General features: G+C 41.7%; 1 protein-coding gene and 1 pseudogene across 1 annotated transcript; one reads left to right on the top strand and one right to left on the bottom strand.

The window, feature by feature from the left end:
• Positions 1 to 32,389: 32,389 nt before the first annotated feature.
• LOC135697213 (uncharacterized) lies at positions 32,390 to 120,718 on the bottom strand (the record flags this gene model as incomplete). Its single annotated transcript, XM_065216839.1, has 3 exons — positions 32,390 to 33,963; positions 34,059 to 34,623; positions 120,669 to 120,718. Coding segments are annotated over 3 exons (1,631 nt in total), but the record flags the coding sequence as incomplete, so codon positions are not given.
• On the top strand, positions 113,726 to 115,142 carry LOC135697224 (uncharacterized; annotated as a pseudogene).
• Positions 120,719 to 144,179: the final 23,461 nt, after the last annotated feature.

Raw genomic sequence — 144,179 nt, 5'->3', positions numbered from 1 at the left:
CAAGCTGACGCAGCGCAGGGCAGTCGATGCGATCCGTAAGAATGTCGAAGATGAAGATACGCTGCAATTTCAGGCGTCTGGCAGACAGCGTTTCCAAGTCAAGTAATAAGCAGCGTGAGGTATATATAACATAACGTTAACATAACTTAACTTTAACTTAACTTGAACATAACTTTAACTTTAACACAACTTTAATTTTAAATTAATGATAACTTAACATTATCATAACTTTAACTTAACTTTAACATAAATTTAATTTAAATTTAACGTTAACATAACTTATACCTAAATTTGAATAAACTTCTACTTAACATAATTTTAACTTACCGTTAACTTAAAATTAACTTAAATTTTACTTAACTTTAACTTAACGTTAACTTAACTTCAACATAACTTTAACTTAACTTTATCTTACACATAACTTTAACTTTACTTTATCTTAACTTAAACATAACTTTAACTTAACTTAAACATAACCTTAACTTAACTCTAACTTACCTTTAACGTAACTTTAACTAAATTCTAACTTTTACTTTAACATAAGTTTATCTTACCATCAACATAACTTTTACTTTAACATAATTTTAACTTAAATTTAGTTGTTACATACTTAATTTAACTTAACTTTAAATTTTACTTAACTATAATAAAACTTTAACTTAAACATAAACATCGGGATCCGGCATCGGAATGCGTTACATCAGTAAGGATGCTTAACTCAGCCGGATTCCTCCTGCGGATCAATTTTGGAAAATAGTTACATCAAAATTGATCCGTTGGAGGAATCCGGATGAGTTAATCACCCTTGTTGATGCTTTGCATCAGTCAATTAAATCCGCCGGATTCCTCCAGCGGATCAATTTTTGGAAAAAAAAAAATACATCAAAATTGATCCGCTGGAGGAATCCGGATGAGTTAAACATCCTTACAATAAGGATGCTTAACTCAGCCAGATTCCTCCAGCGGATCAATTTAAAAAAAAAATAATTACACTTAATAACAAATTGTTCAATACTTACCTCTATTCCCGAACACCTCCGGAATTATTGGAAGCAGCCGGCTGAAAAAAAAAACAATTACAAAATAATCAAAATTTTGGATCTGTTTGTTAGAATTTGTAATTATTTTTCAAAATTGATCCGCTGGAGGAATCCGGATGAGTTAAACATCCTTGTTAATGCTTTGCATCAGCAAGGATGCTTAACTCAGCCGGATTCCTCCAGCGGATCAATTTTGGAAAATAGTAACATCAAAATTGATCCGCTGGAGGAATCCGGATGAGTTAAACATCCTTGTTGATGCGTTGCATCAGCAAGGATGCTTATCTCAACCGGATCAATTTTTGAAAATAATTACATCAAAATTGACCCGCTTGAGAAATCCGGATGAGAAATTACAAATAATAACACTAAATATAACAAATATTTGAATACTTACTGTTAAAGTTGCTACTTTCCTTCGCGGCTCGGGTGAAGGAATTTGCGGTGCGCTCCGTGCACTCAGCCATCTTGTCTAGTTTGGCTGAGTGCACGGAGCCTGAGCGAACGACAAAAAAAAAAACACACCAATTTAGGCTCTGAACCATTTGGTGGATTATTTTAACTTTTGGTTAAAATTTGACAGATGGAAAGTTATCGATTAACCCTGCTATCCGAGCGTGGTTATTTCTGACAGACAAGAAGTTAAATTTTGACGACCGTGGCTCGAAAACCGGTCGATCGACAGCACGGGGATTTTCGAACATAAGAAATAACTTTCGAAATGTCACTTTTAACTACGAGTTAAATTTAACTCGGCAAATGGTTCACAGCCTTAAAAACGTCAGTCTTTAAGTCGCCCAATGTCAAATGACGTCACTTTGTCGCCGGCAATTCGTGTGTAAAGCCCTACAGTAAAAGTATGGACGTCTGTCAAAAGTTGTTCCAATCGAACCGTCAAAATGCACCGCTTTGCTCGATTGGAACAGCTTTTTTCAGTTTTGTGGTGTCAGTCGTCCATACTTTTACTGTAGGGCTTTATTCGTGTGGGGTGCTGTATTCGTATACGGTAAGAAAAAAGTACCCAACGGCCAGTTCACTTTTACCTACTTTTGACTAGTTTGTCTCCTTTTCTCCTTCTAATGTTGTCAAAAACGGAGGAGCAAAACCACCCAACAGGGGTAGTAAGTGTATTCGTATACACGGATGCGGTATACAGCACACTATAGCCGACGTTATGTTTAACGTACAGAACAAGAGTAAAATCGGTTTTCAATTGAAACGATAATAATCAATTAAAACACTAATTAACTCTTGCACTGTAACGTCACCAGGGCATTGTTTTACATACAAATAAACATTGCCCACAGGGCATGCCAAAACTTCTTTCAGTGATTTGAGGCTATGTCAGTCGTGCAAGAGTTAATGGTGGTATGCTCTACCTTGTAATCGCAATGTGCTATTTTATATGATTGCGTCGAGGATCGCGCATTGGGCACATTTATGAGATTATGAATGCGGAAACACTAATAAAAGTGCGGTTTTACGTTAAATTGTTGTTGTGTCTTCATCGCACATATTCCATGGTGAATGAAGAATAAGTGCGCAGAAGGCGTCAAGACGATACAACCAACAATCAATACGAAACTAACGATTTTAAATTGGCTCACTACTTGACTAGCCTATTGGTCCCAAGCAAATCGATTAACGTACCCCATTCTAGTCGAAATTCTAGTACTACACAATGTTTGTTTTGATTCGCTATGACAGTTTGATAGATAAAATGAGGGGTTATTGATTTTTCCTATGTTTCGAGGGGTGAATCGATTAGCTTGGGACCGAAGAGAGTACCAGAGCTGAGCCAAAAAGTTGAGCACGTTATTTCGGGACCTTCTAGTCTTAGAGTTACCTCTATGATACAACGTCTAAGTGCACTTTTATTAGCGTTTCCACTCTTCTAAAGAGTTCAATTTTATTTGCAATTGATAATGTCACAAAACTATGCATAGGAGGCATCACTGCACTGCAAGCCACTTTTTATTGTTGTGTCATTTGATGTATTCTGATGTTTTATGCGTGCAACAAATTACATCGTAATGAAGTTTGATTCTAATGTAACGTTAGGTTCTGTTGTCATTGGATGTATTCTGATGTTTTATGCGTGCAACAAATTACATCGTAATGAAGTTTGATTCTAATGTAACGTTAGGTTCTGTTGTCATTGGATGTATTCTGATGTTTTATGCGTGCAACAAATTACATCGTGATGAAGTTTGATTCTAATGTAACGTTAGGTTCTGTTGTCGTTTGATGTATTCTGATGTTTTATGCGTGCAACATATTACATCGTGATGAAGTTTGATTCTAATGTAACGTTAGGTTCTGTTGTCGTTGGATGTATTCTGATGTCAAATTTTACATCGTCAAGACGTTTGATTCTGATGTAACGTTTGAGGCTAATGTATTTTTATGTACTTGGACGTCACACTGAAGTCTGAATACATTAAGGGTACAGCAATATACGTTAAAATTTAATGTATTGAAGATGTCTGCTGATGTTTCCTACATTACAATTTCTATTCGGGAAGTTTGGCAGATAAAATGAGGGGTTATTGGTTTTTCCTATGTTTCGAGGGGTGATTCGACAAGCTTGGGACCGAAGATAGTACCAGAGGTGAGCCAAAAAGTTGAGCACGTTTCTACACGTCCTACTTGTCTTAGAGTTATCTCTATGGTTATACCACATAGGATAGATCACTGCGGTGATACCCGGGATTGCCACCATCGCCGGGGGGTTTCGACAAAGGAGCCCTGCTCATCCCCTCCCGCTAATTGCAAAAGACAGCTGCTAAGCAGCCGAAGACGCAAACAGCTCAGCACAGTCCATGCTTTGTCGCAGCAGAACCAACAATCAATACGAAACAAACGATTTTAATTTGGCTCACTACATGACTAGCCTATTGGTCCCAAGCAAACGATTAACGTACCCCATTTTAGTCGAAGTTCTAGTACTACACAATATTTGTTTTGATTCGCTATGAAATTTTGACAGATAAAATGAGGGGTTATTGGTTTTTCTTATGTTTCGAGGGGTGAATCGTTAAGCTTGGGACCGAAGAGAGTACCAGAGCTGAGCCAAAATGTTGAGAACGTTATTTCGGGACCTTCTAGTCTTAGAGTTACCTCTATGGCAGAACCGCCGCCAGGCCGTCATCGAAGGGCCCCACTGAACAGCAGTAGCAACATCGAGGAGACGTCGTAGACGACGTAGATAATAGACGTCCAACATTGATTCCTTCTTGTTGTTTTGTAGTTTTACCCAAATCCGAACGACTTTGGGGGAAAGTATCCTTGCAGTAAGCTACCCGCCGGGGTAAATCGGGCTAGCTATACACAATTACAACTACTTGAGCCATCTGTTCGATGCCATTGTAGGCTTCTTTAATGAATAGAAATACGAATAGATAGAATTAATGGAATTTCCAGGCTGCGGATGTCCAAATTGAAGAACGTGCCGATCGTAACTATCCTCTCGATCGTTGACTTCGAGCCAGGATCAGCTGCATAGTTTTCTGAATCGGAACCGGCTTCCCATACCACTTGTTCTCGTAGAGTTCATCAGCAAGCTTCGTGCTCTGTTAAGGCCTGTATAATGCGTACCATTGATACAACGCGTATCTGCAGGTATAAAACAGACCCCAATGTGGTCCTTAGCCTATTGTCCAATAACTCCTATCCCTACCTCCCCGCGGTGCCGGCTGGGGTACGAGTAATCATAGGGTAACCAACCCCGGTGGGACCTTGGTCGTATGCTGACAGGGAAGGGAGGGCATTTCTTTCCGGAGGGCGTAGTCTAACCGAGCGTCTAACGGCGCCGGTGGTGTAGTGATTACCTCTTACCTTAGCAGGCCTGGGTTCATTCCCAGTCGGCGCCACCGGGATGTTCTGAGGCATAACATCTCTGATCACGCCTTCCTTCGGATGGGAAGTAAAGCCGTTGGTCCCCGGTTCATGAGTTGATGGGCCGATATGTAGGGTCCAGGTGTGGGAGCTGCCTTCCTGGCACGTCGGTAGCATTGGTGCTCAGCACGGAAAACAAGATTGACGGAAAAAACAAACCAAAAGAAAAAAAACCGAGCGTCTGTTCTCCATGTCAGGGGCGGCTCAAAACGGCGTCTGTTCTCCATGTTAGGAGAGGCTTATCACCATCCTGGTTCACCGTAAAACTCAAAAAGTACATGAAGCAAACAATGTAAATACGAACCGGAAAAATCGGCATCAGTGCTGCAAAATCTCGACATTACACAATGATATTGACAATTCTACTTTGGTCACTCATTTGATATAACAGCCATCGTCAAGGCAAACCATGTCAATTGTCAATGCAAATGCTGCCAGTGACGAATATATCTAAATAGAGCTGGAATATATGGATAGAGCTGGAATATATGGATAGAGCTGGAATATGGGCGTTACAGCTTTTGTAAATAATGACTTCTCTTGATGATTTATCGAAAGTCTTGGCTCTCCCTGGCAAATCGACATCACCATCGAGTAGGGGAAGACTTCTCCTACCCGATGGATTTGTTGGTTTGTGTAGGCCTGCATTGAATTCCTAGAAATCAACGAGAGTCATTGTTTACTAAAGCTGTTACGCCCTTATTCCAGCTCTATCCATATATCAAGACCAACAATTGAAATGGCCTTAACTCCATTTTGTAAACAAACCTTGTAAGGCTATTTTCTCGCGAACCGAAGTCCGCAAAGGCAAACCAACATAATGATCAGGTAGGGGAAATTCTCCTCTACCCGATTGTGGTTTAGGTTTGCGAATGAAGGTTTCGGTTCGCGAGAAAATGGCCTTACAAGGTTTGTTTACAAAATGGAGTTAAGGCCATTTCATTTGTTGGTCTTGATATGAAGATTTTTTATTATTGCGCGTTTCACACCAAATTGGACTAATAAGCGCATTTTCACTTATTAAAAAGTGTGATAAAACTGCAAGTTTACGTCTAATCGTCTTGGTATCTTCCGTGCACTTATTCCTTTTGATGCAAGCAATAGCTTGACTTTTTTTACCTAGGGGATGAGTACTTAAGGGGGTTAGATTTTGATAAGTTCTTTAGTGGGAATGACACTGATGAAGACTGCACATTGTAGTCGAAATACGTATCTGTCATGGATACCAAAATTAATTAAGTGGAATTAAATGGAAGATAACCTTTTTTGCTGTTTTATTTAGCATTCCGCTAACAACCCAATTTCATTACTTCATGATATATCGTGTTTTGCCTGTGTTTGCCTTGAGTGGCTCGGTTGACCTTGAATATAACCTCCAAAATATACGATGCAGCTTCAGTTCCATTGTTCGTTGTCGATTTTCATTGCCTCCCGGGAGCCCGGTTCTCCGAGTTTCGGTGTGTAGTTCTATTGAGAGACCGGACGGTGAACTAGCCCGGGAACGTGTTGAGAATGTGTCCATCGCGAGTTTTGGTGGTGATTCGGTGGCTGACGTTGCCGTGAATCAGCAAGTTTCCGCTTGCAAAAGTGCTCGGCTGCTGGTCTCTCGCCGGTGTCGGAGATTGCGAGCAATATGAAAGATGTCTCGCTGGATACTGGACGGTTGGCAGTTGGTGGCCGCGAACTGTTCCTGGGGAAAGCACTACACGCAAACCTCCTCCATGACAATGCAAATGAGATGCAAAGCTTAAAGAAAATCCAAATTACGCAACCCATGGATTGGAGGATCAAATTGACATGGTGAGACCAGTCCAAATACATTTTAAAATTAAAAAAACATATAATTATGTGATAGCCCGGACCGATCACCACCACCCATAGCAACAAGTCAGCAATAATGATGTCACGCCATCGAGCAGAGTCCAACGCCACGCCAGAGCCCAGCGAATTGTCCTGTCAGCAGTTTTTATTAACAAATAGCCGAGCGACCCATCGATCGCCCTCTTTTTCGGTATAGAAGTTGTTAGGATTCAGATCGTTAATAGCTTTAAGTAATGTGGTTAAGTGAATAATTAGTGAAATAAATTATTTTTTTATGATATCCTGAGAGGAGAACATATTATTGGCGCTGTAGCAGTTCGGTGAAGTTAAAAAGAGACTCTCGTGTAAAAAAACAGTGGCATAGTAGTGCAATATAAAACTCTACTCAAGTGGTTCCCGCATACGCATCTGCAGCTGAAGGATTATATCCGCTGATTAGATTTGAGGACCCCCCGGCACAAGACGACTTTAACTGAGCCTAGGACACCCGTGAGTAAATCAAATTCCTTTTTCTATTCTAACAGTGTATAAGAAGTGATAATTTACTCAAAATCTGATTCGGCACTACAAGATAGACCGAACAGATTGTACAGAAACTCAGATTCGACACTACAAGATAGATCGATCTGTTGTGTTAGCCCCACCGAATCACACACAGTAAGTGGAAAGCAACACCATTCTGTGCATTCCCCACCTCAGAGAACGACGCGCTCCAAGTAGACGACGTTTCTCACCTCTCCCCCACGAAACATTAAAAAGCAGCGAGTGCGCATCAGGTTTCGTGAGCATAAGACAATAATTTGTCGCCACGTTAGCCAAGTACCGCTGACGATTTAATTCAACTAATGCCTAAAACTGACAGTGCAAAAGCACTCAAACAGGCACGAAAGCAGCTGAAAATTACATTCAAAACTGTTGGTATCTCTGATACAGAAGACAGCCACGACTCAGATAGTTCAGGTGACCTGTCACACGTTCCTCTGAAAGACGAAAGCCTTACCCCACAATTTTCAAATTTATCCATCACTGAGCCTACAAAAATGGAACAGCTTTTGGAACAACTACGCCAAATTAACGATAGTATTGCTAACTTGGGCCAACGCCAAGAAGCATGCGAACAAAGACTACAAGAACTAAGATTACCACAGGAAAACATCGACGGACAACATGTTCAACCTGAAAATGAAACACAACATTTCAAGGTAGAAGACTTTTTCAGGATACCAGATCCAATCAAGACACTCCCACAGTTTGACGGCAATAGAAAGCAACTACATGCGTGGCTATCTACAGCCGAGGACACCTTAAAAATCTTTGAAGGAAGAGTTAATGAACAGCTATATAAAATGTATATCACAGCTGTAATGAACAAAATACAGGGAAAGGCGAAAGATATTCTATGCTTAGCTGGAAATCCCCAAGATTTTGAATCAATAAAAACTTTATTAATAAACGCTTTGGGTGACCGTCAAGAGTTATCCACTTACAAGTGTCAGTTATGGCAACACAAAATGACGGATGGAATGAGCATCCACAAATATTACCAACGATCAAAAGAACTGATTCAGAACATAAAAACATTAGCCAAACAAAACCCCACATACAAAGAAAACTGGGCAGCGATCAACCTATTTATAGACGAAGATGGCCTTGCTGCGTTTATATCAGGGCTAAAAGGTACATACTTTGGGCATGACCAAGCGGCCCGTCCGAAAGATATAGAGGACGCCTACGCGTTTCTCTGCAAATTCAAGTCACAAGAAATTGTGGCTAATGTAACATCAGAAAAACCATACAAAGTTAATAGAGCTCCTTTGAAAAACGAAAACTACGCAAAAGGTAGTCAACAGAATTTCAATAAAACCCCCACATCCACTCCTCAAACACTTGAAGAAAAACCGAAGCCGTTCCAATCAAAAGTCACGCCTATGGATGTAGATCCGTCAATAAGAAGTAGATTAACACTAAACAGGAAGTTAATTAACAATACAGAAATAGAATCATCCGACCATGATGCATCAGATGAAGAAAAGGAGGAAGGAGACGTCATGGAAGGAAACGCAAATTTTTGCATAACAACGACAAAAAAACCCCAGATATAAAACATAAATTTGACTTTCTACCATACATTTTAATTCACGACAAGGACAGAAAAATACGACTTCTGATAGACACTGGCGCAAATAAGAACATTATTAGAGCCGGCATTATTCCAACTCGAGAAACAAACAACAAAACAACCGTCAACAATCTATTTGGAACACAAACCATAAATAAAAAAGGAAAATATAACCTCTTAGGCCCTAACATACCAGAACAAACTTATCACGAGCTTAAATTCCACGATTTTTTTGATGGGATTATAGGTTCAGAATTTATGTCCCAAACAAAAACATTTATTGATTTCAGTACAAGCAAAATCTACATCAACGGGGCAGAAATACCTTACAAAAAATACTTCCCATCCAAGAAATATTACATTCATACAGTGACTGTGGAAACCGACAAAGACGGAGACTGGTTCGTTCCCACATTTCACACACTTATCAAAAATAATTTGATCCAACCCGGACTCTACGCTTCAGTTAACAATAAAAGCACTATAAAAATCATCTCCACGAATAAAACGCCCCCTGAAATACCCAAGCTTAAACTAAAAGTTAATAACTTTGAGACACTTATTCCAATCCCGATCGAATCAGAAGACGCACCGGACAAAAAAATCATCAAATTAATCAGAACCGAACATCTATCGAATTTTGAGAAAGATCAGCTCATCAACACCATCATAAACAACCACAGAGTCCTACTTAGAAATAACGAAAAGCTAACGTCCACAACAATAGTAAAACACAAAATAATAACAAAAGACGAGAACCCAGTATACACCAAAACCTACAGATATCCACATAATTTTAGGAAAGACGTCGAAACACAAATTAAAGAAATGTTGGAATGCGGAATAATTACCCCTTCCACCAGCCCATACTCTTCACCAATCTGGGTCGTCCCCAAAAAAATTGACGCCTCAGGTAAACAAAAAGTTCGTGTTGTTATTGATTATAGGAAAATCAATGAAAAAACCATAAATGACAAATTTCCAATGCCGGAGATTGAAGATATTCTCGATAATTTAGGCAAATCACAATACTTTACAACACTCGACCTTAAATCAGGGTTTCATCAGATAGAAATGGATCCCATAGACCGAGCCAAAACTGCCTTCTCTACTAGCCAAGGACATTTTGAATTCACCAGAATGCCTTTTGGTTTGAAAAATGCGCCCGCTACTTTCCAAAGGGCAATGAATAACATTTTATCCAATTATATCGGCTCAATTTGCTACGTCTATCTTGATGATATAATTATCATCGGGCATAGCCTTGAAAACCACCTAGAAAACGTCTATAAGGTACTTCAAAGACTTGCACAGTTCAACCTAAAAATTCAGTTGGACAAATGTGAATTTTTACGGAAAGAGACTGAACCCCGATAAAATTCAGAAAATTCTAGACTGGAAAATACCAAGAAATGAAAAAGAAATTCGTCAATTTTTAGGCCTGTCTGGATACTACCGACGCTTTATTAGAGACTACTCTAAAATCACAAAACCAATTACTAAATACTTAAAAAAGGAGAAGACCGTTAACATACAGGACCCCGAATACATTGAATCATTCATGAAACTAAAAAACACTATAGCCTCAGACCAAATACTAGCATACCCAGACTTCAACCTCCCCTTTATTCTAACCACAGACGCTAGTGATCATGCTGTAGGAGCAGTATTATCGCAAATACAAGATAAAATTGAACGACCTATCGCATTCGCAAGCATGACACTTAATAAAGCAGAAACAAATTACTCGACCATGGAAAAAGAAGCGTTAGCCATAATATGGGCTATACGAAAGTACAAACCATACTTATTCGGAAACCAATTTAAACTATTTACTGACCACAAACCGCTCACATTTATTAAAACTTCCATGAAAAATAACAGAATATTACACTGGAGACTCGAACTTGAAAATTTTCAATACACAGTAGAATACAAACAGGGTAAAACGAACGTTGTGGCAGACGCCATAAGCCGCAAAATAGAAAACCCGACCGAAATTAATGCACTTACAGAAGGAGAAAGCTCCGAAGTATCACAAAATGATACATCTAACGACGAAGGAAACACACGACCCAATAACATGCGTGACGACATTTCTGAAGACTTAGAAACTGTACACTCAGCCGACACTTCAGATGATTGCTTCATTAAATCAACTGAACGCCCAATAAACTACTATAGAAACCAAATAATTTTCAAAATCTCAAGACTTAACATAGAAGCAACAGAATCACCTTTCACGAATTACAGAAGATCAACGATTAGCATGAAAGACTATGACGAGACATCTATGACAGCTCTTTTAAAAAAATACCACAATGGAAAACAAACGGCTATACTCGCACCAGAAAATTTAATAAACCTTATCCAACAATGCTATAAAAATCATTTCAGTAGTTCGGGATACTTCGTCATAACCCATTTTCAAGTAGAAGACGTCACCAGCGAAGAAAGACAGAACATGCTCATTACAAAGGAACACCGCGGAATTACAGAAGTGGAGAACCAGCTGAAACGAGCGTATTTCTTCCCAAGGATGCACAACAAAATTTCAACTGCAATAAACACATGCACGGTCTGCAACACTCATAAATACGAACGGAAACCGTACAACATAAAAATATCACCGAGACCAGTTACCAGCAAACCGATGGATAGAGTGCACATGGATATTTTTTCAATTAACTCCTATAGTTTTCTATCAATGGTTGATTCTTTTTCCAAATTTGCGCAAATGATCCCTATAGAAACAAAAAACTTAATAGACGTGAAAAATGCTCTCGCGAGATTTTTCAGTAATTACGGTATTCCATTGCAAATAATAACGGATCATGAAACTACCTTCAGGTCCATCCAACTGAAAAATTTTCTAAGTAATTTAGGAACTTCTCTGACTTATGCTTCATCATCAGAAAGTAATGGACAAGTCGAGAAAACACATTCAACCATAATAGAGATCTATAACACAAACAAACATAAATTTTCCGATTTAAATACCCCAACCTTAATCGCACTTTCTATTTCTTTATATAATTCCAGTATACACTCATCAACAAAATTCACTCCACTTCACTAGTTCTATTCAATCAAAGGAACCAGCTGAATGCTCAAGAAATCTCACGAGAAGCGGGAGAAATTTTTTCTAAAGTTAAAGTAAACATCGAAAAAGCGAATAAAAGTCAAACTAGAGATAACAATTCTAAAGAAGATCCACCCACCATTCCGGAGGGTCGGAACGTGTTTGTAAAACCCAATATCAGGAAAAAATTAGACCCAAGAGCAGTTGAGACAATAGCAAACCAAGTAAAGGATAGGACATTTGAGAATAGCAGAAAAATTAAAAGACATAAGAATAAGATAAAAAGACTAAAGAAGTCTTAATAATGTCTACAACTATATTTTTATTCTTTATACTACAAGTTTTAGGGCAACATTTAGAAATAGACGATCTACATCAAAAACCATTTGTATTTCTGAAATTAAAAGAATGCTACATTCAAACAGGAACTATTAAAATTGTACATCCAATAAATTTAACCCTGTTGGAAGATAATGTTATTTCATTTTTAGAGATCTCAAGAAAAATTGATAAAAATCTAGCAATATCAAACCTTATTAGTAGGAAAAGTAGTCAGTTAGCAGACAATTTACATAAATTAAAACCAGTCAAAAATAGTAGACATAAACGATGGGATATCATCGGTACAGGATGGAAATGGCTCGCAGGGAATCCGGACGCAGAGGATTTACGAATAATCAACAGCACCTTCAACGAACTTATAGACCAGTCCAACGAACAAATCAAGATCAACCAAGTTATCAATGATCGGATTTCAAAGATAACTCACATAATCAACCAACTCACCGTCAACAGCATACTTCAAAAAGAAACGGACGCTATCACCTTACTCCTTTCTTTGGATACGATGAATAACATTCTCGAAGAAATCGAAGACGCCATTCTGAGAGCACGAGTATCTTTATCAAACAGTAAGTTATTAACATTAAAAGAAATTTTCCACATCGAAACCATTATAAATGCACAAGGAATTACGACTAATTTCCCTGAGGAAGCATTGACTTATGCAAAACCTAAAATAGCTAGTAAAGTCAACATGCTGCTATACATCTTAGAAGTTCCAAAAACCAGCGGCAATTGTCAGATAATCGAAATTGTGCCATTGGTAGTCAATAATACAATAATAGCTAATATTCCAAAGTTTATCATCAAGTCCAGTAAGAAGCTCTACACTACAATTAATCCTGAAAATACAATTCAACAACTACACGAAACCCAATCGTTTTCCGATGACTGTATTTTTCCAATTATAATAGGATTACAAAGCCACTGCTCAGCAATACGAACAAATCAAACAGAGTTCATAACTTTACCCGGAAACAAGGTACTTATGAACAACGCAAAAAACCAGAACGTAAATTCAAATTGTGGACCACACAATAGGACATTAACAGGAAACTTCTTACTGCACTTTGAAAATTGTACCATCAGGATCGAAAACTATACGTTCACGTCAGAGGAAATATTCAGTAATACAATCCAGCTAACGGGAATATTTCCAGGATCATCAATCAGCATGGAAATCATCGATATGCAAAATCTATCAAGTCTAAATTGGAAAACATCAAACAACCGACATCGAATTGAGCACATACAACTGCAACAATTCGAACACAGGAAATGGTTCTTCGGAATTTTCGGTGGTTTATCAACCACCACAATAATCATCATAACAGTAGCAATTCTCTGTTTCCGCAGGAAAAAGATCGTATTCACAGTTAAATATCCTAAGATGAACAAAAAGTCAGGAACAACGAGTCGAGAGCAACCTTCTAAATCAGCCGAGGACGTCAGATCTTACCCCCCGGAGGAATTATGTGATAGCCCGGACCGATCACCACCACCCATAGCAACAAGTCAGCAATAATGATGTCACGCCATCGAGCAGAGTCCAACGCCACGCCAGAGCCTAGCGAATTGTCCTGTCAGCAGTTTTTATTAACAAATTTTTCGGTATAGAAGTTGTTAGGATTCAGATCGTTAATAGCTTTAAGTAATGTGGTTAAGTGAATAATTAGTGAAATAAATTATTTTTTTATGATATCCTGAGAGGAGAACCTATTATTATATATATAAACTAAATACGTGCCAGGTTTGAAAAGAATATATTCGAACCTGGAAGCGTGTATGTAAGACCAATATCCATTTGATAACGGTGATGCATACATGCGGGGCTTATTGTAAGTGAAAGTAACCTCGGAATGGGCGTGACTCTCTTGGGTGGTGGCCAATCGACAACAGAATGTGCAAGTTGAGGATCAAGGGCCGTTTCTTTCATGTTAGCATAATAGACGATGATGATAAAGACGCTATAGTATACGACAGCTGCCGGAGATCTAAACGCTCAGGTTGGCCAGGAGGAGGAATTTAGACCGGTTATCGGAAAGTTCAGCACTCCCCAGTTTACGAACGACAACGGCCTCAGATTCACAGCCTCCCATATCGGTACGCCTGGATATCACCACTACAGACAGAATCACAAATCGACCACGTTTTGATTGATGGAAGGCACTTCTCGGATGTCATCGACGGACCAGCTGCAAATCTCACCAAACTGTGGTGAGATACAGTTTCATGATTTTTACGCGGGTGTACATGCAACCGACACTTTCATAACGCCTGGCAGTAGTCGCTTCGCGGGGGTGTTTCGACTAGATGCTTACGTTAGATGGCGACTTGAATGTGGAACAATCGATAGAACCATTTCTGCACATTGGAGGTACATGAGCGAATCGACAATCATTCCTTATCTCAGTGATGATGGGGGAAAACAGCCCTCACCGCCCCTCATCAACCGCTGAGCTTGGTAAAATGACTGTTCGAATCGATTCGTACCTTGCCCGGTTTCTTCTTTAAGTCTGATATTGACGTTAAACATCTCCAACTTTGTAAATCGTTAACTTCACACATATTTAATTTTAGTTTATGTCCGGTATTACGAAAACCTTTATAAGGTATTTTTTCAACTCCTTATTTCTTCATTAACTTTTAACACAAAACTATTATTTGGAAGTTAAGTCGAATTGCGTATATCCGGAGTGATTCAAGGTTTGGGCGTAATTGCTTTTGTAAACAAACACGCCAATCGCTGATTTCCTACTTACCCTCAACTGGATCTTAAAAAAACCAAACTTAAATAGGAATCAAACAAAGACCGAATAAAACCATCAGCGCTTGAGTTTTTATTTCATGTTATTTTATTTGAAAAATATAACAATTCATACACTTGTTTTTGTTCTTCTTCTTCATCACTTTCACACGGCTGTGGGTGTGTGTGTCTCTTTTTCCTTTCTTCCTTCATTTTGTAAGTTTGCCATCGTGTTTTATTTCCTCACTTTCCTTCCACTTATTTGGTTTGTTGTTTTACTCTTACACTGTTCTCAGTATTAATCATCGTGACATTTGTTTTGTTTTGATCATTAAATGTAATTATTGTTTTATTCACTACATCTTTCTCCGCTTTTTGTACCCCGCCTGCTATCCCGCACCTAAATCGGGTAACTCGGTTTTGTTTACCTTTTTTTTCTCCTTTTGCTCATCAGAACTAAACACACCGCGCTGTGGTTAAACAAATGACGGGCTCAAGCTACTTTGCTGCTGGTGCCTGAATTAATGTGTATCATTTGCTTTCATTAATTATCCGTCAATTTGTCGCATCACCCTCTCTCTCTCTCTCTGCGAGAGTACTGCCAAGAACCACAGGACAGTACGTCGAAAGGGGGGAAAACGAATCAAAATCCTAGCGGTGCTTTCGCGTACTAATGGGCTGCTGTCGGTTTTATTTTTCGACGAGTGCCAGCGGAGGCGGGGAAAAATGATTCTTCTATACCGTTAATTACAAACTAAGCCCTTTTCATGGTGGTGCGCGGATGTCTGCTGGTTATAGTTGCGGTCCCGGCTGTGTGCCGGAGGAAGTACACGGCATGCATGAGGCCGATGACGACCGGATGGCCAACACGGCCGGGAACGGGAAATTCAGATTTCCTTCGGGTTTTACTTCTGGGCCCCGCAGGGGGAAACCGCGCAGGAGTAAAAGTGTAAAAAATGTCCTGCGCGGTTTCCGGGGCGGCCTGCTGCGATCCATCGAAATTTCGGTTCAGTGTATGTGTGTGTGTGTGTGTGTGTTTTGGGGTGTTTCTTTTAATAAGTGACATATCTATACAGCTTACTTTGATAATATGTTCATTACATTTTGAGAACGTCATTTTTTTTATCTTCTCTTTGTTTGTTTGTTTGTTTGTGTTTTCTATAATGTTTACACTACAGTAGAATGATTTCTCCTTAATTCAGCAATAAAATAGCTACGCTTTTGTTTTAGCTGTCTATTAACTAACATAGCTTAACCATTTTGTTTACATTTAAAAGTGCAGTATTTGCTTTCACTTTTTGTTTTTGCATTATGTGAATGTTTTACTCTGATAGAAGTGCATTTTATAATTCTTGTGATGTTTTGCTTCTTACACAGAAAATTGACTATAACTTTCTCTCTCGTAGTGTGCATCGATTTGTGTTTGTGTTTACATTAATCTCTCTGGTTGTTTTTGCTGTTGTTGTTGTTGTTGTTGTTGTTGTTATTGTTGTTGTTGTTGTTACTGGGTGCAAATGACACTGTTAAATAGGTGTGATCTAATATGTCTAAACGCGTGCATTTTACGTTAAACCACCATTTGGAATTCGAAAAACTTTTCATTTAAAACCAAAAATCCAGAACGAATCCGATCAAAACAAACAATTTTCTCTTCTCGCTAGAGTACATATTCGTCTAAAAATTATCACTAATGCTTTTATTATTTTCTTGTCACACTTGCCGCTTTTGTTGTTGTTGTTGTTGTTGTTGCTGTTGTGTACAATGTTTATTTTCTTTGTAGAGTGGTAGCTTCGATCCACGAGGCTTTTCCTGTGCCTGCCTCGTTCGCAAAGGTATTGTCAAAGTCTATTGCTTATAAGATTTTTATTCTTTTCATAGTTTCCTTTTGTCGTCGAGAAAAACAAATTAAACGAAAAAAAAAACAAGACCGCTGACAGCAATTTAGCGCACGCTGTCATCCGTAGATGGTAGAACAAACGATTCTTATCCACACACCTTGTTCATCTTTTTCTTTCTATATAAAAAGCTAGAAAAATTATGGTTCCTTTTGCTTATTGTCATGATTTCACTTTCTTCTTTGTTTTCCCTCTAATAGACACATAAAAACGACAAACGTCAAAACCGAATGATGTTCTGTTTTTCATCTCTGAAACTGTCACTCGCTTCACGCAACGACGAGCGAAAACGGAAACTGTTAAAAGTTTTGTCAGAATTCAAATGGCAGCCGTAGCTGCATGCTTGCTGCTCTGGGGTGGCACGCTAACTTGAAAGTCCTCATTTAGTGAGTAAAATTTCACCCATTTTAAAGAAAAGCAGCCCATCAATTAGTGTTTAGCCACTTTACTTCAAAATGGGTGAAATTTTGCCTCAGTTAGCGTGTGATCTTGTTTGTTTACATTCCGTCCGGCTGGAGGGAGCGTTCGTCAAGGTTACAAATTTGCGTGCACTCTGCCAACAGATGGCGGGACGACGTCCCCTCACTTTCGAAAAAAATGGCTGTTTACGCTTAACGGACTCCTTGTCTTCTGCGGTTTCGCTTTTGGTGGGCGTGTGTGCAAATTGTCTCTAACGCGTGCATCTGTCAAAGGATGTTTGTTTAGTATCTCAAAGATGGCGTTCTACGGTGTGTTTTGCTATTTTTTTCACTATGAAATTCAGTTGCCGGGGTTTTTGAAATAGGGTTTGGGTTATGTAAACATTTATCGAAAAGAACCACGGTGACGACCACAAGGGGGACGCCATTTTGAATTTGATTTAGCTTCTGTCATAGAGTGTTTCTGATATGTTAGTAAATACAAGTTTGTTTTTTTTTCTTCTTTTGTTTACATCTCAAGTTTAACGCGGTTTATGTGATTTTGCTTTAATCTATATACTAGGTAAATTTTAATTATTATTTATTTTAATAAATATATTGTCTTCGTGTTTTCTTTATCTTGTGGTTTCATTTTTGTTCGCTAGATGGCCTCATCATCGCGGTACGGCGCAGCAGCACCATCCGGCTCTGGAGATCGGATCTTTCTCCCGCTTCGCAATCTCCCACTGCAAGTTTGTTCGCCTATTTACCTCACGAACCAATCTCCGTTGAATCGATAAATCGAACAATCATCATCATCTTCTCCTTCTGCTCATCGCACTCGACTGGATGTCATCAATTTAATACCCCTTTGTGTAGCTGTCACTTGTGATTGCGCGCGCCTTCCTCCCCATCTCGGTGCTCGCCACTCGTCATCGGGTTCAAGAGTTATTTTTATTGCATTGGAGAGCATCATTCTCAAGAATAAAATGATTGCCTGTCTCCAGCTAGGGGCTCATGGGTAGCTCTAGGGACTCAACCGAGGGAGGGAACGTGTTTTATTCCGGTATCGGGAAGACCTTTTGCATGAATTTAAACCCCTTATCAGCAGATTAGATCGAGGCAACCATATTGAATGTGAAAATTTATGATGAAATATGATGTTGGGATGATTTTTATATTAGAATAGGGACGACCGTCAGGAAGAGTGCGATTGATTCCGGACTGATGAGGATCGGTGAAGTAAAGTGTGATTGGGTTGTCTACCCCTTGACAGCATCAGGACGCCCGATGAGATTTGTGTCGTTTACTCAATTTAATCTTAAGGGACGAACACTGGAGTGATTGATAATACTTCGGTTGGGATGGCCGATGATCAGATCGAAATGGTCACCACAAGATTCGATACACTTCGAATGGGACGACCACTTGTAGGCTTGACCATTAAGAAATTTTATTTTACGGGATCGGGACGACCCTAGCGGTGCTGAAACCTACTAACTTTAATTTGGGAAATATTTGATAACAGATGAGAAGACCGCTCTAGCGATTGTTAATTTGCGGACCTTGAAAACCACTGAAATTAAGTGATTGCGATTACCATTGTCAACCTTTAAAAGCATGAATCGATCATCTATGTCAGTAGAAATATATGGGACGTCTACTCCATGGACTGTGAAGGTTTGGATTGGGACGACCACTGGTAAAAGCGTAAGTGAATATCAAAAGACACTTAAAGAGCAGCTCCGAATGATCACCTCAAATGAAGATTTGGGATGACCACTTACTAGGTTGATGGGACGAAATGTCGACTAATTCCTTGCCAGTTGATCCGGAAAGTATTTGGTGTCAATTTTTGGGTGGATTCAGTTTTTACCGATCTGGGTGGATATTCTACCAAAATTTGGGTAGTCTTGAAAGAGCGTATAGCGATCTGACAGAAACGTCAAAATTTGGTTTTATTTGTAGGTGTTACAGCCGATTCCGAAGGAGATTCCAAACGAGATTTCAAACATTTTCGACAGAGTTTGCTGACGTCAGTGACGGAAAAGGTTCCAGATTATGTCGGTGGAGATTTCAGATGCTGCCAATGACGGTTCTAGACAATTCCGATGGAAATTGCTGACGTTCTTGACGGAGGAAGTTCCAGACAATTTCGACGGCGTTTGTGACGCAGGAGATTCCGGATAATTTCGATGGAGTTTGTGACGCAGATGGCGATTTTCCCACATCATTTTGACGAAGTTTACTGACGTTCACGATGGAGGAGGTCCCAGACGATTGTAGTGAAGATTTCAGATGCTGTTAACGAAAGTTCTACACGATTTCGAAAACATTTGCTTCGCGACAAAGGAGGTTCCAGCAATAAGTGACGGGTTGATTCAGTTTGTTTTCCATCCACATTGGCGATTTTTTCGGAATATAGGAGGCAGATGGGTTACAACATGGTGAGTTGACAACCTGGAAGGAGCGGGATACCGTGATCTGGTCCTCACAAGTTCCTACCACACGCCTCCCCGAGTCATATGATAACAACAGACTACCAGCTGAAACAGGGACACAGCTGGGTGGCACAGACTGGGCAATGTTGCCAGTCTGGCAATAGCAAAGTGAAGAGGTGCGACGCGAACACTGGTGCGGTAACCATAGTGCGATGATAGAGGAAATGTTTCACCAAACCCGAGCGTCTGTTCACGAGTGCGGCTCAAAACGGCGTCTGTTCTCCATGTTAGGAGCGGCTGATCACTGTCCTAGTGCCAGCACGTATTGAAAGTGACAATTTACGCGAGTGTATGAACTATGGGACACATTGTTTTTGCACTGGGTGTGCTGGATTTGACAGGAGCTTAGAAGAGGAGAACCGAGTGAGAAAGAGAGAAGAGAGTGAATGAAGAACGTAAACAGAAAAACAGTTTGTCGCGTATGTATCGCAATTGGACCCGGTAGAGAAAGTTGGTGTCAGATTGATTATTCCGTGTACTGAAAAATAGTGTGAATATACGGTCAAGTCGTCGACAACATTTGTTAAAACCATCTCTCTTACTTATAAAGGTAGTGCTGAAGTCCTGCGTAACATAAAGACTTCTCTTTCAGGTTTGGATTCATGTTAGATACATTAGTCGGAGATTTCCGAATTGAATCTATTTGGATATTTAACAACTCGGTTGGAGATTTCCAAAGTCGTTTATTATTTTAACAGCGTGGGACTCTAAGGCTGTGAACCATTTGCCGAGTTAAATTTAAGTCGTGGTTAAAAGTGACATTTCGAAAGTTATTTTCTATGTTCGAAAATCCCCGTGGTGTCGATCGACCGGTTTTCAACCAACGGTTTTCAAAATTTAACTTCTTGTCTGTCAGAAATAACAAAGCTCGGATAGCAGGGTTCATCGATAACTTTCCATCTGTCAAATTTTAACTAAAAGTTAAAATAATCCACCAAATGGTTCAGAGCCTAAATAGAGCTTTGCACGATGGTCTTTCGGTGAGACAAGGGGATGGGGCAGGCCTAACAAGCCACCCTGGAAAAAATTAAAGTTGTAAATACCGAAGAAAGAAATACGGATTGGACAAATCGGAACAGACCTACGTGACAAAATAAGGACTACGATTGGACACTCGGATCATGGAACCAATCGCTCGGCTTCCCGGGCTGGGATAGTTTAATCTATGAGAAGACGACCTGCGGACGCTTCGCAGATGACAAGGCTGGCGAGGTGTGGCCATGGATCGAGTAGAGTGGAGACGACTTCTTCGGACAGCAGAGCCTGATTGGTAAGGTAAGTACAATAAGCAAATTGTTCCATTGAATGGAACGGAGTGCGGGTGCCGAGAAGAGTTGTTCGTGGATTACCGACAGTGGTGTCAGTGCACATATGACGAACGATAAATCGTTTTTCGGTTCGTTGAGAGAATTTGTCGGAGGGTGGATTACCATAGAGGTAACTCTAAGACTAGAAGGTCCTGAAAAAAACGCTAAACTTTTTGGCTCAGCTCTGGTACTCTCTTCGGTCCCAAGCTAATCGATTCACCCCTCGAAACATAGGAAAATCCACGAACCCCTCATTTTATCTGTCAAACTTTCAAAGCGAATCAAAACAAACATTGTGTAGGACTAGAATTTCGGCTAGAATGGGGTACGTTGATCGTTGGTTTGGGACCAATAGGCTAGTCAAGTAGTGAGCCAATTTAAAATCGTTAGTTTAGTAGTGATTGTTGGGATTACTCTTGCTGACGGGAAGAAAAGTCAGATTCTTGGTGAAGGCAGAGGCGTTTTGAACGGAGTTAACGGCAACGAAGATCCGATCGGAATTAACATGAGTGAGGTGAAATACGTTCCGGGATTGTCGACCAGTTTGAAAACCTAGCGCAAAAGTAATTGGAAGTTCGGAGTGATTTGAGATTTGGGCGTAATTGCATTTGTAAACAAACTCGTCAATCACCGATTTCTCGTGAATAAAAGCTCAATCTTGAAAACTAATAACCCTATGAGATAGAGGAATGATTCCTCTATCATTTGGTATAGTTTGTTTATGAGATTGAGCTTTAATTCAAGAGAAATCGGCAATTGGCGTCTTTGTTTACAAAAGCAATTATGCCCAATTCTCAAATCACTCCGGAAGTGTGTTTTGACAATAGACTGTCGAATTGTAGACTCGTCGGGATCTTCAGCATCAGTGGCACCGGCGTCTAAGCTACTGCGATGGAAATTGCTGACGTTCCTGAAGTCTTGCTACTGGAATAAAGGTGAGTGATTGTGGCCTGAGCCTGATTTTCGAATGTTGTTTGGAAGGGAAGGCAGCCAGAGCACCTTTTCCAGCCGTCATCGAGAGGAAGTCAATCCATATTTTGGACGCCATCCTCACGGATCGATGAAAACGACCACATCGAGTGGCAACCGGTACATAATGAACCTCATCGACGATTATAGTCGTTTAACGGTGACGATCTTAACGAAGCACAAGTGGGAAGCGACGCAGAACATCATCGACGCCATCCGCGTGTGATTCACTCGGGTGGTGGGGGGAGTTCAACAACAAGGAACTGAGTAAGTCCTACAAAGGTGAGGGGATGCAGCCTCAGTTTACCACCCCATATTCTCCACAATCCAACCCAACGGTGTAGCGGAACGCAAGAATCGTTCACTCAACGAGATGGCAACCTGTTTGCCATCTAGGTCAGTGACGAAAACCCCTTACGAGCTATGGTGGGGAAGAAAACCGGATATCGGGCACCTGAAGATGTTCGGTAACGAACAGAGGTGGGATGTGGCTGTCAAGTACGAATAATCGTCACCTACCTCATATAACTGGTTCCGAACGTAAACAAGCCATAAGAAACCTACATGGTATGATTACGTTTGCAACATTGTGATGAAACCCAACTCCAACCGAACCGAATCGAAACGCTTCCAAATTCATACCAGGTGTTCCTCCAGTTAAATCCCAATGGTTCAATCCAACCCAGGTGAATAACCCGTACATCAATTTTGATCAACTCACTAAAGTCAACCTCCAAATAATCATCCGATTCTATCGAACCCCTTTTACTCTTATTACCATCCTAATCCAACGGTTAACCCGTGTGCAGGATGACCCTTAGAGAGAACCCGCCCCGAGCCGTTTTGCAAATCTAGTTCAGAATAGATCTGATTTTCACCCGGACGATCTTTTAAGACCAGATCCGCGGTCAAACAATATCCCGAAACCTTCCCCGAACCTGAATCCATATCAACCTGGGTATTTACCATACATCCGTTGAATCCGAACCACTACCCTCATATCAATCCAAGAAGCAATACCTCTGTTCCTACTCCTCATTTAAATTCCTATCGGGATGTGGATTTCATACCTGTTGCAAATCGAATGTAAACCATTCCGGTCGTCAAATGGCCAATGCGGTATGCGGGAGAAGACAAAGGGGCAGGTCTAAATATGTACTTTCCTATGAGAACTGAATGATTGAACGCAATCTGAGTTGATATCTGAACCGGAGTTGTTGAGGTCAGAGGACGAGGACGAGCTCTTATAGGCCAAGAGTTTGTAGTTCTGTTAGAACTACAGATGGCAGGACAAGAGATTGGTTCCATTAACACATACCTCTTCTAGAAATTCCAAAACAATGCGCAAACAAATGCTATACAAACTGACGGAAAGCCGTCGTTCTTGAACCACAATAACCGCAAAAGTGGACAAACGTCACAGGAGTTTCAGAAAGATTTAAAACAACGGAAGTTTATGACAAATCGACAGAATCAGGTGGCTAAACAACCGTTCAAAAGGATCAACAACGACTTAATCGGGGAGGAAAATCTTATCGATACAAAAAGCCGGAGAAGAAGAGTTCCAGCGATTTGGAGTCTCAGGATAGCTCTGCGGTAAAAGACATTAGTAAAGCAGTGGAAGCCCAACTACGGTCTCATGTGTCACTGTACGATAAGTTCGTTTGTTTCAACCGCCGTAGTCAGCAGCATCTGACACACCACTGCTCGCAACAGTACAAGATCCAAGCTCAAACGGAACGAAGCCGATGAGGTGGTTTAGTTCAAAGCTAGAGTTGTAGCTCAGGTTACACTCAACAGGCCGGGATCGATTTCGATCAGGTGTTCGCACCGGTTACTCGTCGAGCTACGTTGCGGACATTTCTGATAGTAGCCGTCAATCGAATGTTAGTTGTTCAACATTCCAGCTGTGTCTGGCGATGGATACAGGCTTCTCCGACAACATGGACCACATTTGTTGCGAACCGAATAGCCAAGATCCAATCCATTACTGATCCAGTTCAGTGGCAGCATGTTCCGGGCGTTGAAACCCCTGCTGATTTGATATCCAGGGGAATAATGCCGAATAGTATTTCTGAAAATAATTTCTGGTGGCACGGACCAGACTGGCTGCGACAATCATCTGACAATTGGCCAAAGGGTATGGATGCACCATCAAATGTGGATTCAGAAAAGGAGCGAAAGCGAACCGTTCTATCCTGTACGGTTTCTCCATTTGCTGAATTCAACGAAATGTACCTGTTCGGACTGGGAGGGAACTTTCCCTTTTGGTAGTGGACTGTATCGGCAGGGTGGTGGAGGAAGCAAGCGTCGATCGGAAATCAACTCGTAAGGGCTCTGAAAAGAGCTGGTGGGTTCGAAGCTGCTCCAAACCAGGGATGTGTGCAAAATAAACTTGATCGGGACGGCTACGCTAACAACTGTTTATTCTCTCCTCTTTCTCTCTACAAATTCTGCTTCTACTGCTGCTGATGTTTGCTGGTGCTTGGTCGGAAAAGAACTCTTGTTTTGCACGGTGATGCATGCCTCTTTTAAAGCGGCGAGCGTTGATGTGGTCGTCGCTGATTGGTGGATGTTGTAGCCTATTGATGGTCTCGTTCTTCGCTGCTTGTTGGTCGTGTTCGTATCAGTTGACATTTGGCGGAGACGGAACAGTACCTTTCCAAATTCTCATCGTATGCTGATTTAGTTCGTCACACGGCGTACTGGCTACGGTTCATACGACTATTACAAACGTCCCCAGATCAGCGAAGTTGTGGAGATTTTTTGTCGACTGCAGAACTCAAGAAGGCCGAACTAACCATAATCCGTCGAGTCCAAATGGAAGTGTTCATTGAAGAATGGAAGGCATTGTTGAAAAGCGAATCAGTACCACGAAAGTCTGCGCTGAAGTGGTTCAATCCATACATTTCAGCTGACCAGATCATCAGGATTGGAGGAAGGTTGAGGCACTCCGGCGAAGCTGAGGATACAAAACACCCTATCGTTTTACCTGCACGCCACGTACTCACCAGGATGATTGTGAAACAGTACCATGAGCGATTGTTACACGCAGGTCCACAATTGCTATTGAGCACGATTCGTCTCAAATTGTGACCTCTAGGAGGGAGAAATATTGCCAGATTAACCGTTCACCATTGTATGAAGTGCTTCCGGTCGAAACCGTCACCCGTACAGCAGTTCATGGGAGAGTTGCCAGCCCCACGTGTCACAATATCTCGACCGTTTTCTAAAACCGGAGTGGATTACTTCGGGCCGCTCTACGTGAGATCTGCTCCTCGTCGGCCTGCAGTCAAATCATACGTAGCCATCTTTGTTTGTCTAGCCACGAAGGCTGTTCATTTGGAACTGGTAACTGATTTATCGACAGATCGATTTCTCCAGGCCTTGCGACGGTTCATAGGACGCAGAGGTCGCTGTTCTGATATTTATTCGGATAACGGAACGAATTTCGTTGGAGCTCGGAATCAGATGCAGGATTTTCTGAAGCTCCTTAAAAATCGAAGTCATCACGACAGGGTCTCCAAGGAATGTGCAGAGGAAGGTATGCAGTGGCATTTTAATCCACCAAGTGCCCCGCATTTTGGCGGATTATGGGAGGCAGCTGTACGATCTGCCAAAAATCATCTGTTGAAGATCCTCGGTGAAAATCCAACCTCATCCGAAGACCTGAACACCTTGCTCGTTCAAGTGGAGGCCTGTCTTAATTCTCGTCCACTCACAGCTATTTCGGATGATCCTACGGATTTGGAGGCTTTAACACCTGCCCATTTTTTGGTTGGATCGTCGCGTCAAGGTTTCCCCGAACCAGATCTGTCAGATATTCCGATTAATAGGCTTAACCGTTGGCAATTGATGCAAAGAACCTTACAGGATTTCTGGAAGAGATGGCGCAGAGAGTATCTTTGCCAACTGCAGGGAAGAATGAAGAAATGGAAACCACCTGTCTCGATTGATGTTGGCAGATTAGTAGTCATCAAGGACGAAAACCAACCACCTATGCGATGGAAAATGGGTCGAATTCTAGAAACTCATCCCGGAACAGATAATGTTGTCAGGGTTGTGACAGTTAAAACCGCTACCGGCAACCTCAAACGGCCAGTGGAAAAAAATTACCTTTTACCACTACTCGATCACAACGATGATATCGATCCTACCAATGAGTAAGCTGCTCTTAAGTCAATTTGTACCCGTTCCTGTTCCCCTTTCCCGTCGAAGAGGATGTTTCTTTTCTTTGCAGAAATCTTCAATTTCTGGGTGGGTGAGCGTGTTTAGAGAACAGCCCAGCAACAGTGACTGCAACCCTATAGCCAACACCCAGATTGAATAGTAGGCTTCATTGTTTCGACGTTCGTGTATGGTAATGAGAATATCGCGTTGGGAGCACGAGATATTCTCTTCGAAGATCCGCTGCCGGCTTTAAGCCGCAGTGGTGAATATTTAGGTAGGAGCACTGAACGATAAGAGAGGATCTCTCTGTCGATAACAGCCGATGGAAAACATCGCCTGCTATCGACCGGGATCATACAATTACCAGTAGCTTAGGATATTCAGTGTTAGTTCGATAACCAATCGAGATAGAAGGACGGGATGATCCTTAGTGTAATTTGTGTAATGATTGTATAGATGTTAGTTTGTTCTGTAATAAAATATACTTTGTGAGTCCGTTGTTTTGAACCTACGTCGCGTGTGTGATTTTGTGAAGAAGAAAGAAGTTTTGTGTGTCTGGTTGCTATATTCTTCCCAACCTGCTTCAAATCCCTAAAACCAAGGACCTCGGGATAGCAATTACACCGTCAAATCCACCATCCATGATTCTGCGAGTGTCGGGAATAAAGAACCGTACAGCCTACATCCATCGAAGGTAATCAGCTCAGCGTTCCTGACAACGTGAACACGGCTTACCTCAACGGAGCCCTGGATGAAGAGATATTTGTGTGGCAACCACCAGGACAGGATGAAAGTCCTGAAGTGGAGTATTTATGGTCTACAACGATCTGCTGGACCATGCTTGAACAGGAAGCTGAACAAAGTACGGTCCAAGTTCGGGGTTCAAGACATCGTCCGCAGATCGGTGCCTCTACGTGAAGGAGAGCGGTGAAGGAATACTGTTCCTGATGGTTTACGTTGACGATATATCAGGTGTAACATTTGATAACGGCACAAAAGCATTTGTAAACAAGCTTTCTAAGGCCCTTTATACGCTAACTAAAGTACGCTCACGAAAACCAATACCACTTTCGGAAAGGTGAGAGTTGCCCCTATCTGATGATGTTGTTGGTTTGCGTGAGCGTACACTCTCCCCCCGAAGAACGCGAACTCGGTCTAGAGCTTTTTGACGATTAATCGGCGCACACTAATGCACCATTTAAATTGAAGGAGAGCGAGCAAGAGGGAAACAGATTAGTGGGAAAACAAACAATGCCTTCATTCCTGTGTGCTAGATAGAGACAGATGATTAATCGCCGGCGCCGGTGGTGTAGTGGTAAGCGTGACTGCTTTCTCACCCCAATGGGTCTGGGTTCAATCCCAGTCGAGGTCGGTGGGATTTTTCTGAGGCATAAAAATCTCTGGTCACGAAGTAAAACCGTTGGTCCCGGCCCATGTGTGTTGAATGGGTTCGATATCCTACGCAGGTGTGGAAGCTGCCTTCCTGCACATTCGATTGCCGTCAATGGATGGCAATCGATGTCCGTCGGTGATTGGCACTAGACTGCGGAACAGAGACCGACGTTAAATAAAAGAAAGAAGAAGAAGAAGATGATTAATCGTCAAAAAGGTCTCTACACGAATTCCATTTACGTTGGTCTCGAATGATTCCGTTTACGCGAGGAAATCGCGTAAATGGAGTACACGTAGTATATGGGATTTGACCTAATAGGGACCAACATGGAATATTTCGCGATACTGGACATATAGAAGGTTACTGCCTTGGGCAAAGTTGTTCAGCGGATCAAGACCTAATGGTTGGTGGACAGCATTATCACTTCTATCACAGACAAACAGACGTAACTCTTTGAAAAAGTTATCCTTGAAAACATAGTATCTCAAAACATAGAACCTCAGTACCGACATCTCTCGGGCTTCTCGCGGAAAACAAGCTTGCTCGCTAACTCGCAAACAATATTGCATTAAAGTTCTATAGAATGTATAGAAACGTCAAAGTGATCCGATGCCAGCGCTGCGGCGAGTAGTTCGCGGAGCTCATAATATTCAAATCAACCGTTAAATGCGTGCACGAAGATACACAATGAAGAGTTACGTCTGTATGTCTGTGCTTCTATCATTCCTTCGTAATTTTCACCCAGCAGTATTTTTAGTTTGCGTGTAGATAGTTGAAATTTAAATAACAATCATATTTGGTATGGTTATTAAAAATAATCAATTATAATTGTAATGATCCTATGAACAACTTTCCCGAAGACAGCAACTTCCTAGATGGCAAGGATTTCACGATATTACATAAAAAAGAAATCACAAATTTAACCCTACTTGCGCCGCGTAGTGAGAGAATGCCAAACTTCTATCCATCCCTGGTCCACTGAAGACAACAACTTCCTAGATGGAAAGGATTTCAAGATATGACACAAACACGGAAATCACAAATTCAAGTACACTAGCACCGCGTAGTGAGAAAATTTTGAACTTCTGTCCAATAACCGTTAGGACTCGATCCAATAAACAACTTTTTCCAAGACAGCAACTCCCTAGATGGCAAGGATTTCAAGATTTTACGTAAAATCACCAATTCGCACTAGCGCCACGTTGTGAGAAAATACCGAATTTCTGTCCACCAACTATTAAGTCATGATCCACTAAACAACTTTGCCCAAGAAAGCAACTTCCCAGATGGCAAGGATTTCAAGATATCGACAAAAACAACGAAATCACTATTATATGTACACTAGCGCCGCGTAGTGAAAAATAAATTCCAAACTTCTGTCCACCAACCGTGAGGTCTTGGTCCACTGAAAAACTTTGCCGAAGACAACACTTTCCTAGATGGAAATAATTTCAGGATATGACATAAACATGTCCTCCAACGATAAGGTTTTGATCCAATGAACAACTTCGCCCAAGAAAGCAACTTCCTAGATGACAAGGATTTCAAGATATCACAAAAACAAGGAAATCATTAATTCATGCAAACTAGCGCTGCGTAGTGAGAAAATTCCGAACTTCTATCCACCAACCTTTAGGTCTTGATCCACTGAACAACTTTGCGCAAGAAAGCAACTTCCTGGATGGCAAGGATTTCAAGATATCGGCAAAAACAATGAAATCACTAATTCATGCAAACTAGCACCGCGTAGTGAGAAAATTCCGAACTTCTATCCACCAACCTTTAGGTCTTGATCCACTGAACAACTTTGCCCAAGACAGTAACCTTCTATATGTCCAGTATCGCGAGATATTCCATGTTGGTCCCATTAGGTCAAATCCCATATGCTACGTGTACTCCATTTCCGCGAATTCGATTCACGCTGTACGTATTAAGGCCCAAGCGCAATGATAGCGGAAGCGGAACGGCAACGGCAGCTGTCAAACTTTCCGTTTCCGTTCCGCTTCCGTCCACATTGCGTTTGGGCCTTTACTCGCGCTCTTCGGGGGGAGAGTGTACTGCGGTTCGCGTGTTTACAAATGCTTTTGTGCCATTATCAAATGTTACGCCTGATATTGCTTTCGTTGACAGGTGAAGTGAAATTGAAGAGCATTTTCCAAGATCTGATCAAGGAGTTTGCGATTATTTGTCTGGATGAAATTCGGAAGTTCAACAACGCGAGAATTGAGTGTACCAGATCCGGTTGAAGCAGTACATTGACAAGCTAGTGATGAAACATGGCATGGATCAAGCCAAGACAGCAAAGCCACCGATGGACTCGGGGTATTTGAAGTCGCAGAAAACTAGTTACTCGATGATGCGACTAGGTACAGAAGTTTGATGGGTGGATTGCTGTATCTGTCAGTCATAGCTCGATCGGATACTGCAGCTGTGCGATTCTCGGAAGAAAGTTCTCCGCACCGAGCGAGGTGGATTGGACCGCTGCTGAGCGCGTATTGCACTACTTGAAAGCGACGAGGGATAGCTACCTACAACTGGGCGGAGATGCTAGCCAGCCGTTAGTCGGTATATTCGGACGCTGATTGGGCCGGAGATCCCGAGAGTTCATTCATGAATTATGCGAAAACAAGGAGATCAAGCTGGATTTTTGCCAGTTGGAGAGTAGCATCGCCCTTGGGGAATACGCCTTTTTAATAGAATCTAAGCGATCGATTCAACCTCTGGTGGTGAATATGAGAACGTCAAAACGAGTGTTGTGAGCAGAGAGGGCAGAAAGAGAGCCGTGAAACATTGGAAGTGCAACACTTTATCACTTTTCCTGATAAATTCGTTCATCTGAGATGCTCTAAATCTTGATATATAGCTTAAAAATTTAATTCTGTATCATTTTTTAAGGATTCTGCTAGTGTTCAGGAATATTTTTGTTGAAAAAAATGCAAAATTCCAATAGTGCCTTAGTGGTAATGATCTTCCGGATTTCTCGAGGGGGACGACTCTATCTACGATGCAGGAAATATTGTGTTTTGCTGTGGCTAGCTGCGCGTACGCTGAGTAGATAGAAAGAAGATTTATCACGATTTTGAAGATTTCCTGCAAAAAGATGATGTGTGATGCAAGTAGATGCGAGAAATGAAAGAAGATTTTCGAAGATTTATTCGCTAGTGTGAGAATTTTTGAGCATCTAGAATTGAGATTTAGATGTGTCGCCCCCCTCGGGATTTCTTGTGTGTGCATAATTTAGGTACAAATCAGCTCAGATGTGTGGAAAATCTTAAAATAAGACAATTACTGATGGAAATTGGCAAGATGTTCAATTAAAAATGCTTTAATTTACGTTGCGAAAATTCCTTCTTCTGACGTAAACAAGCGGTTTGGTTGACGTTTCCTCTCGAACTCGCGTGCTGCCCTTTACGTTGGTGGTGCATTAAAAAGGCCTATTCTCAACTGGTTCTTGCAAACGTTCCAAGTGATTCTCAATTTCAAATGCCCAGCTAGAGATTATGCCAAAATTATAAGAGCAATGACAGATGACCAGCTGGAAATGAATGATAGATGTTAAAAGATCGTTTCCGAGAGATTTTGCGGAAATTCATAGCTTTTACGGATGAAATTCGTTAAGCATTCCACTTGAATTATCAGGAAATTGTCTTCGAAAACGTCTTCAGAATTTCCAAAATATATTTCAGAAGCAATTCTAGGGGAAACTTGGAGAAGATGTTGTAGAACGAATATTATGAAATTCCATGAGATTTCGCTTGAATTTTTTTTGAAGATAACCCAGTAATGTATTTAGAAAATACCGAGAGGGCCGACACTATCGAAACTTCAGGGAATATTTTGTTTTGTTGTCGTTGAAGATTCTGTAGATTTCCCCGCGAAAAGATGGATTCAGATGCATGAAAATGAAACAAATATTTTTCGTTGGTTGATTCGCTAGCGTCAGATTTTCAGGCATGTTTGAATTGAGATTTATATGTGTCGTACCTTTAGAAAATTGCTGTACAATCCATAAGTAATACAAACAATCTGACACTCGCGTCGATGACAAATTACAAGAATTTTCAGAACTGTTCCCTTTTAGCGCAATTCAGTGCTAACATTTGAAAACGGCGCAAAAGCCATTTGTAAACAAATGGTTTGTGGGCCCTTTACTCGCTACCCGAAGAACGCCCACGCAAACCAACAGCATCGTCAGGAAGGGGAAAATTTCCCCTACCCGATGTTGCTGTTGTGTCGCGTGGGTGTACTTCAAGTAGTGAGTAAAGGGCCCACAAACCATTTGTTTACAAATGGCTTTTGTGCCGTTTTCAAATGTTAGCACTGAATTCTTCCTTTATTCCCTTCCACCCATGCAGCTACCACTGTCATACTTGTATCTCGCAAGCGAAGCAGAAACTTCCGATTACTCACTCACACACACACACACACAATCAGAACGACACAATACCCGATTACTGCCTGAAGAATGCTGTCGAGTCAAAGCTTCACCTGTAGTGACAGAAGAATAGCGAACAATTTATCCACACCGCATTCGCTTCTACACCCTCCCCTTCCCTACTTCCAAGTCTGCACAGTGCACAACTCTCGAATCGGAAATCATTATGTCTCTCATCAGTTTTAACGCTGCATTTATTTTTCGAACAGTTATACCAGTTCATTGAATGAGCTCGCCCACTCCCCCCACCCCACCCACTTTTCTCAACGTCTATGTCAAAGGGCGCTCGTCAAATCGAACAAAGCAAGTCTCGTCGATCGCAGCAGGGGCAGGGAGGAAAAGTGAATCCGATCTCGCTTTGGTGCCAGGAGGAAGAAAAGTGACACTTGTAGGTACCTATTGTTGTGGAGATTTTCTTTTGCAATCGGCAATTTTCGGAAGTGCCACATCGAGGTGGATGAGTGTAATCAAGCACTGTTCGATAGGCAGAGACGAGTGCGTGGCTTTTGTGACGGTGGTGGCAGTGGCGGCGAATCAACAAGCGGAGGACAGCTCCCGGGGGTGAGTGTTTTTTTTTCTTCTGCTGTGTCATTAGTTTAGTTTCATTATATCTCGCAAGAAAATTGCCGTAGCAATGGAAAGAAACACAAAACGAAAAGTGTATGTGTCTTTTCTAGAAAGCGAGGTTTCTAGAAAGGAGCAGCTGCCTTGAACGCGTATCCCGGCGCCGAGCCGGGACCGCAGAGAGTGTTGTGTGTTTTTGTTTTCATCGAGATTTCATAGAGTGGTGTTCATGTTTGTGTCAGAGTGTGTGTGTGTGTGTGTGCTTAGCTTAAGGCATCGGTTGGTGATTCAGTAGATTGTTGCTGCCGGAGTTGCTGTTGCTGCTGCTGCTGGAGATGCTGTTGTTGGGGCGACGCTTCGGAGGGGATCCCAGGCGGCGATCGGTTATCGCCACGAATGGAAGTCGCTGGCGCTTTAAGCGACCGTATCCGTTTCCCACGGGCTGTGGGGAAGCCACCCGGTGGTAAACGAACTGGCCAGCTCGGGAGGAAAGTTTGTAGGGATGATCGGCAGCCATTGTCGGATGCCCGTAGGCATGGCCATCATCCATGTGCTTCTTGTCGTAGATGATGTGGATTCCTTCGCCCGGAAGTGAATTCGAGTGTGCGGTTGAAGATTGTATCGTTTCCTGGATGTAGTTCCGCTGCAGTCCAAGATTATTCGGGCTGGGGCGCTGTTCTTCAAAGAGGTCTTCCAGGGGATTTTTCCTTCGGTTATACTTCCTTTCGTGATGACGTTGGCCGTACTCCGACATCGGAGCAATGGTTCCCTCCAACAAATCAATCAACTGCTGAGTCCGACGATTGTACTTCTTTATGAACGGTGGCACATGGTCCTGCTGTTGGTCCTTGTTCAGGGAGTTTATAACCTTATCGAAATAGGGCCACTGCTCGCGGCTGGTGGAGTGGCCATCGAGATGTGCCTTAATGTCTTCTTTTGTCTCCAGTTTGTTGGTGCTTTGATAGTATCGAACCTGGCCTTGGTTGGTTACCTTGGTCATCGGTGGCTCTTGTATTTGCTTCCAACGATCACGTTCCCGTTCGAGCATTTTTTGCCGAGAGTAGTGATGGTGATGATGCTGATACATCGGATGGTAGTATCCGCCTCGATGGTGATGGCTGTGCTTGAAGTTTTTGTGCTTCTTGTACAGTTTCAACCGATAGGATTTGGCTTTCTTCTGCATCTGTTCGAAAATGTCATCATTGCTTACATCTTCCCCTCCACCTCCGTCAACCCCGTCATCATTTCCGGTACCATCCGGTTTCAACGTCGACAGGCCACTATCTGTTAACCGAAAGCGGCATCCAGCCAAGGAAGAGAAGGAAAGAAAGCATAGAAGAAAACAAGTACAGGCAGCAAGTAAAAGAGACAAAACTTACCATCTATCAATTTGGTGCCTTTCTCGTCGATAATCCCGTTCGACAGCAGATAGCCACCGTCGATGGAGTTGAGGAAATCGATACTGCTTGCCATCAGTGGACTCCCACCAGCCGGCTGTTGGCTTCGGTTCACTGGCTCAAGACTGGAACCACTCGGCAGATATTTGCTCTTTTCCACCTCGTTATCCGCCTCCTCCTCCTCTGGCTGAGCTTCCTCCGGGGGTGGCAACTGCTCGTCCAGATCCAAACCCCAAGGATCTTCCGGCAGCTGTTGCTTTCCCTGCATCCGTCGATGCTGTTGCTGCTGCTGGTGCGACGAGTGCCGAGGATTAAGAAATTCATTAAACGGATTCAGTTCATTTGCATTCTCGGATCCACCGCCACGGCCTCCACCACCAGCAGCATTATCCACCGAGTTGATGAGATTGTTGGAAAAGTTATAAATATCCGCTTCGTCCGGTGCTAGTGCAATGAAATTTTCCAATTCACCGTCGTCGCCGCCGCCGCCTCCTCCGGTGGGACTTTCGCCGTCGCCATTTTCCCGTCGATGGCGATGTTTCGATTGCTGGAAATGGACGGGAAGCAGAAAAGCGTAAATTAGAATGGGATCACCACAAATGGCAGCCAGCACGGCAACTATTAACTATCTAATGGAAATTGAGTTTTAATTATTTTCCCCATCTTTTTAAATACTGGAACATGGTCATTGTTGCAGGTGCGATCCGCGTGAAATCAAAATTAAGCGTCGCTTCAGTTGATTGTTCATTACGCTTCGAGGGGTATCAATTTGCTCGATTTGGAGAAATGTTTAATTAATTGTTTTATGGTGTCCTTTCCCGCGTAAAATCATTCGGCAAATCCATTGAGATGGTAAGATAATGCAAATTTACATTTGCGTCTAGAGTGTTATTTGAAAAAGGTCGTTGTTAATTATTGAGAATAGTCAAGATTTTGAGGAAGTTTAGATATGTCGTTGAACCTTAATCAGTTCGAGTTTTCGAATATTTCTTTCTAGGTCCGAGAGCTGTGAGACGCAAACTAAAAAAACGTTTCAAGTGGCTACAATTCTCTGCGCGCACGAGTTTGAAGCTCTGCAAACCAACACCAGCAAAACATTTCCGGAACTCACGGATGTTCCGTTTATTTAGAGAAGTTCCAAAAACTTCAAGCAGATAACTTTGGGAAAGTTTCATGAACTTCGAAAATTTCTGGAACTTCTGTGACATTTTGAGAAGTTTTGAGAGCATCAGTGAGATCCAGAGAACTTTGGTAAAATTCCACGAACTTCAAGCAAGTACCATAAACATGAAGATAGGTCCGAAATTTTTTGCGAAGTCCAGAGAACTTCAGCGATGATCCGAGATCTTCAGGGAAGTTCATAGAACTCCAGGATAGTTTAGAGAAATTCCGGGCAGTTCTAAGAGCTTCAGGTCACTTTAAAGGTAGGTCACCTTTTGATTTGTTCTATTTTTTTAATTGACATTATATTATTATACGAATCACTAGTAAGAAACAAATTAGCCAAATGTTAAAAATCTATAATAAAAAAAATGAATCAGTCAGCTGGGCTAGGGAGGGGCCACCAGGGCACCTGATTGGAGATGGAGAGAGTGGAAATTTCAACTCCATGACTTTAACATTTCGTGAATGGAGGGCGGGCTCTTCTCCCCACTCATTGGGACATACTCCTGGGTGATGGCCTGTTTTTGGACCGGTTTCTATGATCCTGTTCTTGGAAGGAGATTCTCATTTATCCCGTGGATGCACGTGGGTGATGTTGCCCACGGATTCACCAAAACCGTTTTCGGCCCTTCATACAATGACCGGTTGAGTACAATTAGAGGTTATTAAACTTTATCAAGTCGAACAGCGAGGATAGTTCACAGGCTACCGACAGTTGCTACGTCTATCATATCATCATCATTACTTTCGGGAACATCTGTAACGTTGTTATGGGTTCAGGGGTTCAACTATTATTTTTCTATTAATGTTTACCCGTTCGTTCATACTACCCATACAAGTGAAGATAAGTTTCATGAAAGCTTTGGATGTCCATGAATTTTCAGAGCATGCTGTCAGTTTCTAGCAGTACGGAATCGTAAGTTTGAAGTCGCCATGTCAGCAGACGTAAAAAAGATGTATCGACAGGTACTGTTACACTCGAAGGCTACTCCACTGCAGAAAATTAAGTACCGTTTCAGTCCCACTGACCCTCTGCAATCCTATGAACTGCTCACCGTCACATATGGGTTAGGTCCATCGTCATTCCTGGCCACCCGAACCCTGCAGCAGATCGCTGACGACGAAGGGCACTCGTACCCATTAGCCGCCCCAGTAGTAAACAAATCCTTTTACGTGGATGACTTCCTAGGTGGTGCTAATTCCGTTGCTGAAGCAATACAATTGCGTGAAGAGCTCACGGAGATGCTAGGCAAAGGAGGATTTCCATTACGGAAGTGGACATCGAACAAACTCGAGGTTCTCCAAGGACTACCAGCCGACCAGATAGGGACTCAGTCAACCCTCAGGTTTGACCCAGGTGAAACAGTGAAGACACTCGGAATCATGTGGGAGCCTGCATCAGACCGGTTTCGGTTTAATTTCCGAGTTCATCAAGTCATCCAGGTGGCGACAAAACGTTCGATCCTATCCGGAATTTCCCAGCTTTTCGACCCGCTAGGATTGATTGCACCTACACTGGAGTCGCTTTTTACGCGGTTTTTTTTTACACGGTTTTTTTTACGCGGTTTTTTTTTTACGCGGATTTCGGAATTTACGCGGTTTTTTTTTACGCGGATTCCGGAATTTACGTGGTTTTTTTTACGCGGTTTTTTTTTACGCGGGACGTATCACCCGCGTAAAAAGCGACTCCAGTGTATTGTCGTCAAGGGGAAAATGTTGATTCAAAAGCTATGGTTGGCATCGTGTTCCTGGGATTAAGAGGTTCCTGATTCAATCAAGCAAAAATGGCAAGATTTGTACCAGCAGCTGCCCAACAATTTTCGTATCGACAGATACGCATTTCTACCAAACTCCACCGTCCAGCTACATTCGTTTGCAGACGCTTCCGAAGCTGCTTATGGGGCATGCATCTATGCCCGCAGTATGGATACCGAAGGTAACGTACGAATCCAGCTTCTGGCCGCAAAATCTCGTGTTGCTCCCTTGAAGAGGCTATCTATTCCCAGGCTCGAGCTATGTGCTGCAGTCATCGCATCGCAACTCCATACCCGAATCGTAGAAGCCTTGCAGATGGACATCGATGCATCCTTCTTTTGGTCCGATTCTACGGTGACACTGCAGTGGCTGACTTCCCCTCCAAGTTCGTGGAAAACTTTTGTCGCCAATCGGGTGTCAGAAGTGCAAACCCTAACGCGTGGATCCAGCTGGAATCACGTATCAGGATTCGAGAAGAACAAATTATGGAAGCACGGTCCGGACTGGTTGCAACGTCCGAAACTAGAATGGCCGATTCCGAGTCACATCGAAGTTTCTGAAGCAGAAGATGAGCGCAAGGGTGTAGTGGTCGCCGTTACAAGAGCTGCACCGAGATACAATCCGCTTTTCTTACGGTACTCCTATTTTTCTCGACTAACTCGAATCGTTTCTTACTGCCAAAAGTTCGTCCACAATCTACGCACCAACGCTAGAACTCAACCGGTCTCCACAGATCCTGTTTAACTCCAGTCGCTATCAGTCAAGCAGCTATCCCAATCTAGAACTTTGCTAGCTCAGTTGGCCCAAGCCGATTGTTTTCAAAACGAGCTGCGAGACCTCAAGCAAGGACGACATTTGGACAAACATTCCTCCATTAGGCTTTTGAGTCCATTCATTGACACATTGGGGGTTCCCAGAGTGGGTGGGGGGGGGGGCGGTTAAAACTATCAGAACAGCCATACCTAACCAAGCACCCAGCCCTGCTTCCCAGTTTCCATCCTCTTGCTAAGCTAAGAGCCAAATCCATCCACTACAAACTCATTCACGATGGCGGCCACTTGACGCTGTCGGTCATGCGCAGGCATGGAAAATCATTTGCATTCATTTCATACATTCATTTACATTCATTTGCCTCTAACTTTTTTCATCAACAGCATTTCGCAAAATGATGTATGAAGCTTTTGTAGGTTTTGTTATTAGCTACAACATTTGCTCATCACTAGAGCGGGCAAAACTTATTACTGTTTTTCAGTGAATGTAAAATACATTCACTGAAAAACAGTAGTGGCTTCTGTTCACCCTGGTGCGTCGTGCATAAGAGATACGAATTTGACTTGTTAACAAAAGTTGTAGCTAATAACAAAACCTACAAAAGTTCTTTACATCATTTTGCGAAATGCTGTTGAAGAAAAAGGTTAGAGGCAAATGAATGTAAATGAATGCACGAAATGAATGCCAATGATTTTCCATGCCTGGTCATGCGTGAGGAATACTGGTCAATTAATGGACGACGACTGGTGTGAAACATCATCCGAAACTGTTTCCAATGCGCCCGAGCCAATCCCGTTCCGGCATGCCAGCAAATAGGGCAGCTGCCAGCCCAGCGAATCACTGTCAGCAGACCATTTGACATCACAGGAGTTGACTATGCTGGACCAGTCTACCTGAAGGCAATCCACAAACGTGCAACACCTACGAATCTGTCTGTTCGTGTGCTTCGTGACCAAGGCGGTCCATCTGGAGCTGGTGAGCGACCTCTCTACGCCGGCATTCATCACTGTGCTTAGACGCTTCGTCGCTCGTCGGTGACGTCCCAGTCATCTGCATTCCGATAACGGGAAGAATTTCATCGGAGCCAAGAACGAGCTGCATCAATTGTTCAAGATGTTGTCCAACGAAACCGAGAACGATAAAATCGCTACATTCTGCGCCGAAGAAACGATTGTCTGGCACTTGAACCCACCGAAAGCGCCTCATTTTGGAGGGCTCTGGGAGGCCGATGCATGCAGTGTCAAGTCCCAACGTTGCCAAAGTTCATCTCTCTCGTCTCAACCACTACCAGAAACTGCAACAACTTTCTCAGCGGTTCTGGCATTACTGGAGAACTGAGTACCTGCAAGAGCTCCAGAAGGACACGCGGATATGCCACCCCAACACCGAAATCCAGCCAGGTAGGCTAGTGGTGCTTGTCAATGAGTTTCAGCATCCTGTTCGCTGGCCTCTCGCCCGCATTGAAGCTGTGCATCCTGGGAAGGACAATCACGGGTGTGTGGTCACTTTGCGGACGTCCAAGGGCATCTTCAAACGGCCAATAACGAAGGTCTGCCTTTTGAAAACGGACTCATCGGAAACAACAAACACAACGAACTCATTGGAGCCAATAATATCAACAAACACAACGGACCTACAACACCAACCAACAGACGATCACGAACTACATAACGTAGACGATCACGAGCAGCCAAACAGTATCCGGGTAAACAGCTAGAAGTGGATCAACAACTGCTTTGCTGCCGAATCAAGAAAAAAGTGAAATTTATTGTATTGTTTTCTATTGTTAATTTGAACTTTGTATTGATTTTGAAATTCATAGATTTCAAAGGTGGCGGCGATGTTGCAGTTCGATGTTTTCGTTTATATAGAATAGGTGACCGATACCGATAACGTGTGGAGATTATTCTCATTCTCGGTAGATCGGTTGATCGTATGCTGGGCATCGCCCGATATAGTTTGGATTGATTCGTTAGTCGTATCGCCAGCCACCGATGAGATCGGAGCTAATAATAAATAAGTGTACTGAATGCATGAAAAGTTTAGTTTCTCGATCCAATAAAAGTGAAAATTTAGGGAGCTTATAAGTGCATGTAATAAACCCGTGGTGAAGATATAGATCCAGGTGAGCCCAGATCTGCCCCAACATTCTGCAGCAGGTTTTAGGCACAACCCAAGCTACTCCGCGGCAATTTACTGCGCAACATCTAAACTCGAAGTAAGTTCGGGCGGTTGCGTGAATTTTGGTGATTTAAATCCATTTAAATAATTTTCCACAGTTTTGAATTTGTCGAGTGCAGGATCATATTTTGATCAAAATAGAACATTGAATATATATTGTAATGTTTGTGAAATTTGAAATTCAGGTAAGCCTAATTAATTCGTAGTAAATTGGTGAGCAAACTATGTGAGATTTCCGCGTTAACAGGCCCTCCTTGCCCAGTTATCGCGGGCGGCTTGTATCGGCTTGTATTGGCTATTGCTAGAATCGACAAATATTGTCGAAACTGGAGCGGACTGTTTCAAACAGAGCTAGGACATCCACCGTCTTATGCTGGCTGTTGGTCAGACGGCAATTACGCCCACTCGTTACTGCTACTGCGCATTTTCTCGTAGTACAACCGTTCAGCTACGACGCATTTCCACTGCTACTGCGCAATTGGAAGCCTTTGTTGGAACGACTCGTCTCGCCAAGTCATGCGGCGTGAGCAGCGTACCGCTACACACTTAATCTGGCTCGGTAAAATCTCCAACAGCCGATTACCTCGGCATTTACTTTTGCTGATATACCTGCAATTATTTTACTGAACCTCAGCAAACTAAATTGCAGAACTACTCGGCTGTTGCAATCTCGGCTAAAAAAAAAAAATTAAGTGTGTACTACAGCTCTTCACACGCCTATGCCCCTTACTTGCCCACGCGCGAGTCATCTTGGCGCGTAAGCTTTTGGTTACCAACTGATCCTGTTTGAGTTCGCGTACTAGAACGTTGCGGGATATCTGTCCGAAAACTGCTCACATTAGTTTGGTTTGATATTGAATGGCTATGCTAACACACATGAACTAGAAACGTGATGTCACAGTAGGAAACTGTTAGATTTGCCTTAATTCAATAAATTTCTATTTCACTTGAATTTTTAATTAATAAATCGCTAGCTCGATAAATCTAAGTTAGGAAAATCCTGTTAGTTGGATTAGCCAATAGCAGCAGTTGGCGCGCAATCCAGGTGCATCACGCCATGGATTGCGCCAATAGGAAGCCGGTAGGGTAGAACAGCCTAGTAAGCACTTTAAGTGCATAAATAGGTAGTGAGCAGGTGGTTCGCTCTCTTTCATCATCGAACAGTTAGTGTACTCGGTTTAGTTTCTAAGTGAATAAAGTGTGTTAAGTGAAGTTTTAGCTTTTTAAAAACCTAAAACGTAACGAACGATCCTTAACTGGTGTCAGAAGTGGGATCCGCGAGTGTGGTGTTTTCAAAAGTGATAGTAAAGCTGCTCCCGTATCAACGAACCGCAGCAGCAGCAGCAGCAGCAGCCTAGCGAGACCAGTTGAACACCGGACGACCGATTGCTATCCGCCACAAGCGTACCTTCTATGTTCTTCCTGTAAGTAACATTTCTTTTATCATACGCTTTATTCCAACAAGAAAATGCCAGAGACACGGCGAAATGAGATTGAGCAGCTCAAAGCCATGGTGCTAGAGCTTAAAAAACAACTCACTGCACGTAACGATGATCAAAATGACTACGACATCGATGAAATTCGCGCGGAGTTAGATGAGCTACGCTTGCAAATTAAAAAACCACAGGTTGGTGACGCATTTAAGCTTCCTGACCCTTTCAAATATTTGTCCGAATTTTCGGGCAATAAGAAAGAACTTTCAGCATGGCTGGAAGAGGTCGAAGACCTGTACAATGACTTTAAAGTCAAAACCGAAAACGGGGGGTTCTCCCTCAGCAGCCTCTATATAAGGGCTATCAAAAATAAGGTGAAAGGGGAAGCTCGGACGTTACTTTGTGCTAACGGCAACCCGAACACTATAGACGGTATCAAAAAGATTCTCGTCGAACACTATGGTGACGAAAAAGACTTCACCACGAATTTATCAACCCTATTCCGCACGCGGAAAGGTGATAAAACCCATCTTCGTTTTTACAATGAAATGAAAGAAACCAACACCAAACTGAAGGCCAATCTTCAGTCGAGACCCTTAACGGGCCATGAGATAATTGAAATTATCACCGTGACCAAATACTTAGATAATATTCAGGAGCCTTTAAGTTCCATCATCCGGAATTCAAAACCTAAAAACCTAGAAGAAGCATACCAAGCTGTGTTGCTTAATCAAAACGCAGAAATGCGGATCAAACCACAACCTTACTCGAACCAAAACCATTCAAATAAATTTAAATCATTCAAACCGCAAAATGCACAGGCGGCAAGTTCGCAACAATTGCAACCCAACACCCCGCAACCTAACACGGCGCACAAATATGCTCCATTCAAAAAACAGCAATTCTTACCGAGGCAGCGAGCTGAGGCTAACAATAATGAGTTGGAGGAAGTGGATGAACCCGATACTCCTGTTGAAGTGAACGATGACCTAGAATACTCAGACGAGGAACTAAATTTTCAGACTGCCAGAGGTGCGAAGAACCAAACATGAATTTCATTCCATATGTTCGCTTTTCGACGTCCAAAGGAATTTTAAACTTCCTTGTAGATACTGGAGCGAACAAATCCTACATAAACCCCGAACATGTCAAAAAATTTAAAACAGTTGATAACCCATCCGTAGTAACGAATAAAAACGGAAAATTCTTTATTGATAAGGTAATTCACGCAAACCTTTTTTCATTAGCCTTCCAGCAAAAATTACCGTACTACGTTTTCAAATTCACAAATTTTTCGACGGCTTAATTGGATACGAAAATCTCGCCAAAATGAACGCATTGGTTGATACCAAGCGTCATCATATGCGGATCGGCAACAAAACCTTTGAATTCTCGAAGTATCACCCTTCTTCAATAAACTTCCAAGAGCACCGAAGCAATATTGTGCCCATTTGCACGACGGAAAATGGGACATTTTTAATAAAAGAGGAGGTAAATCTTACTCCTCAAGTAGTTTTGCAGCCGGGGTTATATTCTGCAAAGGATAATGAAGCCCTTGTGCACATTACGAAGGGATCAGAAGCTGTCTCCCACAAACTGGACCCCTTTCGTAACGATAATTTTATTTTGAAAAATCAAACGCCAGCGCGGCTCGATCTTCCGCTCGATCAATTAAATAAAGAGGAAAAGTCACGATTGATTCGTACTATCCAACCATTTAGAGACGGTTTCTTTCGAGAGGGACAAAATCTTACCTTCACTCACGAGATAAAACACCAGATCAACACCTCTGATGAATCTCCTATCCATCAGAGAACTTACAAGTATCCATACCATTTGAGAAGTGTAGTGTCGGATCTATTACAGAAACTTTTGGAAACGGGAATAGTAAGAGAATCTTCTTCATGCTTGTCATACACAGTTTTGCTCACGAACTGCTCATTTGATAGTAACTTTGCACAGAGTTGACGAAATATAGTTCTATTTGAAGCAGTCGATAGAATAGAGTTTAAGCTTCTTATAGATACGTAAAAAAAAAGGTGATATTTTAATGTTAGTAATAAACTGTATTTGATTTTGCGTTGCAAAAATGATGTGAGAAATACTCGCTGCACATCTCGGACTTTAAGTGTGAAAATTCATTGGTGTTGATTCAAATGACAAGATTTGCCTACTATTCACATATCTACAGTAAACTATGATCCTAATCTATCAGTTACTTTAAAGAGCACTAAATTCCAACAACTGAGTGAAAATTTATTAACAAATGAGCAGTTGATGTGTACAACTGTGCATGCCAAGCATAATCTTCTTCCCCGTGGACATCACCCATATGGGTGGTTCCGAAGAAAATGGACAATTCTGGAAAACAAAAGTACAGAATTGTCATCGACCGAGGCAAACAAAACGTTGTGGCCGACGGACTCTCAAGAATCCCTCGAGCCGAATTGAATAATCAACTAGTCTTTGAAAACGAATACTATGAGAATCACCCAGCATATGACCCCGAAATTATTAACCAATTTAAATTGCAACTGATCCTTAGAGTTACTGATGACAAATCCAAATGCCCCCATATTAATGTTTCTATTTTTCCAGGTTACACGCGTCATGTATTCCATCAAACCGAATATACCCAGAAGGATCTTCTAAAAATCCTAAGAGAATGCCTTGTTCCGGGCAGAAGTAATGGAATATTTGCCCCTGTCCAAATTATCCTATCCTGCAAGAAACTTCTTAACGATCATTTCCTTTCTGGCATGAAAGTCCACTTTTGTAACTTAAAGCTCCCCGACATCATCTCTGAGCAAGAACAAATTGATTTTATTAAGAAAAGCCACAACTTCAATCACAGAGGTTGGAGACTCACATATGAAGAGGTACAGAAGTCAGTGTTCTTTCCCGGAATGATATCTAAAATAAAAAGCTTTGTGAAATCCTGTGAAGACTGCAGATTTTCAAAGTATGAGCGTAAACCTTTCAAAATCGAGATGACTCGACGACTATATGAGAGACCATTAGAAAACATCTTTATAGATGTATATGTTAAAGAAAAGGAAAAGTTTCTCACACTCGTCGACTCATTTTCCAAATTCGCTCAAATTTACAAAATCTGCAACGAAACCTCTGATGAATTGATTGAAACATTGATCAAATACTTCAAAACTTTCGGTTTACCAAAATTGATCACTTGCGATCAAGCAACTTCATTTCGAAGCCAAAATTTTAAAACATTTTTAGAAACGCAGGGTGTTGCCGTTCACTATGTTAGTAGTAGCAACAGTAATGGCATCATCGAAAGGTTTCATAACACCTCGCTGGAGATGTATATGGCAAATCGAAACAAAATTGACGAATTGACACTCTACCAGGGTCTTTCTCTGGTGACCGCCCTTTATAACGACACAAAACATTCGACTACGGGCCTTACCCCAAGACAAATTATATTTGGCACCTCTACGTCATTGGACATAAATGACATTAACATGACGAAACAACAAGTAATTATGACGGCCAAAGACCGACAGAATAACAAGACTCCCTCACTCAACTTTCCTTCCAGACTATGCTTACTTATAACAGGAGGAATGACAGACGTACACATACACGAACTAAACCACAACCCAGTAGCAGTAATACCGTTAGGACAAGCTAGGATTAGTAGTAGTTACGTCAGAATTTTACATAAAGTTGATATGCAAGAGATAGAAAAAGTTATAGACTATATAGGCATAGCAGTCACAGAAAAAGTAACCGATAACAAAATACTTGGACCCTTAATTAAAGCAAAACAAGAAAAATTGGGTAATACTTACAAGAAACTTAAACACTTGGACGTTAAAAGACAAAAAAGATGGAACAGCTTAGGAACAGCGTGGAAATACATTTTTGGAAGCCCAGATGCAGACGATTTAAAAATTATAAATACCACTACTAATCTGTTAATTGATCAAAATGATAATAAAACAGCAAAAAGGTTATCTTCCATTTAATTCCACTTAATTAATTTTGGTATCCATGACAGATACGTATTTCGACTACAATGTGCAGTCTTCATCAGTGTCATTCCCACTAAAGAACTATTCAAAATCTAACCCCCTTAAGTACTCATCCCCTAGGTATAAAAGTCAAGATCACAGGTATAAAAATGAAACTACAATGTGTTGAATCGGAACCTACCTAACTAATTAAAACCAAAGATTTAAGTAAACTAAAGGAGTAAAATCTATTCAACTCTCTAATAAGGAAAATCCCAAAGGCTTGGTAGCCATCATAATGAAGTAATGAAATTGGGTTGTTAGCGGAATGCTTCAATAAAACAGCAAAAAGGTTATCTTCCATTTAATTCCACTTAATTAATTTTGGTATCCATGACAGATACGTATACTGTGATCTTGACTTTTATACCTAGGGGATGAGTACTTAAGGGGGTTAGATTTTGAATAGTTCTTTAGTGGGAATGACACTGATGAAGACTGCACATTGTAGTCGAAATACGTATCTGTCATGGATACCAAAATTAATTAAGTGGAATTAAATGGAAGATAACCTTTTTGCTGTTTTATTGAAGCATTCCGCTAACAACCCAATTTCATTACTTCAAAATGATAAACAAATCCAAATAAACCAGGAATTCGAAGATAGGATAGCAAACTTAACAAAAAGCATATCAATATTAGTATTTGATCAAAATTTAATAGCAAAGGAAATAATAGATGGATTCGATTCAGTAAACTTGTTATTCAACATAGACGAATTGATTAATCAGTTAGAAATTATTGAAGAAGCAATCACCTTAGCTAGATTCAGCATCCCAAACAGCCGACTCATAACCAACGAAGAACTTCAAGCAGCACAACAATTCATAACAGACAATGGCCTCCAGATGGACCCTCTCGACAACGTTTTGGATATAGCCAGCGCATACGTCATGCACAACAGAAATTCCCTAGTTTACGCCTTGAAAATTCCGCGAATTAAAGATGTCAACTATGAACTAAATTACATCCAACCAATAGTTAATAATGGTTCACGAATATACCTTCATTCAAATTATGTTCTAACAGGACCAAAATCATGGTACGTCAAAACACAGTGTCCAAAGATACGAAATTTCTACATCTGCAATAACCCACAACTGGAAGCACTAGAAGAATGTGCCCAGCAACTGTTAAATGGAAATTCAGCAACGTGCCCTATGGAAAGGGTATACGGAAACGATATTATAAAGAAGGTTAATGAATTTAATATCGTTGTAAGCAATGCAATTTTGACAATGTCATCAAACTGTTTGGCTCATCGTAAGCAACTCTTTGGATCGTTCCTCATACAATTTGCAAACTGCTCTATAAAACTAAATGGAGAGGAGTTTTCCAACTGGGACACCAGCATACCAGCCAGGTCATTTATTCCAACTATTGGATTGAAGGTAAATTCATCAAAGACAATAGATCGTATTCCTTTAGAATACTTACAGATGTACTACGTCGATCACCGGGAGCATATAAAAAAGCTCAACCTGACAACATCAAGTTTACAAGGCAACTTGGGAACGTTGAAGTGGCTATCGATTGGATCATTCTCAATAACCACACCAATCATTTTCGGAGCTATATTCGTTTGGGCTATAAGGAAATTGGCATCAGCATGCGGCAGAAATAGAAGCAACCCACCAGAGGAGGCGAACGTACAGGCGGAACAGGAAAAGGAACGCAGCTCTACTCCACCCCCCAGGCGACCGAGGTTAATTCCACAGTAGAAGAGGACCCCCAAAGACCCAGGACATAGCAGCAGAGGATCGTGAAAGCCGAGGACGGCTTTCCAGTCGACGGGGAGTAGTTAGGAAAATCCTGTTAGTTGGATTAGCCAATAGCAGCAGTTGGCGCGCAATCCAGGTGCATCACGCCATGGATTGCGCCAATAGGAAGCCGGTAGGGTAGAACAGCCTAGTAAGCACTTTAAGTGCATAAATAGGTAGTGAGCAGGTGGTTCGCTCTCTTTCATCATCGAATAGTTAGTGTACTCGGTTTAGTTTCTAAGTGAATAAAGTGTGTTAAGTGAAGTTTTAGCTTTTTAAAAACCTAAAACGTAACGAACGATCCTTAACTCTAAGTTTAGTATATTCGGGTTTCCCTCCACTTAGTGTCAAAAAGCACAGTGAAGGATACATATATTCATACAAACAGGCCGCCATTACCGAGCATGGAAAGCTGAATTGCGTATTTCCCCTTGGTTGATTTTAAAGAATTATTTCATTTTCGCGGTTTGAATTGGTCATTTTCGCGGTCTGATTGGAGTATCCTAATCTGATTGATTGGCTTTAGACGTTTGGGTTAAAATAAGTAAGTTCGTTTGTGTCAACGTCTGAGTGATCTGCCCTGAGAAGGGAAGTTTCTTGCCGGGTAATTAAGAACGAGTTGTCGGTCCTTCTTTGGAAGGTGGCGCTTAAGCCGTCAGCTTAGCGTAACACGGAGAACGTTACACATCAACAAAGTACGTAGAAGTTCAAGTTCTTCAGCTAAGTTGAGGAAATTCTCCGTGAAATTCAGGAAACTTCAGTGAAATTTCTAGAAGTTCCGAGAACTTTGGTAAAATTGTAGGAACTTCAGGGAAGTCCAGAGGAGATCAGGAAATTTCAGAGCTTTCCCGATAAGTATTGAGAATTCCAGGAATGTTGTGGAAACTTGATGAAAGTCTATTGAACATCATGGATGTACCATGATTTTATTGTAATGTCCAGAGAACTTAAAGGAGAAATTCTGAGTGCTTCAGGTCAATTCCAAGAAACTTCAGGGACATTCCGAAAACTTCAACTGAGTCTCAAGAACATCAGCAAAGTTCCGTTTGAATAGGAAATCAAGCAAAGATGAAACTATGGGCAGTTGAGAGCAGTTTAAATTTAACAAAAATGTGAATCATTGCCCCTAGCAAACAATTCCCCTAATAAACGTGTACCATATACTGACGATATCTTAGATGGTGCGACCATACCACATAAAATTGGGATGATATCCCGAATTGGCGGTTAGGCGCATCTTATGGTTATTGTTTATGCGGGTCCTTAAAGTTTCATTCAAATCGAATTAATTTCGGTTTTCGCTATTTTGCCTGGAACTCCACTATATATAAGTTGTCTTGCTCCTTGAGAAATTCCAAAAGTTTCTGGTAAGCATAGAAAACTTCAGCAAAGTCCAGAGACATTTAGGATAGTTTAAAGATCTTGAGGGAAGAACTTGAGAGCAGTTCTGTGAACTTCTGGGAAGTACCGTGAATGTTTGAAAAACTACAGAAACTTCAAGGAAGTTTGGAGAGCTTAAAGAAAGTTGTCAGAGCTTTAAAAAAAATTCCGAACAGAGATCGTTAAGGGAATAATCTGAGATCTTCAGGGAAGCTCCAATTTTGCTTAAGTTTCTTGAAGTTCTATGAATTCAGGATGACCAGGAATTAATCTAACTGAACTTGAACTGACATTTGTCCAACAATCCAAGTTACTTGGCTCAGATAGTTTTTTTTTCACGATAACAGGTTGTTCAGAAATTATTTTCAAGATCTTCAGGATATCAAACATGTCAAGGAAGTCCTATTGATTTTTTTTTCAAGGCTCAACGATGATCTGAAGAACTTGAAATATGCAACAATTCAAGTTGCGTCCTTTAGATAGTTTTGTTATCATGACCAGGTTGCTCTGAAATCATTCTAAAGCTTTCAGGGTATCAGAGATCTTAAAAAAGTCCTCTGAATATTTTCTCAAGACATCAGGATGACCTGGAATTATTCTGAATACCTTGAGCTGTCCATAAATTCAAGTCTCGTTCCAAAGATATTTGTTTGCTATGATAGCAGGTTGCTCAAAAATATTTTGCAGACCTGAAAATCTTGAACTGTCCCACAATTCAAGTCACATCCCTAAGATATTGACCAGGTATTATTCTGAAGATCATGAACTGTCCAACAATAACATAGGATTGATGAACTTCTTGGGAGTTCCTCGAATTGAAGTATCGGAAGTTTTAAAAAGAATCTCGGAAGTTCCGTGAAGCCCAGGAGCTCTTTCTTTTGTGTATACATTTTTATTGCATAGGTAAACATTTATGAGATTCTTGGTAAAACTAGTTTAGAGTGTAATGTTTACATGTGCAAAATCTCGTCACAATCTGTCAAGTGGTTATCGAGATGGTTTCCAAGCAAGTGCTTCGACAAAAATTATAGGAGTGGTCGTGGAAAACCCAGGCCAGTTCCACAGGTGGACCGCAAAACAGTTTGGAATCGTCAATTTGACCGTTTCCCGTGTGGTAAAATCGTTCAAGGAGACCCAGTGGCGAGCTGACAGCGGAAGAAAAGCGAAGACGACCGACCCCGTGAACGCAAGGAAGGTGAGGGATTACTTCAAGCGCAATCCGAACCTTTCGATGGGGGACGTGGCAAAGAAGGTCAATTCTTCCGTCTGGTTCGTCCAGCAGACAATGAAGTGGGCCGGATTTCATGTCTTCAAGGTAAGGAAGGCGCCTAACCGAACCGATAAACAGAATACGGTGGCCAAATCCCGCGCTAGGAAGCTGTACCGCGAGTGGTTGGTGCAGCCGAAAAGCATCGTAATGGACGACGAGACGTACATTAAAGCGGACGTCTAGCAGATCTCCGGCCTGGAGTTTTTCGTCGGCAAGTCCCGCCTGGTCGTTCCAGAGAAGTTCCGGAAGAAGAATGTCGACAAATTTGCCAAGAAGTACTTAGTGTGGCAGGCGATATGTGGGTGCGGCAAATTCACCAAGCTGCTCATAACGACCGGTACCATCAACGGCCAAATATATAGAGAATAATGCCTCCAGAAGCGCCTGCTGTCCTTCCTCCGGTTCCACGAAGGTGACACTCTGTTTTGGCCGGATCCGGTGATGGAGTGGTACGAAGCCAACGATGTTGTTTTTATGCCGAAGGAGGCAAATCCGCCAACCTCGCCAGAACTTCGCCCAATAGAAAGAAAATCTGGGCGATTATGAAGGGCAAGCTCCAGAAAACAGGGAAGGTCTTCAAAAACGACAAGGATTTGAAGAAAGAGTTAAGTCCAAGGTGCGGGCATTTAGGCTAGAAGAGAAGATTGAATAAACCAACTTTGCAAAAACATAGCTTATATGTGTTTATTTATTCCCTGAGAGTTACAAAAATATCCGACTTACAATGAATTTTTGGTGATCATTTTTGTCTGTTGCATTTTTTTTCCAGTACAATCTTGAGTCAAGAAAATTATGATGAAGTATCTGCCATACTTCGGGAGAAAAATTGTTGCTGAGTAAAGTTTCTAGATGGGTGAGAAACCGATGATGGCTTCGGGCAATCCGGCGGTAAATTGAGGTATGCCGGTATGTGGTTTGCAGCCGGTGGTTTGTCAGTACTGTTCGTCAATGAACTGCAGGAAGTCCATCCAGCTTCTTGGCTTCGCCGATGACATCGACATCATGGCACGGAACTTTGAGACGATGGCGGAAACGTACATCAGACTGAAAGCTGGTGCTAGGCGGATTGGACTTGCCATCAACGCATCAAAGACAAAATACATGAAAGGAAGAGGTTCTAGGGAAGACAATGTTAGCCTCCCACCTCGAGTTCAGATTGACGGTGACGAAATCGAGGTGGTCGATGAGTTCGTGTATTTGGGCTCACTGGTGACCGCCGAAAATGATACCAGCAGAGAAATCCAAAGACGCATTATGGCAGGGAATCGTGCCTAGTTTGGGCTCCGGAGGACGCTCCGGTCGAATAAAATTCGCCACCGCACGAAGTTGACTGTCTACAAGACGCTGATTAGACCGGTGGTGATCCTCTACGGCCACGAGACCTGGACTATGCTCGTGGAGGACCAACGCGTCCTTGGTGTTTCGACCGGAAGGTGTTGCGTACCATCTACGGTGGAGTGCAGATGGATGACGGAACGTGGAGGAGACGAATGAACCACGAATTGCACCAGCTGCTGGGAGAACCATCCATCGTCCACATTGCAAAAATTGGGCGACTACGGTGGGCTGGGCACGTCGTAAGAATGCCGCCCGACGACCCAGTGAAAATTCGCAGACTACGAGGATGGCGAAGTGTGACCATGGATCGAGTAGAGTGGAGACGACTTCTTCGGACAGCAGAGGACAACAAGGCCTTAGCCTGATTGGTAAGGTAAGTAAGAGAAGAGTGCTTGAAGAAAGGTCATTAGTTCGAGATCCGAATATACGGAAAGTTGGTATCACCCTATACATGTAAGATCCGCTGTTTTGTCAGCAAGGCGCAGCAAAATTTCCTTTTCTGGTCTGGTCGTTGTTAGGGCAACCGCTTCCATCAACCTGATCCACACTATCCGCTATTCGCTATCGCACCTGCTAACTAAACTCTTACGCCTTGTCCGAAAATCAACACGATTTCCTACCTAGGGAACGGAAAAATTCAACTAGGTACCAGCGCCAGCGAGTTCGTTTATCTGAACTCGTTCCAAATGGCCTAGGGCAAACGCTATCCGCCCGTCTACCAGAAGCATCTGGAAGTGATTCTGATGGTTCTCAATAGCGAGACCCTCTGCACCTGCATCTAACTTTTTCAATATGCAACATTAAGGAAAAAGATGTCGTCTAATAACAAAGACAACAAATAGCTGATTGATTGACAGTTCTCCCGCGAACGAAGTCACACATAGACGTGCTCTACTGTACGAAAGAAATCTGGCTGCGTGCTCTCGAAATTTGATCCTTTCTTGGTGCTTACCAAATTGAGAATTAACATTTAATTTAGATTTTTTTAAATCTGGATTTAATCGGGTATTATCCTTGATAAGATACATTTTATAATTTAACTCACAGCGAAGACACCATGTAAAGAAAACTGGCTACTTTGTCAGAATCCAATCGACCGATGCGCTGCACTCGACCGAAGGTGGAAGCAACACAAAGAAAAATTAGCAAATTCGAAAGCCTAACTTCTGAGATTGGAATCTTTGCTATCGAATCGATTGGAGCATTTACCTTTGAACGGCAGATGACGCGATTGTGCCTGTCTCATTGCGGTCTTTTAAGAATGCGGGAGTGTTGCCAGTCTTCTTGATATGTTGTCTTCGCTTACAGGATAATATTTAGAGCGGTGATCGCAATACTTTATCGTTCGAACGACATGGGATCTTTTTGACAGCACCAGGGATTTGTTTTGACAACAATTTCGAGTGAGCTCAGTGAGCTCACTTTCCATTCCGAAACAAAACAACACACACGGTAAATGAAGAATATACACTGCAAATTATTTGCATATGTTTGTCACTCTAGAATCAAAAACAGTACACTGTTACAAATATTTGTTATTTGTTCTGATGCCTTTACGTCATTCAAATTTAAAATACTTTAAAAAACATCGTATTTTTGCAATATTCAGCGACCATACACGGTAACCGCAAAATACTCAATAATGACTGTTCAGTTCACCAACAGCCGAACTGAAGAAGAAGCAGTGTCTAGCAGTGAGCAGGAAATATATTACTAACGCCCACCCCTTTTGCAAAGTGAGCGAGACTGGGAGCATAATAGCAGGGGTACAACTGTGAGAGAACGCCCGCCCCTTTTGCAAATTGAGCGAGAATGTGAGCATAAAAGCAAGGGTACAACTGTGAAAGGACGCAACTTTTCGTTCAACCGTCGACTGTGTCGCACCAAGCAAGTGCAAGGAAGCCCATCCAGGGAGCAGAACAGAGAGCATCTGCGGTATCGCGATTAATTTCACCGTACGGTGCACATCAAAGTAGAGGAGAGCTACAACAGCATAAAAAGGAATGTGTCCACTGCGGTGCATTCAGTATAAATTTAGCAGTTGAAGAGAGAACATTAAAATTAAAAATATGTAGAGAAGGAAAATAAATCAGTGTGAAAAGTGAACTTCTCCCGAGCTTTGCATCCTATCTCCGAACGTCCAATCCAACACTCCACATCATAACACAAAAAAGAGTTTTAGAACTTTCAGCCTTTTTCAAGGCTCAGCGAGTTAATTGCAAAGGTTGTTGCTAGCCAAGCGGGCTAGTCCAATCCAACCACGTCGTGGCTTTTCGAGTAAAGCCAAGTCTAGGTGTTCGGGCCAGTTGCCCTCCTGGGAAGGAACGCGAGGGTTCCTGCTCCCACCCGGCTCGGTTCCCGAAGGGAACGCGAGTACCGTCAACCGACCAGTGCAGTACAGTCCACCGTAGCTCGAACATATTTGGTCCTTCGAGCCGGATCTTCAACGTTTCGAGTATCTGGATGCGGAATGGATGGTTCGGGATCGGAGTAAGCACGGAGAAGATAGAAAGAACTGAGTGAAAGTACAAAAACTGTGAAAAACCGCTGTTAAAACTGCGAACTGAACAATATTGAGTGAAATAAGTGACGAACCTAACATAATAGTGAAGTGTGAAAATGTCAACAAAAAGAACACCACAGAAGTTGTCAAAAAATGGCAGTGAAGAATCAGAAGCGGAATTGAGCATGCTGATCCATATGCGAGGCATGGCGCAAGGCAATGTGACGCGCATCAAAAACATCTTGAATGAAGCTGATGTGGACCGAACTGAGCTCACACCTGCTCAAGTAAAGGTCTACATAAAGAAGGTAGAAACTTCCTACACCGAGTATCACCAATATCACCAGCAAATAATGGCGAGTGTACCACTGAACAAGCGAGAAGAACAAGACGTGAAGTTCCTGAATTTCGAAACTTTGCACGAGCAGGTGTCGACCATTCTCGAAACTTGGCTCGGGAACCTTACCGCACCTCCACGAGTTCAAGAGCAACAAGCCATCCCATTGGCCGTGAATCAGCAACCCATTGTTATCCAGCAGTCCCTACCTCGTGCCATTCCCACGTTTGACGGGAGATACGAGAGCTGGGAAAGGTTCAAGATAATGTTCCGGGACGCTGTGGATCGCACCAACGAAGCACCAAGGATCAAGTTATATCACCTCGAGAAGGCTCTCGTTGGTGACGCTGCAGGACTAATAGACGTCAAGACAATCAGCGATGGAAATTACGACCATGCCTGGCAACTGCTGAATGAACGGTTCGAGGATAAGCGGCGTATGATCGATATACATATCGCCGGCTTACTAGGAGTGACAAAATTGTCGAAGGAGGATTTTTCTGAGCTGAGAGCGCTGGTCGAGACTATCAGTGGTCATGTGGAGAATCTTAAATTCCTTAACCAAGAATTCACTGGAATTTCGGAACCTATCGTCGTGCACTTGATCGCCCGAGTCCTGGATACTACAACGAAGAAACTGTGGGAGTCTACAATACGAAGAGGTGAGCTTCCCACTTACGAGAATACAATCCAGTTTTTGAAGGATCGTGTCTCAGTTTTGGAGAGATGTCACAGTTTTAGCGAGGAATCTAGATCACAGCGAACAACTGTAAAGCCACCTACAGGAAAACAGGCCACTCCAAGAGCCAACGCTGCAACCACGGATCAACGATGTAACATGTGCGGAGAAACCCATCCGATATTCAAGTGTTCGTCGTTCAACAGTCTTACTGTAAGTGACCGACTTTCCAAGATCAAGGAACAAGGTGCCTGCTTCAACTGCTTGAGGCGGGGACACAGTGTGAAGAACTGTCCATCGAAGAAGTCGTGCTCCAGATGCAACAAAAGACACCACACATTGCTTCATTTTGAGAGCCGTGCCAGTCCACCGAAGTCTTCAGATGAAGGTAGCGAAGTGAAGTTGAATCCTGCTATTTCAGTTCATGTTCCAAACGAGGCAGCAGAATCCAGCGCGAAACCTACAAGTCAGCCGTCGGTAACTGCAGCACACTCCAATAATCCGATCAATCCAGCGAGTCAGGTGGTGTTGCTCACTGCCCTTGTCGATGTTTCTGACCAACGGCAACGCCCTCGTGTGTGCAAAGCCCTGCTAGACTGTGGATCCCAGGTGAGTTTTATCTCCCAATCATTTGTTACCACTCTTGGTATTCATGTGGAAGAAGTAGGCATTCCGATAACAGGCATAGGTGGTGTAAGGTCAACAGTTAGACAAAAATGTACCGTAAACGTCCACTCTAGATGCAATGATTTCTCCTTCGCTTTGAATTGTTTGGTTTCGCCAAAAATCACGGGTCACGTTCCGTCGGTTAAGATAAATTTGGAAAATTGGGAACTTCCTCCAGGTCTAAAACTGGCCGACCCATCCTTCCATGAGCCTAGCCAAGTTGATTTGCTTATTGGAATGGACTGGTTTTACGATCTCATGAAACCAGGGTGTTTGAAAATCAATGACAATCTCCCTAGACTTCACGATTCCCAACTGGGATGGTTGGTGGGTGGAAAGCTGTTCCAGGATTCCTCTTCCAATCTTGCGATACATTCATGCACAGTTCGTGTGGATCCAGTGGAGGAGCTTATGCAGAAGTTTTGGGAGGTGGAAAGCGTGTCACCAGAGACTGTTCCATCATGCGAGGAGGAGCAATGTGAGGCACATTTTGCTGCAACCTATCGCCGAGATGATAGTGGTCGTTATATCGTACAACTTCCATTGAAGGACATCGCTTCGCAGCTATCAAATTCTCGTTCCATGGCCCTGCGAAGATTTTACATGCTCGAATCAAAGTTGCAACACCATCCAGATTTGAAAGCCCAGTATGATGCCTTCCTGGACGAATACGAGGAGCTCGGACACTGTCGGGAGGTGAAGGAATGCGACGACCCACCTGGATTGCAGACGTGGTACCTTCCCCACCACGCAGTTCTGCGCCCTTCGAACACGACGACAAAATGCCGAGTCGTTTTTGATGCGTCGGCAAAGGTCTCCGGGTTGTCTCTAAACGACGTCATGATGACAGGATCCACCGTACAGAGCGATTTGCTGTCAATAATTCTCCGTTTTCGAAAGTTCCGATACGTTTTGAGTGCAGATGTAGCAAAAATGTTTCGTCAGATCTTGATGGAACTCATCTTCACTGCATTTCAGCGTATTTTTTGGCGGAAGTCACCTCAGGACCCATTGCGTGTTCTTGAGCTAACGACAGTGACATATGGTACGACGGCGGCCCCCTTCTTGGCAACGCGGGCCCTTCTTCAATTAGCACGGGATGAACGAGACAAGTTCCCTCTCGCCTCAGTACTAGTAGAAAAGAACTTCTACATAGACGATGCACTTTTTGGTTCCGACGACTTTCAAGAGGCGTGTGAACTTCGAGACCAGTTGAAAGCTTTACTGCAGTCCGGTGGAATGCATCTCCATAAGTGGTCATCCAATGATGAAAAGCTTCTGTCCTCCATTCCTAGTGAAGACAAAGATCAATATGTTTCAATAGGCGATAGTGGAATCAACGAGGTCATCAAGACATTGGGATTGATGTGGAATCCATCAACTGACGAATTTTTGTTTCGATCACAGTCTCCAAATAGAATCTCCAGACCCACAAAGAGACAAGTTTTATCTGAAATCGCCAAGATTTTTGATCCCCTCGGTCTCATTTCTCCGGTGGTGGTAGTAGCTAAAATCCTAATGCAAAATGTGTGGATCAGCAAGCTGAAATGGGACGATCCGTTGGACGAGAGCCTCATGGAACAGTGGGAGAACTTTTTGACATCGTTGCCGACTTCTGAGCAAATTCGCATCCCACGTCAAGTGCTATCAAGCGGAGCGGTCTACTACGAGCTACATGGGTTTGCGGATGCCTCGCAAAAGGCCTACGGTGCTTGCGTGTATGTCAGGTCAATCTTGACAAATGGCAGAGCATCAATGAGATTGGTCAGTGCGAAGTCTAAAATTGCACCTATCACGCCATTGACTATTCCCAGAAAGGAGTTACTTGCAGCTCTTCTTCTAACGAGACTAGTTACTAAGGTTGAAGAAGCTTTAGAGATGAACTTCAAGTCAACAATCCTCTGGTCCGATAGTCAGGTTGTACTGGCATGGCTACGCAGACCACTTACCAGCCTACAGGTATTTGTTCAGCACAGAGTTGCCGAGATTACGTCCAACAGCCATTTTGTTTGGAAATACGTTCGCACTGACCAGAATCCAGCGGATACTGTGTCACGAGGACAATCTGCCAAGGAGTTAGCTGGAAACAATGTTTGGTGGAATGGACCACACTTTTTACGCACCGTCGACTACATGGAAGAGAAGATAGCTACGCTAAATGAGTGCGAAATTCCTGAGCTAAGAAATCAATTGTCCGCATTACCGGTGATGAACTACGACGAGTTTCCATTGTTGACGAAGTTTAATTCATTTAGAAAGTCTCAACGAATCGTGGCATACCTGTTACGCTTCATAAAAAACGCTAGAAAGAAGAAGGAAGATCGGCTGCTATCTCCGCACCTCACCATATCGGAGCTTCGAACGGCATCGAATTTGATCGTAGGAGCTGTTCAGCACCAGGAGTTTGCCAAAGAAATCGAGTGTATTAGGTCGGGAGAATCCAATCACCGTCTAAACAACTTGAGGCCGTTTCTAGACAATGATTTGCTGAGGGTAGGCGGTCGAATCAGCCAGTCCCAACTACCATTTGAAGTGAAACATCAGCTGATATTACCTGACAAAAGTCCCGTAGTTCGTGGTTTAATTGCTGATATCCACCGAGAAAGCCTACATGCCGGATGCAGCAGCGTTCAATATGCTATGAGACAACAGTTCTGGTTGATTAATGCGAGATCTACAATCAGAAAGGTGTTACGAGGCTGTGTCACTTGCTTTAGGGCAAAACCTACTACAATTGATCAACAGATGGGAGATTTACCGTTCTACCGCATTTCCCCGGCCAAAGCCTTCGAGAGAGTCGGACTTGATTTTGCGGGCCCGATTTATGTCAAGCAGTCAGTGCGGAAGGCTACTCCAGTGAAGGGCTACATATGCGTTTTTATATGTATGGTAACGAAGGCCATACATTTGGAAGCTGTGGAAGATTTGTCTGCTGATTCGTTTCTGGCTGCATTTCAGCGCTTTGTGTCCAGACGAGGATTTCCGGAAAAAGTGTTCAGCGATAATGGAACGAATTTCATCGGAGCCAGGTCTGCGCTGCGGGATCTGTATCGACTCTTCAAGGAGGAAACTACCCAAAATAAGATTTTTGAGTATTGTCAGGCAAAGCAGATCGACTGGAATACGATCCCACCAAATGCACCACATTTCGGTGGTCTTTGGGAGGCTGGAGTAAAGAGCGTGAAGGCAGTACTGAAGAAGGTATACCAAACTACATCACTAACGCTTTTCGAACTTTCCACCCTGTTATGCCAGATTGAAGCTATCTTGAATTCGAGACCTTTGTATTCCCTATCAAGTGACCCGGCGGAACCTGAAGTACTGACTCCTGGTCATTTTATTATCAACCGTCCGCTTTTGGCAGTTCCCGAACAATCAGTCTTGGATATACCGACAAACCGCTTATCTCACTGGCAGCACATTCAAAAGTTACGCGAGCACTTCTGGAAGCGCTGGTCGCGAGAGTATGTCACCGAAATGCAAGTGAGAGGAAAGTGGACGAAGCAAAAGGCGAACGTTCGACCTGGAATTATCGTTGTGCTAAAAGAAGATAATCTTCCCCCTCAATGTTGGAGACTGGGAAGAGTGGTGAATGTCTATCCTGGAGCGGACAATTTAGTAAGAGTGGTAGATGTCAAAACGAAGACAGGTACATTCAAACGACCTATACATAAACTTGCACCTTTACCTATAGCCGATAATGACCTCACTTCCACTTTTTGCCTGGGGGAGTATGTTCAGTTCACCAACAGCCGAACTGAAGAAGAAGCAGTGTCTAGCAGTGAGCAGGAAATATATTACTAACGCCCACCCCTTTTGCAAAGTGAGCGAGACTGGGAGCATAATAGCAGGGGTACAACTGTGAGAGAACGCCCGCCCCTTTTGCAAATTGAGCGAGAATGTGAGCATAAAAGCAAGGGTACAACTGTGAAAGGACGCAACTTTTCGTTCAACCGTCGACTGTGTCGCACCAAGCAAGTGCAAGGAAGCCCATCCAGGGAGCAGAACAGAGAGCATCTGCGGTATCGCGATTAATTTCACCGTACGGTGCACATCAAAGTAGAGGAGAGCTACAACAGCATAAAAAGGAATGTGTCCACTGCGGTGCATTCAGTATAAATTTAGCAGTTGAAGAGAGAACATTAAAATTAAAAATATGTAGAGAAGGAAAATAAATCAGTGTGAAAAGTGAACTTCTCCCGAGCTTTGCATCCTATCTCCGAACGTCCAATCCAACACTCCACATCATAACACAAAAAAGAGTTTTAGAACTTTCAGCCTTTTTCAAGGCTCAGCGAGTTAATTGCAAAGGTTGTTGCTAGCCAAGCGGGCTAGTCCAATCCAACCACGTCGTGGCTTTTCGAGTAAAGCCAAGTCTAGGTGTTCGGGCCAGTTGCCCTCCTGGGAAGGAACGCGAGGGTTCCTGCTCCCACCCGGCTCGGTTCCCGAAGGGAACGCGAGTACCGTCAACCGACCAGTGCAGTACAGTCCACCGTAGCTCGAACAATGACTACAAAGTAAGCATTTTCGAGGGAAACTGGGACTACCCATTAAATGAGTAACATTTTACCCATTTATGAGTAGTTACAACTACAAAAACAAGTAGTAAGTATTCATTTTTGAATAACAAATACTCATAAATGGGTAATATTTTTACTAATTTCATGGGTAGTCCCAGTCTCCCTTGAAAATGCTTACTTTGTAGTCATTATTGGGTATTTTGGCGTTACCGTGTAGAGCTTTTTGACGTTTAATCGGCGCACACTACTGTACCATTTAAAGCGCACGAGTGCGAGCAAGAGGGAAACAGATTAGTGGGAAAACAAACCGTCCATTCATCCATGTGTGCTAGATAGCGAAAGATGATTAAACGTCAAAAAGGTCTATAACGGCTATTGGAAACCTTATCGGGCGTTTCCGGTTTTCTGGTCTCGTGTAGGAAGCATAGACACGCAAAAACCGATTGAAATCTATTCACCCCCCGACGACATCGCACTACACATCCGCTGTTACAGAAGTTAACCTAATATCAGAATCCTCCTCCTCCTCCAATTTCTCGAATCGCTTTTCCCTCGAATCTGTAAACTCTAATCTCAGCAGAAAGGAAATTGATTCCCTCGAGCCAGTAGTATAAGCAACCGTTCCGATAATGCGTAGGGTTGTTGCATTAGTTATGGCTATACGTTCCTATGATACCATACCAAGTTTCCACCCTGCCCTCATATATAGCAAAGGGAGAAATTCCGAGGAACACAGAAAACTATTCCAGCCACTACATCCCGTGGACGGCAAGTTCCTGTAAAATTCAATAAACTGCGTTGTTTGCAAGTCCACCCACCTGTACGGAGATTTCTATTTTGAAATTCTTTTGAAAAGACCGGGAGAGGGTGAAAGAGAGTGGTACGAATCCAGTTATATCAAATAGCTATCCTCGTCGTAGGGCCAGAGTAGGCCTTGTTGGTTTAGTCCTCCTCCCGGTGTGCGATGAGTTCCGGTCCGATTCAAAGTCAGTGTGTTGACTTGGGAACGGGTTGCCGAGTAAAAATCCGAATGTATTTTGATGTTCATACATTTGCGAAATGTCAACCGCACAATCAGTGTATTGTGTTTTGTTGCTCACATGTTATCATTTAAATTGAACGCTCAAAATTTTGTTCAGTTTTACTCGGGATGCTGTTTTTTTAAAGTTCCCCAACTCTAAGAAACTGTGCGTCGTTTCCGCACAGGAAATCGTTCCCGTCACCATCTGCTACGGTTCTTTTTGCCAGAAGGATAAAACTTCTTGAAAACATTTCTGGTTCCCAGTCCCCATCGTCGTCAGTGGGAGAGTGGAAAGGGGGGGGGGTGCGATTTAATTAAAAATGACAGCTTCATCGCCGTGCCCGGTAGCTACACACTCCGACAGAACTGGATCGCAATCGGATGGAATGTTGCTGATGCAGAGTACTGCCAGCCAGCCGTAACTCACGAGTGCGGAGTGACATTTACTAATGACTTGACTTTTGTGCCGCCCCCTCCACTAAACCCAACCATATCTGCGTCTGCCGAGTGACTTCAGTACAGTAATCTCGCGAGGGTGGCAATCTCTTGAAGGTCGGCGGAGAGGCGGTGCCAAGTGTTTGTGTGCGCACCGTCCGCCAAGGTTGATTAATTAGTTGGAGTGTTTGGATAGCAAACACTTGAGGTTCGGTGGCAGCGTGGGAGCAAAAATTCCAGGAGGTGCTTGCAGTTGCCGGTGGATTTTCGCCGTAATGGGCATTATTAGTTAAGGGGAAATGTTGGAAATGCAACTGATGAAGAAGTGATTCAACTAGGTTCGTTAACAGAAAATGAATTGTTGTTTATTCTGGAATCTCAGACTTGGAGATCAAACCTAATTGCTACGCATAAACATCAGAATTTTCAACTCAAAAGTGAAATCTGTACCAAACTGGCGGGTTTTTGACGCCGCGGTAGCGGTAGCAAAATTCGCGTCGGTACCCACACCGGAGCGGCAGTTTTTTCGCAGCGTCGTAGCGATGGATTCGTCGGTGGATGAAGAAGAGGCGCTTTTGCTAGTTTCTTTACAAGCAGAGGAAATACCCGTTGAAGTATTTTGGCAATTTCCTTCTTTTTAGTTTTATTTGTTTACATTTTTATTTGATATTACAGAAGTTCATGGAATTTTAAAGTAAGTTTGTCAACCTTTAGAAAAAAATTACAAAACTTAACTTCCCCTGGAATGCATATCATCAGAAAATTTGCAGACCTTCAGGAAATGTCATAGACAGAACATCAGGGAAGTTCGCATAACTTCTAAGAAATTTGCAAAACTTCAAGACATTTTGTATATATTCAGATAAATTTGCAGTACTTCAGGAAAACTCATAGATCATCATATACTTTGCAGAACTTCAGAAATGTTGATAGATCATCAGCGAAATTTGCAAAACATAAGGGAAGGCCACAGAACTACAGGAAATTTCATAGATCATCAAAGAAATCCAAGATGAAGATTGAAAAAAAAAATATCTTCCGAAAAAAATTGGCGGTAGTTCAAGGAAGTTCACAGAATATCAAGAAATTTCGTAGAACTTCAGAGAAATGTGAAGAACTTCATACCTGTTGCGTGTTGAGCTGTTGAATATTTCCAGAAGAATGATCATACTGAAGTCTAGGGTATTAACGATAATTTCTGAGCATGCTGGTATCTTTTAAGATTTTTTCGAAGATTTTCAACTCTCGGACGAAGTCTATTGAAAACTCACTTTGAGTTCGCTCTTAGTATTCTCCCGATATTCCAGATGAATTATCTCAGGAATTTTTTTTAGTTCTGCTCAATGCTTTTCCGGAACTCACCTTTGAATTCATTTGTCATACTCCTAAAAAACTCAATTCGCTTTGGATTTTCTCCTTCCCTTGGAATTCAACTTACAGTTTCTCAATTCTCGTTATAAATAAATGTTGTTCTTCTAACATATTCCTTAGATTTAGCAAATCATATTTAATTTTACAAATCGTGGGTGGTCAACTATCCTCACAAATACCTTAGATTTCTCCTGCGGAAGCTTCTTTTAAGGGCAGTGAGTTTATAGCAAGGAGTCTTGTAGAAGTTCTTAGAACTACATAGAAGCTCGGCTAGAATTTGAAGAATTTCGGGGGAATTCAGGGTGTTTTGTAGATGGGAATATTGTAGGAATTCCAATGATAGTCTTGAAGGTATTTACATTGTGTTACCCCTCACCATACATAAACATATGACACTTACGTGTGCATTACGGCCCTTCTGGCAACACTATATGTTTAATGTATACATAACAACAACAATAGTAAAGTTTAGTCTGTTCTTCCGTGAAGTGCCGTGCGTATTTATTTTCGATCCTTCCGAAGCCAATACGTGTGTGTCCGCTAGAACGCTGTCCAGACTGGAGAGTTATAACATGTTATAACGGTTGTCAAATAATTGCAACACAGAAACCACCAGCAAGATAGCGCTATAACATGTTATAACTCTGTAGTCTGAACGTACTATAGCACCCCGTGAGAACTTTGTCCGCTTCGGTTCGCCCACAAGTTATGGGCCCAGAGCAAGTGCCGGAAGGTGACAATATTGCGAAAAAGTGATTCCATGGTCCGTTTTATTTTACGCGTCGCGAGTGCCTCTTGTGTTGTGTGAAGATGGCGGATTTGAGCAAACTTATGTTCACCAAGCTCAGCAACCACAACTGGCAGAGCTGGAAATTCCGCATGGAAATGATGTTGATGCGGGAAGAGATCTGGTATGTTATTGCCAACGCGAAACCGGAGCCGGTGACGGCACAGTGGAAGAAAGACGAACAGAAAACTCGTAAAGCCAGTATAGCTTGGTAAAAAGTACGAAAGACACGAAAGAATTTTGGAAGCAACTTCGTGCGTACCACGAAAAGTCTACGATGACTTCTCGCGTTTCGTTGCTGAAGAAATTGTGTTCGTTGAACTTGTCCAAGCGTGGTGATCTGTAGTGTCATCTCCTGGAGATCGAAGAGCTGTTCGATAGATTGACGACAGCAGGACAAGAGTTGCAAGAATCTTTGCTAATTGCCATGATTCTCCGGAGTTTGCTGGACTCTTATGGTGGCCTAGTGACGGCATTGGAAGGTTGGCCGGATGCCGAAGTTGCTCGACGAATATGAGCGAAGAAAGGAGAAGAGTGGTGCTTCGAGAAGTGACGTGAATGCGATGAAAAGATCAACGAAACATGGAAAGCAGAGTTGTGCCGTGCAGGATCGGAAGTGGACATTCCATTGTGGCAAGCCGGGTCACCTTCGACGAGATGGTCGATTGCTTACAAATCAGAAGAAAGGTGGTGAAGACCGGAAGAAGCCCGAAGTGAAGCAAAACGCGAAACAAGCCACACAACAGAAGTGGTGTGTGCTTTATGGTCGGATGCAATCCATTTTTTTTCGCCACGAGCTGTCTTCGGGCGCGGACGTATTTGCATTTTGGTCCGCAAGTAATTTGTATATATATATATATTTTTTTTTTACACTTCGACAACGACGCGTGTGGGTCTCGCTGGCCATTTGTACCTTATAGTATCGCGTCGAATATTTAAAACATAAGCAGTTATGCCGTGCGGTGTAATATCATGCAGCATCAACGACGACCGCTTTCTATGGAAGTGCGAATTTTGCAACAAAAAATACCATGCTGCCTGTGTCCGAGTACAGCGACAACGGGAGCATTTCATCACGGCATTCATGGTGCCTATGTGTGCTGACTGCCAGCACATTTTACGGAAGGAAGCCGACGTGAGGAAGCTGCTTCATCAACAGGAGCAACTTGTGGAAGCAATCCACTCTCAAACGGACGCGAACCACCGCATTGCTGCTGACCTAAAAAAATTCTGCTTAGTATCAGAATTATTCGACAGCATTGAGCACCTGCTAAATGACGTAAAAGAAACGTTGGCAGTAATAAATAAAAACAATAATAACATGTGCAGCGCGGTCGGCCAGCATATGAAAACGTGTGATTCACAAGCGCACGCGACAATAACCGGCATCAACGAATCAAATTCGTTGATGTCACAAAAAATTACAAAATTACTTGACGAACGGCTATCAAGCTTATCTAATGACATGGCACTTTCAATAAAAGGGGCCGAATCATCACCTCATCATCATCATCCAGAGCCGAAACTTCTGGAAATTCTTGAGGAAGTGAAATTTGTATCTGGGGCTGTTTCTAGTCTTCAGATAAATGCTGCAGAACCTCATCAGAAGACCTTGGAGGAAGAGTTAGCTGAAAGTCCTCCAGTACACAAAAATACAATATCTCCAAAAACTAACCATTCATCTCCTGGATGGCGGTTTTTAGGCAACAAATGGCACTGGAAGCAGGACTGGTCTAAATTTGACGCAAAACAACGGACTCGCAGGTTGCAGGAAAAAGCTGCTGAAAAATCCAAACGCAGCAGAAAACGACGAAAACAACAACAAATCCACACCAGCAGTACCAAAAACATCATCCAAGGAAATGAATACAGCCGCGCCAAGGGATCGGACAAGCAACTACTTGCCACACCGAAAGTACAATTTGCTGGTCCGCCATTGACCACCGACCACCCAATTGCAGCCCTCTCGGTCCCAAAATTCATCAACTTCAGGAAGGGTGAAACCATCAACCAATACCGGACAGAAAAGCAGGTACAACACAACAACAAGACTGAAACGCCGTCATCATTGCAATCAAATACAAATACATCAAATCAAACATCTGGATGGTCACTCGACCCTATGCGCCCACCCATCGTAAGCTTGACGCAGCAATCAGCTGATGGGGACGGGCGTTTCCTGAAAGCACGACTACGGGACACAAAAATAATGTACATCGTTCGCCTTTATTTGGCATATATGCATGACAAGGAGCCATCGTTTTGCCATGAAGGAATGACCACTACTAGCATCAAAATTAATTTGGCATCCGAAGGACTACCGACTTCAGCGGAGGAACTTCGGAAAATCTTTTTCGAGGTGCATGAAGAACATGGTGTACCAAAACAGGCGGCATCTGACGATTTGGAATCCTATCGGCGTCATCTTAACAACCAGAGGATCCAACACCTGCAGCGTATAAGGGAAAGCGCCGACAAATTTCACAACCCGAATTTTCGGAAGCAATGACTCCTTTCGACGAGAAAGAGGTAAATAATAATACCAATGAAAATATTTTATCAACCGACGTACTTCCAAAAATCTCTTCACATAAACAGAATGCGACTGAAATTTTGATTTACTGTCAAAATTTCAATCGCATGAAAAGCCCAGCTAAAATGAAGGAAATCTATCAAAATTTATTATGCTCATCCTTCTCGGTCATTCTGGCAACTGAAACAAGCTGGGACGAAAGCGTGAAAAGTGAAGAAATCTTTGGAAATGCTTTTAATGTATTCAGAGACGACAGAAATTTTCATGCAACTCAGAAGAAGTCAGGCGGTGGAGTCCTTATAGCTCTTTCGGCCAATTTTAACTCAGAAATTATCTTTACACCAAAATTTACAGAATTTGAGCATATTTGGGTGAAATCACACATTGCCGGTGAAACGCACGTGTTCGCCTCAGTGTATTTTCCACCAGACCATGCTCATAAAAGCACTTATGAAGCCTTCTTTCAAAGTGCTGAACAAATTCTATCTGAGCTTCCTCCTGAGGTTAAAGTTCACATCTATGGAGACTTTAATCAACGCCATGCTGACTTCATTCTGGACTCTGAAAATGAATGTATCTTACTCCCAGTCGTTGGGAATAATGAAACATTGCAGTTCATTTTTGACAAAACTGCTAATTTAGGACTGAACCAAATTAACCACATCAAAAATCAACAAAATTGCTATTTGGACTTTTTACTAACGAATATTTATGAAGATTTCTGTGTGACCGAATCATTAAACCCATTGTGGAAAAACGAAGCGTTTCACACAGCAATTGAATATTCTTTATTTGTACACGAATACCAAAGACCCAACGACTGCGAATACGAGGAAGTCTTTGAATACAAATTAGCAGACTACGAAAAAATCAAACATAAATTAAACAGCGTCAATTGACAAATAATTCTAAGGAATGAAGGAAATGTCGAAACTGCTGTAGACATCTTCTACCAAATTTTATCAGGAATAATTTTGGAAGAAATACCTTTGAAGAAAAAAAGACGCTACAGAAGCACAAAAAATCCAGTCTGGTATAACAGAAAAATAAAAAAACTTAAAAAATCGAAAACAGAAAGCACATAAACATTACATCTATTTGGACTTATGCGATCAACTAGATTTAGCCATCAGTAATGCATTTGAAGAATTTAATTCAAAAACTGAACTTGAAATAAAGTCCTGCCCAAAGAACTTCTTTAATTACGTAAAAACCAAATTAAAATCTGACAATTTTCCATCAATAATGCATCTTGACGAACGTGTCGGGGATAGCTCGGAAAAAAATTGTAAGCTTTTTGCAATTTTTTTTCAAGAAATCTATACGACATTTTCCGATGAAGATCGCGACCGCGATTATTTTGCATTTCATCCAGAATTTTCAAGGGACATTGGCGTCAATCAACTTCAAGTGCAGGATATTTTGCAGGCTTTAAAGAATTTAGACGCCTCAAAAGGTCCTGGACCTGACGGAATTCCTCCAGTATTTTTAAAAAGTCTAGCAATGGAACTCACTGCTCCATTGTTTTGGCTTTTTAATATGTCACTGGAATCCGGAACCTTCCCAAAAATATGGAAAAGCTCATTTTTAGTACCTATTTTTAAATCTGGCCGAAAATCTGACGCACGTAATTATCGTGGAATAGCCATTATCTCTTGCATTCCAAAGCTTTTCGAGGCAATTGTAAATGAAAAATTATTTCTTCAAACCAAAAATAGAATTACTGACATGCAACACGGCTTCTTTAAAGGACGTTCGACCTCGACAAATTTACTTGAATTTATAGACTATTCATTAAATGCAATGGATAATGGAAACCACGTAAAAGCTCTCTATACAGACTTTAGCAAGGCATTTGACCGAATTGACATACCAATGCTTCTTTTCAAATTGAAAAAAATTGGAATTGAGCCAGGACTCCTGAAATGGCTTGAATCATATTTAACTAACCGCCAACAAATAATTAAATTCAACGGAAAGAAATCGACCCCAATTCAAGTCACCTCAGGAGTCCCGCAAGGCTCTCATCTAGGACCTCTTCTTTTTATTCTGTACGTAAACGACATTTCCTTCATTCTCAAAAAAATAAAATTGCTAATCTATGCCGACGACATGAAGCTCTTTTTGGAAATAAAAAATGATGAAGACATCAATATATTCCAGAGTGAAATACACATATTCTACACATGGTGTAAAAAAAGCCTATTAGAACTGAATGTAAAAAAATGCAACTTAATATCATTTAGCAGAAAAAGAACACCATCAAACATTTCAATTGCATTAGGAAATCAGAATGTAGAAAAATGTGAAAGAGTCAGGGATTTAGGGATTATCTTAGACTCCAAACTAACTTTCATAGACCATTACAATACAATTATTCACAGGGCAAATAACATGCTAGGCTTTATCAAGCGCTTTTGCTATAACTTTCAGGACCCTTACACAATTAAAACACTATATATTGCCTATGTGAGGTCAATACTGGAATATTGCAGCATTGTATGGTCTCCATTTTCAATCACGCACGAAGAAAGATTAGAATCAGTACAAAAGCAATTTCTATTATATGCCCTTCGTAAATTAGGTTGGACATCATTTCCTCTTCCATCATATGAAGCACGCTGCATGCTTATAAACATACAAACATTAAAAGAGCGTCGTGAATATGCAATGGTTTCGTTTGTAAACGATATCGTTTCGCAGCGCATTAACTCAGCAGAACTTTTATCAAAATTAAATTTTTATGTACCTACTCGACAACTCAGAAATCGAAATTTATTTGCCGTAACCCATCATCGCACAAATTATGCAAAATTTGGGCCATTAAATCGCATGATGGCGTCTTACAATCAATACTGCGAAACCATTGACTTTTCAATGTCTCGGCATAAACTAAAACAATATTTTAACTCCATACGGAATCATAACTCGTAGGAAGTAAAAATATAATAGCTGACAATATATTTTTTAATATTCTTAAGAAAAACAAATTTGTATATGTATTTGTACTAGTCTACATCGGTTGATGAAATAAATAAATAAGTCGTGGTTTATTGACAGTGGAGCCAGTTGTCACATAACTTGTGACGAAAGTTTTTTTCTCGACGCTCATGAAGAAGGGCGGCCCTAATGTTTTTCTGGCCGACGGTAAGGTTGCGAAGACCGCTGGATATGGTGAAGGTACAGTGATGTTAACAGAGAAGGTTATGCGATTGACGTGCAACTTGTTGACGTTTTGTACGTTCCGTCGTTGACAAGTGTTCTAATCTCCGTGGACAAGTTAACTGCGAATGGTTTTACTGCCGTTTTCATGGAGGACGGGTGTAAAATCCGAGACACTACAGTCGGTGAGCGGTCTGGCTGCCTATACAGACTGAAGTTGGCGGAGTCGTCGAAGAAAGTTCAAGGTAAGGCACAAAACCTTAATTGCCAGCATCAGGGGCACCGACATTTTGGGCATGTGGACCCTGGTGTTATTGATAGGATTCGTGACGAGAAACTTGGTATCGGTATGAATGTTACCGACTGTGGTATCCGAGAATGTTGCGAACCTTGTCTAGAAGGGAAGATGGCACGAAACCCGATTCCAAAGGCAGCGGAGAGGAAGTCGACTCAAGTGTTGGATCTGGTTCACACCGACCTGTGTGGGTCAATGCGGACAATGACGCAACGATGGTAAACGATGACGATGATAGATGACTTTAGTCACTTTACGGTCGTCGATTTGTTCGAGAAGAAGTCGGAAGCGCCGGAGAAGGTAAAGGATTATGTTCGGTACGTGACAAATTTGTTCAACCGAAAGCCGTGTAATATTCGCTCAGACGGTGGAGGCGAGTATGCGAACAAGGAGTTAAATATTTTTTTCACATATCAGGGAATTAAGACACAGCACACCACAGCGTACACACCGCAGCAGAATGGTGTAGCTGAGTGGAAGAACCGGTCGCTACAAGAAATGGCGAAGACCATCCTCCTTAATGCGAGTTTGGATAAGCGGTTCTGGGGCGAGGCCATACTATCGGATGCTTATTTGCAGATCCGACTTCCGATTTGACAGTAAAGCGAGGAAGCTGCGGTTTATTGGGTACTCTGACGTTCACAAGGGTTACCTTTTTGTTGATTCCTCGACTGACAGGATCACTATAAGTCGTGATGCCAAGTTTTTAGAAATGGACGACGGATCGTCACATAGAATGGATTCGCTAGTGACATCTGAAGAAAATTTGTCTAGCAGTGTGATCGAGTGGCCTTTTCCTGAGGTGCTACCGAAGCAGCAGGCAGCGCAAGAAGGAACTGCCGATAGCGGCGAAGAAGATGAAGAACCGGCGAGCGAAGACAGTGAGCGTGAAGGCTTTTTTGCTGGAAAGAGAGGAATTGCGTTGAAGTACTTACTTGGATGTTCGCACCGAGGGGGGGGGGGGGGGGGCGGCACGTTAAATCTCAATTCTAGATGCTCAACAAATCTCACTCTAGCGAACCAATCTTCGAAAAATCTTTTTCATTTCTCGCATCTACTTGCATCGCGCATCATCTTTTTGCAGGAAATCTTCAGAATCGTCATCAATCTTATTTATTTCTACTCAGCGTGCGTGCAGCTAACCACAGCAAAACACAATTTTTCCTGCATCGTAGATAGAATCGCCCCCCTGCCTCGGTTCGCACCGCATGTAGATTTCTATGGAGAAATCAAAGAAGAAATCTATATGCGTCAACCATCTGGCTACAAGGTTCACGGAAAGGAGGAGATTGTTTGCCGACTTTGTAGGAGCATATACGGACTGAAACAGTCAGCTCGATGTTGGAACCGGAAGCTAACCGGTGTTCTGACACAAATGGGTTTCCAAGCAAGTTGCGCGGATCCGTGTCTGTTCATGGCAACCAGAAACGATAAGAAAATCTACCTTATCGTTTACGTGGATGATTTTCTGATCGGATGTGAGAGCGAGGATGAAATAACTCGTGTCCAGAAGCAGCTGAGTCAGCATTTAGAAATAGTGAAACATTTCCTTGGACAGGAAGTTCGAAGGGAGAATGGCGTGTTCAGGGTAAGTTTGACCAACTACATTGAACAACTGGTTGCCAGAACAAGTCTTTGCGAAGTAAAGACAGCAAGAACGCCTATGGATCAGGGTTATCTGAAGGATGAGCTTGACAGCAAACCATTCGAAGATGGTTCGAAGTACAGAAGCATGGTAGGTGCACTACTATATGTTGCGGTGTGTTCACACCCGGACATAGCGATAAGTGTCGGGATTCTTGGTCGGAAATTCAGTACTCCCACGGAGGCTGATTGGCTGCGAAGCGCGTGGTACGCTATTTGAAATGAACGATGGACTGGAAACTGCAGTTTAGAGGTAAAAAGGCGGAAGATTTGGTGGCATTTTCGGATTTGGACTGGGTAGGAGACAAAAGCACGAGAAAATCGACCACAGGATACGTTGTGTTCTACGGAGGAGGAGCAGTATGCTGGGTGAGTCGTCGGCAGTCTTGTGTGACGCTTTCGACGATGGAAGCTGAGTATGTCGCTCTGGCTGAAACGTGTCAGGAAGAATCGGCGTGAAAATTTGTATGCAGGGTTTTGGGGCCAGTCAAGGTTCTTATGATGGTTCGAGACTCTCATACACATGAAACAGAAATTTATGCATAACTCATAAACCGGGGACCAACGACTGTTATGCCTCAGAACATCCTGGCGGCGCCGACTGGGATTGAACCCAGGCCTGCTGGGGAGAGAGGTAATCACGCTTACCACTACACCACCGGCGCCGCTATAAAACTGGTGTATTTTTTCCTCCTTATCGATAAATTTTAGACCCGATTTTTTTTAATTTAGGGTGCAGATGAATAACGGTAAAACCCAGCGGACCTAGAGGAGGCGCTTCAGGCCCTCCGAGGATTGATCCACTCAATCCATTTTCACGGGCGCAGCTTGAAAGGAAAAGCTTCGGAAGCCAGTCGAAGCCGGTTGCTGTATCCTGCGGGATTAGCAAAAGTCATTCAAACGTTGCTTACGCTATTTGGACGGCCAGCGGTAAGAATCCATTCTTTGGTGTGTTGGATCCGGAGTATGCCATCGCCGAAGACCGAAAAACTGGCGACGCTCATCGGTGTCGCATTTCGTTCAAGGCTTGCGGATTGGAAGAGCAATTGTTCGGTTGATCGGTTGCCATCGACGATTAAACTCAATTGGGTTCTGCATCGGCAGACTTTACGATTCGTAACGCTCTCACACTTCAGCATCTGGTTGAAAAGGCTGGTTCAAGCAGCGTGCGTGGTTACTACACCCTGTAACACGTCGTTCAATGCAACGTAGACGAAGAAACGTAGCAGGAAAAGAGAACGTGAACGTTCATCTAGAGTCCGTCATTGAATCATCGTCGAAGTCTGCCTCGTTTATAGTCGAACCTGCAGCACTGTAGCGGTTTGCAAGAAGTTCTAGAATCTCGACGTTAGCGGTTGCTGGGTGGTTCTAAAACAACACAAGCTGTGCCGTAAGTGTCTGAAGAAGCATTTTTGAGCCTGTGAGGTGAAGAATTCGTGTAGAAGAAACGGGTGCTCTTATATGCACCACGAGCTGTTGGATGACAACTCCAGATACCAATCAGCTACTCAGACAAACACAGGGAACCGTTGCAGAACTGCAATACGCACGTTAGCCAGACCGGGAAAAACCTTTTCCGATTTGTTCCAGTAACAAACCATGGACAATCCGTTAAGACGTATGGACGAGGTGGTTCGTCAGCGACGTTGATGGAGCATAGTCTGCTGAAGGAGCTAAAGCTCTTTGCTTGAACTGGATGGCGGAACAGCATCGTGAGGATAAGGACTCAGTGAAGCTATCCCTGGAGATTTTCGGAGTTGGAGATAAACCCAGCAAGCGGTATCGTATTCCGAAGGTACACATAGATCGTTGTCTCACGCTACCGCATCAAACAATGAAAATTGACGAGTTAGCATCGGAGTACACGTATCTCGAGGGCCTACCAATAGATTCATACCGCAACGTATCTCCAAGAATACTAATCGGGATTGACAACTGTCGGCTAGACCATGCAACACGTCTTGGATGGTTAGATAGCTTCCACATCTGGCCGTGTAGCGAGTAGTGCGACGCGGATCTACATAACGCAGTAAAAGACTACTTTTCGTTGGAGAACGTAGACGTGGCGAAGCCTGAGAAGCTAGCGTCTATCGTGTCGGTGCTCTACAAGTTCCGAGAATTCCGTGTTGCTGTGGCTGGTGACATCGTAGAGTGTGTGCTGATGAATGCGATCGACCAGTAGCCACTGAGGTTCTTCTGGAGAAGCTTCGATCAGAGCCGAGATCCGGACGTCTACGCCATGGTGGTCATGATATTCGGAGCAATCGAAGACCAATATCCAAGAGCGGTGGAAGCGATAGTTCACGAGCATCATGTGATCGACATGCTCGCTTGCGTAGAGACAGAGGCTGAAGCAGAAAAGTTGGCGAAGGAGGTGGTCAGGCAGGTTTCAAGATTCACCACTGACTACCTAGCTCCAAAATTGTAATTGAAGGCGGGAACGAGCGAAGCCTGAACACCACAGCTGAGCTTGCATCCGATAAAGTGTTAGGAATGTGGTGGTGCACTTCAACGGACATGTTGACATTCAAGGTCTCCCCTCGACATGATTCTGAAGTACTGCCAGATAGAATCGTCTCGACGAAGAGGCAGGTATTGATCACACTAATGAAGATCCGTTGGGGTCGTCGCCAACTTTCATAAAAAAATAATTTTCTTAATAACACTGAATCTGAATAACTCCTGTTCTCACCTAGAAACTAACATAAACTACGCTCGCTCCTGCCTCTGCAACTGGTTTTGTTTTTCGTTCCTGCTGTCTCAGCAAAACTCCTCTGGGTGATAACCGATCGTCAACTGATAAGTTGACAATTGCTGGTCATCGAATTCTTCGGTGTCCAAAGTGCACTGTCGAGTAAGCGTTGGCCTGTTTCCATCAATGTGGTGTGATATGCTGATTCCTGTCGCCAGATGCCTCGTGCATGGAGTCGAATACGGGGATGGTGTTGAGTCAGCGCCTATAGGCCACGGTCGGTTGGTTGGTGAACGTGGGTAGAGCATCGGTATGTCCATAACTCCTGCTCCAAGAAATTCTGCAATAGCGTGGGATGAGCCACCAAGGAGTGGAAGAAATGGCAGCTGTGGCTGAAAGTACTGCCAGGATCGAATCCGTTCAGATCCCTAGATGCTACCGTATTAAAACTACACGGAAACGAACAACGTCCAACTCCACGTTTTCGTTGATGCGTCCGAGATTGGCTATGCAGCCGTGGCTTACCTGCGTTTTGAGGATGAAGGGACCATTGAATGTACTCTTGTTGGCTCAAAGGCTCGAGTTGCTCCATTACGGTTCGTATCGATTCTTAGTTTTGAACTACGAGCTGCAGTGATAGGAGCGCGCCTTGCCTGTAGCATAGCCGATTCGCATACGCTGAAGCCGTCGCAGAGGTTCTTCTGGTCTGTTCCACAGACCACCGCCGATACAGTCAATTCTTCGGATGCAGAATTGGGGAGATATTGGAGCTCACCGACGCCTCCGAACAGAACTGGGTATCGAAGAAGATCAACGTTGCTGAATTTGTCGACCGATGGTTTCGTGGTCCTTAATTTCTCTGGGAAACAAAAGATAAATGGCCTATCATCAAGTCTGTTCCCAGACTCTGCACCACATGTATCTGGAACATGTCATCAACATGAACCAATTCTCTCGATGGAAACATCTGGTGCGACATGTAGCGTTCGTCAGGCTATTCCCAATGAACATTCGTCGGAAGTTCGCCAAGAAAACACTAGTCAATGTCCCACTCACACAGGAGGAACTAACTGTAGCTGAGAGCTACCAGTGGTTTTGGTGCAAAATTTAGCTCCCCAAATACTAATTACTAGCCTAAATTACTAAAATACTTAAGATTTTCACGAGTGCTGTTTTGTTTCTTTTGTTCCCAACTCTTCGTCCTTTGACTATAAAAATTAACTTCTTCAGAAAGAGACGCTCCCTCCTTTTTCACAAGTTCGGGTTTTTAATATTTTTGGCCAGCTATTATGACTTTAGGAATATTTTTTTACGTTTCCAAAAGTCTAATTTTGGGGTAGAATTTTTTTTTGTAATCGTGAACGCCAACGGCAACATCCCACAACATCATAATCTGCTCATCGTAAGCTTGGTAACAACGAACCAAAAATCCCTAAAACATGAAAGAGGCCTATTCGGTAGCGGAGCTACAATCCGCTTTTGACGTTCATACAACCTGACAACCGCTCCGGGTGCCTGTGTGTGTGTAAGTAGTGTGCTGCAGAGGGGGTTAATATTGACTCGAAAGTCTGAAAATCGCAAACACACCGCACCACGATGATGCTGGTTGGAGAAGAACTTTTATCCGACACGGTTGTTTTGGATACTAGGTACGGCTGTACGGCCGATGAGATCAACACAACATTGAGTGGGTTTTCACTCAAAAATCTGCTCGCGTTTGTGTGATACAGTTTTAACCTTATGTATTATGGTTTTTTGGAACCGGACCTTACAAATATTGGGTTGCTAAGAACCATTACCATTCAAAATAATTGTTTTGTGCATACATTTTCGGAAAGCGAACTATAATAGAACCGGTTTACTTATGATTTAAGAACTTTAATGATAATTGTTTTGGTAGTAAATAAGGTCAAATTTAGCTGGAATACATCGCGATAATTAATGATTACGATTTCGCCATAAAGTTGACCGATAATACAAAATCATATACGGACCATACTGACTACTATAACCCTTACCATTCTTAAAGCATAAGTAAACAGGTTCTAATTGTAACCTATCAAATCGTTACATTGTTTTTTGTAAATAGTTTCTTTAAGTTTTTACCGAGTAGCTTAGTTAAGTAAAAAATTGAATTGAACTGATTGAAGCAAAATTGAATTTGAAATCGAATTTATCCACTTCCTGAACATCCCTTTTCCCACCCTAAATGTATCTTCCGTTAGCACCAGCCACAGCCACAGTTGACTACAACGGTTATCGTCGGTGTGGTAGACGGTCAACACCCTCACACCGAGGCAGATAAAAGTGCCTGTAACCGTGGGAATGCTCTCTAATAGGTGAACGAAGAACGCCGTTGCTAGTCACGTAGTGCTAAAAAAAAAAATTGGTCTCTCCTGTGAACAAGTGAAAAACCCAAGCGGTGGTCACTCTACACACTTATTTTGCGCCAACATTTTTCTCAGTGTGCCGCGCTGTGTCGAGAGTGCCAGTCATCGGACTGACTTTGTTTGTGAATAATTGTATGTTTGGCAACCCGGCATTTTAACAGTTCAAATGTATTGTTTTGATATGTTGTAACGCTGGGCGTTTGTTTTCAAGTGAGTTGGCGGTAAAGATTGTGGAAAAGAATGGAATTTGTAAATATTAGGAATGAGTTGTATAAGTTGTAAATATTAGGTAACATGTGTTGTCATATAGGTTGTAATCTTGTGCGAAGAAGCTGGTTTGTGTCTAAGCTATGTTTTACATTTAGCTTTGTATATGCATTTGTAAGGTAGCAAGCTAGCGTTTTTTATGGAACAATAAATAAGATGGCTAAAGAGGAGAATTGCTAAATACGCGAAATAGATAGGATTCAAATGAACACATAAATAAGATGGCTAATCGACACATGTTTTCGCGCCATATCCGATCCTTTTATCTTGGAGAAAACCTGTGGTTTCTTGGGGAACAAAACTTCTAATCTCGTCCATTTCGCTAACGAATCGGCTGGAAAGCAGATGTGTGTGACGTGGTTTTTAAGTTCGTAAAGTGGACTCTGTGAATGTAATCTACGTACTCTAAGGTAATTAGTTTAAAAGGAGTTAATTGAGCCAGCTCAGTTATTTAACGTGTGTTTTTTGTACGTTTAGGTTAATTGTACTGTTCAAAGTAGTTGCGTCGCAGACATCTGCGTTTTTAGTGTTTTATCGTACAAAAAGGTAATTTGTAAAAAACTTTTAAACGTTAGCATTTTTGTAATTTCGTGTTTTCGCGTTGGACAGCTCGTTCAACGGGCTTTTTTGTACGGGCTGGATTTCTGACGAGTTCGGCAGTCATCATCGCACGGAACTTTGGCTTCGTGGCGTCATCAAAGCCACATTTTTCGTCCGTGAATGACGGATCAGACCCGTGTGCACAGCGAAGGCCCGCCTCTCGTAGGTAGTCAAACGGAGGAGAGTGAAGACGCTAAATTTCTGCTTAGCGAATTGTTTCCCGACGGTCGCCAAAAGCCGTCGGTAAGGTCCCCATCCCGTTACAACCCCTGGGACCGTGACATTCGAGAGCTCGGACCGTAGGAGTACGAAGCCAATCGCGTACCTCGGTTCGGATTTTAACCAAAGAGGAGAAGATTTCATTCCATCTCGGGCGGTCAAAACGGAAACATAGTACGCGAAGCCGTGCGACGGTACGTTGGTCTCTCTCTTCCGCGGAGCGAATCTCCCGGGAAAAGCTCGACTCCGTCGATGCTCAGCTCGCTAGAAAGCAAATCGGAAGACTTCCGTCCAGCCGCCACTACCTCCGCACCTCTAATTTCGGCCATACCGCACACGGGTCACTTTTCGTCGCTGCACGCCATTTCCGCAGCTAGATCGGCGCCATTCCGAGACCGCCGCCATCATCACAGGTCATCGGAAGGTCGATAGTCGCCATCGCTAGGACCTTGGTAAGGTCTCCGGCCGGCATTATCGCTCCATCCGTCGCCATCACCGATCCATCCGTCGCCGTTGCATCGCATCGCATCGCATCTCACGGAACCTAAATCCTGCGCAGGTATGTCCGTATTCTTGTTTTCGTGGCCATGAATTTAGTTTTTCCGTTGTTATCGGGTTTGTCCAACACAACACGAATGTAATTATCAAATACGTGAATATAGTTTGAATTGGTTGTTTTTTTTTGGTGTAAAGTATATATGTAGTTTCCTTCATACCGTTGCGTCTCTTAGCTGGTTCATACGTCACTGTGTATTCCATTCGTAAGATCTCTCTCTCTATTCATACATATTTGTTTTTAACCCGATTCGTTGTGTTTATGCTGATAGAGCTTAGCATTTTGGATCCTTTCGGGATTGCAGGTTTTTCGTGATAAAAGGAAGTGCGGATAAAAGTGTTCATTTGATCTCAGGCGTTAACGAAAATTCGGGGTTGATTCGTTGAGGTACTTCGAGAATCGTACCGTACGGGAGTCCTCTGAGATTTAGTCTCAAAGTGTCGGGCAAGTTTAACACGACCGGTGGTCTCTCTTCGTGAGAGTGGTGCTTAAGCCACCGTGTTTAGAATTATCTCAGGAAGTTTCCCGCACGGTTACAATGTCAAACCGTACGAGCTGTCGAAGACAATGGTCACGTCAACGCCAGATCAACAGAAACGACATTCGGCCGTTGGAAAGCTTCCGGTTCCGTGTGGACAACGGCAGGTCGATTTATTCGGGGGGGCGACCCCGGCGTAGTGGTTAACATCCATACCTCTGACGCCAAAGTCACGAGTTCAAATCTCATCCCCGGAGAAGTCACGAATGACCCAAGAGTGTTAAAGTGACTATAATAAAAAAAAAAAAAAAAAGATTTATTCGGATGGGAAGAACCTCGGGGAAGTGATTCACTACGATGGCAACGTGATTAACATACTTTACACCATATCGAATCAGATGCTTCCTTGCGGGAGGAAGGTCTACTGTATCTGCGTAAGTCGGGATCCGGATTCATCATACAACAACCTGCAGGATGAGGATTGGCATCTGAATCTGACGTTAACGTTCAACAGCGTGACTAGTACGGTGGACAACTCGCTTGGGCAGGCTATCAAGAATACTGCTGCAGCGCAGCACTCGGATCGGCCCAGTTCCGTCACCCGTATGTGCGTAGGGCGATGGAGATTTGGAGCAAATATTACACGCTGATGAGGAACATCGGGAAGGGCGCTTACGGGTATATGAAGCTGAGCTACCGGAACTCGGATAGGTTACTGGTGATATTGAAGATTATACTGAAGAAGAAGCTCGTGCCGTCATTACGACCGAGGAGAAGCGGGAAATTTCTATGGAAGTGTACCTGTTACTGTTGACACACGTGAAGCATCCGAACATTGTTGTTAGATTTTCTGACAGAGTGCTTATGCGGTTGCTTTCCTGCATCAAAGACGAGAACGTTATCATCGATCACAATCTCCATATCAAGCTGATTGACTTTGGTTAGCGACGTTCGTACAGTAAGGGCAATTTGTTTCTACCTTCTACGGCACGACCGAGTAGTGTTGACAGGCAACCGCTACTCCGGCCCGGAACTGGAAGATTGGTCTGACGATATCTCCAGCAGAGAGATAAATATTCTTTCCACCGGTCTCACGAGTCTGTATCTGAGGGAACCGGACGGAACGTACATTAGTCTGGTCTATGTCGGTCGGATTGGCTAACAAACAGCTTTATTACTACTAGAAGACAATTGATTGGCTCCCGGTCCAGAAATTCGTGGCATTGCGAGTGATAATTTAAATTTTAGTTTATTTACGCGGTGATGATGTTGGTTCACTCGCAACTATTTTTGAAAAAAATAAGTGTTTTTGAACGAAAGTGTACCATAAGTGCTTCTGAACGTGTTTCTCAGTTGGGCGTGGTGAAATTCGTGCATTCCCGTTTGATTTTAGAAATCCGTATCACAAAATTGCCCACCGATTCCTTTTTTTGCCGTTCGACGACGACGGGTGTGCTTTCGCAAGATTGACGTTTATTGGATCAGTTTCTTTGCACGGGTGTTTTTTTGTAACTAGGAAAGAGCGCTACTTCGTCGTAATCGCCCATTTCCGTTCTATCGATCAGAAAATATCAATAATATCAATGATTTCACTGTGCACAAATCAATAACAGGTTTGTTCCGATGCGTTAGTTCATTAGCTACAACATAAATCCTGTTTGAGCGCATTGTATGAATATTTACGCTCATTGTTCTCAAAACCAATTAAGTGCTCCTAGCGAATCCCCTTTTTCTACGTTTATCCGTAGGACGAAGAAAATCTAATGGCGTTTCAATTAAAGCCCTACAGTAAAAGTATGGACGACTGTCACCACAAAACTGAAAAAAAGCTGTTCGAATCGAGCAAAGCGGTGCATTTTGGCGGTTCGATTGGAACAACTTTTGACAGACGTCCATACTTTTACTGTAGGGCTTTAGTTTCAATGCGTTACACTGAACCAAAACATCCGCAATACTTCGAATGATTATTGCATTGCTCGAGCCCTTTAACAATATGCATTCGAATTTCGGATGATTTTCTTATGGTTGAATTCTTCGTCAGATGATGAACATCCATATGACTGTCATCCAAATACAGGATGATTTTCGTTTGAAAATTAGCTATAAAACATACGGCACTCAGAGGACAAACATTTAAGAATAGTGTGTGTAGATTTATAATTTGAATATCTACAATTCCATACTGAATAGCCATAATAAGCCATTCCATTATGGATACAAAAAATTTTCGTGGTGGAGAAAACCTCATCCACCACGAATTAGCCAAGCATTGGTTTTCATCCTTTATCTATGTTCGTAACAGTTCTGATAGCGATGCATATGCTTCCACCTCGTTTGTCAGCTCAGATCAGCAAATGACGTTCGATAGAATTATTTAAATCATCGTTTTGAATGATTTGCGTTATGGGCTGAACCAATACCATATGCATTTCCATTTAGTATGACAGTCATTCTGCAGAGAGTATTACGCATTTCAACTGAAGGCCCTATCCCTTATCATAACAAGTTTCATCCTGTATTCGAGAGGAAAATCATCTGATTTCAAAACAACCGTCATCCGGTTGCAGCTATCATTCGAAAAAGCGATTTCGATGTTTTGTTTTGAATGGTCTGAGGTTTCATTCGATGAGAGGATGATGTTTGTGTACAGTGTAGGACGGAATTGAAACTCGTAGAACGAATATACACTCAAAAAATATTGAAAGCTAAATAGTATAAAAGTTGCGCTAAATCGCAACTCTCCGTGCCGACGCAAAGGTCGGTATAAAGGGAGAGAATACAGACTTAGTATAAAAATGATTTATGCCTGCAATAGTATAAAATCGAAATATGCTTGCAATGCATACATACGGTTTATTCGAGGGAATGTATTTTCTGCTTCTTTTTCGTTTAATGCTTAATATTATTGTTTTCAAATAAAAATAAAAGTTGTAATTAAAGCAAAAGCAGTAACATAAAATTATCATTATCAAACCCGACGTTTTGATCTTTGATAAGCGGGTAAAACTTGGGTTCAACCGGAATGGTCATATTCAACGCTTTGGCCGTTAAGTCGAACAGATAGAAGAAATTACTGTGCATAAAATCCGTCAGCAGTTTATTGGCTAATCGATACAGGGTTGTCATTCATGGCAGGCTTCGATTCCACTTCCGGCAGGCTTATATGCTTCTTTCGATCAATGAGCGGACGATGTTTGCAGAACCATTACCACCTTCAACGTGAACTGAAAAACGACTACGAGTGCCAACGTGTTTGACATTGTCATTTTTGATCATTTTAGTATACACTGATCGAATTCCACTCCAACAATCGGACTTAGTATATTTTTGAAGAAAATATTAATCGGACCAATGTATAAATTTTGATTAATAATAAAATGCATAATATTTAATCAATACTGGTTTTGGAATATTTTTGAGTGTAGAATCAAGAAGCAGTATTAGATTTTAAGCAATATCTCAACAATGTGTGACTCTTTATCAAATCCAACGGTACTTTTGGAAAGGTGAATAAATTTAGAAGTCATCTTTGACAGAAATATTGAATTTTTTGTTTAAACTCGTTCAGAAAAGAGAGGTAAAGTGCGAGTTGTGCTTAGTAGGACGGAAATTAGATCAAAAACCCTAGCGTAAGTGTGCCTGCGATTTGCATTGAGTGTCGGAGATTGTGAGTTAGCTGAAGGATGTCTCGCTGGATATGCCCAAGTCTGGACGGGCGGTAGCTGGGGGCCGTGAACGGTTCCTGGGGAAAGCACTAGATGCGAACCTCCGCCTCCCAGATCACCATGGCAATACAGGAAGTATCACCACAAAGGTAATTGCTATTAGATATTTTGCAAACAGTGACAGATAGCGGACATGAAGAACCAGTGGAGCTGCCGGGCAAAGGTGTTATATCCTAGACAAATGGTAAGTTACAAATTCTCTGTTGTCGTTGTCGTAGGCGCCGTCGTAGTCGCTGTCGCAATCGCCGTCGTAGTCGTAGGCAGTACCGTTAGTATATTTAAAATTAAACATCAACCGCTGAAAATATGAATTATCGCGTATTTCTGTTGTTCATTACATTTCAAGTGAAATTTTTTTTTCTTTTTTTTTATATCTTTATTAAGGAGACTTTCAGCCGTTGGCTGGCTCGTCTCCGAGACCAAGTGAAATTCGAGAACGTAATTTCATTTGAATAGCTTGTTTAACCAGGTCTTAAACAATCTTCACGTCGGTCATAGGTTGTTATGATTGTCTGAACCATGCGTAAAGAGAAAATCGAAACATTGAACGTCGCGTGAAAGTGGATCTTAATGAAGGCCTAAGTACTCTTTCGTAGCTTTTAGTTTTAGGATTTCAAAGATCGTCGGTTGCAGTGGCTTGCTTACTGAGGAGAAAATCGCGGTCCCAGGTCCTTTCATATTAAAAATATTAAAATATCGCTTGTTTATCGTGTATTTTGTAAAACTTTTCGTTGTCGTCGGTGCCGGGTTTGAATAGTTATAAAAACTTGAGTAACGCTATAATGTGATATGAGAGGCTCGTTGGCCTTAAAGCAACCGTTTTTGCTTACTGAGCAGAACATCATGAGTCTAATCTCAAGCCCATCCACATTCAAGATTCTTCAATGATTAAAAAGGAGCTCATCTGCCTAGTGGCAAACGTTTTTGCTTACTGAGCAGAAGACCGTGGGTTCAACCCCAAGCTCCTTCGCGTTATACGATCGTTAGGACATCAATTCAGCTTATCGTTTACCAAAACGAACCCTGCTGCTAACCCAACCCTCTTACCCAACATCCCTGTGATTCCTCGTGGAAGTGCAGAGGACTCCTCGGCTTCCATCAAAGCGAGTGTCACGTCAACACATTCCTACCCCTTCCTTTCTTGACCTGCGTTCGGGCGCGACCAGCGCTGGTATTGCCTAGTTTGAGATCACCAGTTTTTACACATTGAGGATGATTGCTAGTCCCAAGCTTCGTCTATTGGTTCTCTGTGTAATTACAGCTGGTCTGGCAATAACAGAGTAGCAACCGTGGGCGGTCAATCATGCTCATACTCATGTTATTATAATTAGCAATATCTACACGAATATCTCACAGAAAGCGTAGTTATTGTTTTATGGAACACCAATTATCATTACATTTAAGATTTGAAAAGTTTGCACTTTTATTATGAAAAACAACAGGCCGCATGTATAGTTTTTACGCTTCTTTCTTATTTGTTACATACGACGATTGACACTTCCATAGAAGTTATGTAACATTGAGCTTTGTTTTGATCGGTTGGCACATACGACAAATCGCTTTTTGATGAACAAATGAAACAACAATGAGGTAGCGGATCCAAATGTTGCCTCTAGGGAAAGTAAGCAGAGTAGTGTCTGGTAGCATTAAAATGTCAATTTTTTCCCGTTTGTTACATACGATCCAATAAAAAAGGACACCAGACCACTTCAGATCAAACCGTCCAGTAGCAGCAGGCGGCAGCAGCAACAACAGGGAAAAAAGTCTGCTTTGGAAACGAACCACCCGGTCGTCGTCGTGATGTCGGCATCTTCAGTTGCTCCGGTTGCGGCAGGGTGAGTTGGAGTCTCCGGCGAAATTATCTGTTGTGGATACCAAAAATTGTTTGTGTCAACAATCAAATTTTTGCACATCCACACTGCGCAGGCGCAGAAATAGTACAATAATGCCAGTTACTTAAGAGATCATAAAAAATATGTACCATGGGAGCCAAACAGTGTAAATGAGTGTGCCATGGTGTGCCCTACTTTGTTTTTGGCACACAGTGCTGAGTGAACTACCCCTTGGAAAAACCCGTATTTCCCGCGTGCCGTCAGAAGAGGAACTCCCGGCGTCGTCAGTTGAAAAGTGCCGGTGCGCCATACAAACCCGGCGGGTGTAGTGGAGCGAGAATCGAAGAAAACTTCCGTGCGTCGCTCGAAGAGGAATTTCCAACGCTGCCATTGCTTAAGTGCCGGTGTGCCTTACAAACCGGCGAGTGTACTGATCCGATCCAGTGATGCAGTAAGTGAACGCCTCCAGTGGGTCACTTGTACCTTTTTCCCGGCTGTCACCTGAATCGTTTAGTGAAGGCCGCCAAGTTTTGAAGCACGCCATGAGAAAGGATGAATCGTTTGAAAACCACAACGCTAGGTCGATGTCGGCCAGCCAAACGACGCATCAAATTGGTAATGTGCCATGTAACCTTTGATTCCTTCATTTTACCAATTTAATTTCCCAAAATTTAACGCATAAGGCATGAAAAACACGAATACAGAATGTTAAACTAAGCTATTTCTGTATTACCCATATATTTAACCACGCTATTGAGATTTTCACGCCCGGTTGTGTTGGTGTTATTCGTGAGAGCGTGTTAGTGAAAATCCGAGGAAAAAACATAACAATTCACTGTCAAACTCATTTTTACAGATCTAATTTCATACATTTTTTAGTTTAGCCAAAGGAAAATAATAAACAACTTTACACGGCGATGCACCCGCAAGTGTGCGTGCGTTAAACGTCACTAATCTCTATTCCCTATTTCCACCATCTCTTTTGTTGGTTGATCCCTAGGTTGATCCCTGGGGGGGGGGGACGTGCTGTCAAATCAGCCTACTGATCATCTTGTATGAAACTGGTTCCAAACGTTAACAAACGCTGTAGGTTTCTTATGGCTTGTTTACGTTTGGAACCAGTTATGCGAGGTAGGCGACGATTGTTCGTATTTGACAGCCACCTCCCCCCCTTGGTTGATCCACCTTGCATTTTTTTTCAAGGGAAGTATTTCCACAAATTTCTTCCTGGAGCCCTTCAAGCGACTCTGAATCTCCAGACAAAACCTGGAGAGAGACTAAAAGTAGTCCTCAGAAAAAAGAAAGTCTAACATAATATGGCTCCTTTTCCGAAAATGTATGGAGAAAACAATTATTTTGAATGGAAATGGTTCTTAACAACCCAAAGTGGACCTTACAAAAAACCATAATACATGAGGTTAAAAAATGATCACGCAAACGTCCATGTAACGTTCCATAACCATTTTAGTTAAAGTTTAGTGGGAATTATAAACAATATTTAACCATTTTCGATAATATATAGATATAGAGATTAGTGACGTTTCGTACGCACACCAGCTCCGCACGTGCGGGTGCATCGCCGTGTAAAGTTGTTTATTATTTTCCTCTGCCTAACCTAAACAATGTATGAAAATAGATCCGTCAAAATGAGTTTGACAGCGATTTGTTATGAATTTTCCTCAGATTTTCACTAACACACTTTTACAAATCGCACCAATACAACCGGACGTGAAAATCTCAATGCAGCCAAACGAACTGTCAGTTAGTGTAGCCAAACGAGCATGTCGTCATTATGGGGGGAGAGGTAGCTCATCGATTCTTCCGGTTCGCCTCCTAGCATCGTGCTATAAGGTACCAGGCGATAACCAGGGTAGTTGATCGATAGCTCGATGACGTCATTTCGTTGGCGTCTGCAATGGGAAATTCTCATAGCAGGCGTTGACGATGGGACGTTGTCGAGTTGTTGAATAGCAACTATCGTGGTAACTCACCGATTACCTGTCGATCTGCCAAATTTGGAAAGACGTCTGCATTGAATTGTCTCATATAATAATATTCCGCCCACTATATCACAAGAAATTGCGAGTAGCTGAGTGGAATGGAGATAAGTTAAGCATTGGGTACAGGACCAAGTCTCCCCTGGGTGGTGCCAAAAGATGAGCGCAATAGAATCATCAAGTTGCCATAAGGCACGGAATGAGACTATTGCATGGCTGGGTAGTCAAAGTCTTCCATTCGTTAGTCATTTCAGGTGGACTAGAACAGTTTTAGGTGGGCGTTGGCCAGATTTGGATTTTTCAGATGTAATCCTGGATAGGACCCTGTCATTGAACGTCGCGTGAAAGTGGAACTTAATGAAGGCCTAAGTACTTTTTCGTAGTTTTTAGTTTTCGGATTTGAAAGATCGTCGGTTACAGTCCCTCCCCATGGACATGGAGGTTGACGATACTGAAGCAAAGGGTTATGTTTAATTTCTTTATATTTGCAACGATGATGATTTTCTATAGTGACACATATCACCTTCTTAATGCTTCAGTATGCCTCAAACGATTAATTCTTGGTTGTTAATAGAACTTTCTTGATGAAATGGGCTGCTTCATGCAGACTGAGCAATTCTGATTATAGTATCAGATTTGTTCTGTATACGGAGGAACTGGGAGGGCTTATTAGAAACTTCTCACCAATAAAGTAATGATTTTCTAGTAAATTTTGCATTTAATTATATTAATACTTTATTTTTAGCATACGATACAAAAGTGCTAGTTTTTGCGTAAAATAATCAATATTTATTTTGTAATTACGTTTAAAAGTTTATTTTTTGTGATCTGAAAATTTTCCTAGTTTGGTTAGAAGTTTCGAAGCTAACGCATGTCCGCAGGCCTAATAGAAAGATAGGCAGAAAAAGTGATTTTCAGAGTTTTATTCGTTAGGTGTTGTAGTGGAGATTTGTGTTGTTGGATGCAGGAGGAGATTGGAGGGCGGGAGTTTGACGCATAGAGCCTGCCAATTTCGCTTTCAGAATGTCGCAGTCAGCGGTTTTATGATTCGTGAGCGCTCGCGATTCGTAGAACCGTTGATTGTGACTGCAAGTGGATTTGACAGGTTTTGTGAGTCGGACGTTTGCTTTTTGGCCTATTCTTGTGTCTAACATGTGCAGAGTATCATTATAGGGTCTAATGGTTTTGAGATTCCTGGTTGCATGAAATATATTTGTGAGAATATCTTTTTGAGATTTTAGTAGTCACGTTTTGTTTGTAGTTTATATTTTATTTCTTTCATGTAATTATCGTAAATAATAGTTATTCAATAATAGATAGTTCATCCATATATTCGGACTTTGACGCGAAGCGCTGTGGATTATGAGATGCTTGATGACCCTGGAGGGATCGATTTTGCTTACTGAGCAAATTAATTTCAAACTCTTCCACAGCACAATAAATCGCCACCATCATTTGTATATTTGATATTGAACATTAATCTTGGAAACTATTTGCATATCAAGCGAAAACGTAGTCCTGTATTGTCGCGAAGCGTTATGGTTCTGAGATGCTCGATGACCCTGGAGGGATCGTTTTTGCTTACTGAGCAGAAAATCATGGGTTTAATCCCAAGCTCTCCGTCATGACTCTTAAAATTCATGATCACTAAACAAAATGAATATGTTCTTTCGATAGCCGGCTATCGATAGATTAAATAAACAACAAATAAACAATACATACTTTTGGTTGCATCGCCAACTTGAGGTGAATCCTAACCGAATACCCTACCCAACCCTCCAACTCCGTAGCACTTATGAGGGTGTCGCTAAGTCGGTGGCCTCTCGTTAAGTAAGTACTACATCAACATTTCCTTCCCTATCCCTAGTTATGGTAAAGATGGGCGTGGCCGGGAATAGCGACAGTCATGCTTCTGTTACTCTTGTTTTGATTGGAACCAATGTTTACTCCCCAGCATTATTCCTGAAAGTAGTCTTACTGAGAATTTCAGAAGAGACGTGAGTGTCGCTAGTATCCAATCTACGAAGTATATCATAACAACGCTAACGCTAACGCTAACGCTAACGCCAAACGAGCATGTCGTCATTATGGAGTTCTTTGAGGGAGAAGTATTGTAATATTATGAGCACAAAACGCTTTCCATACTCCACATTCCGATTTATTTCGTGGACAACGGAAGAAGGATAGATAAAGTGAACCATTCCTCGATTTATTGTTGCAAAGATTTCAAGCTGAACATTGCATTAGGTTCTAAGTAACATTGATCGATTCTCTTCGTCGAATTTCTCTTTCGTTAATACCCGAAAAAAAATTACAGTGAAATTTTCAGTGGAAACAATACTCTAACATAAATATTTATTGTCGACAATTAAAATGATTGTTATAATGTTGTACTCTTCCAAAAACGGCAAAACTGCTACCTAGATGTACAATGAATGTACATAATAAAATGTTGTTACAATGATTTTTATCGTATTTTTCATTTATTTTATTGTTAACATGATTCGACCATGAACAATAATGAACAACTCTATTACAATAAAAATTGTTGTTACATTAAATATTGGTGTATTTTCATTGTGGGTTACTTCACGAACAATAAAAATAAATCTGATTGAAGCATGCAGACTATGAGAGGGTCAGCAACACTGCCAATGTAATTAAGATAGGCGCTGCTCGTATGGCTCTGGCTTTGACAGTTCGTTTGGCTCAAAACCAGGCAGTCCGCGTTCGCTCATATCTTATCCTAGACCCTCTCTAAAGCTTAAAGGAGACCTTTTCCGTGCAGTCAATAATCATACAATAATAATAAAAAATTCCACCACTTGAAGATGTCAGGAAAGAACTCTCAGGTGGAAGCATATTTCATGGGCGATTCTCTCCAGTCGAATGCATTAACTTATCAACGACGCTCAACCACCAAGAAGACGTGACCTAGGGATATCGAGCGCAGGGGAGTTGGCCTGTATTTTTCACAAGTTCCGGATCGAATCTCGATCCATAACCAGTAAAAAAAAGGACCACCCGTAACAGACATACATACCATACCACCCCCTTCCCTTCCCGGGGCAATGTTTCATTTTTTCGATTTATTTTTAAAGTCGATAAAGTAGATCTGTCAAGCCAACACATACACTCTAAAGTACACTGTTATTTTTTTTAATCAATAAATTCGCCAACCAACAGTAAAATAACAATAATATATAATGTTATTGAAAAAAAAAATATATGGGAAAATCACGAAAATTTCATTGTTAAGATACTTAACAACCCCCCTTTTTTATTGTAAATTTCCCATTTACCATGAAATTTACTGTTTTGTACAACATAAATCAAGTTAACTTTATTGTAGACGTAACAATATAAATCATTGTTAAGACAATAATTTTTGTCTTATTGTTACATTGTTTTTTAATGTATTTTTGATGTTATTTTTTTTTTCGGGTAACTTAAGCACATTTCCGTTTCTTGTGGTGTTTGTCGTATTAGATGCTAGATAAAAGCTTCTTTTATCGATCTGTGTGCTGAAAATACCTGGGAATGTCTTTACATGGTCGTGGAGATACAGAAAGTCAACGGAGAGAATCTGTCAATATTACTTAGGACCTAATGCAATGTTCAGCTTGATTTGCTTTGCACTTCATTTTGAACTGTAGCGCACGAAACAAAACAAAACTGCACAACGAAGAGCTTTATGATGGCATTGATGAATCTACGCGAAACTGCACCAGTGCATGCGACACCTAGGTTTGAAATCCAAAACCACAAAAGTGATGATGTACTAAAAAATATTCCATACGATTTGACAGGTAGCAAAACGTCATTTTCATTTTATCATCATTTCCATCTGCTGGTCGACCTTAACGTAGATTCATCAATTAGAAATACTCAGAGGGAGAGATGGGCGGAGAGAATGTTTTGAGCCAAATGAACTGTCAAAATCTGAGCCAATCGAACATTCCTATTGGAATTTTTCAGAGGATTTCGTATTCTTACTAGAATAAATTTGAGAATATTGCAATCGAACAGAAATATAATCACCTTTAAGTTTTGTGTGCTTCTCAAATTCAACTAATTTTTGGAATCAAAAACAATATTCTAACTCTATTGGTTAATTGATCTTTGTCGGCTTATGAATGACACCAAGAGATGTGCAAAATATTGCGATGCAATCAATTATTATTTTGCACGTAAATCGAATCAAAAATACAAGTAATTTGAAATGCTAGCTTCTAGCAAGTGTTGCAAGATAATTTAGGAACAAATCGCTGCTGCCGAATTGTATTTTGTTTTCTCCGCCTATCGCTCCCTCTGAGTATTTCTAGATGGCATGAACTTTTTTCACAGATGCCAGAAAGATCATTTGTGTTTCATGGTTGCCAAAACATCTTTTTGTGCCTCCGCTTATCTATAGCAAACCCCACACGCATCAATATATTGACGCGAAGGGGAATTATTGACAATAATATTGATGATGTGAATTCAGAAATATTGTCAATCTCGATACATTGACGTCAATATAGAATGTATTGACAATACGATTATTGTCAATACAAGCAATCGTGTAGGGTGCACATATGGAATCTATAGTATCTATCTGAGTACTGCGAACTAACTCAAAATGCTTGTCATCTGGGAGCCGAGCCAAACTGTCAAACGGGAGCCAAACATTCAAGAGAGCTCAGAAGTCACGTAGGTAGTTACTGTTTGAACCACAAGTAAAGATGTTGCCACCTACTGAAAACAAATTAAGAATTATAATTATGAAACTGTAGAAACATCAACCTTAGTAGGCGGATAATGTAAATCATCGAACGTGATGCTCGAAAACGTGTTTTTATTTGATATTAATAATGCCAAAACTGGGTTGCTGAAACAAGAATGTAATCAAACTTTATAAAAGTCATGTGAGCTTTGTGGGTAAGTGCACTCCCGTCACCATGTTTACGTTATTTCTGGAGCAGAGGAGGAAGAGCCAAGAGTTCATTTGACAGCATGTATATACAATTTCGTGAGCTGTTTCAGCAAAACAATTTGAAACTTCGGAAGATTTTCAAGATGTTTTCTAGCTTACTTAAAAAATAAAATCGGCTGAGTTCGCAGTACTCAGGCATCGGCGATCGGCGGGATGAGTAACCTGCGTGTTTGCGGTTTTGAGTGAAAAATCACTCAATTTTGAGTCGATCTCATCGGCCGTGTGAGTAGATTTGCACCAGTAAAAAAAGTAGCGCGGATGGTGATGATGATGATGATGGAAAAAGGGCTTTTCTGGAAGTTTTGAAAGGTAGTTAAAGGGGAGGGAGGAGCGTCGGTTAGTTGTTTGATGATACAGGATGTTGAGAACATTTATTTGAATATCAGATTTTTTGATAAGGGACTCGTTGGAGGATGAAATTGCGAGGGGAGGGGCACCTGGAGTTTTTTTTGCTTTTATGCTCCCGAATGATAATAGCATTGCATAACATGAGCTTTCTATTCGGGTTGGATGAATTTATCGATGCCTGCTTGGTTGGTAAGAGTACTGTGATTCTTCGTATTATTGATGGGAGCTCGAAAGACGGCTAACACAGTTAAGATGACAAGCCCGGCTACCACTATCGCAGAAATTGATAAATTCCTTGCCGCCTTCAGCTCCCAGCAAACCGGATATCACAGATATGCGATCCCCGTATGGAAATGAGCTCTCGCTCGCCCTTCTTGGGGAAAGCTATTTCATGAATGGAACTATACTTTCTTTTGAACGTGACACTACGTCGTAGGCGGCGACGTCTGACAGCACATGGCAGCAGCCTACCACGATTTCAAACGCTAGGAACGAACGAATCGCTGGGATGGTAAATATGTGTTTATGTGGGTTGAACGCGTTTCTTTCATAATCTCTCTCGCTGATGGGGTTTTTCCGGCATTTCTGACAATGTGCAACCGAACACACGACGACCCGACGCGGTTTCAAAGTGCGTTGGTGTTTGATTTCCGCAAACCGAACCGACGGAAGATTGCGGATCTGGAATGCGGTTACCATGGGTGAGCGCCCGTTTGATTTCAACGTCAGCGTTAACAACTACATTAGGGTGCTTCATTTTGAAAAAAAAAAGTATATGCAAAGCAGCTCCTGTCATTTCGTAAAATGACTGTTAAATAGAACAATTCAAAAGGTCCTATATGCTTTGATCGATTCTCTTCATTGAATTTCTCTATCGTTAATAACTCAACTGTAAAAACTATACGGGACAGCCCTATGGGGTTGTACGAAATGGTGACGTAGGACTACGTGGTCTTATATAATAAATCTTATTTGTTAACTGCAGCAGGAGCTTGTGTTTTGTGTATGAATAGTGATTTGTGCGGGGTTCTCTCTGTTTATACTCTTTAGTATAACGCGCTTAACATGACCCACAGCGACTCACGAAGAGCTACTGATTCCGATCAATAGCTGTGCGGCTTCTTCTTCCTTCTATGGATGGTCATGTGGGCTGCAGCTCGCTGCTTGCAGGCAGCCTTTCGTTGTGTACTGGAGAACACCACCACTCACCACGCGGTGATTGAATAATCACCGTTTGGTGAGACCGGATGGAATTCAACTTTGAAATCTGTGTTAGGGAAGTTGCTTTTCGCAGGCAATCGGTGATAATTTTAATTATCATAACAACAGTTGCACATTCGTGCAATTTTCAATAGTGACATTTTGAAAATTGATAAAGTCTTAAATTTTACAGATGCGTAGAATTTTTTCTGATCGATTGGTGATAAAACTGTTGGTCAGGGGCTGAGTTATTAACGTTCAAAATCTTTCATATTTTTTTTACATGTTCCATTTTCGGTTTTCACAAAGTGTACCCCCATATAGAAATCACAGACATAGTCCTACGTCAAAACAATGCCAGTTGAATTTGATGTTCTGGATGCTAGATGCGAACCCCTTGTATCAAACTTTGTTGCACAAATAACGTGAAATCTGTTTGTATAGCCGTGGTTAGTGAAAGAGGATGTCGATTAAGAGAATCGATCAAAGCATCTTTTGAAATGTTCATCGAGATTTCATCACAACAACGCAAGGCTTGTTTATCCATGTCATGGCAACCACATATTCAATTGACGGCATTTTGACATTGAGAACCTTCAAACTCTTTATTCTTTCAAAATGAAGCACCCTAATCTACATCTAAACTCAATTGATGTTTACTGCTACGTAGGACTTCAAAGCAAACGTTCGGCGGCATACGTCAGACGTAAACTCAGGCTTCAATTCCCGAAACAAGCAATTACCGACGGAAAATTCCCACAGATTAGCCAACAGCCTCATAATCAAAGTACGTTTTTATTACGTTCCTAAAATGTCACATCCTCCCACGCAGCACGCTGCTGCGGTTGTCATTAGTTTTACGCTCCCCTCGTATTTACACAGTGAACCACATTCGACGGAAGCTATTTTCGATCGTCGTCAACGTTGTCGTCCCCATCACCTCATACCTCAGCTGAGGGGAAATATTCGCCAACATTTGGACCATGTAGACGCCCACTAGACGAGGCCGACGACGATGATGAAATTCCTACGAACGAGCTCCGGAGGAAGGGACAACCAGGACAGGAAATGAAATTGATTCAAGTGTTTTCCTTCCTATATTATGGTTTTTTTTTCTGGAGGGGGGGACATTCGAAGAACCCGTGTTGGCTAGTTTGTAGCATATTGAAGGAATTTGAATTTGTTAGAAGTGCTCCGTTGAACAGATTCTTGCACACTTAATTTATTTTTGCCGGATCTCGGCATTTTTTTACAGCCGAGTGCTCGGCAATCTGTTTTACTGACGTATGGTTGCTGAGTCTCAGGAAATGCTTTGCTGAATCTCAGCAAGCAACGTCATGAGACAATTGATTGCCGACCACTCGGCTGTACAAATCTCAGCAAAAATTTCCGAAATACGAAAAAAAGTGTGTTCGGTGGAAAATAGGAAAATTGGCGCTCAATCAAGGAATCAAAAATATCTCCAAATGACAAAATGACAAGTGATCAACGAGCCGAACGATATCGCTTTGTCAGAAATTGAAAGCAATAATGAAATGTTCTTTTTTTTTCACGTAGACTACGTCTTACGGGAAGTACAGATTAATCGAAAATCGAAAATAGCGACCGTCACGAAAAGGTGTTAAGATTTGAATGATAATAATTTTGTCAATTATAGATGAAATTAAAATCCAAGTACACCAATCGATAGGAAATATCTCTACAAATCTGCTGAAATAAGTGAGCGGTTGGGTTCACCGAAAGGGAAGTAAACAAAATCCCTTAGTGAACAATCTTTGTATTTTCTTTCCACAGTAGTATTGTGCGCATGTGCAAACCATAGATCAGATACAACTGATCTTCTAAATACAGAACGGTATGCAGTAGGGTGAAAAATGGGTTTCACATCTACCGTCTCGTCTAAAGATAAGAATCAAATGATAAATATTATGTTATGTTTATAAATAAATGATATCATAGTGTTTTTCTTTTCTTTTTTTTATCACATATAAATGATTATATTATTAATTGTATTGATAATATTACAAAATTATTGGTTTTGTTTGATAGAGGGCTTAGCAACAAACCTCTTTCTCTTACATTTACAGAAGAAAATTCTGAATTACTATGGAGTTCGATGGAGAAATGGATGCGGTACAGGATCAGCTGCGAAGCAATTCACTAGAGGATGTGCTTTCATGTTCCTCATCCATCCTTGATACTCCTCAAGGTGAAGGAACTGGAGACGATTACGACGACGATGATGATTTTGAGGACGGTATTAACGTGACTTTAGTGTCGACGCCTGGAAATGTCCTTAATAAACAGAAGGATGGTGTTAAGGGAGTAGATCAGAGGAACGCCCCGCCAGAAATGAAACCCATCAAGCGACTGAATGGAGCTGCAAAGAAGAGGTTTAAATATCTCTTAGCTCAAGGTCACAAACCTGAAGATGCCCCTATGTTGGCTGAGAAGCCATTTAGAACGCTGTTTGTTGAGCCAGCTAAGCGGCGTAGAAATGCAGATCCCAATGCGTCAAATGGTAGCGACAGCAATCCACCGAAAAGGATTGCGCGCCAGGATGAGAGAGGAAATTCACCCAAAAGATCGTCCTCGGTACAAGACAGGTTGAATAAAGCTAGAGCAGGATCTTCGTATCAATCATCAAGCTCAACAGGAAATTCGGGATCAAACGGGTCCACAAACAAAGATAACAACAAACCGTCCTATAGAGATGTCTTAAGCTCTGTAAAAATTGGAATTATGCCTCAAGATTATCCAAACACTGAGCTTACAACTCAACAATTGGTTGCTACTCAAAAAGTAATACTGAAAATTGTGGCTCAGCAAAGAAAAGAAAAAGTTAAGCCAAAATTTGGGAACTGTTTGTTCAGACCGGGGTATATGATTCTCATCTGCAAGAACCAGGAAACGGCTGACTGGTTAAAGGCTGAAGTTCCCAGTATCAGACCATGGGAAAATGCCTGTCTCGTTGCAGTCGACGAGAAACACATACCTCGACCTGAACTTTTATTGGGCTTTTTCCCGCGAAGTGCAGAGGATAGCACTGAAGATATTCTTGCTTTGGTGGAAAGCCAGAATGAGGGGTTAATGGTTGATGCCTGGCGAATCCTCAAAAGGTATATCGTCAAACAGCATCACACTGAACTCGTATTCACTGTTGATGCTGTATCCATGAAAACCCTAGAAGGATGCAATTTTACTGTTGACTACAAGTTTGGTGGTGCTTTTATAAGGAAAAAAATTCCAACAAAGGCAGAAGATGAAGAAATCCGAAATAGTGATGGAATAATCGAGGGAGATAAAGAACAGTCTAAAATTCCTGACATACACGAGAATTCTGAAATTGTAGATAAGGGTGATGGCAATACTGATCAATGCAATAAAGAAGCTAGCAAAATTAAAATCCGGGAGACCAGACAGACTAGCGAAGCTTCTAATGATGTTGAGATGGATTGCTGTCGCTCAGATAAGTCCACTTCAGAAAGAAGCGAAGGAAATGGAAAAAAAAAACTAGCCCTCCAAAGTACACAAAATGCATCGGAAAATACTGGACAAAAATATCGAGAGATACAAGTCCACACAAAACAATACAAACTGACGGGTAATCACAATACCATGTAAATTAAGCAGAAAATGCCCAATAAAATGAAACACTAATTAAACCGATGACGAAACAAAGCATAAAATTCATACAAGAAAACCTTCACCACGCAAAGGGAGCTTCAGCTATATTCAGCAAAACATTTGTTCAAAGCAAACTGGATGTTGCTTTCCTCCAGGAGCCATGGACACACAAAAGCAGGATTTTTGGAATGCCTTCACAATCGTGTAAGCTAATTTATGACGATACACAACTCTTACCAAGAGCTGCTATTCTTATAAATAATAATATAAAAATGACCCCAATTACAGGATTCATCAACAGAGACATTGTTGCAGTTACTATAGAGGTACCAACTACGCGGGGGAAAACAACGCTTTACGTTGCATCGGCGTATTTTCCTGGTGACGTTGATGACGTACCTCCTCCAGAAATTGCAGCATTCGTTTCATACTGCAAAGGCCAAAACAAGGCCTTTATCATCGGATGTGATGCAAATGCTCATCATACCATTTGGGGCAGTACTGGAATCAACAAAAGGGGTGAGTCTTTTTTTGAATTCTTTACACAACAAAATATCGATATATGTAATAGGGGTAATTCTCCAACATTTATTAATGCAATAAGAGAGGAAGTTTTGGATTTAACGCTATGTAGCTCTGCTCTCTCAGATCGGGTAATAAACTGGCATGTATCAGATGAAATTTCATTATCTGATCATAGACAAATTCTATTTGAATATAAAGCAAGTGATATAATCAAGGAAACCTATCGTAATCCTAGGAAAACAAATTGGTAGCTGTACAACTCCAATCTCTCCGTACAATGGGATGTTTCTATGGATATAAGCACCAATGATAAGTTGGAAAAGGCATCTGAATGCCTAGTAACACAAATTAAACAAGCTTATTATGCAAGTTGTTCTATAAAGGAACGCTCTACTAATAGAGATGTATCCTGGTGGAATGACAGATTAGAAAAGCTAAGGAAAAAGGCTCGTAAACTATTTAACCGAGCTAAAATAATAGGAAATTGGTCTACCTATAAAGAGGCTTTGACTGACTATAACAAAGAAATTAGAAGATCCAAACGTAAAGATTGGAGACATATGTGTGAAAACATTGAAAGTACTCCTGTTACCGCAAGACTTCAAAAAGTCCTTTCTAAGGATCATGCAAACGGCTTAGGAGCCCTTAAAAAAGAGGACGGTTCTTTTACCTTAACTACTAAAGAAACATTGGAAGTAATGATGCAATCTCACTTCCCAGGGTATTTGCCTACTACTTCCACTATATCTGTTGTAAATTTCGCTAGAGGTCATGACTCAGTAAATGGATCAAGACAGTCCAATGAAGAGGCAAAAAATCTAGCTAGTGTAATGTTTACTAATTCTAAAGTTGCATGGGCTATAGACTCTTTTGAACCATTCAAATCTCCAGGTTTGGATGAAATTTATCCAATTTTAATTCAAAAGTGTAAAACAGTATTGATTCCGGCCTTAGTAAGTTTACTTAAAGCAAGCTTTTTGCTTAGATACATTCCTACAACGTGGCGACAAGTTCGAGTAGTATTTATACCAAAGGCTAATAAAAAAGACAAGTCTTCTCCCAAATCATTCAGACCTATCAGTTTGTCGTCAATTTTCCTTAAATTAATGGAGAAGATAATAGATGAACATATCAAATCTGAAATTCTTCCAAAAATACCAATGAGTAAAGCTCAATTTGCTTATCAACCAGGCAAATCAACAATTACAGCATAACACACTCTTGTCTCAAAAATCGAAAAATCCTTCGAAGCAAAGGAGGTATTAATGGCTGCCTTTCTTGATATTGAAGGAGCATTTGATAATGCATCTTTTAAATCAATGGAAACTGCCATGAAAAGACGTGGGTTTAATGAAAGCGTAATATATTGGATAGTAGAAATGTTATCGAATCGTGAAATAACATCAAATCTTGGAGAGTCAACCATAAAGGTAACAGCTGCTAAAGGCTGTCCTCAAGGAGGCGTCCTCTCTCCTCTTCTATGGTCGCTAGTAGTAGACGAGCTTCTTATTAGTCTTGAATCGCTAGGGTTTGAAATTATTGGGTTTGCGGATAATATAGTGATAATAGTCCGCGGAAAATTTGATGAAATCATATCAAGCAGAATGCAGACGGCATTAAATGTAGCTACACTGTGGTGCAAGAATGAAGGATGGAAAATAAATCCTTCGAAAACAACGATTGTACCCTTTACAAAAAGACGAAAAGTCTTATTTTCAAAACTTTCTTTGGAAGGAACAGAATTAAAATATTCTTCGGAAGTAAAATATTTAGGAGTAACTTTAGATAGCAAGCTCTATTGGAATGTACATTTAGAACAAGTAATAAAAAAAGCAACCAATGCTCTTTGGATTAGTAAAAGGACGTTTGGTAAGAAATGGGGACTCAAACCTAAAATGTTACATTGGATTTATTCGGCTATAGTAAAACCAAGAATAATTTATGCATCACTAGTTTGGTGGCCAAAAACAGTGAAAAAAACAGCTCAACAAAGACTTGAAAAACTGCAGAGGTTGGCCACTACCTCCATAACTGGAGCAATGCGCAGTACTCCATCTAAAGCCTTAGAAGCTTTGCTTAATCTTCTTCCTTTACATCAATTCATTCAACTGGATGCAATGAAGAATGCTCTCAGACTCAGACGAACAAAAGAGCTCTTTGAAGGAGATCTTAAAAATCATATGAGCATCTTGAAAGAGATTCAATTAAGTCCACTAATTTTAAAGAATGAAGATTTTATGGCAAAAACTCATGAATTCAACCATCTATTTAATGTGTTTAATACAACACGCAATGATTGGGAGACTGGAAGGCCGTTGATTCGTCCTGGGTCTATAACATTCTACACGGATGGCTCAAAACAGGATAACATGGTAGGGGCAGGAATAACAGGTCCCGGAATTAACTGTTATGTAGCAATGGGTAAATGCCCAACAGTATTCCAAGCAGAAATATTTGCGATTCTAGAATGTGTAGAAATATGTTTAATTTCTAGGAATGCAAACATATGCATTTTTTCGGACAGTCAAGCAGCATTGAATGCCCTTAAATCAATGATCTACACTTCAAAGTTAGTGTGGGAATGCTATAATCAACTTCAGAAATTGTCCTGTCGTAACAAGGTAAATCTATATTGGGTTCCTGGTCATTGCGGCATTGAAGGAAATGAAAAAGCTGATCAATTAGCAAAGCTTGGCTCATCCCAGAAATTTATTGGTCCCGAACCATTTATTGGTCTATCGCCTTCTAATCTGAAAATGGAATTAAAGAACTGGGAAAAAAGCAAGGTACAATCCAATTGGAATAATACCTCAACAGCCCGGCAATCTAAACAATTCATTAAGCCCAACGTTTTGAGTACGCAAAGGTTACTCAATCTTTCCAAAAAAGATTTAAGCACCTACACTGGATTAATAACAGGACATTGTCCTAGTAAATATCATTTTAAAAAAATTGGAAAGCTTAGCGACGATCAGGGTTGCTTCCACTCACTTGCTATAAAAAAATGATTTCCTGAATTTTGAAACCATTAGATGTTCTAATGATATTTTTTACTTGTTAGATACAAGAAGAGGTTGAAAGGCAAGTGTTTGACTCATATAACCTGTCAATTTCGCTACCAGAGTGTTACAATCAGCGATCTTAAGATTCGTGAGCGTTCACTCAGAGTGAGCGCTCGCGAGTCGGAAAATTGCTGACTGTGACTATCTTAAAGCGAACTTGACAGGTTTCATGTGTCAAACACTTGCCTTTCAACCTCTTCTTGTATCTAACAAGTACAAAATATGATTATAACAGCTAATGATTTCAAAATTCAGAAAATCATGTTTTTATAGCAAGTGAGTGGAAGCAAGCCTGGCGACGATTGATGTCGCTTTTGTTATTTGGAGAGCGAAAGCTCTGAACATTTATTGTGTGATTGCACTGCTTTATTTAATAAACGATGTAGATTTCTTGATAAAGGACTCACCGTACCTGAAGAAATTTGAACCAGTATACCCAATAAAGTTGTAAACTTCATTCGAAGTGCAATTCCATATTGGGATAATGCCGATGATCAATGATGAAGATCACTCTACATAGTGGTTGATCATCAAAACACACGGCAAATAGTAAAAAGAGGACACACCACAATAGATCAAAACACTGGTCGCAGTGGTAAATGTCCACAACACGGAAAAAAAAATCTGCTGAAATAAATATTTTTCCAATTGTCTATAAAAGTTTATAGATTTATTATATAAGACCACGTAGTCCTATTGTGTACAACCCCATAGGGCTGACCCTTGTAGTTTTTTGTCATTCCTTTTCTGGGCGACGCTCGACTGTCAAAATACAAGAAAATAGATTCCTTGTTGTAAAAATTCTCGCGTTTCTATACGTTCGCCCGACCAATCAGGCGCTGGTTCGCGTTTGACAGAAAATTGGTTCATAAAAGTCCCCATATTGTCTCCTCTTCCTCTTAGATCGTTGGTTGCTTTATGTGCTTGAATTCGCTGTGTTTTACAGTGGAAAATATCCAATGTGTTATGTCTGTTTGTCTGTGGTGTTGGTTTGCGTGGGCCAGCTAATAGTTTCGACAAATTGACGTTTGAATCTTTGTGTACAAAAGCAGATACGGCAGTTTTAAAATTCACTCTTGAATTAGATTTGTGTTCTTATAATTACTTTCGTTGAATTAATAGACAAATTTTACAAAACATTAATGAAATTTCGAGAGTTCGCCGTAAAATTTAATTGAATCATTCCCACCTCAATTAACAAACTTTTGTCATCATTCTTATCAGAAAACCTTCAACTGTCGGCCCAAAGGTTAAATAGCATCCCGTCGTTTAATATCCCTGTAATGACATCGGCAAGAGTCGCCGGCAAACACCGCCATCTCACAACCACGAGAGCACCACGACTCATTTGCGCTCTCGCTAATCCGATTAGTGCTTCCAATAAAATTAGCATAATTACCTTCCTCCCACCACGGTAACCAACAACAGCGACACACACACACACTCACACAAGCAAACTCACAGGTCAACTTTATTAACCCACCCTTCCGAAACGAGAAAAAAAGGCAATTTCGACGCTTTCGTCTAAGCACTTCGCGAGGAGAAAAGGCATAAAGCACTCAAAAGCCTCCCACCGTGCCTGGCTCGGGAGGGAGGGAAAAAAACGCCGGAAAAGTGACGCGACTAATCTTAAATAATGGTAAATTGGGGCACCCGCCTCCCTGCTCTCGAAAATTTAAATTGTTTTTCCCCGACTGCCATCCCGTTATTCAGGTCAGGGTAATCATATTTTGCGCTCCGGTTGAATCCGCTTTCCACCAGCTAGCTATACCTAGCGCATTTTAGGCTCATTTAAACTGACATCGGTTTCTAATGCAATGAATGGCTATCTTTTTGAACTGGTACGATCGCCACGGAAACTAGCTGCCAACAATTAAATGGCATCACGCTTAATAAGATACGAAGCGCACTAATGATCGAAATTTCTTCCTATCGCATCCCAAATTGATCGAATTGTGCGCCCTATTCAGGACAGCTGCCGCCATGCCGGCCTCCGGAAAAACGACGACATACCAAATCAATCAACGGGAAAATATGAATTCCTACGAACCGGGCAGAACACATCAACACGAGCACAAAAACAGAGCAGTTCGTGAATGGCGGCGGCCAACAGGAGCAGGATCCTAGGAAGTGTAGTCGTCAATCAGTACAATATGGCCTCGCACTTTGTCGGGTCGGGGCGGGACGGGAGTGGGATGGGTGGTTTGAAACGAAGGCTGAATGCCGTAATGGAGCGATGGCACATGAGTAAAAGGGAGAGAGAGAGAGAGAGTCCGCAACGTACGTGATATGCACAAAAGGCGCTGACGACGTACAGACCAGCATGGGAAGGAGAAAAATGGTGCCTCTAATCAAGTAATAAAGTGCCAGACCAAGCAACTAACCAACCATAAAGGATTCAATCAAAGGCACTGTGCTGGACGAGGAAGCGGGCGCAACAAAGTGGCGTGAAAGTGATGACGGCTTGCTAGGAGGATGAGGAGGACGACGACGAAGGAGAAGGCCGGGAGTGTAATGTAATCGTCTTGTGTGGGATTGTGAATGGAGACCGTGCTGGGCGTCATCGTCGTACAAGGACATCCCGTTTGAAGCGAGCCCCATTCATCAGATCCACATTCGTACGACGGACACATCTATGTATAAAGAGCACGGAGTTCCGGAATTGGAATCACTTCACTGCCAGACGTGAAAAGACGAATGAAACGGAAGAAATTGATAGTGGTCAAGGGATTGATTCCTTGGCGGTTTGTGCCGTTGACAGGATGCGTGGGCACCGCACCCGACGTGACTGAGTTTGATATTCTGGCGTTTCATTTCACTAGTCAAGTGGTTTGTCTGATGAGAATTGTGTGGGAAGTAAATCGATGCAGCAATCGACATTTTTGTTTGTTAAGAATGTGGTTTGGTCTATTGATGAATTTCACAGGACTGCAACGCCTATCATCTGCGAACAACTCGAGTGTAGCCAAATTTCTCTGGAGCTAATTTTACAGGTCCTCCTTTTCCGCTTCGATTAAGCTTGGTATACATATCGCGCTGCGTTGCGGAAAATAGACTTCTCTTGCGGAAAATAGAGTTCACTACCACCGTTAGTATTAGTTAGAAGTTTCACTAATACATACATGCATTTTACTGGTTGAAAATTAAAAAAAAAAACGCTATCAAGTCGAACACTTTGACATCTGATTTCGTAGTTGAAAATAATAAACAAATCGATTTTACACGGCTACGCTAGCTAGGTTGTATTAGTGAGATCTTGCGTCGAGAATACTTGTGCAATTCACAAACAGCAGAGTCTATAGAGACAATTTTGTAGATAACCCAACCATAATAACATTGTTATGGTTATTTTGCTTAACAACGTGATCGGGGTATCATCCAAACCATTTGTGGAATTGTTGTATTATTTAGGTTATCGTTCGTTTATGTTATTTTTTTTATTAGAGGAAGGGGCCGAGAGTAATCCATTCTACCAGAGTAGGTGTTAATAAGAGCTTTTTTGTCTTTATTATAGAGATTTTTAGCCATATGGCTAGTTCATCTCTTAAGATAGTAAAAAAAAAGAGAGAGAAAAAGCACTCTCTTCGGTCCCAAGCTAATCGATTCACCCCTCGAAACATAGGAAAATCCACTAACCCCTCATTTTATCTGTCAAACTTTCATAGCGAATCAAAACAAACATTGCGTAGTACTAGAATTTCGACTAGAATGGGGTACGTTAATCGTTTGCTTGGGACCAATAGGCTAGTCAAGTAGTGAGCCAATTTAAAATCGTTAGTTTCGTATTGATTGTTGGTTGTACGCAATGGTGATGTAGGACTACGTGGTCTTATATAATAAATCTTATTTGTTAACTGCAGCAGGAGCTTGTGTTTTGTGTCGGAATAAGAATTTGAGCGGGGTTCTCTCTGTTTATACTCTTTAGTATGACGCAAGAGCTACTGATTCCGATCAATAGCGGTACGGCTTCTCCCTCCTTCTATGGATGCTCATGTTGGCTGCAGCTCGCTGCTTGCAGGCAGCCTTTCGTAGTGTACTGGAAAACGCCATCACTCAGCACGGGGTGATTGAATAAACACCGTTTGGTGAGACCGGATGGAATTTAACTTTGAAATCTGTGCTAGGGAAATCGCTTTTCGCAGACAATCGGTGATCATTTTAATTATCATAGCCAGTGTTGGCTAAAATCAAGATCAGAAAATCAAAATCAGCAATCTTTCAATATCAAGATCACCTAAAATCACACGCACCAATATCACAAGCTATCATCACCACGAAAATCACACGTGATTTTCGACCAATATCAGCCGTGATTTTCGATTCTCAAAATCAACCAGCATCATTATCAACCAAGATCAAAATCATCAAAAATCATAGGATTAGAAGATATGCGATATTCTAGAGTTTGGGCAATTCCGAAATTCAAGTCAACATTCCGGATGAAATTAAAATGGTGGATTTCAACCCTAGATGGCTTACCAAAATCCAATATGGCGGCCCCTGGACAGGGAATATGCATCTAAACCCATGCAATATGGGTATCTACGGAATGAGCTTGATGAAAGGAAGTGCAAAATTGGCATCCGCCGCCATTTTGGAATTCAAGATGGCTAACCAAAATCCAATATGGCGGCCCTGGACAAGGAATATGCATCTAAACCCATGCAATATGGGTATCTGCGGAATGGGCTCGATTATGGGAAGTGAAAAATTGACATCCGCTGCCATTTTGAAATCCAAGATGGCAGACCAAAATCCAATATGGCGGCCCCGAACAGGGAATATTCATCTAAACCCATGCAATATGGATATCTCCGGAATGGGATCGATGAGATGAAGTGAGAAATTGAGATACGCCGCCATTTTGAAATCTAAGATGGCTGACCAAAATCCAATATGGCGGCCCTGGACAAGGAATATGCATCTAAACCCATGCAATATGGGTATCTGTGGAATGGGCTCGATGATAGTAAGTGAAAAATTGACATCCGCCGCCATTTTGGAATTCAAGATGGTGGACCAAAATTCAATATGGTGACCTCTGGATAGGGAATATGCATCTAAATCCATGCAATATGGGTATCTGCGAAAAGGGCTCGATGAGTGCAAGTGGAAAATCGACATCCGCTGCCATTTTTGAATTCAAGATGGCAGACCCAAATGCAATATGGCGGCCTCCGGACAGGGAATATTCTTCTAAACCTATGCAATATGCGTATCTACGGAATGGGCTCGCTAAGTGGAAGTGGAAAATTGACATCCGCCGCCATTTTGGAATTCAAGATGGTGGACCAAAATCCAATATGGTGGCCCCCGGACAGGGAATATGCATCTAAATCCATGCAATATGAGTATCTGCGAGAAGGGCTCGATAAGTGGAAGTAGAAAATCGACATCCATTGCCATTTTGGAATTCAAGATGGCGGACCCAAATGCAGTATGGCGGCACCCAGACAGGGAATATTCTTCTAAACCTATGCAATATGCGTATCTACGGAATGGGCTCGATGAGTGGAAGTGTAGAATGGATCACATCATTCGAGCAGTTTGAAATGACGTTTCCTACCACTCGAACTTTAACGTGGAACAATATTATGATATTTTTTCTTCTACAACCTAGAGAAAATAGGGTCTTATTTGTAATATGCTTGAAAAATCTGGAATTTATTGTTTCATTTCCGTAAAATCGCTGGTAGAAGGTTGTTCCAAAACTGCTCGACAATATGATCAATTGACATCCGCCGCCATTTTGGAATCCAAGATGGTGGACCAAAATCCAATATGGCGGCCCCCGGACATGTAAATTTTCCACTTCCACTCATCGAGCCCATGCATATTCCCTATCCAGAGGCAAGCATGGGAAAAATCGATTCATTTTGCATTTACTACTCACTCACACGCATGCAACATCAGAAACGAACAGCAGCTTGTGTGAGCCGCACTGATTTCGTTCGTATTTGCATTGCTTCTATTTCCTTCGATGAACGCAGAATTGAGCAAAACAGACAGCTGAGCGTAACATGAATGATTCTGAGTGTAGTAGTGTGGATCATTCCTCTATTATTATTTTTTCTATGCTGAACCTTTTACGATTGCATTCTGCTGAGTGAGCTGAATGAGAATTTTGCAGAAAGAATCGCTTTTTATTTTTTAGCTTTAAACATATATTGACACATTTAAATTGCTGTTAATATGGAAAAGATGGTTATACTGTGACACATAAACATAAGCGTCAAGCAAATACCGTAAAACTGCTGTGGCCAATTCAACTGATTTAAATCAGTGAGCCAAAAACTATCTGACTCGGCTATTTAAATCGTTAGCATCAGTGATGGCATAATCCTCACTCAAATGATTTTGTTTCGCTCTCATGGGCTCCCAATATCACACATGATATTGGAATAAAATATCAAGCATGATATTGTTTTTACAAGCTCCTTTGATATTGCGAGACTATTCAGAACATGTAAAATTGCAGCCACGAGTCGACTTACCACAAAAATGATTCCTTTGCACATCGTTTTCTTAGAAAGAGAAAGCATAGTTTGCTATATTTCTTTACGCTTCACAGATGGCACACACGAAGTTACTGCTGCCAGCAGTGATGGAAGTTTCGTTTCGTGTTCGGATGTACAGCAAAAATCTTGAAGCTCAAACTCAGCACAGTTTGGTGAGAATTGTAGCCGGGGAGTTTTGTTAGCATGATATCATAGCAACCGTATCACAGCTTGTAATATCATCTGCTGTTGTTTGCGTGTTGACTTTTTGGTCTACGATACTCAAATGAGATTATGCACATTGGTGAGATTAGATGTTTTGATATTTTCACAACACTGGTTAGCATTCGGATCTTAAGCATTCAATCTGGTTCTCCCTCGGTAGAGAAAATTTTTCGGCTGTCTTTCAGCGTATCCTTCTTTCCTTCTACTGTTGTCAGTTCTGAGTCGACCTGCAGAGTCACTTGGTTGGAAAAATTTACACTCGTTCGGCAATCGGGTTGTAGGTGAGGATGGCTATTTTGATTCTGTTGCACTCGCGCGAGCGAATGAATTTTTCCATGCTTGTCCAGAGGCCGCCATATTGGATTTTGGTCCGCCATCTTGAATTCCAAAATGGCAGCGGATGTTGATTTTCCACTTCCACTCATCGAGCCCTTTTCGCAGATACTCATATTGCATGGGTTAAATGCATATTCCTAGTCCGAGGGCCGCCATATTGGATTCCAAAATGGCGGCTGATGTCAATTTTTCGCTTCCCCTCATCGAGCCCATTCCGTAGATACCCATATTGAATGGGTTTAGATGAATATTCCCTGTCCGGGGCGGCCATATTAGATTTTGGTTCGCCATCTTGAATTCCAAAATGGCGGTGGATGTTGGATTTTTACTTTGACTGTTATTTGGTTTCTGTGACCGCAAAATCAGCTAAGGTTAAAATCAGCCTTGATTTTCTGCTGTGTGATTTTGCTACTCTCAAGATCAGCAGTGATTTTCGACCGTTCCTGATTTTAGATTTTCTTGATTTTTTCCATCACTGATCATAGCAATAGTTGCACATTCGTGCAAATTTTCTCTAGTGACATTTTAAAAGATGATAAAATCTAAAATGTTACAGATGCGTAGAAATATTTCTGATCGAATGGTGATAAAAGTATTGAAATTGATCCAGTGGCAGCTAAGTTATTAACGTTCAAAATCTTTCATAATTTTATTACATGTTCCATTTTCAGTTTTCCAAAGTGTATAGAAATCACAGACGTAGTCCAACGTCAAAAAAATTTGGGTTCTCAGAAGGAGATTCCCAATCTTGGCTGTGGTACATTTATGTTGCTAGAATGAAAAGGTGTAGGTGCCCAACAGGTTCCGAATGCTGATTGACTCCAAGCCGAAGGTCCTCCGCGCAGTTCACGAGGATGTGCTCCACGGTGGCTGGCACTCCGCAAGTTTCGCAGGTCCTCCGGAACGGTGTTCTTCCGAAGTTGTGGAAAACTCTGCTGTGCCCGGTGCGCTGCCTTGACACCACTCGTTGTTCTCTTAGGCTTGGTCGATCTTTTCAGGATCCGGTGGTCGCCTTGATCTTCCGATGGTGGTGTGTCCTGTTGTTCCTCCACTCGGTGTCCCAGGCTCTCCGAACCGTCCACTTGATCCACGTTTTGACATCTTGGAGCGGTACATTGCCGGTGGACCTGGCTCCAGTGTGGCCTGAGCCGGCGAAGTGGTCGGCTTTTACGTTCCCTTGGATCCCGCAGTGACCGGGTATCCACATGAATATAGTGTTGGGCGGCGCATGCTTTACCGTCCCTTGGATCCACGGATGCTTCGGTGTTTCTGTTGTGAGTCAGTTAGGACTAATATCGGCCCGTTGGCCGGTAACTTAACCGCGTGTAGAATGGCCACTGCCTCAGCTTAGAACACCGAGCATTGGGTCGGAAGCGATCTGCTCACAAGCAGACCACCTCCGGAGACCCCCATTCCCACTCCGCTCCTGGAGAGAGAGCCGTCGGTGTACCTAACTTCATAACCCTGGTAGTGCGCCCCGAGATATTCGACAACTGTCCGGCGTAAAGCCAGCGAGTTGTCTCCTGCCCTGAAGCGGTCCTTGATTCGGCTGTCAATTTTGTTCTTGTGCGATTGCCAACTTTTGTCTCCGTGCCAGTGGACCCTGGCCACTGGAGGGAGATCTACGTCGGCGGCCGTGCGGAGGAGTCGATTCGCCTCGTCGAGGAGAACGATCATGTTGTTTCCCGACGTTTTAGCGAGAAAGGCAGCGGCTTTGGTTACCGATTGGATACCGGCTTCAACGCATGCAGCGTCGGCCGGGGTAGAGGGCAGGAGACCGGAGACTGTTCGAACGTAGCCGTTGTACACCGGTTCCAGAATCTGGACGGCTTTCTCGGCGGCAAGGCATGTAATCTCTACACCGTACAGTAGGCGACTGTCGATGATGGCTCGAGCTACACGGAAGCGGATTTCGCGATTGTTAGATCGGTGGGGGTGGGAGATGGTCTTAATCAGGTTGGACCGACTGCGACAGTTTACTTGTGGCTCAAAGGATAAATTTCGATCGAGGAGCACTCCCAAGACCCTCACGGTGTTTTTGGTCGGTATTGCTGGTTGTTTAATCATGATGGGCTGTCCGTTGTTGCGATGCCTGGTGGTACATATATGGCAGCGCACGCTCTTGTCGGCGGAAAGCTGGAAACCAACAGAGTTAGCCCATTTGACCACCGAGGAGACTGCCGCTTGTGCTCTCAGTTTCGTCCTCTGCAGGGTGGGACCCACCGTTACAATGAGGACGTCATCCGAGTAGACGAAGATGTAAACGTTCTTGGGTAGTTGGTCAAAGACCCCATTCATGGTGTCCGATCACGGACACTGGAGATGGTGTGGCAATCCTCGGCTCGGAGGATTCCAGCTGATTTGGCCAATTCCCCCTGTGGGAATGCCAACAGGAACACAACGAAAAGCTCGACTGAAATTCAATTCAACTCATAGCCCTGAAAAGGACTGTTTTGGCTTCGGCTTGTCCAAAGAGGAAAAACGAGAATGAATTAAAACTTTCAACTGCGCTATATTTCGGTGTTTGCTTTACAAAGCTTGTGGACTGTATGATGGCGACGCGCAAAATGCGTCGCTTTAAATGTGTTTGGCTTTCTTCTTTTTGATGTTGCATTCATTCATTTCTCCTTCATTCATAACCAATCAGCACTCGCTGCACGCTCGTTGGTTTGTGGTCGGTCGGTCGCTCGTCGCTCGGTCGGTGCTGCTGCTTGCATGCTTGTGCCAAGCCAGCGGCAGCGTAAGGAAATGATCAAAGCTTGTTTTCAGGGTCTTGATACAAATTACACATGCAGCACATTAGGGTTAGTTTCGGAAACCGATTACCCGCGGTCGCCTCGGGGTTAGTAGAGTTTTAAAGGATTGGGTAAGTGGTTAGGGCGATTACACAAAACAACTACTACTTCTACTTCTACAACACATTACGTTCGCTTCAATCGCGAACACATGGCCACCAGGAAAAGGGTGACCGCGATCACAGAACCCTGTGGCACTCCGGATTCCTCATTGAAACTTCCGGATTGCACGTTTCCGACCGAACCCAGAATGTTCCGGACAAAGTGAAGGATGTGTCCTTTCAGGCCCCAATCAGCAAGCTTCTTCAATACAGCTGGTGTCCATGTTCGGTTGAACGCTTTGGAGATGTCCAGCGAGACGATCTCCGCGTGATGACCTTGGTCCTGTGCCTCCTTCAGGACTTCCCCAAGAGTGTGGCGAAGTAGGTGAAGGTGCCATACCCTTACCTGAAGGCGTGCTGCCGATGGTCAAGCAGCCCCTTGGCCTCAAGATATTGCTACAGCCTCCTGTTGACCATCCGTTCCAGGACTTTGGCCATGCAGCAGGCTTTCTCTCCATTTTTCCGGGTATTCTTCAGCAGTCCAGAGTTGGTTGTAAAGGTCGAGGAGTTTCGTTTTGCCTTGGGGTGGAAGGTGCTTTAGCAGCAGGTACCCGATTTCGTCCGGTCCGGCCGAGTTCCCGTTGCTCCGACTGAGAGCGAAGACGAGTTCTTCCCAGGAGAGTGGGCTGTTGATCGGTAGGTCGTCGTTGTCTGGAGGAATTCCGAAGGCAGACACAGAAGACAGAGAGGGGCCGACTCGCTGTCGGAAGCTTTCGCTGTACTCCGAGATGCTGGATAGTTTGGCGAAGTATTTGCCCAGTTCGTCTGCTACGATGGTTGGATCAGTGATGGTGAAGGTGTCTGTTCGAATCTGGAGCGGAGATGATCGCCGCTTGTCGCTAAGGGCGTTAAATGCGACTCCATAGCTCCGCTGACGATTGTTCGGCGTTGATACTCTCCAGGAAGTTCGACCAGCAATTTTGCTTCGCCGTCCGGATCTCCTGTCGGCATTTGTTGTGCTGCTGGCGATAGTTCGCGAGGACCTCTTCTCTTAATAAGTTAATAAGAGTCGCAGCGAGAGAAAATTCTACTGGAGCTTTGTCCAGCAGAAGATAGAGACGTTTCTTGAGGGGGAGTGGATCGCTCCTGTGAATTCGCTTGTCCACAAAGAGACGGAAAGTCCTCCGCCCTGAAAGCTGGGGCCTTATCCTTCCTTCGTCCAGGTTGATTGTTGGTAGATGCCTGTTTTCGGATGCGCTTGAAATCCTCGCGTTTAGTTCACTGCAATTGACCTGTCCAAAGTTCTGTGCCGTGTCCAAAGTTCAGACACCATTGGCACTGAGTCACATTGCGATGGCCGCCACGGTATGGCTCCGAGCGGACGATGATGGAATTGATGGAGCGGATGGCTTTCAACGCGTTCAGCGTCACCGTTCCCTTCTGGAAGTGTACCAGGAAAAGGCAATCTGGATACGCCTTCACATTCTCGTTCATCCTTGTCATCCGATAGACGGCACTTGGGGCCAGCTGGTTCCGGTTTCTGATTTCAACTTCGATAAACTAGGGGTCGAAGTTTGGAAGCCCCCGGATGACGACCTTGAACGGTTTCTCACCGGAACAAATATCTAATAGATGTACCTATCAGTTCACAAAAATTGAATTTGCAACAACAGAAAGAACTAGAATCCACCCCGGGGCAAAATCAGCCAATCTGAACTCCTTGCAGTTCAAAGGAATCCACGGCTTAAATGCTCGTCTCCAGCCTCCTCTGTCTCCAGTCCATGACTACTATCTTATTCTTCGGCCGATAGACTCCAATCGTGTCAATCTGGTTGGCAGATCATCAGCAGCTGTAGTTTAACATCACGGCAAAAAAAAAATTAAGTGTGGAGGTTGTTGGATGGGAGCGGCATAGCCTCCCATCCAACAACCTCCACACTTAATTTTCTTTGCCGTGATGGGCTCCACCACCGAGATTCAGCTAACAAACATAAATTTTGGTGAAAATCATTTGCTCCGGCAACCACCTCAGCCACTGATCCGGAACACTTCCAAACCATGACCAATTATCATCGTTCTAACCTCCCTTCTTTTCACCTTGATTCCCCCATTTAAACGTTGAACTTCTCCGGCAAGGTACCTACCCAATCGAAGTTAAACAATCCTTTGGTTTCCCATTCATATAACCACGTTAAAATTAACGTGTGAGTGAACCCTCTTTGGTATCGACAGATAATGAACACTACAGTTGTACCCAGCAAACAATTTTGTTAACATTACTCAGTTGCAATTCAGTTAGCTGTAGCCTTATACAATATAAAAGCATCGTACAAGATGCATGAATTCCTTATATGCGTACAAAAGTTGAGGCCATATGCGTACAAATAGTATTTAGCGCAAACATCGCATAAGAGATGTCTTATGATTTCATTAGAATGATTACGCAATCTGTTATTTTTCGTCTTGTATTACATAACGTGCATAATGCAATTATATATCAAAGCTTATATAACTTTTCAAGTTACTGTATTGTACACATATAGGATATGTTAAAAAACATATCCGCAGATGTGTATATATATATATAATCATGGTTAAACCGCAATGCATTGATAGTTCATTTGTATCCATACTTTTACGAAAAAAAAAAATCCTGCGGGTATAAATCAAATGATATGGATTTTTTTATATTGCATATTACTGAAAATTCGAGAATTTTTTAATGATCTACATGATAATTGGTTTGAACACATACTTTTTAAATAACTCAACGCATACCTGGTTACATTAGCCTCGATCCTGGTGTCTTCATATCTGCATGGCAGCTACTTATCCATTAGTCCATATACATATTGGTCAATCAACGAATTTTTGTCTATCTTACAAAATCATTAGATTCTAGATTAAGTTCAACATCTTATAAGACTGTTGTTGAGTTTATTATAATTTTATATGCCAGTAACGCTATACGACATTGTTTTGATCGAAATACGATGCATTCCCAGTTACATCATAACATATGTGATTATTAGGACACTGCTACGATCATTAAATGAACCGCTAAATGATTAAGGAACAGCAGCAAAATGCTTTTTAATCAATGTTCCCAAACCAGTGGATACTAGCAATAGTACAAATTCGTCACACCAATTATTACTCCATTTTCATAGATTATTATGTGATAAGAAATTTCAGTTTCAATAAAAAACAGTTTTGGTTGATTATTACAATTCACTTCACTCTTATATAAAGGGACATGTGTTACATTATAAACTTTAAGAATGATATCAAAATAACAAAACTGGCTACTCTGGCACTTCATCAGTAGTGATCGATAAATGTAAATAAACATTCGTTTTCCACTACACTGTCCTCATCGCATCGAACAGCTACTTCTTCTCGTCGATTAATCACAGTAAGTTGAATTAAAACTTTATCCTCTTAAATAAACTAAAAACAAAACCAAATCTTTCAGATGTACGGAGTTGCGCAGTTTATAGAAAACGGCCGATTTCAGGTTCTGGCAGTACCCATGAGCTGGATACAAAAGGAGTTCCTAATGTGGCCAAAGTCATTGAACAACGAGAAGATCGATAAGATGCGGAAGGAAGGGACGATTTTTAAAGGCGCAACCAAATCCGTACCAGTTATCGTAACACGAAAATTCCGCAGCTTCCAAGCGGCGGAAGCTTCTGTGGAAGAACTGTCAAAAAAAGACGTGTCGGATTTTGAAGCAAAAAAAAAAAGCAACTGAAATCTGCAAAAAAAAAAGAGGCCAGCGGAAAAACGGAACGATTACAACTCACTTTGTAAAGGTATGTTTTCATTTAAATGGTTCAATTATAAATTAACGTGACTATTTTTAGCAATCGTTGGCAAAGAGAAACAAGCTTGCAGTTCCCGAAGCTCGTTTTAGAAAGTTACAGCACTATCGGTTGAGCCACCCGGAAAAACTGGTCCGTCCACCACAGCCATTGGAACCAGTCATCAATATTCACCCTGATACGCCACCGGAAAATCTAATCCGTCCTCCACAGCCAATGGAACCGGTGATCAATATTCGGCCGGATGTGACAGCTCCAAGGGATGATTTCCAATCATTTCTTCAACCATCTGCCACAACCACAACGATTGCCCAGACATCTGCGGAAATAGCGAGAGCAGTTCAAATTGTGCAGCAGTCATCAACATCAAACGTTGTCCAGAAACCAATACTACGTATGCCGGAGGATTTCATGCTTCAACAGATTCAGTTGAAGCCGCTGGAAACTACTAGTTCCCTTCCAGGTAAAAACTTCAATGATGATTTTGACACTGAAAAAAAATTGTGGTTGCTTTGTTGAAGTTAACAAATTTAAATGACATTATTGGTGTTTTGGATTCATGTGTTCCATTTGCTGAGTTTGCATATTTTTGTGAGACAAAAAATTAATTTTGACAGACACCTTCTCGAAAATCGACCGATCAATAACTGAGGAACACATAAAATGGAACACCGCCTTAGTACCGAATTAAATTTATTGATTGCATGCATTTTGCAGATTATCGATCATTTGCGCCAAATGTTCCTGAAGAGAACATTCACTTTGAGGCTTATACCAAGAATATGGATGTGGAAGGTATTTGAGTTTTTATATTAATTTAATATTGATTATCAGCTGTATTATAATCATTGTAAAATCAATACAAATAATGAAATGTCCTTTTAGGCGAGGATACCGATCAAGTTGAAACTGCAACGGACCTAGATGCACTTATTAAACAAAATATTTTCGATGCAGTCAATGATGCAATGCGGAGCTATCTTGACATAAACATCGAAAACATAGTAGAACGTGCGGTAACTGCAGCTGTCGATAGAAGTTGTACGACTAATTTTGCTCGTCTAGCAGCCATGACGGAGGTATTGAACAAAACGGCATCCAAAGACGACACAGTTATCGAGTTACGATCACCTGTTGATACTGAGAAGCATGTTACCGATTGGAATGCTGAGTTGACAAATGATGCTCTTCAAATGAAATATGTGAGTACTCCAATAAACCATAAATTCATAAATTATTCAAGAATTCAAATGTATCATAATTTAAAATATTACATCTTTTTTCCAGATGGAATTTTTCTCCCGAATTATTGTTCCTAATTCGTACGTGGAAAAAGGAGATAACGCGTTTTACGTCATTGCAGATTGTCTAATCACTAGACAATTTTGGAATTGATTTACTTGGACAGGCGTGAACAGAGGACATAAATCCAAACGAGGCTTCCGTGAATTTGGAAACGTCACGGAACTGCTTTTAAAACTTATTCAGATTGGTGACCCCACATATACAAAACAGCAGTTGGAGAAGTTTTGTAAAACGCGCTTATTTAGACATGCTAAGACACGATCTGCTAACAAAATGCTGCGAAAGTCATCATCGTACTAAGCGAGGTGTTAAAAGGTCAAAGCCTCATCATGAAGATGCTATGAGTGTTACAGACGACATCGAACTTGATGACAATGGCTCTGATGGTGAGGATATGGAAGACTTTGAGAACACAGGGTCAATTCATCAACCGAACGACACTGATACATCTGAAGGCAATGATGGAGACTTCCAAGCTACAGGCAACAGTGATGGTTCTTCTGAATGATTGATCACGGAATGAAGGATTAAAGTTACGGTCGTGACTATCAATGATTTTTTTACATTTCTTGTTATTTTTTAAATGAAAAATTGTTGAATTGGATTCTTAAACAAATAAACTGCTTTCTTAGTTTTATTACTGGATATAATGCTCACATTAGGTATTATCTGTTATTTTAAATGCCAATCGTATAACCATTTTCAGATGAAATTTGCCATTGTATGCATAAGTGGTATGAATACAGTTTTATCTTTACGGTTGATAGGAACCATTTTACATAAAATCAAATCAGGTCTGTAGAAATTAGCATTTGAAAAATTTTCTTTCACAAGTTTTGAGCTGAATACATGAAGAAAAGAAGAATCCATTGGTTTTGGGAAGAAATTTTCCATTTCCAACAAATGTTGTCCTTTGATTAATACTTCATCTTCATCTTCATGAACATCTGTCATTCCAACTAATTCTAATGTATTTGTGAGAAACCATTTGTTGGTAAACTTGTTTGTCAAAATAAATTCTGGAAAGGTAATTTTACAGACTTTTTCATTTTTTATGACATTGATTAAAGTAAGTTTGGAGAAATGCTGCAATTTTGATGATTTTTCACTACATTCAGCTTCTGTTATTCGGTTGGCTATTTGAGCTAACGGATTACGACCGGGTTTCACCAGCTTTTTCAATGAATGTAGGCAATTTTCGAAAGTATATGCGGAAAGAGATATTAATGTTGCAAATTTTTCCACTTCGTCTACAATATGGCAAAGATTGTGTACATTACTTGTGATAAACTCCGTACCATACAGTATCTTGTAATCATTTATAAATTCAATTAAGAGCATTCTCGCGATTGGTAAAAATGATTTGTATCTTTCCACAGAACAAATACGGACTGCGCAAAACAATAATAAAAAATGTTCATAATACTTAGGTGGTAGATGATCTTTTAGAAGCACAACTCCTACATAGTTCAAAAAAATTCGATATTCCAACCCTTTCCAAAGTGAAATATGTTCCAACGAACGCATACGTCGGTGAATCTCTACAGGGAACCTTAAATCAACCGAATATTCAGAGATAACCTGTTTTCCGTAAGCGCTCCATTTCGCTCGTTTCGTCATGCATCCAGTACGCCAAGAATTAATCAGCTTCCGCATAATGCCTAACTCTAATAAATGTAACGCATCTCCAACAATGACATCATCTATCATGTCTATCGGTAGTTCCGTAAGTAGAGACACGGCACGTTGGTGCTCTGGGTATTTATTCTCTCGAAACATTTGATTAGTCCGTAGCTCTGCATTCACTTCTGGGAAGATCATGGTTCTTGTCTCATGGGAATATTTTCCTTTCGTCGTACACTTCAGGCATCCAAACTTGCCGTTATAGTTTGTTACACACTTAATAAAGGCCCGAGCGGGAGAATCACATATAAACGCTCGAATTTTTACGGAAACTTTGTGAGTATTAATTATCACACCTGAATTAAGAACTGATGTAAGCTCATTGATGAAAGGAGATAAAAATTCATTGGCATCTTTTGGTTTGCTTGCTCCATAGTAAATACCAACGATGATTGGAGAAATGTGTGATAACTCATGGATATTCACAAGAATTGGCCAAAAATGATTGGCACTGCTCTTATATATGGGAAGACCATCAATGTTAATGTTAAGGGATACATTCATATCCACAGCAACATGCTCCAAGCGCTTTTGTAGGCCACGTTCCAAGCCATGGTGCCAGTATTTACCATAGTTTTTCATGGTTATGATTTCCAAAGTTCTAGGGGTTCTCATAAAAGTGCGGGGATCTTTTGGTAGATCCACCTGCAAGTGAGTATTGAGCACACCAATCAACGATTTCAAAGCTGCTTGTGATATTTGATATTGCGAAGCCCATTTCCGGATTTCAGATTGAAGTGATCCTAAGAATGAAAGTACAGTTTTTTTTTTTTTAAATCGTTAAATTACTTTTAGTAAAATTTGGTTTTACCTTGGTATCGTTCATTTTCAACTATATCTTCTAAAATTTCTTTCGAATCATCCATACCGTGAGTATTTATTTCATTATCCAAAGCTTCCGTGGCCTCATTAAATTCTTCAGAGGTGACAGAAGCAGAAGAAGAAATCGATGAACTAGAATAATGCTGTTGGTCCACATCGTTATTTTTATCCGAATTATTTTGAGAAATCTGAGGGATGATCCTTTTTTTATGCTTTTGAAGCAAGCGACTGTACGTTCCACTTTTGCGGATTCGCGTCAACTTATTTTTTAAAACAAATGTATCTATATGTAATGTTCATCAACTTTCTCGCAATATGATTTCGGGTGGACAAATACGGTGATTTATGCAACTAGGGAAAAAAGTTTTATTTCAATCATAAAAAATCGTTATATGTAATCTTTTTACAACTTGATGCAATATTGGCTGCCGTTATATGCAATTCTAATTTAATATGCGTGTACCGTTCCGATTCAAATTTCGGACGATTCAAATTTCGGACACTTTCATTTTTAATTAAATATTACATCCAGTTAGAAACAAAGTAATAATGTTAGATGATCGTGGAGGGCACTAGTCAAAAAAATTTAAAATTTACAAGACATGTGGATCATATTCGACCGAGATAATCAACTTTTAAAAGTGTCCGAAATTCGAGTTTAAGTGTCCGAAATTTGAATCGGCACGGTATATCGGTACACCTGGAGATCACCGCAGCAGACAGAATCGCAAATCTACCACGTTTTGATCGACGGAAGGCACTTCTCGGACATTATCGACGTCAGGACCTATCGCGGCGCAAATATCGATTCGGACCACTACCTTCTAATGGTCAAGGTGCGCCAAAAACTCCGTTGCCAACAACATTCGGTACCGACGCCCGCCACGGTACAATATGGGGCGACTGAAGCTGCCCGAAATCGCAACTGAGTACGTGCAATGCCTCGACGGAGCGTTACCGGATGAGGGTGAGCTCACCAAAGCCCCTCTTTAGGACTGCTGGAGCAACGTGAAGGCACCGTTGGGTTCGTGGAGCGGAATCGACGGAACGATTGGTTCGACGAAGAGTGTCAGACGGTTTTGGACGAGAAGAACGCAGCGCGGGCGGCGATACTGCAGCAAGGAACCCGTCATAATGTGGAGCGATATAAACAGAAGCAAAGACAGCAAACCCATATTTCCCGGGATAAGAAGCGCCGCCTGGAAGAGCTGGAGTGCGAAGAAATGGAGCAACTGTATCGTTCTCAAGAAACACGCAAGTTCTAAAAGAAACTCAACGCATCCCACCAAGGCTTTGTGCCACGAGCCGAAATGTTTATATACGTATATACGACTTGATTTGAACATTCTTTTACGATTTATGGTTTTCTGGGTAAGATCGAATTCAATGGTGTGATCGGCCTATGTACCCTGGGATATCCGAAGTGGTCCTCCAAAAGACTCGGGTCATCCGTAAAAGTGATCAGTTCACAGAACTGGTTCTTGAACTCTGCGGTTATTTTCGAAAACACTTGTTGATAAGTTATCAGATCGAGTTCAATTATGTGGTCGGTCTATGGAGCTCTGCGGTTATGTTCGACAACACTTAATGACAAGTTAAAAGATCGAATTCAATTATGTGGTCAGTCAATGGATCCTGGAATACCGGAGGGGGTCTTCCGGAAGATCCGGAACATCCGTAAAAGTGTTCAGTTCAATGAACTGATCCCAGAACTCTGCGGTTATTTACAAAACCAATGATAAAAGTTGGTTGGAAATGCTATCTAACATAAAGCTTTAGTGTGATAATTTATTAGCTAGAGAATGATCTTAGAAGAAGGTATGTAGATAGTTCCATTAGAGTACGGCAGTATGGAAATTGAATAGAAGTTGAAAATTAGCGAAGGGCCATTAATGCGACAGTGCAAGTCAAACGCACACTCTTTGCCTAACCCGTACGATGTACGCGGGGATTTGAAGTATTTCTTCAAATCTACAGGAAATAATTGTGCGCGGTAGTTTTAGCGACGTTTCATCACTACCTAAAGCCTCTCATTTTCAACAAAAAGCCCCTCATTTTCAACTTCTATTCAATTTTCATACTGCCGTACTCTATCGGAACTATCTACCTACCCTCTTCTAAGATCATTCTCTAGCAAATAAATGATCACACTAAAGCTTCATGTTAGATAGCATTTCCAACCAACTCTGAAAATCGCAAACTTCGTGTATGAAATTACATAAAAACACTTTGAACCTATTAATCATAAGTTATAAGATTTTATTCAATGATGTGACTGGTCTTTGGACCCTGGGGTACCCTAGGGTGTCCTCCGAAAGATCCGGAACATATGTACGTAAAAGTGGACAGATCATTGAACTGATCCAAAAATTCTTCGGTTATTTGCGTCAACAAGTTATAATGTCGAATTTAATGATTTGACCAGTCTATGGACTTGAGGTACCCTAGGTGGAATATCCGTAATTGTAGCCAGTTCTTTGAACTGATCCCAGAACTCTGCGGTTATTTTCGAAAACACTTGTTAATAAGTTATAATATCGAATTTAATTATGTGGTCTGGCTATGGACCCTGAGGTCCCTGAAGTGATCCTTCGGAAGATACGGAACATCCATAACAGTGGTCAGTTCATTGAACTGATCTTAGAACTTTTCAGCTATTTTCGACAACACTTGATGATAAGTTATAGAATTTAATTCAATGATGTGACCGGTCTATGGACCCTGATGGGATACCCGATACCCGAGATACCCCAAAACTCTGCGGTTATTTTCAAAAACACACCATAAAAAGTTATAAGATCGAATTCAATTAGGGGAATTTACGTATTCTCGTCAATCTAAGCAGCGTCCGAACTTCTATTAGCGATTTCTCAGCGTCACACACATACATGACAGGTTTGTTTGTTGACATTTATCTGCTGCTTGCTGTTCTACTAATTCCAATCGACAGAATTGATCAAAACGGGTTGAACATGTTTTTACAACGCTCCAAACTTCTAAGGTGAGAGTGACTATTGTCGGCAGTCTCTTTTTCTTCGGCACCGTTTCCATTTAAACTGCGTGTTAACCAGCTGTTCTATTATCGGCAACTCGAAATCAGCCGTATTTTGTAGTATGTATATTTCATTTAAAGAAAAATATGGTATAACAGGAATTCACAGTCGTAAAAATGTAATCAGATTGAAGCTGAAAAGGTAAGGAATCGGCTTAATACATTCAGCGAAGAGTTTTGATGGGAAAATACAGTGAAATTAACGTTTCAATTTCGGTTGCCGAAAACAGTCAATGGGTGCCGAAGCCATAATTTACCCTATGTGGCTGGTTTCAGAACCCTGATGGTTTACCCATAGGTGTTATAAACGCCAGAAAGGTCAATTAGCGACCAGTTTTTAAGAATAGAAATACTTCTCGTTAATCAGCCTGTGTGACTCTAATGCCAAATATGGTGGAAAATAAATAAACTAATCTTAAGAAACACAACAATTCCAACCCCACAGAGAATCAAAACACACCAAGCTCGCACACTTGCCTTGCTGCCATTGTGCCTCTTCTCAACGGAGCTCGTCTTGGAGTCGCCATCTGCAAAGGAAAGGGGAAGAAAAAGAACAATAAGAAGGAGAAAAGTGCTTCGTTACTACTTTTCATGATTGCTATAAACAATGGGGAAAAATTGCGCCCCAAAGCACCAACCGACATACATGTCACACCGATTTCCCATTGCGATAAAAGCAACTGACTGCGTCTACTTAGGGTATGATTACAAAAGTGACTCTTTCCCTCTCTGGAATTTGAATGGTGCTGTTTGCGCTTCGCCCGGATTCGGTGAACCAAAACATTTCCTTTCTAGCGCGGGGAACACTCGAGTGTGAAAATGGGAGCCACCTCACGAAAGACGCTTTTTTCCCTGGCAGCCTTGAAACCACCTTCGACGGCGTTGTCGGTGCCATCATCGCTTGTCGCCAGTTGCGACAGCGAGGGATACGAAAGCGACCGCAATTGTTGTTTTTACTACGTATAAAGCACGATGGTGCGCGGTTGGCACTTGAGTCAAACTAACAAGACAAGACAAAGACAAGACATCCAAGCCTGCACGCTATTTCTAAACTACGCAAATTTGCGTGCGATCCACCCAGATTGGTCAAAACTTAACCTACCCAACAATGGGTAAACTAAGTTGGAAGTGACACGTTGACAAATGGACATTTGACCAATTAGGTTTTGCACCGTCGGGGTTAACCTCAATCTCATGACAGTTCAGTGGTACCAACAATCAATACGAAACTAACGATTTTAAATTGGCTCACCACTTTAGTAGCCTATTGGTCCCAAGCAAACGATTAACGTACCCTATTCTAGTCGAAATTCTAGTACTACGAAATGTTTGTTTTGATTCGCTATGAAAGTTTGACAGATAAAATGAGGGGTTATTGGTTTTTCCTATGTTTCGAGGGGTGAATCGATTAGCTAGATTAGACCGAAGAGAGTACCAGAGCTGAGCCAAAAAGTTGAGCACGTTATTTCGGGACCTTCTAGTCTTAGAGTTACCTCTATGGTGGTACTATTTACGTGGGCTTAGGCTCTGAACCAATTGGCGAATTTTTTAACTTTTGGTTAAAATTTGACAGATGAAATGTTATCGATTAAAGACAAGAAGTTAAATTTTGACAACCGTGGCTCGAAAACCGGTCGATCAACAGCACGGGGATTTTCGAACATCGATAATAACTTTCGATGTGTCACTTTTAACCACGAGTTAAATTTAACTCAGCAAATGGTTCACAGCCTTAGGCTCTGAACCATTTAGGCTGTGAACCATTTGCCGAGTTAAATTTAACTCGTGGTTAAAAGCAGGAGACTGGCAACCCATATCAATCCTATACGTTTGACAGTAGGCAAGATCACGGGCCTTCTTTAAATACGGCCCGCCTGACGTACACATGAAGGAAAGGGACGCAAAATCGTGTTGTGAGCAGACAGACAAGAGCAGATGAAAGCATCAAAAACATGGCCGCCAGCCAGACCCCTGGTTAAAAGTGACATTTCGAAAGTTATTCTCAATGTTTGAAAATCTCTGTGTTGTCGATCAATCTGTCAGAAATAACCACGCTCGGATAGCAGGGTTAATCGATAACTTTCCATCTGTCAAATTTTAACCAAAAGTTAAAATTCAACAAATGGTTCAGAGCCTTAGTGGAATATTTTAACTTTTGGTTTAAATTTGACAGATGGAAAGTTATCGATTAACCCTGCTATCCGAGCGTGGTTACTTCTGACAGACAAGACGTTAAATTTTGACAACCTTGGCTAAGTTCTTCTCGAAAACCGGTCGATCAACAGCACAGGGATTTTCGAACATAGAAAATAACTTTCGAAATGTCACTTTTAACCACGAGTTAAATTTAACTCGGCAGACCCTAATAAAAATGTTATGGTTAATTGGCTTAACGACGTGTTCAAGGTATCATCCAAACCATTCGTGGAATAGTTCAATGATTTGGGTTATCGTTCGTTTATGGTAATTTTTTATTAGGGGATGGTTCACAGCCTTAGTCATTTTTTCTTGGCTAGATTTTCTCGATAATTTTTCAGTGTGCAGTGAGATGTAAACCACACTTCTGCATTGTCCACGAGCAAAATTCTTTCACCACGTTGTTTCTCGACAATTTACAAGTTAAAATTCGGAAATTTTAAAATATTTTTAATTTAGTGCTTGTAAACAGTTGCTCTGTCAAAAAGGTTCAGCCGATTAACACTGAGTTCATTCGTGACGTAACGCCGCAGAACCTAATGCACGGAATGAACTCACAAAAATGTGACCTTTGAGCGGTACCGTGTTTACTAAAAATGAACACATGACGTAATTGACGAGTGCACGGATGGATTTGAGTTCACTCACTCGGCAAAAAAGTGACACAACAGCGGGGCCCTGTTTACTAAAAATGAACACATATGTGTTCATTTTTAGTAAACAGGGCCCCGCTGTTGTGTCACTTTTTGTCGAGTGAGTGAACTCAAATCCATCCGTGCACTCGTCAATGCTCGCGTAACTTTAGAAAAGGGCCTGTCAACTTTAATAAACAACTTGTTAGGCCCTTCCCTAATAAATAAATACCATAAACGAACTTTATACCGGATGGGTAAACTATCCCACAAATGGTTTGGATGATATCCCGAACACGTCGTTAAGCTCTCTTTTGTGGTTATTTTTATTAGGGTTTTCACGCAAACCGAAAAACGCCCACGCAAAACAAGAGCACTATCGAAAAGGGGAGAATATGTCCTACCCGATGAAAGGCTTCACAAGTAGTTTCTAAAACTTGATAGACCGTTTTCTAAAGTTAGGCAAGCATTTCGTCATGTGTTCATTTGTAGTAAACACTGCCCCACTCAAACGTTTTTCGTGAGTTCATTTCGTGCATTGGTCAATAATTGGTATTAGGTTACTAGGTATTAGGTACTGCAGTGTGACGTCACAAATGAACTCAGTGTTCATCGGATGACATTTTTGACAGTTGAGTGGGACTGTTTACAAGCATTTCGAAATATATTTAAAAATTTCCTGAAGAGTGGTTTACATCGAGAAAAGCTACCCAAGAACAAATCGACCAAGTCCACGTAAACAGTACCACTGAACTGTCATCCGATTGAGGTTAACGCTGGCGGTGATCGGTCATCCGATCGATGATGTTCATTTGTCAGCTTGTCACTCCCAACTAAGGCTGTGAACCATAGACGAGTGCACGGATGGATTTGAGTTCACTCACTCCACAAAAAGTGACACAACAGCGGGGCCATGTTTACTAAAAATGAACACATGAATAATACTCACGTAACATTTAAAACGGGCCTATCAACTTTTGTACACAAAACTTGTTAAGCTCTTTTCGTGCGAACCGAATACGCCCACGCAAACTAACAACACAATCGGGTAGGAGAAATTTTCCCCTTCCTGATAGTGCTCTTGGTTTGCATGGGCATACTTCGGTTCTCGTGAAAAGGACATAGAAAGTTGTTTATAAAAGTTGATAGGCCCTTTTCAAATGTTACGCGAGCATTATTCATGTGTTCATTTTTAGTAAACAGGGCCCCACTGTTGTGTAATTTTTTTTTCAGTAGATGAACTAAAGTTCACCCGTGCACTCGTCTATTTGCCAAGTTAAATTTAACTCGTTGTTAAAAGTGACATTTCGAAAGTTATTTTCTATGTTCGAAAATCCCTGTGCTGTCGATCGACCGGTTTTCGAGAAGAAATTAGCCAAGGTTGTCAAAATTTAACTTCTTGTCTGTCAGACGCTCGGATAGCAGGGTTAATCCTAAGAGAAGAGATGACAATACGGGGGCGAAAATGAACCACTTTTCTGTCAAACGTGAACCAGCTCCTGATTGGCTGATTTCATGTGCGTAAGATAGAGATAGATATGGACAAAGATAGGGATAGAGATAGAAATAAAAGAGGAAGAAGCCAATTGTCACCTCTTCCTCTTAGGGTTAATCGATAAATTTCCATCTGTCAAATTCAAACCAAAAGTTAAAATAATCAATCAAATGGTTCAGAGCCTAAGTTACCCATTTTTTGGGTAGGCCCAGTGTTGACTGAATTTGTGTACACACTTAGAAAAATTGATGTAAATTTAGGTGCTCTGAGACTGACATATACGAGCGTCAATTTTGACATAAAATTGAGTCATAATAGACGTGAAATTCAGCTCAATCAAACGTACTTTCGAACTTTTCAGTCTCGGAGCACTTAATTTTACATGACATGTTTGTTTACGTCTCATCCTTTATGTCAAAGATGGATTCCGTCACGTGTAAGATTAGGTATTTCTAAGTGTGTAGTTTTGAAAAAGCGTGTACATGCTCCGGTCGTCCGACGACGGAGCGTCCCTCGAGGGCTTTTGGTCGGGATTGTTTGTCAACAAAACTGTTGTCTGAAAAGGGAAGGACTTTGTCTATGAAGGGGGTGGGTACTAGAAAATAATGAATCCGATCCAGGGTGCGCTATGAGAACAAATGGCTTATTTTGATGATTCTCGGAAGATCTCGGAATTCAATTCACTGCAATAAAAAATGTATTCGTCACGTAAAACACGATAATAAAGCTCAGCACAGGATGATGGGATCATAGAGCCAGGTGAATCCAGCTCAGATGAAAAGAGAGTGGCTTTCCCCCACCCCCCAAACACTGTACGAAAACATCATCGCCTGTTCGTATGAATCATTCGACCATTCCTATCGAAATATCGAAATCGCTTTTGCGAGTGATAGCCACAACCGGATGACGGTTGTTTTTAAATCAGATTATGCTCCTTTCGAGTACAGCATAAACATTGACAGCAGAAGCGAAAGCGAAAGCTCTCTGTAGAATGATTGTCATCCTAAATTGAAATGCATGTGGTACGTATAGTCGCTATATTCATAGTCTGGCGCGAGGTCTGGCGGATAGAATTTTGATCTATCAAAAAGCGGAACCAATTCAGTATATTGTAGACCAACAATTGAAAAGGTACTATCAACTTTTATAAACAAAACGTTGATTATTCTTTCCTCGCCAATCGAACGCAAACTACCGGCATCATCGGAGAGGGAAAATTTTCCTCAACCCACAGATGGTGTTAGTTTGCGTAGGTGAGCCTTGAGTCATGAGAAGAGGGTTTCCGAAATTTTGTTCACAAAAGCTGATGTGCTCTTTTCTGTTGTTGGTCATGATTTGCTCGATTGGTTCCCGAGATTCTATCCGGCAGACTACGAATATAGCGACTATAGTGGTATGCGGTTCTGCCCCTGAACGCAAATCGTTCAAAACGATGATGCAAATTATTCAATCGTATACGTCATGTGCTGATCGAGCTGGCACACGAGGTGAAAACATAACCATCGCTATCGGGGCTGGTACGAACATGATCAAACCATAGTAACCCAAGGTTATCAATGACGCGATAGAGGGAAGTTTACTCTACCAACGGAATACTTTTGAATCCATGGTGGAATGGCTGTTCATGACTATTCATTATGGAAATGTATAAGAGAATAACAATCGAATTATAAATAAAATCTGTAGCTCTCGCATGTCATACTGTGTGTAAATTTTTATCCTCTGAGCGCTGTATTTCCAAATAAACACCATCGTTTATTTGGATGACAGTCATATGGATGCTCATCAGCTGGCGACGAATTCAACCATAAGGCAATCATCTGAAATTCGAAAGCATATTATTGAAGGGCTCGAGCAATGCAATAATCATTCGAAGAATTGCGGACGCTTTCGCTCAGTGAAGTTCGTTGCTGGCCTGGCGGGGGAATGGAAATGCCAAAATGAATGGAAAATTTATTCAACAGAGCAGCACTTGAAGAGAGGAAAAATGGCGAAATATGGAAAAACATCATGAACGAGTTGTCTTTACCAAAGCCCCCTTGCCCTCTCCCCCTCCTCGCTGGCCTATGCTTGAATAGGGGAACGTGAAGACGCATTCATGCAGGCGCACGTTATGGTAGTACTACAGAATGGGATGTAGCGGATAATATTATATGCAAATTATCATATGTATGAATAGCACTCATTCATGCAATTCATTCGGGAAAGAAGTTTCGTGCTTGAGAGTGCGGAAGCATATGCTTTAGTGGGATGGTGGAAGTTTTGAAAACAAGATTTCAATAAAAATTTGTTCAAATTTCAGATGGAAAGTTCTCCGGAGCCCCGGGGGTCTGAAAAGTTTATAAGTAGCTTTGATAGTGTTTGAGAGACGGGCTCATTTCGGTTTTTAGAAAGACAGTTTAGTGTACCAGAAGACGTAATTATTTAAAAAAAAAATCAAATCAAAAAGAACACCTCTGCAATTCCTTAAGGCTGCTTTCGGAATTTGTGTCCTTTTTTACCTAAATAGGTACCTCCGAAAATTTCTATCACTATTCTGCATTTCTCAAAGCATTTTTGAATTTTCAAGTCTTAAACTATTAACTGGTCGAATTTTAACTATCAAATTACCACTAGTTGAGAAATTACAGTCAATTGAACAGATTTGTGGAATATCGACTTTTCAGTCTGATGTATCTCACCTGCGCATTTGATATACCTTGCGCGATCAAGCAATGTCATTTGACATCCGATGTTTTGTTTACACTTTCGATCGAGCGGAAGGGCTAAAAGGAAACCAGAAATACACAAGAAGATAATTCTACCCTGAAACTTGAAGTTAAACAGTTAAGTTTTATCCCAACTCGATAGAAAACAGTGGATCGAAACGCCTACTTATGTATGTTTTATGTCCGACGTTTCGACCATTGGACTCGGCCTTCTCATTTACTCATCTTTAAATTTTTTAACCAATCCTACCGTGTTCTCTGCGAACAGCTCCACACTTCAATCAAATCTTCATAAACGTCAAAAAATGATTATCCTTCATTATAATAAATGATTTTCCATTTGATTAACTTTTCATCTCCACACTCAAGGACCACTCGTGCGCTCGTTCAATCTATTGTTCACCCACGCATTCATGTTCAACACAAACATTGCTTCCATCCCAGCTGGAATAGAAGAGGAAATTTCCCTATCCGACGCTCGACAAAACGGAAGCAATATTTCACACACCATCAGCAGCGAGCGCTTTCCCACATCACGCATTCGCCCGTTTCTTCGTTCCGGTGCCACACATTTGCCACATCCATCCTGGGCCCTCGCGGAGCCATTTCTCTTCCGTCCATTACAAAGTGCACCACCGCACAACCACTCGACGGAACTTTTCCATCATAAATAATGCTGGCGGAACACTTTCCACCCAGTCAGTCAGTGATGAACTTCTGGCCATTTCGTTCCATCAGTCAAGGTCTTTTCACACAGCATTTTCCCTTCTGGTTTGATTATTTTTTTTTGGAACGAAAAGTACGATTTCAATCCGAGAAGTCATGCTCTTTTCGTCTTGGTTCTTTCAAAAGGTCGCCGACCCACTGAAAAAAAAAAAAAAATTGAGATTTCAGCGAATCCGCTCCATCCACCAAAGAGCAAACGATGCATTTGTGGCATGAATAAAGTTCAAAACGAGCCAAATACACTCTCGTTCCGAAGTTTTCTTCCTTTGATTGTTTGCACGAGGAGCTCTTGTGAATGCGACAAATATGTCAACCCACATCCTGAAGAGAAAAAGAAAACCCCCAGTGCAAAAAGTTCAGCATCCATTCATGCATTTTCACTCTCTCCACGGCAACCAACCATCAAAGAACAAACATTCGATACCCGTCTCGTCGTTCGAGGAAAAGCTTTCAAGCAACGCTAAACCTCTTTTACAAATTCTCTCTTTGTAGAACGCCCAAGCCCCTAACCCAAAACAACCCACGGCGTCTGAAAGGGGGAAGTTCAGGAAAGTGAAACCACAGTAAATCACATACACACTCACACTCACACATTATATTCATATTTCGGAGCCATTCTTGTCCAAATATTTGTTGCACTCTCCGCCACGTCTCGTCGCTTGCTTTGCTTTCGTCTTCGCTTCATCAGACGGCGGCGGCGAGGCGACATTCTCCTGCAACATGTATTTATGAATGTTCGCTATGCAAATCTCAATGTACAAGGCACGTCCAATGCCGGCATCCGTTGCGGACGGATTCCGTTCCATTCATGCGTTTCCCGGTTCCAGAAGGGACGACGACGTCGACAACATTGGCCACGATCGGGCAGAACAGAAATATGTTGATGAGATGATGCTACACTTTGAATAAAGTTATTGTGAGAGAGAGAGGACCCACATGGGATCAGGCGGATTGCGCGTTACAATTAATCCAGTTTTGAGTGTTTGCTTCGCTGAGTGCGTTGAAGGTTGAGTGTTTTGTTTAGGTTTAATTTTCCTCTGGCAACATAGATCCAGTACTCGGTAAGCAAAATCGGTCACCACTAGGCCACCGAGCCCCTTATTTCACAAAACAATTACGATCAAGTTCCCGTTCAGCTTGTTGTTACTAGATTTCGATCCCGATGACAATAATTGTTCTTGATAAGGATTTTGCATGGATTTCCCATCAACACGTATGTATTTTCTAAAACTCAAATATTACTTCTTTAAATACCCGTCCCATCAAGCGAATTTCATTACGCTTTATATCATATTATTGAGGTGAAAGTTAATGCTTTTCCGTTGATACTGAATCCACAACCGTTCAAACCACACCCAAATTCGAAAAAAGCACCAATACCAACAAACATAGCAAATTAGAAAAATGGGAAGTATTGAAATTTTGAACATATTCGTAAACACACATTGTATAATTATATTAACTCTACTACTGAAATGACATCTTCAATTCCAAGTTCAGGGCGAGGGCGGCGACTCTATCTACGATGCAGGAAAAATTGTGTTTTGCTGTAGTTAGCTGCGTGCACGTTGATTAGGTAGAAAGAAGATTGATGTCGATTCTGTGTGTGAGTTGAAAATGTGGTCTTCCAGTCTGTTACGTCAGGCAAGTATGATCTGTTTCTCGACCAGTACCACTCCTGATTCGTTCATTGGTTCCAGTGCATTATCAGTCATCAATCATCCGTCACCTACCGGTCGCCTAAGAACTCTGGGACGCATTGAAGTTGGCACTACGGAAGCCCCTTCTTCTCCCGCCACAGTCGAGTCATTCCAGTCATCGTCCCGTAGTCTTCCCGAAGGCAAGTATCATCGTGTCATGATCAGTCCCACTCCTGATTCGTCCATTGGTTCTAGCGCTATACCAACCTTCAACCATCCATCTCCCGTCTGTCACCTGAGCACTCTGGGACGCATTGAAGTTGGCACTACGGAAGCAACTTCTTCTCCCGCCACAGTCGAGTCATTCCAGTCATCGTCCCGCAGTCGTCCCGGACCTGTGTGTGGGCTTGGAGAAGGGGTCTTCCAACCCGCAACTCAAGGCAAGTATGTTCGTGTCATAACCAGTTCCGCTCCTGATTCGTCCGTTGCTTCCAGCGCCTCACCGCCTCAAGAGCAACAACCGGCTGGTTCGACTGAAAATCGGATCTGGGTGTACTACCAAAATGTACGAGGTATTCGGACAAAAATTGATGATCTATTCCTGGATGCTGCTGATTGCTAGTATGACGTTATCATCTTGATTGAAACCGAACTTGACGATAGCATCAATTCGACTCACATTTTTGGACCAGGCTACAACGTATTTCGCTTACGCAACATCGATAAAACATGCTTTGGTTGCGAGCTAATAGCTGTGACGCAACGTTATGTCAGCTCATTTGCGAATGTCAGACAGTACTAGACTGGAACAAGTCTGTGTATCACTGGACTTACATGGCTATAGATTATATTTATGCGCTGTGTCGTGACGTCGAAGTTATGGAAGCGCATATTGTCTCAGTCAAAGAGTTGTGCGACAAGGCATATTGTGATGATAAGATTCTTGTTTGTGGCGATTATAATCAGCCTCGTCTTCAGTGAGGAATCGATGACAACAGGATCTACCTCACCGAAACATCTTTAATGACCGCTGCAAGTATTGCTCTCATTGATGGAATGGATTTCGTTAATCTCAGTTAACACAATAAAGTCCGAAATGAACTTGGCCGCACGCTGGATTTGGTATTTTCCAACGGTGAAAATGATTTCGATATCGACGAATCCGCTGTGCCACTTTTATAACTATTGATGCTCACCATTCTTCCTTAATTATGTCGCTACCTGCTCCACTTGACTGGACCTCTCACCCTAAAGCTGGGTTTAGATTAGGCAAGTCAAATGATCAACTCAGTTGAATTCAACTGACTTGAACGTGAATTGAACGTGTAAACCATGCCATTCAACTGACTTGATCAACTCACTTGAATTGAAAAAAGTTGAACCAGACTCAACTTTTCAAGCCAATTGAATTCAACTGAGTTGATCATTTGACTTGCCCAATCTAAACCCAGCTTAAGAGAAGAGGTGACAATACGGGGGCGAAAATGAACCACTTTTCTGTCAAACGTGAACCAGCTCCTGATTGGCCGATTTCATGTGGTAAGATAGAAATAGAGATAGAAATAAAAGAGGAAGAAGCCAATTGTAACCTCTTCCTTTTAGATCTCACCCAGCTTGCAACGTGGATGATAGAGCAGGGCTTCTAGACTTCAAGAAAATTGATTATGTCTCATTACTGCGGTATCTTTTTGATCAAGATTGGGCCGATGTGTTTGAATGCATTGATGTTGATGAGATGACTTGTGCGTTTCTGTAGCACGACCAATTTCTCCAGCTTTGGAGTACTCCTCAGCTTAGAGTGCTGAAGCGTGAGCGTAACGCAGTCCAGAGAAAACTACGTCGTCACAGAACAGCTGACACGAAGCGTGCCTTCAAGCGTGCCAGTATCGCTTACATTAAACCAAAGACAACAAATCAAGAAGACTGGCGACTGTTCCCTTCTCCCATACAAATGTCAAACGTCACTGATAACAGCACCCCTGTTAATTCAAAGGTTGAACTTTGAAGCACAAGTGTCCTAATGTCGCCGAAATGAATAATCATAACACGGTACTCGTTGTTGTTTTTGTTTTGCTCTACAAAATTTCACGGCAATTTGTATCCTAATCCCAGCTAGCCGGTGGTTTTACAACTCCAAACTGCAAAACTTGTCATAGTGGATCAAGTAGAGGATTGAAACTCGGATCGATACCTAGTGAAAGTAACTTTTACTTGTGAACGAGGAACCGAAATCAAGACCAACAATTGAAATGGCCTTAACTCCATTTTGTAAACAAACCACAGGCCATTTTCTCGCGAACCGAAACCTTCATTCGCAAACCTTAACCACAATCGGGTAGAGGAGAATTTTCCCTACCTGTTCATTATGTTGGTTTCCCTTTGCGGACTTCGGTTCGCGAGAAAATGGCCTTACAAGGTTTGTTTACAAAATGGAGTTAAGGTAGGAGGTATTAATAAAGAATATATTTCCATTTTAGATGTTGTCAGAACATGAAACCCCCGGATAGCGATCCTCTGTATGCTTTAACAATTCTTGGAATCGACCGACCCCTTCCAGAGAATGATAGCAACAGTTTCGGATTGGCCAGTGACATTCAAATGGTCAGCGAGTACTGTGCCAAGTTGCCGAGCGTCACAACTTAACTCCCCCCACTGTAGCCAGGTGTCAAAGTCGTGTGAACGGGCATGCATTTTTACTAATGCACAATACGAATGCCCATCAATGCATCACTAAAGGCTTAAGGAAAAGTGGAAGATAATTCTGAGATAGCAAATTAATGATTGAGGACGGTCCCACCAACAATCAATACGAAACTAACGATTTTAAATTGGCTCACTACTTGACTAGCCTATTGGTCCCAAGCAAACGATTAACGTATCCCATTCTAGTCGAAATTCTAGTACTACGCAATGTTTGTTTTGATTCGCTATGAAAGTTTGACAGATAAAATGAGGGGTTATTGGTTTTTCCTATGTTTCGAGGGGTGAATCGATTAGCTTGGGACCGAAGAGAGTTCCAGAGCTGAGCCAAAAAGTTGAGCACGTTATTTCGGGACCTTCTAGTCTTAGAGTTACCTCTATGGTCCCACCCACATTGTGAATGCCATCATTGCCATAGTTTTAATTTTCAAAACAATTTTACTTACGCATCTGTTCAATTTCAGCTGGAATTTTACTCGTTGTTAGCTTCAAGCAAGGAAAGAAACGTTTCACTTTTTACGACAATCATAACAAAATTAATAATTGACAGCTATGTATTTCTACCTATGTGTGTGAATGTACTCGTGAATTAACTCACACCATCATACACAGGTTCCACTTTTTCTCAGAAGAGGCGCTACCGTTACTGTCTCCAGATTTTTTGGCAGAGTTGCCAGTCTTCTTGATTTGTAGTCTTCGATTAAACTTAACAGTTCCTTGTACAAATCACACGTCCTCAGAGTCGAGTGGAATTTGCGGCGTAAACCCCGAAATTTTTGGAGCTTTGTCAACAGCAAAAGGAAAGATTCGAGTATACCGTCCAACATGCTACTCGATGGGAAAGAGTCCACTTCTCTTAGCGAAGCGTGTGAGATGTTTGCTAAACACTTACATCAAGTGACGTTGAAGCTGAATCTGTTGCCTCTGATACGCCTAGTGACCTCACTCTCTCCTGGTCCAGACGGCATTCCGGCAGTGGTGTTCTGCCGTTGCTCAGCTGCCTTAGCAGAACCTTATTTAATGCATCCTTTGAGCAAGGAAAATTCCCAACATTGTGGAAGCAGTCGTATATGTTTCCTGTTTTCAAAGCTGGCAATAAACGGGATATTAAGAACTATCAAGGTATCACCAGTCTTTCGGCAGCTTCCAAACTGTTTGAGATCATCTTGAGCGAATTTGTCCTGAATCGCTCGAAGAACTACATTTCAACTGACCAGCATGGATTTATTCCCGGTGGATCGGTAGCTACTAACCTTTTGGATAAGGCACACGTCGACGTCATATATACTGATCTGAAAGCCGCATTCGACAAAATCGACCAGAAGGTTTTGTTATGCAAGTTTACCCGACTAGGAGCATCTGAGCAACGTAGGTCGTGGCTACATTCCTACTTGACTGGATGAACTCTTCGAGTACGACTAGGATCTTGTGTCTCTTCTACGTTTACCAGCACCTCTGGAGTACCTCAGAGAAGAAACCTGGGTTCACTTTTGTTTACGTTATTCTTCAACGATGGGAGTTAAATGCAAGCTCGTTTATGCAGATGATCTTAAGCTATACGTTATAGTTCACTCGATTGAGGATTGTCATCGTCTTCAAGCTCTGCTAGATTTGTTTGTGGATTGGTGCCGTCGCAATAAGCTCAACATCAGCGTTCCAGTGCAGTGATGACGTTTCACCGCTCTAAGAGTTCAATCCTTTGCGACTACTGCATTCAATGAGCTGGATTACCGAGGTTAAGCAATCGGTTAAGTTGTGTGAGTTAAACCCCTGTACGATACAAGCAATTAGTGACGTCACTATTTGCGTTTACGTTGATTTTTTGGATTACTAATACAACCATATTTCACAATCTGCTTCACCTCTTTCTGTACCTCATTGTACAGCATTGACAATGTAACGCTTCGCAGAGTAGAACGTATGACAGATCATGGTGTTCTTTTGGACCCAAAGTTGACATTCAATTTTCACTATTCCTCGATCATCTCTAAGGCGAATCGTCAACTGGGATTTATTTCAAAGATTGCACGAGATTTCAAAGACCCTCACTGCTTGAAGGCACTATATTGCTCTTTAGTTTGGCCCATACTTGGAAATGCATCTGTGGTCTGGTCTCCATATGAGCTAGTGTAGATTCTCCGAATAGAACGTGTTCAGAAAATATTTTTGAGGTTGGCTTTGCGCAGCCTGCCGTGGCCTTATGCAGACCGATGCGTGCTATTGGTCCTGGACACATTGGAACACAGAAGAAAAATGCAACAAGCCCTATTTGTAGTTATTAAACTTATTAAACAATTAAACTTCCGTGTTCCTCAAAGGATGTTGCGGCAATCATCCTTACTACAACCAAGTTTCCATCGGACTGCATATGGATACCATGAGCCATGGGTCTGGGATGATTCGGCCATTCTCCGCTGTGGAAGAAGCATTTGAATTCGGAAAAACATCGAACCAATTTCGAAACAGGTTTAGAAGATTGTGATTATTTTTGTAATCTGTTTAAGACAACTACTGTCAGATGAATTACAATAAATAAATAAATAAAATAAAATAGCTCTCCTAAAAATGTCCTCAGAAATTTCATCTCAGAATTAACTTGCTTCCTGAAAATTCTTGAAATTCACTTCTCATAATCCTCTTGCAATTCTTGTCCGAGTTCCCTGGAGATTATCCTCAAAAACTTGCCCTTATTGCTTTCGGATCAGTGATGCAAAATATCATGACACTCACGTGACACTCGTCTTCGCATCAACCGACTTTCGCTGACAGATCATTTTGTCACGCAGTGAGAGTTAGAGCCATGGCAAACAACAATCACCAATAATGGTCGCTGCTCACAAGCAAAACGTTACACTCGCTGCTGATGATGAAAAGCACAACGAAAACAGTGAAGACTTCTGCAGTACGATCATGAGAAAAAGCGAAACGACAGAAGAATATGAAAACAATGCCTACGCATTCCAAGTTCGTCTCGGCAGGCGCGACTGTGTGAGTTACAAACAAAGCAGGCAACATGAAACGGAAGCTGTTGGGCTCACTCACCAACACTCACATAAGCAAGCAAACACAACAGAAGACGACATTCACCAGTTGCTTTTTACTTCTTTCGTCAACTTGATGGATGGTCATGGAGAGAGCTTCGACGAGCACATTGATAGGAATGTACAAAACGTTACTACCATCAGCTGTTTGGCGATCGTGATTGTGATAGGTCGCAACTCTGTTTCGGATTATGCTTTGAAATCTCCTTAGAATTGCCATTGAATTTTTCTCAGAGTTTTTTTTTCTGTTCGGGACCTAACACCATTGCGACCAGTAATTTGATCTACTGTAGTATAGCCCGTGTACTTAGTTTAGTGCATATCGTATTACCAACAATCAATACGAAATTATCGATTTTAAATTGGTTCACTACTTGACTAGCCTATTGGTCCCAAGCAAATCGATTAACGTACTCCATTCTAGTCGAAATTCTAGTACTACACTATGTTCGTTTCTTCGGGACCTTCTGGTCTTAGAGTTACCTCTATGCTACTACTCCATCACGATTGAGAAATGATGAAGTATTCGGTTTTGATACAGTTATCATTCTTACCGTCATTGAAAGGTCCCGCTATTTATACCCTTCGGAGTGTTGAAACACCCTCCAAAGATGCGCCCCTTTGTCAGTCAAAATTGGCCACAAAATTAAGGAATGACACCGATAATGACCACGCATCAGAACCCTAGTTTTAACAACTTCAAGCTAGGGAACAACGAATAGAAGATTAGGAATCACATAGATGAAGACTAACTAACTTCTCAGAATTCCTTTGAAAATGTTCTTGTATTTTGATTTCCTTGGAATTTAAGATTTCTTCAGATTAAAATTCTCTTCATAATACACCAGGAGTCCCTCGGAATAATAACGACAATGGTCACCCTTTTCAACCAGAGAGCTACAGACTCAAACACCTAAAACTAGACAGTGGACCACGGACAACACACACTACCCAGTAGATCTGTAAAGAAATTTAATTTAGGCCCCGAAAAAAAGTCTGTAATCTAAAAAATATCCCAGTTTAAAATCTGGAAAAGAAAAAAATCCAAGCATCAGAATATTGAACATTTTTCTAAATCCGAAATCTTCAAACCTAACTTTACAATTTTTGTAAACATTTCCAAGTTTTTTTTTCTGAAAATAATTCCATAAACGAAGTGACAGACGACTAACTGGCGAAGAAATGTAATAGAATTTTCTGAGAAGCTTGTGCCATCAGCCACCAGATGGGCTAGTATTTTCGTTTTGATTTGAACAAACTTGATTCTGTGTGCAATGATCTTTGACAGTGTGCAAAGAGTGTGTCATTTTGTCATTTTGTTTTATGCATTTCAGTTTCAAATAGAGTGAAAGGCGAACCGAAGTACGTGGAAAGGGGAGATTGATATTGTTTGCGTGGGCGTAGTTCGTTTCACGTGTTAAAAGCCTTACGAATTTGGTTTACAAAAGCTTTTGTGCCGTTTTCAAAGGTTACGTCCGCTTTCACCTTTTGATTTTGTTCTGCTCAGCTAGCTCCCTAATCTTCTTCTTCTTATTATTCGCATTTCAAGCTTATTGCTTAGCGCATATTAGCTTATTGCGTGCTCTCAACTTAGTGTTCTAAATGCACTTCAACAGTCATTAATTGAGAGCTTTCGATGCCAATACCAATGCATGAATTTGTATATTGTGTGGCAAGCACAATGATACTCTATGCCCAGGGAAGTCGAGAAAATTTCCAACCCGAAAGATTCCCTCGACCGGACCGGGAATCGAACCCGCCGCCTCCGGCTTGGTAATACCGTGCCTTTACTGACTAGGCTACACGGGAAAAAAAGAGTTCCCATATTCGTGAACCACAGCCGTGAACCATAGTTCACGGTGTATATTTGAGAAAATTTTGTTCTGGATAGCTGGCCGTGATTTTTAGTTCACGGTCCGTTCCCGTTTTCGGGAATGGATTTTTTTTCCAAGTATGAGGCCCCACGGCTCCCTAATCTACGGCTGTGAAAAATTCATTGCTCGCACAATCCGGCTGCTCACGCATTTATCTTTGCTAGGAACTTAAGATGTGAAGCATTTTGACGTCTGTGTTTGAAAGAGATACCTGCGATGAAGAAAGTCTACGAGGAGGCCGGTTGCTGTTGGTGCAGCTCTACTTGGTTATTTGGGCCAGACCGTTAGGACATCAATTCAGCTTATCGTTTACCAAAACGAACCCTGCTACAAACCCTAACCTCTTACCCAACATCCCAGTGATTTCTCGTGGAAGTGCAGAGGATTTTTCGGCTTCCATCAAAGCGAGTGTCACGTCAACACATTCCTACCCATTCCTTTCTTAACCTGCGTTCGGGCGCGGCCGGCGCTGGTATTGCCTAGTTTGATTTGAGTCCAATTTTTATACATTGAGGATGATTCCTAGTCCCAAGCATCGTCTACTGGTTCTCTGTGTAATTACCGCTGATCTGGCAATAACAGAGTAGCAACCGTGGGCGGTCAATCATGCTCATGCTCATGCACATTTCAGTTTTGAGTAGAGTGAAATAGATAGAACCAAAACATTATAGGGGAAATGACGGCTTCGGCATGACAGACTATTTTCGGCAACCCAAACTGAAACACTATTTTCACTGGATTTTCTTACGAAAACATTTCGCTGAATGCATGCAAACGATTCTTTATGCTTTCAGCTTCAATTTGACTATATTTTTACCACTGAGAAAAAGCAATCTAGCAAGGTTTTCTTGAAATGAAACACACGCACTACAAATTGTAGCTGATTTCGAGTTGCCGATAATAGAACAGCAGATTTACATGCAGTTCAAATGGAACGGTTGCCGAAGAAAAACTGGTTGCCGACAATACTCGCTCTCACTAGAGAAGATTGGAGCTTTGTAAAAGCGTTTCAAAACAGTTTTTGACAATTATTTCGACTGAAATTGTTAGAGCAGCTGGCAGCAAAAGATTGTAAACAAACCACCAATACTGCATATGTGTGCGTTCCTTAGAGAAAAAGGCTATAGAAAGAAGGTTGCTGCTAAGGTTGTCGAGAATACGTAAATTCCCCTAGTACATTTGCACGGAAACAAATCCGATTCCATTTTCATGAATAAAAAATCATGAAATGAAAAAAGCTTGCCATCCCATGATTTCGGGATGAAAATTCATGATTTCATAATGCAGAGGAATCAAGACCACTAAAAGCGTTACACGTACTTGGCAAACCGTGTTCATAAACCGCACTACATAGGTATCTCTTATACGTCTTTTGCTTTTCATCTTATACAAGTACTGATAGCATAGAGGTAACTCAGACTAGAAGGTCCCGAAATAACGTGCTCAACTGTTTGGCTCAGCTCTGGTACTATCTTCGGTCCCAAGCTAATCGATTCACCCCTCGAAACATAGGAAAAACCAATCACCCCTCATTTTATCTGTCAAACTTTCATAGCGAATCAAAACAAACATTGCGTAGTACTAGAATTTCGACTAGAATGGGATACGTTAATCGTTTGCTTGAGACCAATAGGCTAGTCAAGTAGTGAGCCAATTTAAAATCGTTAGTTTCGTATTGATTGTTGCTGATAGTCTAGTGGTCAAAGTATGGGCACAGACAAATAGACATAACACTCACAATCACATTCATCGCAAATAATGTTTTAGTTGGGAATGTGCTTGCATTTGTCATGGTGGCACCACTGAAGCATTGAGCAAGCCACCACATTTTGAACTTATCAGTTCTTTTTCACGTCTGTCACGATGTCAGCTCTTAAAAATGATAAGTGGTCAAGACATCCCACTGGAGACACATACCACGTCTGACGAATACAAAAAAACAAATTGTTGAATATTTCATCAAAAATGCTGCACATTAGTCATTCCATTACTAACATTACGTTGTACGATGTACATAGAATTCGAGAACAAATCATGTTGATGATTGCAATATTCTATCAACTTTTACCAGTTACTAGTGTTCAATACTTCACCATGAATATCATTGATTGATACATATTACATTTACACATCTACTTTTAGAAAGGGCACTAATAAGTGATGCATTGCCACGTTTAAAAACTTGTTTCCAGCAAAAGAAAAAGCACAATAAACAAACAAAACAAATCCCTAAAAAAAAGTCATAGCTTCTGTGAATTTTTCATACGGATCCGTATTTCTGCAGAATTCAATCAATTCTATAGATCGACGGAAAATTTCGTAGAACCGACAACACTGACTTCCATCTGTTTTGTTTTTATTCAACACAGCTGACGCGTTGACAAAACGAGGGAAAAGCAACTAGTGAATAAATTGCATGATCGAGGGATGCTCCGGTTGCAAAACAATGCTTGGGAATGTGGATGATAGATGGTGCTAGCAACAATCAATACGAAACTAACGATTTTAAATTGGCTCACCACTTTAGTAGCCTATTGGTCCCAAGCAAACGATTAACGTACCCTATTCTAGTTGAAATTCTATTACTACAATATGTTTGTTTTGATTCACTATGAAAGTTTGACAGATAACATCAGGGGTGTGTGGATACATGCAGAACATGCAGGGGTGAGTGAAATAGCTTGGGACTGCTTGGGGCCGTTGTTTTGGTACTGAGTGAGCCAAAAATAATAATGATTTTCTTCGGGACCCAGTGGTCTTAGAGTTACCTCTATGGTGCTAGTGCGCATGCAAAATACGCTTGACGATGTTTTTTGAAGAATTTTATTCTAAGTGTTATGTCTGTTTGTCTGTGGTATGGGTTTAGTGATCTCAAGGTTCTTGATTCGAATCCAGTCTGATGCTTTATTTTATTCTTTTTGCATTTTTTGGTTAAAAGTTAAAGCCATGAATTTAGCTCATGATTTCAACTCGGATGATTCATGATTTTGGAAATGTTTGCTGCGTTACGCAAAAGTGGCTCATGATATCATGAATATTATTCATGGTGTATTTTCATAACAGGAAAATACGCTGTGTTCATGAAATCATGAGTCATTTTTCTCATTTCGGAGATAGGATTTTTTCCCGTGTGGTGAAAATGCTACTACAATCCAGTAGTAGCATACAGGTAACTCTAAGACTAGAAAGTCCCGAAGAAACGAGCTCAACTTTTTGGTTCAGCTCTGGTACTATCTTCAGTCCCAAGCTAATCGATTCACCCCTCGAAACATAGGAAAATCCACGAACCCCTCATTTTATCTGTCAAATTTTCATAGCGAATCAAAAACAACATAGTGTAGTACTAGAATTTTGACTAGAATGGGGAACGTTAGTCGATATGCTTGGGACTTGGGACCAATAGGCTAGTCAAGTAGTGAGCCAATTTAAAATCTTTAGTTTCCACTGGTTGTTAGCATATAGGATTATCTGAATTCGATACAGTGGGTGGACTGAACACTCTCACTCTTGGGATCTGTACCCGACGAAAGGACGTGCAACAACGAAACAGAATGGAAAGTGTAAATTTTCTGTCATCGAATGACCCGCGGTGGTAGCGCAATCGGAACCACCAGCCGAAAAAAAAAGGGTTCACGGTGGGACCTAATTTTGTGATTTCGCCATGCTAACGATTCATCAACATGTCAACATCAACAACAACAACAACAACAACTAGTTGGCACTGCACAATGCGAAAGGCACCATAAGCTACTGGGATGGTTGCTTGACGACGGCCGAGACGATGACGGTCCGACAAAGTAATAGAGTCGAATGGGAAAATGGCTGAAACATTATCGTTTTGTTTTCCAGTTTTGGAGTCTTCCGGCCGGAGGCAAAGCGGCGACCTTTTTACGTCGGCCTGCATCACATGGTGTTCTGGTTGGAGGGCGTTAATTTTAACGAGAAAAGTTTTTTTTTCGGTTCGACATTGCCGAGTGGTTGGGACCAGGACTGGTCTCAGCGTTCCGAAAACATTTGTCGGAAATTATTATAGTGATTCGGTTTAAAATTATGGTGGGAAAGCTTTTGAAAGTGATATTTGCATGTGGCATCTCAGATATAGATTTGTATCTGAAATTCTAATGGCTGTGTTCGATTTGATGCTTGGCTCGTTTGAAGTGTCATCTGTACAATACAAGGAGATTTTCCAGCAAGTATTTTGAACTTGCTCTAGCAAGGAAGCAAGCCTGAATTTATAAAGAGACGACATCTTATACATTTGACAGGTCTTCTGCTCGATTGGAATGACTTTTCCTATGACTTTGACAGTCTCTTTACTCTGGAAGTAAACTGAATTTGATTTTAACTTGGGCCCAGAAGTATTGGGAGCTCAATCTTTTCCTCTAGCTACTGGATTCTGAACCTTTTCCTCTTGTAGGACTCTAGAAAATGCATTGGAATAACCCTGGACTTACCTTGTTTTCTTACCTACGATCTTTTTAAATTTTCAAGTCTCCATGTTTTTAAATATTTAAAAAAAATGCATTTTTCATGAGCGGTTTACTATTTTCTGATATCGGAAGCTGCCATCATGTGGCGACGGACATTGATTTCTTGCCTCCAGACGACATGCTAATTCCAAAAATACCTATATTGATGGGCATTTGACAGTATTTCCCACTTTTTCTGAAATCGGAAGTCGCCATCTTAGATTTCAAAATGGCGTCAGATATCGATTTTTATTCTATGTACATCATGCTGATTCCAAAAATACCTATATTGATGGATATTTGACAGTGATTCCCACTTTTTCTGAAATCGGAAGCCATCATCTTGGATTTAAATCGATTTTCGGCCTCTAAACAATATCCAGATTCCAAAAATACTCATACTTTTTTGCTTTGATTTGTTTTCCATCGATCGAGGCTGCTCCCACACCTGGACCTATCGACCCATCAACTCATAGACCGGGGACCAACGGCTTTACTTTCCTTCCGAAGGAAGGCGTGATCAGAGATGTTATGTCTCAGAAAATCCCGGTGGCACCGACTGGGATTGAACCGAGGCCTGCTGGGGTGATCATGCTTACCACTACACTACCGGTGCCGCTAAAAAACCACCCTACAAGCTACAATGATAAATTTGACATCCACGTGCACAGGTCTATGCGCATGCGCTTAAATGAACCGAGTTAACAATAAACAAAAATCAGAAAAACTGCGCGAATTTGGATCGAACAGCTTCGCTTCAAAGCGAAAGTAAGTTCATTTGACAACAAAAGGTGAAATGAACACGAGACAAGCCAAAACAAAACAGCATGAAAACGGATCGAAAGTGGTTCTGTTGATGGTGAAGAGAACACAGAATGACTTTCAATTGCATGTGATGATTGACAGCTTCGTCGTCGCTTGACGATTTTCGATTGAAAGTGACTTTGTTGGGCCCTGACAAGCCCACAGTTCGAATTTTCATTTAAATCGCAAAACCCATATTGTATCTTTAAACTACAATAAACACATTACATTTTCTTCTTATAACGTATTATTCTAAACCAAACAGACTCTGAGATAAATTCGATTGAAAGCGTACCGATTCCAAATTGGCAGGATTTTTTGGTTCTCTGAACTATTTGGAACTTCTTTAAAGATTCAACCATGGACCCAAAGGGTAAGGACCTCCTTCATGCGATTTTTTTTGGTTCACCTAGCTGTTTTTTTTTAGTGTACCTGTTGCACCCGGTACTAGAGCAAAAGACAGCAATTTGTACCAGAACAGGTGTCAAAAGTGACACAGACAGCACAACTGCCAGCAAAAGCGCCAGCAAAAAAAAGCGCGGTACCCGCTGCCGTGGCAGTCAGATTGAGGTGTGTCATATCCCTTAGCACGTTTCTTTTTGTTTCGCCATTTTGAGATTTGAACTCGTGACTTTGGCGTGAGAGGCATGGATGCTAACAAAAAAAAAGCGGAACTAGTTAAAATAGTTAATTATCTAATCTAATAGTTCATTAGCTTCAGGGCCCTTGAACATCATATATTTGGATTGTCCCCAGGAGGATTGTCCGCAGGAGGATTGTTCGAAGAACGATTGTCCGCAGGAAGATTGTTTGAATAAGGATTGTCCGCAGGAAGATTGTTCAAAGGAGGATTGTCCACAGGAAGTTTGCTCGGGAGAAGGTTGTTCGAAGGATTGTTCGGAGGAGGCACGCCGTGTCCTAAGTGGCGGATTAATCAACTTTCATGTACCTCGGGTTTTTCTTCACCAAAAGTTAGTTTGGGTGCTTACATTTAAAAATCGGTTAGTTTTAAAATATTCTATCGGGGGAAAATTGAATAAACTTGATTTGAAATTTTTGATTTTTTTTTTACCGTTTCTATGCATTTCATGGAGACGCAATACAGTTTGTAATTTAGGCATATGTTAAAAAGTTAAAGTTTGTACATTCATATGTATCTTAGAACAGTTTTTTTGTTTTTATCCAGTTCGTTTATTTGGAAGGCTCAATCGTGTTAGCTTTACGGAGCCAATAATTCATTATTCATTGTTTTAAACAAAATTCACTCATATCTGTGTCTAGTAGGAGTTGGGCCGAATACTCGCGGCTTACTCGAGGTTAGAGGGGTACATTGTTGAAGGATAGGATCAGGGGAGGAGTTTGGGGTAGGGTTTCATTGTCTCATCAGAGTGTTGTCGCCAGTATGAAAGGTAGTGTGGTTCTAGCTTCGTCTGGAGTTCAACCTGCTATGGCGACCAGCGGGCGACGATGCTTAGAGCAGTTATTTTTCATTTGCTTTTATTATTTTTGTTTTCATTTACGTCACACCCGAAACTTGACGTCTACTCTCAACTTTGTGGTTTTAGTACTTGCACAGTTGTACCATTTTTGCATTCGTAGAGCTAGATAAATATAGTGATACTCTATGACAAGGGAAGTTTTCTAACTAAATAGCAGCGCTTTTAATGAAGATAATCATAAAAAAATACATGTATTTAATTTTT

The sequence above is a fragment of the Ochlerotatus camptorhynchus genome, unplaced genomic scaffold, assembly GCF_037179485.1.
Source record: "Ochlerotatus camptorhynchus isolate MF236.1 unplaced genomic scaffold, CSIRO-AGI_Acam_v1.1 ptg000069l, whole genome shotgun sequence".
Taxonomy (NCBI): Eukaryota; Metazoa; Arthropoda; class Insecta; order Diptera; family Culicidae; genus Ochlerotatus; species Ochlerotatus camptorhynchus.
This window is presented reverse-complemented; position numbering and strand designations above follow the sequence as displayed.